Source organism: Narcine bancroftii, chromosome 2 (assembly GCF_036971445.1).
Source record: "Narcine bancroftii isolate sNarBan1 chromosome 2, sNarBan1.hap1, whole genome shotgun sequence".
NCBI lineage: Eukaryota > Metazoa > Chordata > Chondrichthyes > Torpediniformes > Narcinidae > Narcine > Narcine bancroftii.
In genome coordinates, this window is record NC_091470.1 from 240,253,481 (window position 1) to 240,375,376 (window position 121,896).

General features: G+C 40.9%; 1 protein-coding gene across 1 annotated transcript; it reads left to right on the forward strand.

Annotated features, from left to right (window-relative positions):
• The first annotated feature begins 57,688 nt into the window (after window positions 1–57,688).
• LOC138752643 (proton-coupled zinc antiporter SLC30A8-like) lies at window positions 57,689–118,548 on the forward strand. Its single transcript, XM_069915392.1, has 8 exons — window positions 57,689–57,985; window positions 100,182–100,423; window positions 104,776–104,922; window positions 105,428–105,581; window positions 106,857–107,043; window positions 110,021–110,126; window positions 114,088–114,222; window positions 118,112–118,548. Exons 1-8 carry the CDS (start codon window positions 57,840–57,842, stop codon window positions 118,255–118,257), a joined length of 1,263 nt encoding a protein of 420 aa, XP_069771493.1. The 5' UTR covers window positions 57,689–57,839; the 3' UTR covers window positions 118,258–118,548.
• The last annotated feature ends 3,348 nt before the right edge of the window (window positions 118,549–121,896 follow it).

Here is a 121,896-nt window from a genome sequence, read left to right on the forward strand (position 1 = left end):
GTCCCATAGTACAAAATTATCTTTCACTGATTCCGTATTTATTTCAAAGTACATTTTAATTTGTCTTTCAATGAATTCTCTAAAATCCTGCCTTTTAAGTAGCATGGAGTTTAATCTCCATCTATACATTCTTGGAGGGATGTCCTCTAACTCTATTGTCAATATCAGGGGTGAGTGGTCCGATAATATTCTAGCTTTATATTCTGTTTTTCTTACTCTGTCTTGCATACGAGCTGATAACAGGAATAGGTCTATTCTTGAGTATGTTTTATGTCTACCTGAATATTATGAATATTCCTTTTCCTTTGGGTGTTGTTTCCTCCATATATCCAAAAGTTGCATTTCTTGCATCGATTTAATTATAAATTTGGTTACTTTGTTCTTTCTGTTAATTTTTTCCCAGTTTTATCCATGTTTGAATCCAAATTAAGGTTGAAATCCCCTCCTATTAGTATGTTCCCTTGCGTGTCTGCTATCTTCAAAAAAAATTTTGCATAAATTTTTGATCTTCTTCATTAGGTGAATATACATTGAGTAAGTTCCAAAACTCCGAATATATCTGACATTTTATCATTACATATCTCCCTGCTGGATCTATTATTTCCTCTTCTATTTTAATTGGCACATTTTTACTGATTAATATAGCTACTCCTCTATCTTTTGAATTATATGATACTGCTGTTACATGTCCTAACCAATCTCTCTTTAATTTCTTGTGCTCCATTTCAGTTAAATGTGTTTCTTGCACGTATGCTATATCAATTTTTTCTTTTTTCAGTAAATTTAACAGTTGCTTCCTTTTGATTTGGTTATGTATTCCGTTAATATTTAAAGTCATATAGTTCAACGTAGCCATTCCATACTTTGTTTATCTTTCCTTTCTGTTTCCTCATCATCACCTTTCCTTATTATCCATTTCTGCTTTCTTGTTTTGAACACTTTATAAGACAACATTTCTAAAACATCAAACATTTCCCTTATTCTCCTATTTAAAATTTCTTTAACCCCACTATCCCCTCCCCTTCCTAAGTTGCCCTTTATCCCTTGTCGGGCAACCACATCTCCCCTCTCCATTTGGATTTGTGAATTCACTTGCAAGCGTCAACTGATTTCGCAATGACCGTAACTCCTCCCCACCCAGCCCCCCCAGAAAACATTTTAATTTTCATATATAACAAAGGTTACTCTCTTAATTCCCTCCTTACTTCCTCTCTTCCCTTTCTTTCCCTTATTAATTCTTATCTATACTCTATACATTTTCCTTTAAACACAGATACACTCATGTATACACATATATACATACACACACACACACACACACACACACACACACATACATATATATATATATATATATATATATACACACCCATATACACACATACATATAGTTCATGGTCATTTTTACTCTCGTTACATGTCTTCATCTCTCTGTCTGTTTTGTAGTGGTTCTGCAAATTTTCGTGCTTCCTCCGGATCCGAGAATAGTCTGTTTTGCTGCCCTGGAATAATTATTTTAAGTACCACTGGGTACTTTAGCATAAATTTATATCCTTTTTTCCATAGGATCGCTTTTGCTGTATTAAACTCCTTTCTCTTCTTCAGGAGTTCAAAACTTATGTCTGGATAGAAAAACTTTTTTTGACCTTTGTATTCCAGTGGCTTTTTGTCTTCTCTTATTTTCTTCATTGCTTTCTCCAATATATTTTCTCTTGTTGTATATTTTAGGAATTTTACTAAAATGGATCTTGGTTTTTGTTGTGGCTGTGGTTTTGGGGTTAATGTTCTATGTGCCCTTTCTATTTCCATTTCTTCCTGTAATTCTGGTCTTCCTAGGACCCTGGGGATCCAATCTTTTATAAATTCTCTCATATTCTTGCCTTCTTCATCTTCCTTCAGGCCCACTATCTTTATATTATTTCTTCTATTATAATTTTCCATTATATCTATCTTCTGAGCTAACAGCTCTTGTGTCTCTTTAACTTTTTTATTAGATTCTTCTAATTTCTTTTTTAAGTCCTCTACTTCCATTTCTACGGCTGTTTCTCGTTCTTCCACCTTGTCCACTCTTTTTCCTATATCTGACATGACCATCTCTAATCTATTCATTTTTTCTTCTGTACTTTTGATTCTTTTTATTTCACTAAATTCTTGTGATTGCCATTCTTTTACTGATTCCATATATTCTTAAAAAAAATATATCCATTGTCTTGCCTTTCCCTTCTTCTTCCATTTCTCTATGTTCTTCTTCTTCTTCTTCCTCTGGGTTGGTCATCTGTTGTTTCCTTGTTTTCTTTTTACTCTGTTCTTTCTTGTTCTCGTTGTTTTCTATGTTCTCTTCCTGTTGTTGTGTTGTAGCTGTCATTCTCAGCTGTGGAGATCGACTCCTCAGCTGGTCCCCCCTCCTGTCAGTGTTTTTTTTTTGTCATGCGCATGCGCGGTTGCGCACTTTTACTTGGCTCTGAGAGCCATTTTTGTAGACCTGAGCTCGGAACTTCAACTGACCTTAGGGAGCGGGCTTCTCTCTCCGCAGCGGGCCTCCTAGGACAGGTAAGGCCTTCACCTTCTTCTTCCGATGTTCTTTCTTCTTCTCTTCTTCCCGTTGCTTTCGACTTTTCTTTCTTCGCTGCCATTTTCTTCCCACCTTTAATTTCACTTTATTTTAATTTTTATGTTTGTGCCTTTGTGTTTTTTTTTTAACTTTTCTGGAGAGGGCTGGAGTTCCCCGACCGGCCACTACTCCATCACGTGACTCCTCCCAATAAAACCTGTTTGATCTGTATGTATCAACTGAGGTAAATATTTGGCAAGTCTATTTGCTAACACCTTCGCTATAATTTTATAATCTACATTTAATAAGGAAATAGGCCTATACAAAGACACTTTCAACAGGTCCCTATCTTTCTTAGGAATCACAGTAATTATAGCACTCGAACAAGATTCTGGTAACAGCTGCTCCTCAGTTACTTGCTGCAATACATCTCCAAATACAGAAGATAAATCTTCATAAAATACTTTATAGAATTCAATTGAGAATCCATCATCTCCTGGCGACTTTCCATTCAGCATCTCCTGTATAGCCTCTTTAATCTCAAAATCCGTGAATGGAGCTTCCAATTCTTTAACCTCCTCCTCCCCTAAAACAGGTAAATTTAATTTAGATAAATAAGATTCAATAGAACCAGTGTCTTGCTTTCCCTCAGAAGTATATAATTTCTGGTAAAATGAATAAAACTGGTCATTAATTTCCTGAGGTTTATAGGTAACTGTTGAATTCTTTTTCACAGCATTAATAGTTCGAGATGTCTATTCTGTTTTTAACTGCCATGCTAGTACCTTATGAGCTCTCTCACCCAATTCATAATAACATTGCTTAGATTGATAAATTAAATGCTCATACTGATAAGTTTGTAATGTATTATAACGTAATTTCAACTTCGTTAAAGCAGCTTTTTTATATCTTCTGTAACATCTTTCTGAAATTCCTTTTCCAACTCAATAATTTGTTTCTCCAATGTTAAACTTTCCGCCACATATTGCTTTTTAATTTTCATAGTATAGCTAATAATTTGCCCTCGTAAATATGCTTTCAAAGCATCCTACAGTATAAAATTACTACGTACTGAATTGACATTCTCAGCCAGAAACAAAGTAATCTGCTCCTTAATAAAACTAATAAACTCTGGTTTCTTCAATAACATTGTATTGAACCTCATCTATAAGAAGATTGCACCGCTTCTGGACTTACACAGGAGAAAAATAACATGGAATGGTCTGATATAACTGCATATTGTTAATTTTGATTTTGAGGTGATTATTGTTTCAAAAAATGTATTATTGTATCACAAAATATGTAATTTTCAAATGACAGTTTATTTGTACAGTATTTGTAAAATAATGTTCACTTACCAACAGCACAGTGAGATGTCAGTGAAGGAATGCTGCCAACTGGCACATTTTAGGCTGCAGTATATATAGTATGTGCCCATGGATGGACTGAAGCTTAATGCAGTCAATGTAAAGGCTTAATGAGGATGGATCACAGTCTAGGGTCCTTCTGCTACTGGATATTGAGGGCCAAAGTCTGGTGGGGAAGCTCCTCAAACTACAGTGAAACACAGGAGAGATAATGATTCTGTGTAAGAAATAGAAGTCCAAATGCTCTCATGTGTTGAACCTGAAGCTACAAACTGAATGACACTAGGAATGTAAATAGCCTTTGCCCTGGTTTTCTTATAAATAACATTGATTTTTGAAAAAAAAAGTTTTCTGAGGCTACCAATGTAGGATGAGAGGTCTAAGCTGAGGTACAGCAGGTCATTGGGAAGGCTGGTGATCCTTTGTCCAGAATATGTGTGTGTGTGTGTGTGTGTGTGTGTGTGTGTGTGTGTGTGTGTGTGTGTGTGTGTGTGTGTGTGTGTGTGTGTGTGTGTGTGTGTGTGTGTGTGTGCACATGTGCATGCCAGGTGTGGTAACATCTGGATGTTCTTTCAGAATAAGAGTATTCTGCATCAGTGTTTTAAATCAGATGGGGGTGACTTCACACTCAGATGAGGGATTTCACATAAATAACTCAGAAAGTTACTTCCTTATATCAAAGCCTCCTGTGTATTGTTGCTGTATTGACAATAACCACACTAGCAGTGCGAGTATAAGACAGCTTTAATAAACTAATATGTACACTAAGAGATCTTGTCTCTCTGCAAGACGAAGCTGGAAGGCTTGACTATAGCTCCGAACTGCTTTATATACAAGGTCACCTGGATGACCCCTGGTGACCTAGTGGTGTAATTACATATCACCACATTCGCCCCCACCTTAAAAAATTTGTTATTCCCCCCCCACCCCCCGTCCTCCTTCCCTTGTTTGTAAGTTCATGTCCAAAATTTTCCTTGGCTTCCGTTGCTAGGGATGGGGAGTGCAGTCTGGCTTTTGGCCTTTCTTGGTGGAGGTGTGGGAGTGGGAAGTACTAGATGGCCATGTGGCCATGTGGCCTGGGGATCCTCGTATGGGATTAGGTCCTGCCATCAAGTCTAGGGTGGTGATATTTTGTGGGGCGGGGGTGTACCCAGGGTCCTGATTTCTGGGGTGGGTGGTACAGTCTTCTGGGGTAACTCGATGGACAGACCAGCAGTGTGACGTTTGTGCCAGCCCCAGGGTCCTGTGAATACTCCTCCAATTCTTTCCTGGTGCTTTCTAAAGCTTCTGCAGTAGTCTCTGCCTCATCTAGCCCCATCATTCCTTTCTCCAGCAATTGCTGTCTCGTCTCAGGGGACCGTATGCCTGCAACAATTATGTCCCTAATAAGGTCCTCCGCATACTCCTGAGCCGATACTGCTTTAAAGTTTCAGCCTCTCGCCAGGTCTTTCAGAGAGAGTATAAAGTCGGGGGCGTGGCAAGATGGCATAAGGATCAGACGTGCCTTCCAGTCCTCTCCTGACTCTATCTTATTGTTTTGTCTAGAAATGCCCGTTAAAATTCTTTAAAAGTTTAGATAACTTCAGTGCTGTTAATTTAACTTCTGATGGTACAATTGGTGAAAAAGAGCAAAAAAAAACGACAACAGATCATCAAAAAACTACATTTTCCAAAAGTTCAAGTTTTGGAGCCTACCTACAGAAAAAACATCGGGACTCAGCCTGAAATGGATCCCAGGAGAGAGGTACAGCTTTCAGATGTAGAGATCAATGTTACATCGGTAGAGCCCCCTAAAGAGGGCGCCAAACAGCCTTTAGAACAAAGAGTTACTCAGGTTCGCACATGTGCAGTAGCATCTGACGGCAATGATATGAATGAACCACTTGTAGTAACATCAGTTGAAGTACCGGCTGGGGAAAGGCATTTGTCAACAGTAGCGGTGGTACTGCAAACTGCACCTCTTGAGATAAAAGAACCCACACAACTTGATGTACTGGGAGAAATTAATACACTATGGACTGGGGAAAATCCCGGCCAGCGTCCTCCAGTCACTGCTGGAGAGACTGTGGCTGGGGTTTCCACACGCAGTTATACTACAAGGAAGGCAACCAGAATGAAGGAAGCAACAGAAGACCCTTTGGTTATGCAGAAGAAGCAGGAATCTGTTGAGCCAGAATTTCTTCCAATTGAAAAGATTCTTGTGAATCTTGAATCTAAATGATCTTATACAATGCAGGGATTATCTAAGATTATGACTGAACTTGGTACTAGGTTCAATACTCTGATGGAAATAAATTCTCAACAGATGGCTGAGTTTGGAGCTTTTAAGCTTGAAGTGAGAGATAAATTTAATTCGTGTGAAGAAGATATAGACGAAATACGAGATCAAGTCTCAGATGTGACCAAAATGGTCGAAGACTTACAAATTCAAAATAAAAATTTGGTGAAAAAGATTGATTATTTGGAAAACCAATCCAGACGGAACAATATAAAGATTATTGGTTTGCCGGAAGGAATGGAGGGACCAGAACCAAGAACATTTTTTACTGAATGGATTCCGCAGGTGCTGGGTCAAGAACATTTCCCGGAAGGTATAATATTGGAACGTGCTCACAGAGCGTTGCGTAGAAGACCTATTTCAGGTCAAAGTCCAAGACCTGTTTTGGTTCGTTGCTTGAATTATTACGACAGAGAAATAATTTTACGAGTGGCTATATGCACAACAGAGAAAATCACCCTTGATTGATTCAAAATAATCGAGTTTTCTTCTATGCGGATTTGAGTCAAGAAGTTATGTTCCAACGATGGGAATTCAACCCTGCTAAAGAGTTGTTGTGGAAGAAAGGTTATAAGGCAACCTTTAGATATCCAGCTGTTTTGAAGGTTTTTCAAGATGGTTACCAACCAAAGTTCTTTGATTCTCCAAAGGAAGCTATAGCATTTGCTCAAGAGCTACCAATCACTCAGTTTCAACAGAGACATAGTCCGCTGCGATCTCCAAGGAGACAAGAGATGAAAGAAAAGAGCCGCGCTCCAAGAAGGAATGGTCGTAACGGTGACTCGGCAGTTGGAGCTGATTAAAAGAAGAGTTGTCCTTTATTTTTCTAATGCTTTTTTTTTAAAAAAAAATGGATATTAAATAATGATGATGTTAGTTTAAGATGAAGTGAGAGTTGGGGGAGAGAACTGGATAGGCACTATTTTCTGAAAGTCATCTGCTACGTGTGAGTTATCTCACACCCATTTTTTTTGGGAGTTACCGCATTGCGTGGTTTAGACGGGAGTGGGTATTTTTAACCTCCTACCTGTTTTTTTCTTTTTTTTTTGTATTATTAGATTAAAGAGTGAAGGGTTTTTTTTCTGTTATATAAAAATTAAAAAAAATTTTTTTTCTCTTTTCCTTTTTTTTCCTCTCTTCTTTCTTTTTTTTTCTTTTTTTTCTTTTTTTTGTTGTATTAAGAGAGGGTAAGTGGGTAAGAGTTTGGGTTTTTTTTTCCCTAATTGTTGTAAGACATGTCGAAATTTAAATTTGCTTCTCTTAATGTTCAGGGTTTGAATAATCCTATAAAGCGTAACAAAGTACTTGCTTATTTAAAAAAAATTAAAGTAGATATGGTCTTTTTACAGGAAACTCATTTGACAGATAAAGAACACTTGAAACTTAAGCGGGACTGGGTTGGACAAGTCTTCTATTCTTCATTTAATTCAAAGGCAAAAGAAGTTGCGGTTTTGGTACATAAGAATTTACCGTTTCAATTGCAAGATGAGGAGAAAAATGGAGGAAGACTACTTAAGTTGAATTGTATGATTTCTAATGAAGCCTAGACTTTGATTGATGTTTATGCTCCAAATGTTGAAGACACTCCTTTTATTACAGAAATATCTTTATTATTGGGACAAGCTAATTCCAATGTGATGATTGGGGGGGATTTAAATATGGTATTAGAACCATTATTGGATAAGTATCCAAAGGTAATTAAGAAATCTAAGATGGTGATACATATGGCTAATATGATGAAAGATTTGAATTTAGTTGATATTTGGCGTAGATTTAACCCTACACAGAAAGACTTTTCTTTTTATTCTTCTCGACATAATTCTTTTTCAAGACTTGATTATTTTTTAATTTCGGCACATTTACAGGATAAGGTTATATCTGTGGATTATAAGGCGAGGTTAGTTTCGGATCATTCATTGTTATTATTGGAATATCAAAGTTCTCAAGTTACACAACATACTTTAAGATGGAGATTTAATGCTATGTTATTACAAAAGCCAGAATTTATTGTTTATTTGAGAAAACAAATTGAGGATTTCATTGCTAATAATGTTCACTCTGTTTCTGATCAGTTTGTTTTGTGGGACGCAATGAAAGCTTTTTTACGAGGTCAAATTATCAGTTATGCATCTAAACTGAAGAAAGAGAGATTTAGAGAAATTGAGGATTTGGAGAAGAAAATAACAATCTGTGAAAAAGAATTTCAAAAGAAAGCTACTGAATTCCAAAAGATCCAAATAACTAATTTAAAGTTGAAGTATAATAAGTTACAGTCATATCGATTTGAATGTTTGTTGAATCGTTCAAAAAATAAATTTTATGAATGGGGTGAGAAAGCTCATAAAGTATTAGCTTGGCAGTTAAAAAAAAGAACAGTTATCTAGGATTATACCAGCTATTAGAAATAAATCGGGTATTACTTTTAGTCAAAAAGAAATTAATGATGAATTTTGTAATTTTTATAAAAACTTTATTTGACTGAATGTAAAGAGAGAAAAGAAGATGCAATAGACTTTTTTTTGAAAAATATTAATTTACCACAGTTATCTCAAGAAGATAGACAAGAGTTAGATAAACCTTTTACGGATAGTGAAATTGAAATGGCTATAAAAGATATGCCAAATGGAAAAGCGCCTGGTGGAGATGGTTTTTCTATTGAGTTTTACAAGACTTTTTAATGTTGATATATCTTCTTTATTTAAGAATGTAATACAACAACTTTATGATACTTTTCAATTACCTGAGTCTTGTTCTAATGCTATAATTACAGTTATACCAAAAAAAGAATAGTGGCTAAAGTTATGGCTAATAGGTTGGCTCAGTATTTACCAAAGATAATACATCGTGATCAAACAGGTTTTATAAAAAATAGGTATGCTTCTGATAATATTGTACGATTAATTATTTTGATAAATAGATCTAAATCTCAGAAGAATTATCCAATGGTGGTTTCATTGGATGCAGAAAAGGCATTCGATAGAGTAGAATGGAAGTTTTTATTTAAAGTACTTGAAAAGTTTTCGTTTAGTCTCTCATTTATTGGTATGATTAAGGCTTTGTATAATGGTCCGAATTTAGAGTTGTTACTAATGGTTTTCTTTCAGAATCCTTTAATTTAACAAGATCTACTAGACAAGGATGTCCATTATCACCTGCCTTGTTTACTTTAGTTATTGAACCTTTAGCACAATTAATACGTCAGAATGATAGTATTAAAGGCATGAGAGTCTTGAATGAAGTTTATAAAATAAATTTATTTGCGGATGATGTTTTGCTGTATTTGGTGGATCCCGATGTTTCTCTGCCAGCACTTCAAGATTCCTTAGAGATTTATGGTCAATTATCTGGTTATAAGGTTAATTGGACTAAAAGTGAAATTTTATCAATTAGTAAAGATGATTATTCAATGTTTAGAAATATTACGAATTTGAAGTGGACGAAATAAATTAAATATTCGGGAATTAATGTTAATACTGACTACCAAAATTTATATTCACTTAATTATCTTCCTTTAATGAAGAAGATTAAGGCAGATTTAGTTAAATGGAAAGATTTACCTTTGGGTTTATTAGGAAGAATTAATACTATAAAAATGAATATTTTTCCTCGTATACAATATTTATTTCAATCAATTCCCTATTGTTTACAAAAAAGATTTTTTAAGGATCTATATAAAGTAATTAGGGATTTTTTGTGGAAAGGAAAATTTCCTAGGGTGGCGTTGAAAAAATTGATGTGGGACTTTCAATTTGGAGGGTTACGGCTACCTAACTTTCAATTTTATTATGAAGCAGCTCAATTTAGATTTCTTAGCGCATTAATGGCCACACAAGATACGCCTAGTTGGGCACAGATAGAATTGGCAGTTATTTCTGAAAAATTTTTGAATGAATTTTTATTTCGATGGAATAAAAATTTGTTATGAACTTATGATGTACCAATATTGAAACATTTAATGAACCTATGGACAAGTAAATTACACAAAATGGGATTGAAAAATAAGTGGTCGGGAAGATTACCATTATATAATAATCAACTTGTTCCTTTCACGGTATCTAATACTATTTTGAAACAATGGGAGGAGAAAGGAATACATAATTTATCTGACTGTTTTCTAGAAGATCATTTTTGTTATTTTGTAGAATTGCAAAAGAGATTTGATATAAGTGGTCATTCTATATTTGTGTATTATCAGTTAAGATCTTTTGTAAAACAGGTATGCGGTCGTCAAATGAATTTATTATTTGAAACTGATTTTGAGAAATACGTGTTCTCATTTCCAAAAAAGGGTTATATATCAGGTTTGTATCCTATTTTGTTGGAAAGTGAAAGTAAAATAGATTGGGATAAAGATAAAATGAAATGGGAAAAATATTTAAATTTATCAATAACTGAAGAAGATTGGTCTGAAATTTGCCGTAATAGTGTTCGAAAATTGATTCATGCTAGATTGGCGATGATTAATTATAGTTTTATACATTAATTATATTTAACACCCGAAAAATTAAAAAAATTTGGTTTTAGTAAGTCAGATCTTTGTTTTCGTTGTGATCAAGTTTCTGGTACTTTTTTACATGCTGTTTGGTTGTGTGATCAGTTACAACAATTTTGGAAAGGTATTCAATCTGTATTTAATAATCTATATAATCTTCATATTATATTAGACCCTGATATATTTTTATTAGGGAATATGCAACCGTTGATTGATTTAGAATTAGATAATTATCTCTTTTATTTACTTAGCGCTGGCAGTGGCCAAGAAATGTATAGCGATTACTTGGAAGAATAGAAATGTATTGTCTTTAGATAGGTGGTATTCAGAGATGAAGTTTTGTTTGGTTATGGAAAGAATATCTTTTTCTATACAAGATAAGATGTCTTTTTATGAGTTAAAGTCGACCCCACTTATTGATTATATACAATTTAAATAAGTTTGAATTAATTATTTTCATTTAAGTTCTTTTTGTTTTTGTTTTTTCATATATATTTTTATATAATAAAAATTTTTGGATTAATAATTAATACTTAATTAATACCTTTTTTTGTTTTTTTTTGTTTGTTTTTATATATATATTGATCTTTTTTTAAGATATATTTTTTTTAATTTTTTTTATTATTATACTAATAGTATTAATTCACTCTTTATCATGGGGTGGGGAGGGGGGGTTTAGGGGTTAAAAATAGTTTTTTTTCTTAGTCTTAGTTTTTAGTTGTTAGGGGGAGATGCCGAGATTGGTATTGTATTAACAATGTTATTTTATACTTGTATTACTTTATTTTGTATTTTTTCTGTACGTGTATTACTTATTTTCTTTATATGTTAAAATTAATAAATAAAGTTTCGAAAAAAAAAAGAGAGTATAAAGTCTCTGGCAGATTCCCCTACTTGTGGTGATCTGGTCATGAGCCTGCACCGGGAGTAGAGTTTGCTATGGCTCTTACTGTAATAACTCTGTAAAGTACTCATTGCCGCTTGGTAGGACCTGGCATCCTGTATAAGGGAGTAAGGGTGGTCTCCCAGCTACGCTAACAGCTTTAATAGCTCTTTATCTGAGCCTCAGCACCCTCCACGTCATTCAGAAAGCATCTCTGCCAGCGGCCGAAGTGCGTGTCGGCTCCGGGATTTCTGGGTTTGAGCTCCAGCCTGTCTGGTCGCATCACATGGCTAAGCCGCAGTCTCTGGTCCCTTAGGTAATGTGGGGGAACCCCAGGGGTCATTCCCGGTCTCCATGTGGTCTCTGGGTCTAGGTGTAGCAAGGGTGGACCCTGGGGTACTGCTGGTAGAGCCTCTGTGGGGCTTGTGTCTGATGGAGGAGTGACCTGGGTGCTTGGGCCTGTTGGCTGAGTCTCTGGCTTTGGGACGTTTGCAGTGGGCTTAGGGGGATTCTAGCGGTAGCGTCAGGTCTCCGTGGTACTAGGGAAACTGCTGCTGGGGGAGTGACGGTAGCGGTGTCTGCTTTCCCTGGCTCTGGAGTGGTCGGGAATTCTGCACATATGTGGCGATCAGGAGCACGACTTGTGGAGATCCTTCCACCCATGCTTGTAGTGGCCCTTTTCTGATTCGACCGGGGTTTAGGGTCAGTGGTGCCTTGTGATAGTACAGACCTATCACCAATGTATATAGTTACAGTATCTAGAGTATGTAATGACTGTGCTTACAGCGATTGGATGAGAGCTTAGCCACACCTACTGTCTGGGCCTTAAAGGGTTGTGTCCCTAGCCAGGTCGGATCATTCCGGACTGGTCGGCCACCTGTGAAGAGCTCCTGTCTTTTGCTAATAAAAGCCTTGGTTTGGATCAACAAGTCTTTGGTTCTTTCGACGAGCTCTACACGCCTGTACCAGCAAACCCATGGGCAGGCAGGGCTCTTGGACATTTCTTACTTGCCCTATCATACTTCTGTGGTCTTCCCCGCATTCCACCATGGTTCCAGTACAGTGGTCCCTCACTGTCTCTGTCCTCGGATGCATGTGCGTGCTGGTTGTCCCTGGATTCCATTCCTCAGGAAGAGTCTCCAGGTGGTGGGGAATGTGCATTGGAGCAGAAGCAGCTTCCATCCTAGTAGCTATGATATTAGTTTATTAAATTGTACTGACAATAACCACACCAACAGTGCGAGTATAAGACAGCTTTAATAAACTAATATGTACACTAAAAGGTCTTGTCTCTCTGCAAGATGAACCTGGAAGGCTTGACTGTAGCTCTGGACTGCTTTATATACAAGTTCACCGGAATGACCCCTGGTGACCTAGAGGTGTAATTACATATCACCACAGTTGCCTGCAGCTCTTTCTGGTGAGCCAGTAATATTGTTTATGAGCTTGGGGGCAGAGAGGGTGTAAATCACTTCCTTCTAAAGCCAGTTTCATAGCAGACACAAACTGTCTAGTGTCTAAATATCTACAGCTATTCACAGCCCTACAGGTGTGTTGATGGGTCACTACTGGGAGGAGCAGAAGGCTTAGGACACAAAGCATTTGACACAAAGCCAACCTCCATTGATAACATGACCATATACTAATATGGGTCAGCATAATACCATTACTGGACACGTTAAATTTTCCAGACATTCTGTGGTATGAAGGCTTAGATACATTTCGCTCCTTGACTCATTAAGACCAACTGATGCCCTAAGCACAGCCCAACAATGGTTCCCCCTCAATCCTTTCACTGTCTGTCTGACAAGACATAAAGACTAATTTAGTGCTGAATGTGAAATAATAGATTAAAAATTCAGTTTTATTCCAGGCCAGACCCTGCAATACATGATTTTTTTTCCATTTATTGTGGGGGCCCCCTTTTGAGTGGGGCTCGAGTTCAGCTGCAGGTGACATTTTGGGCCCGAAGAAGGGCCTAGGCCTGAAATGTCTGCCTTTTGAATTCTATGAATGCTGGGTGACCTGCTGATTTTCTCCAATAGTTTTGTGTGTTGCACTAGACCCCAGCATCTGCAGATTTTCTTGTTTACCTCTATGCATGCTAATACTTTACCCTAACTCCAACTACAGACATTAAGCTAAGTGGCCTATATTTATCTGCATTTTTTATTAAATGGTGGCATGACATTTACTGTCTTCCAATCCACTGGGACTTGCCTATGTCTATTGGTAAATTATCAAAAAAGCCTCTATTGTGACTTCTGCCATTTCTTTCAGTATACTGGGATGCAATCCAGTTTTGATGTAGGGTATCAAACATAAATGTTGATGGGACTATTGCTCTCCAATAGATGCAGCCTGACCTGTTGAATCCAGGTAGGCTCATTGGCATCATGAAGTTTCTGCTCTGAGTACTTTTGCTGGACGTTAGCAAAATGTGCTGCTTGTCTTTATGGAATTGTGCATGATTTACTTCCAAAGTGTCCCAACTTACATTTGACATTTTATTTCTCAAAAAGGCACCAAAGCTCCAAGCCCCGGGTGTTGTCCTAATTTCAGTATCCAGCGATTGTTCTCTTTTTTTGAAAAATTTATGTAAAATTTTACAAAATACAAGTATATAAAATACAAAATAAAACCTAAAACTACCCCATACTACCCCCACTCCTCCCCCCTCCCTTACAACTCTCCTCCCTTGGAGCTTATTAAAAAAAACATACATAAGATTGTAACAGGCTGCTGTGCGGTTTGTCAACTATTTACATCTTTGAACACACAAAAAATTTTACTTAAACCCATACATTCCAGAAATAAAGTCCACATTTTAACAAAAAAAGTATAGTTATTTTGCAAACTGTACATTATCTTCTCTAAATACAGACATGATTGAATTTCATTATGCCATCTTTGTATACTCAATTCGACATCATTTGTCCAAGTTACAGCAATACATTTTCTAGTCACCGCCAATCCTAATTGTATAAATGCAATGTGAGGTTTTTATAATCGCAAATTAGCCATAATATTCTTCATATAACCCAATAAACACACCCATGGATCCACATATAAATCTATTTGGAATAAGTCCTGCCAAAATTTAATTACTTTTCCCCAAAAGGGCTTAACCCTTGTACATTCCCACACCGAATGTACAAAAGTACCCGTCTGATTCCCACATTGGAAACACAAATCTGACTCACTAAAACCAGATCTTTTCAATTTTTTGGGAGTTAAATATAACTGATGCAAAAAGTTATAATTAACTAAACTATAACATACATTAATTAATTTCATATCACTATCCAAACACATATCAGACCATTCTTCTCCAGATATAGGAATAAGTAAATCCTGCTCCCATTTATCTTTTATTTTAAATATATCTACTTTCTTCATCTTTTTCTGTAATAACAAATACATTTCTGAAACAAACACATTTTTTCCTTATCAGCTATTAATTTCTCAAATTTTGTTTCATCCAGTAATATTAAATCTTGACCAAAACATTTTAATAATAAATCACATATTTGATAATAAGCAAATAAAGTGTTTTGTCATATCAAACTTCTATCTAAGTCTACTAAATGAAAGAAATGAACCTACTTCAAAACAATCTTCCACTAATGTCATTCTTTTTGAATCCCAATCCCTCAAATAAGGATTACGTGTGGCGGCGCACATCCTCATGGTGAACCGGCCCCGCTTGTATCGCCACGTGACGGGGCAGCCATGAGGAAATGGCGTCATCAGAGATTTCTCTCTGACTCCAGCATCCCTTCCAGCGCGCACCCCGGGCAGCGATTATGATGTAACAATGCACCAGGTGACTGAGCTCATGCTGCCCTTATAGGGGCGTGCTGAATTTGAAAACAGTCGTTAACGACCCTCAACGTGGTGACTGTGTTTCTTCCACTGCTCACACTGCCACAGTGGTGACCCCGACGAGCCCAGCCGTTTTTCTGGACTCAAAACACCATGGATTCAGCAGAGGTTAACGCTGTCTCCATCAAGCTTCCCCCCTTTTTGACCCACCAACCGAGAATGTGGTTCGGGTAGGCGGAAACACAATTTCAACTCCGCAACATCTCCTCAGACGCCATGGTGTTCTATCATGTCGTGAGCGCTCTGGACCAAGATACAGCAGCGAGAGTGGATGACATCATCCACCACCATCTGGCTACGGGCAAGTACACTGCCCTCAAAGACCTGCTGCTTGGAACTTTCAGGCTAACCCCCAGCAATGGGCTTCCAGGCTCCTTCACCTAGATGGGCTTAGGGACCTTAGTACGTCGGCACTGATGGACAAAATGCTGGCCCTGGCGGAAGACCACAAGCCTTGTTTTATCTTCTGCCAGATATTCCTGGAACAGATGGCGGAGGACTTCCAGCTGCTCCTCAGAGATGAAAACTTCTCGAACCCAAGGAGATCAGCAGCCCGTGTGGATGTCCTCTGGCGCACGAAAAAGGAGAATGAGGCAACCCTCAACCAGGTGACATGACCAGGAGCCAGCCAACCACAAGCCACTCACAAGACCAAGCCAGAGGAGGGCCAGTCGGCCTGGTGTTTCTACCACCAGTACTGGGGAGCTCGTAAGTGCCGCCAGCACAGCAGGGCCCACTGGTTAACGTGAAGGGCAAAAGGCTGGTCAACGCCCGAACATTCCACTCCACCCGACTGGACACAGCACAAGCCCGCAGGCCTGAAATCGCCACCATAGCCGTTGCCAGGGATGAGTTCGACGAGATCCTCCACAAATTCCCCACCATCTTAGAGCCTTGGTTCAACGCCACCCTGGACCAGCATGGGGTCGTCCACCACATCACAACACAGGGCCCCCCGCTAGGAGGAGTTCTCCAGGCTCCAGGAACTGGAAATCACCTGGTGCTTGGACATCCTCTGGGAATCACCACTCCATATGGTCCCAAAATCATCCAGGGGCTGGAGACCATGCGGGGACGACCATTGGTTGAATGATGCAAGCACCCCCGACAGGTACCTGGTGCCCCACATACAGGACTTCTCCGCCAACCTCCACAGCGCACGAGTCTTCTCCAAAGTGGACCTCATGCAGGGATACCATCAGATCCCGGTACATCCAGATGATGTGGGTAAGATGGCCATTATTACCCCTTTCAGCCTCTTAGAGTTCCTGCATATGCCCTTCGGTCTAAAGAACACGGCCCAAATGTTCCAGCGCCTCATGGATGCGGTTGGAAAAGACCTGGACTTTGTGTTTATTTACCTGGATGATATTCTCATTGCCAGTTGCAACCACGATGAACACAAAGCCCACCTCTGCACACTCTTTGCCCGGCTGGTGAACTTTGGCCTCACGGTCAACGCGGCCAAATGCCAGTCCGGCAAGGAGTCCCTCCAGTTCCTGGGGCACACCATTTTGGTGGCTGGGGCAGTGCCAACACCGGAGAAGGTAGCGACTGTTCAACGATTCCCTCCAAGAGTTAGCGGGGGATGGTGAACTTTTACCATCGTTTCATCCCCGGAGCCACGCGCACCATGCGCCCATTGTTTGCGCTCATGGCCACCAAAGAAAAGACTTTATCACGGTCATGGTCATGGTCGGAATAGGCGGACAGGGCTTTCATCATGACAAAGGAGGCTCTAGTCAGCGCCATGCTGCTGGTGCACCACTACAGTGACTGTATGAGGGGCCATACAAAGTCTTGCACTGGTCCGGTGGAACCTTCACCCTGGTCATTGGGGGAAGAGAGGAACTTTTTACGGTGGACCGCCTGAAGGCAGCCCATCTGGACATCACAACCAGTGCAGACAGCTGTGCCCAAGCACCGGGGCCGGCCACCAAAGCGACAGGATGCGTAGCTGGTTATGGGGGGTGGTCGTGTGGCGGCGCACATCCTCATGGTGAACCAGCCCCACTTGTATCGCCATGTGGCAGGGCAGCCTTGGGGAAATGGCGTCGTCAGAGGTTTCATTCTGACTCCAGCATCCCTTCCAGCGTGCACCCTGGGCAGTGATTATGATGTCACAATGTACCAGGTGACTGAGCTCATGCTGCCCTTATAGGGGCGTGCTGAATTTGAATTAAATCTGTCATTAATGACCCTCAACGTGGTGGCTGTGTTTCTTCCACTGCTCACTTCACCACATATGCATAGAAAATGGAATGAACTGATTCTGATATAACGGAGTTTTCGCTGAAATCACCTCTTTCAATCCTATAAGTTGATTCCACTTATACCATATCCCCATCAAATGTTTCAATACAGGCAATTTTTATCATTGCAGAAGCAAAGGATTCCATTTTTATATAAAGTGATGTATTGATCCTTCCTGCATCTGATCCATCTCCACTTTCGCCCACATCAGCAGCTGGCCAATATCAAACAGTCTATTAATAAACTTTAATTGTGCTGCTTGATAATAATTTTGAAAATGTGGTTGCTGAAGACCTCTCAAGTCAGACCAAGTCAATTTTTGCATAGATACTCTGGATAACTTACCTTTCCATAGAAACGAACAAACTTCTTTATTCAATTCCTTAAAAATTTTTTTCCCGGTATAGCACTAGAAATAGATTGAAACAAATATTGAATATGAGGATATATATTCATTTTAATTGCAGGCAAAATCTTTGCTAGGATTCTCCTAAATAGAATAATACCTAATATCGCTGAAAATGTTCTCCCAGAATCACAGTGCGGCTTTCGCGCAGAGGAACTACTGACATGGTCTTTGCCCTCAGACAGCTCCAAGAAAAGTGCAGAGAACAAAACAAAGGACTCTACATCACCTTTGTTGACCTCACCAAAGCCTTCGACACCGTGAGCAGGAAAGGGCTTTGGCAAATACTAGAGCGCATCGGATGTCCCCCAAAGTTCCTCAACATGATTATCCAACTGCACGAAAACCAACAAGGTCGGGTCAGATACAGCAATGAGCTCTCTGAACCCTTCTCCATTAACAATGGCGTGAAGCAAGGCTGTGTTCTTGCACCAACCCTCTTTTCAATCTTCTTCAGCATGATGCTGAACCAAGCCATGAAAGACCTCAACAATGAAGACGCTGTTTACATCCGGTACCGCACGAATGGCAGTCTCTTCAATCTGAGGCGCCTGCAAGCTCACACCAAGACACAAGAGAAACTTGTCCGTGAACTACTCTTTGCAGACGATGCCGCTTTAGTTGCCCATTCAGAGCCAGCTCTTGACGTCCTGTTTTGCGGAAACTGCCAAAATGTTTGGCCTGGAAGTCAGCCTGAAGAAAACTGAGGTCCTCCATCAGCCAGCTCCCCACCATGACTACCAGCCCCCCCACATCTCCATTAGGCACACAAAACTCAAAACGGTCAACGAGACTCGCCAAGGCAAATAGCACCTTTGGAAGACTACACAAAAGAGTCTGGAAAAACAACCAACTGAAAAAACCTCACGAAGATAAGCGTATACAGAGCCGTTGTCATACCCACACTCCTGTTCGGCTCCGAATCATGGGTCCTCTACCGGCATCACCTACGGCTCCTAGAACGCTTCCACCAGCGTTGTCTCCGCTCCATCCTCAACATTCATTGGAGCGCTTTCATCCCTAACGTCGAACTACTCGAGATGGCAGAGGTCGACAGCATCGAGTCCACGCTGCTGAAGACCCAACTGAGCTGGGTGGGTCACATCTCCAGAATGGAGGACCATCGCCTTCCCAAGATCGTGTTCTATGGTGAGCTCCCCACTGGCCACCAAAGAAGAGATACAAGGACTGCCTAACGAAATCTCTTGGTGCCTGCCACATTGACCACCGCCAGTGGGCTGATATCGCCTCAAACCGTGCATCTTGGGGCCTCACAGTTCGGTGGGCAGCAACCTCCTTTGAAGAAGACCGCAGAGCACACCTCACTGACAAAAGGTAAAGGAGGAAAAACCCAACACCCAACCCCAACCAACAAATTTTCCCCTGCAACCGCTGCAACCGTGTCTGCCTGTCCCACATCGGACTTGTCAGCCACAAACGAGCCTGCAGCTGACGTGGACATTTACCCCCTCCATAAATCTTCGTCCGCGAAGCCAAGCCAAAGAAAGAAAAAAAAAAGAATATAATTTACCTGTCCAATCAGTGTTAACGGTAGGTCCTTCCATCTATTCAAATCAAACAATCTTATTTAATAATGGAACATAGTTTAAACTATACAAATTTTGATAGTCCTTATCCACAATTACACCCAGATATTTAATTTTATTTGATCATTTAAATTTAGTAAGTTTCTGACAATCTGAATAGTCTCCATCTGATATTGGTAATATCTTACTTTTATCCCAATTTACTTTATAACCTGACATTACTTCATATTGTTTCAACAAATCCTGTAATGGTTCTAAAGATTTCTTAGGTTGAGGCAAATATATCAACACATCATCAGCAAAAAAGTGCACAGAGAACAATCGCTGGATTTACCATTATTGGAGGAAGAGGATAGTAAGATGTTAATGGTAAATCCAGTGATTGTTCTGTGCATTTTTCATTCCAAAGGAATCTCTTGGCAATTTTGCTCACTGATCTTCATTGAGGCAAATTGATTCTTGGAGGGTTGCTGCACTGCCCACGCATGCTCAGTGGTTGAGGGATATTATGTCCTGTTTAAATCTAGAAAAGATTTGTTATTATGTTAGTAACTTAGACATAGGGTTTCAACACTTATGGAGACCTTTCCTGAGCTACTTTCAGAACCTCTAGTTTTATTATAAAACACTTTATTATATTACTCCACGCATAAAGCATACTTCGACTTGGTAATGGGCTCAAGAGATGGGGGAGAAAATTAAAATATAATATTCAGGATAAAATTGCAAGATGTTTTGTTACTTTATGCTTGTACTTTTAAATTAAATGACTCTGTTGATTTATTTATATTTGACCTCTTCTGTATTTTACAAATTTTTATCTGTTTACTTATGTAAAATTTAAAATCTAATGAAAATATTTAGAAAAGAAAAGAATGTGATTTTTAATGGTGTTAAAACAAGAGTCCAATATACAAATGTGCTGGAGAAACTCAGCAAGTCACCCAGCACCCACAGGAAGTTAAAGGGAACCATGGGAAAATGACTTAACTTTTGTTTTTCCTGAAGACTACTGGATGGATATGTGTCATGACAGTGTTACTAGATTGACGAATGTACGATATGGAATGGTTAATTATAACTTTTTGCATCAGTTATATTTAACTCCTGAGAAATTGAAAAAAATATGGCTTTAGTAATTCAGATTCCTGTTTTAGATGTGGTATGAGTGTTGGAACTTTTTTACATGCTGTTTGGTCTTGTATGTATGTACAACCATTTTGGGAAGAAATTAAGTTAATTTTGGAAAAATTGTATAAGTTTAAGTTACCATTAGATCCATCTGTTTTTTTATTGGGTTATGTGATTCCTTTAAAGGGATTTGGGCTGGATAAATTCCAAATTGAATTTTTATACTTAGTGTTGTCTGTAGCTCGAAAATGTATAGCAAGTACATGGAAGGATAATACAGTGATTAATATACTGCGATGGCATAATGAAATGAAAGCTTGTATTGTTATGGAAAAAATTACATATGTTTTGGATGATAATTATTCTTTTTTTGTTAATAAATGGTCATTATATTTGGAATATATGCATTTAGATGTACCTTGATTTATTTTAATTTTAGTTTTTCTTTATATATTTCTTTGGCTCTCCTTAAGAGAGCTGGCTGAAGGGGTGGGAGGCGGGGTGGGGTTTCTTTTCTTTTTTTTCTTTATATATATATATATATATATATATATAAAAATTTTGTTGTGAAATGTATTCTGTATCTTTACCAATAATTGTTCAATAAATAAAGTTTTTTTTAAAAAAAAGGAAGTTAAGGGGAACCAATGTTTCAGGCCTGAGCCCTTTCTCAAGTTTAAACCGTGTTATATAAAACAATTTCTAGTAATCTCATTAAATGGTGATCAGTCAGTATATGTTGGTGTATGGATAGATTTTGGAGTGCTCATTCATAATGCAGAAAAAATAAAAATGCAGGAAACAAATAATTAGAAAAGCAATTCATATTTTTTCTTTTATGACAAGGGATTTACAATACAAAATTAAAAGAGTCTTCCTGAGATTTAGCAGAGCTTTGGTTTACAGTCTGAGTTTTATTCACTCCTTACTGATGCTTTTTATATGATCTGCCACCCATCTTTTGCAATTCTATGTTCTCCTTTAAAGTTTGATGTGACCATGTACTTCCCTTGGGAGCTTTCTGTATTAGTGGAAGAAACCTGTTTTATGTATTCTGAAATGTCCCCTGTGATAGTACAGATCTATCACCAATGTATATAGTGTATATAGTTACTGTATCTAGACTGTGCTTACAGCGATTGGCTGAGAGCTAAGCCACGCCTACTGTCTGGGCCTTAAAGGGTTGTGTCCCTAGCCAGGTCGGATCATTCCGGACTGGTCGGCCACCTATGAAGAGCTCCTGTGTTTTGCTAATAAAAGCCTTGGTATGGATCAACAAGTCTTTGGTTCTTTCGACGAGCTCTACAATTTTATTAGCAAAAGAATTTTTTTTGAAAGGGATGGAGCGTTTAACTCGGCCAGAAAAACTTGATATCGACCCACAGTCAGCTACAGCCTTCAAAGCCTTTAAGTTCTGGCTGCTGAACTTTGAAAACTTCCTGAGATTCATTGAGGTGCAGGAGGATAACCAGCGTCTAACAGCATTGCTGTCTATGGTGTCCTTGAGAGTCTATGAGAACATCCAGGATGAGACCACTTACACCGCAGCCATAAAGGTACTGAACGAACTGTACGATCAACCAATGAACAGAGTTCATGCCCGGCTCGTGCTTGCTTCGAGGAAGCAAGAGCCCGGCGAGTCCAACAGGGCATATTTACAAGTATTAAAGGCATTGGGCAAGGACTGTAACTGTGTGGACAAAACTGCTGCCGAGATCACAAATGATCTCGTCCGGGATGCCTATGTGGCCGGGCTCCGATCGAATGAAGTGAGGCTGCGCTTGCTCGAACAAGGGGTAGAAAAACTAGAGGACGTGGCCCGGATTGCAATCACAATGGAGGATGCAGCCTTAAAGTCCACCCGGGGCTGACGCTACCGCTGCTGCCACCGCCACAGACACCCCTGTGGCCAATGCTGCTGCTGCTGCTGCCCGCTCCCCGTCTGCCGCTGCCTACGCCGCCGCCGATGCGGCCACCACGACCGACTGGGGACCCGCCGCGGCCAACCAGGTACTCACCCTAGTGTCCATCGCTGACGACCGCCGGGGCCCGACCGCCGCAACCGACAACCTACCCACTGCCAACTGCGAGCAACTATAAACCCCACTACTTACCTTTCATCCGCCGACGCCGCCGCAACAGCACTTCCGGGAGGTGCTCCAACCTGCTCCAGCATTGACTACGTCTATTACGTCATCCCGTTGCGTGACGTCATCCCGTTGCGTGACGTCATCAAGCGAAACTCCCCTGTCAACTGTTTCAATAACACTAAACCAGCAATGCTCTCATCCCCTCACCAGAGCAATGGAACTGATTAAAGTGCATGGACACTACACCAATTGCTTATTTGACTCTGGGTCAACTGAGTTTTATCCAGCCTGATCTGGCCCTCCGTTGGGGACTTGACATTATCCCCACTACCCAGAGGATCTCATTAGCGACGAGGTCGCACTCGACCGGGAAAAAGGGGTATTGCATCGCCACGCTGGAAGTACAGGGCGTAACGGTCACCCACTTCAAATTATTCATCCTTCCCCAACTGTGCGCCCCAGTGTTGCTGGGATTAGACTTTCAGTGTCAGTTCCGAACGGTGTCCCTACACTTTGGGGGACCCCATGCCCCCCTCTCGGTCTGCCATCGCCCCACCCCCAAAACACCCGAGCCCGGGGCCAATCCTGCGGCCTTTCCACACTCCAGATTGCCCCGCCAGCATTCTTCACAAACATCACCCCTGGCTGGAAGCCTGTGGCCACCAAAAGTCGGCAATATAGTTACGAAAACAGACAATTTATTAGGAGTGAAGTGCGTAGATTGCTGGATGAGGGCATCATCGAACCCAGTTCAAGTCCCTGGAGAGCCCAGGTGGTGGTTGTCAAGAACGGGGAAAAACTACGGATGGTGGTCGACTATAGCCAGACCATTAACCGCTTCACGCTCCTGGATGCGTACCCCCTGCCACGCATCATGGATGTGGTGAACCAGATCGCCCAATACCGCATATTCTCCACCATTGACCTACGTTCAGCCTACCACCAGCTCCCGATCCGCTGTGAGGACCGACCATTCACAGCCTTTGAAGCGAATGGGCGGCTATATAAATTTCTCAGGGTACCATTCGGGGTCACGAATGGTGTCGCGGTCTTCCAGCGGGAAATGGACCGGATGGTGGACCAGAACGGGCTAACCACTACCTTCCCATATCTGGACAATATCACCATCTGCGGCCATGACACGCAGGACCACGACGCCAACCTAGACAAATTTCTTCAAACTGACTGTCGGCTGAACCTGACTTACAATTTGGACAAGTGTGTCTTCCGGACCACATGACTCGCTATTCTAGGTTGCGTGGTGGAGAACGGGATAGTCATGCCAGATCCTGACCGCATGCGTCCCCTAATGGACTTACCCCCCCATACCCAGAAAGCACTTCTCCGATCGAATGAAGTGAGGCTGCGTTTGCTCGAGCAAGGGGTAGAAAAACTAGAGGACGTGGCCCGGATTGCAATCACAATGGAGGATGCAGCCTTAAAGTCCACCGAGTTCTCTAGGGACTGGACCCCACGTTCTGATGTGAGTAGAGTGCCCTTCTACCCGACCACCCCCCGAGATACTGATGGCCTGTCGACTGCTGCTAATTAAAGGGTCCTTAAATGAGTCCCTGATTGAGTTTGTTGTTGAGGAGTCTGATGGTGGAGGGGTAGCAGCTGTTCCTGAACCTGGTGGTGCGAGTCTTGTGGTACCTATACCTCTTTCCTGATGGCAGCAGCAAGAACAGTGCATGTGCTGGGTTGTGTGGGTCTTTGATGATTGCTGCTGCTCTCCGACAGCAGTGTTCCCTGTAGATATACTCAATAGTGGGGAGGGCTTTGCCTGTGATGTCCTGGGCTGAGCCCACTACCTTTTGGAGAGTTTTATGCTCAAAGGTATTGGTGTTTCCATACCATACCATGGTGAAGCCAGTCAGCTCACTTTCCACCACACTTCTGTAGAAATTTGCCAAGGTTTCTGGTGTCATACCAAACCTCTGTAAACTCCTGAGGAAAGAGAGGCACTGATGTGCTTTCTTCACGATGCCATTTGTGTGATAGGTCCAGGAAAGATCCTCCCAAGATAGTGACTCCTAAGAGCCTAAATTTGCTCACCCTGTCCATCTCTGATCCCCCAATGATCACTGGATTGTATACCACTGGCTTTCCTTTCATGAAGTCAACAATCAGCTCCTTAGTTTTGGTGACACTGAATGGAAGGTTGTTGTTGGTGCACCATTCAGCCAGGTTATCAATCTCCATCCTATATGCTGACTCACCCCCTTCCTTTATACAACCCACTACCCTGATATCGTCGGCAAATTTGTAGATGGTGATATTAGACAATTTAAGGCGGCCAAAATCCCCCGATGTAAAGCCGCATATTATGCCCATATGCGGCTGTTGGGAAGCCACTTGAAAGCACAGGAGGCGCCTGAGAGGTGAACTTTGTAACCCTCCTTCGGGAGGGATAATTGCTGGAGCACTGAGGCCACCCCCCCCCCCCCCCAGCACATAAATGCAGCTGCCTAAAAGCGGCTGCTAAGGGGATGACAGTCAGCTAGTGAGCGCCTGACAGCTCCCCTCAGCTGCCCCTGCCCCTGGCATGGGACGTCAGCCGACGTGGGTTATCAGCACGGGGACGTCCCCACACTGATCCTGTTGCCCCGCACTCTCCCAACAGCCCGATATTAGTCCCCACACTGTGGGGCAGCTGACTACGGCTGCCCCAGCTCTGACAGCCAGCCGTCCCAAACATGACAGCCCGAAGGGACAGGAGCCGGAGTGTGCTCAGAGCCGCATCTGGAGCAGCTGTCCCTTCAGGTGGCCAGCGCTGCACTTTTAGCACTGCCACCTGAACGTCAATTCAAAAGGCTGCTTCCGCTTCTGCAGGGGCATCCTTGGCAGAGAATACACCTGAAGAAGCCTAGAGTCATACAGAACCACTCAGCCGTAGGAGTAAAGTGTGTTGAGCAGTAGAGTGAAGTGAGTAAAGTGAGTAGAGATTTTAAAAATCTTGTTCAATAAAATCACAAAAGAATTTAAGAAATATGCATATTTGCAAATCAATGATTAACATGTCATGACAACTTAGCTGTGCCAGCTGCATAGAATGAATTGGGCAATGAAAGGTAGAAGAATTTGAACATATTGTTCTGTATTTTGCTTTCATGTAGTACTAACGGCAAAACTGCACAAAAGCTAAATAAAGTGTCTTTATTCCAATCTTTTGACGATACGGTTCAGTAATCAGAGCAAGGTATGTTGACTCTGAACACCAAAGAAATGTCACTCACTCCTCCGGCTCTTTGAGAATGTAGTGCAGACTTACAAGCATCAGTCTGGGCAGCATTGGAATCACAGGGTGAAGGGAGGTGCCAGACCCAGTCATCAGCAGAGCACTGGTTATACTATAGTTTACAAGATGAAAACTGTTGGTGTGCTGTGATCTCTGTTAGTGGGAGGAAGAGGCCATTGAAATGTGTAGCTATGCATGAAATTATTGTGCTACACTCACCATGCCATTTATTCAGCTATAAATTGTAGGCTAGATGCACATTCTACACATGTTTATGGGAGTCAAATTTTAAATCATCTGTGAGGTCAAATATTTGTCAGAAATTCTCATTACAAATGTCCAGATCTAAAATAGTTTTTTTAAAAATTGTTGTCCTTAGAGTCCGCCCTTAAAAATAGCCAATAATAACCTCATCTTCAAGTCTGGCTAGTTTCATCCACCCAATATATGAAAATTAAAGTTACCTAAGATTATTACTGGAACTTTCTTCCAGGCTTTTTTTTTTGGTTCTTGATTTAAACTCAACTGTACATTGTAGCTACTGGTCAGGTCTTTTGCATTGTTCCCAAGACCTTTATCTTGGTTTTTCTCACTTTAGTCAAATTGATCTGAGAACCTGAGTCAAGATTATTTGTCACTGCTCTATTTCTTTTCTGACAATCCTTCCAAAATGCCGGATTCTGAATATTCAGCTGCCAGCCATGATCACCTCGGAATCATGTCTCTGGAGAGCTATTAATCTCAAGACATAATATCTAGCCCTTTTGCTTCCTTACCACTCAAGGAGGTGATGACTGATCTTCAACTGGAATTTCATTTTCCTGTAACAAATCTCAAATATCCAAAACATCATTGAGTTCTGCCTTGAATATATTTAGCAAATGACCTTCCAGCACCTTCATGGGTATCCATCCATCCCATCAGTTTCCCAACAAGTAGAGACTGAGCAGAGCTGAGCAGAGCTGGGAATGTGAGACTCAGTCACTCACTCTGAGTCAGTGAGGCCAGCTGACGGCCACTCTTCTTGCGCCTGCCCACTCCCCAATCACAGCTGGTTCTGCGATCCTCTACTACACACTCATTAATTTCTGGCTTACAAACAATTTGGTTTACAAACAGTTTTCGGAACAAAACCCTTAATGACCTGTCTGCTCTTTGTAAAGTTTCACACAGCATTGCAAGTCTTATATTTTTATTCTGACCCATGAAAGCAAACAGGTCATACGCCCTTTCCATCACCCTATGTACCTGTGCTGCCACTTTCAGTGAACTATGGTCTTGAAACACTAAAGTCCTTCTATTCATCAACATTCCCCAGCATCATACCATTCAATGTAATTGTCCCACCCCTATTTGACTTCCCAAAATGCATTGCCTTCCGCTTGCTGGGATTAAATTTGTTTTATAAAGTTTTGCTTAACTTTCCATTCTTATACTGCTGTAACTTTGGATAATCTGTTTCATTATCTACAACATCACCATCTTTCCAATCATCCACAAACTTCCTAATCATACATCCTACATTCACATCAGAACAAAGATTCAGATTGAACAAAATCACTTTCAACTTTTACATGTTATATTATGATCACTTTTCGCTAAAGGCCCTTCAACAACTAGATTATTATTTTAAAAATATATATAACCAACATTTTGGGCTTGTGCCCTTCCTTCAAGCTATCAATTAAACTTATTTCTTTGCACAACACTATTTCTAAAATAGTCTGTTCCTACATTGACTCCTCAACATATTTATCTAGAAAACCATATGTACTATCATTCATTCTTCACAATATTGCTAAAAATTTGGTTTTGCTAGTCCATGCCAACATCTTTAATCCTCAATTTCTCCTGTTCGAAGCTCCAATGTTTTATGGCTTTCTTAACTCCACCTAACTTACTACCCAATTTCCTAAGTTAAAATTATTTCTTCTATTGACATTATTATCATGGCCACCTCTTGTCCTTTTCCACTTTGCCTGTTTCTTCTAACAGTTAGGTATCCTGGAAGGATTATTTAATTCCTGACCTTGGTTAACTTTGAACCACTTCTGTTACAGCTAACAGTTATTACTATTTGTCTCACTGATGCACTTGTCTTGCTACAAACGCTCTGTGTCTCCACATAAAGAACCTTCCATTTTGGATTCTGGATCTGTCTGCAGATGAACTATCCAATAATTCATATGCTCCATTCCATTCTACCATATTCTGGTTATTATTTCTCATGTTATTACCCTGCACTATCACCTTTTCTGATCTCTTTAATTTTCTACATTTCCCCCAACCCAAACCTTTGACTACACTATTTAGATTCAAGCTATATATATTTTTAAAATTAAATTAAAATTTTAAATTAAAAATAATTTAGACATATAGCTTAGTAACAGGCCATTTCAGCCCACAGGTCTGTGCTGCCCAATTTACACCCAATTAACCTACACCCCCAGTATGTTTCGAACAGTGGGAGAAAACCGGAGCCGCTGGGGAAATCCACACAGATATGGGGCGAACATACAAGCTTCTTACAGTCAGCATAGGGTTCGAACCCCAGTCCCGATCGCTGATGCTGTAAAGGCGTTGCGCTAACCGCTACGTCAACCGTGCTGCTCCATTCAATTTGCCCAAACACTGGCTGCAGCCCAATACAAGTGAAGTGTCTCCAAGTAGAACAGTTTCCTCTTTCCCCAGTCCAGCCTCCAGTGCTCCACCAATTCAAACACTAAACTTTGAGCGGTGATGGTGTAAAACCCTTTAATCTTGTTGAATCTGTGACAATTTGCATTTGGCACAGAAAAACCCAGAGCTTATTTCATTTCTCTTACTTTCTCATTTAGCTCCCAGATGTCCATCCTTCCTCAGCTAAAGCTGCTGTTTAACCCTTTACATGATGTTGGTACCTACAAGGACCAAGAAACCACTCCATGTTCCTCTCATCCATAATCTTCATCACTCCTGCTCAAAGTAGTAGTGATTAGTATCTATCCCCCTCGCTATGTTATCCCAATCACTGTAACATTTCTGCTCACTTCCTTATTTGTACCATGTGCTGTGGTCACTCTGTTGTTCACCCTGCAGTCTTTGCTCTTCTTCACACAGGTTGTAAGAATTGCACATCTGTTGTACAAGGACTTAAGCAATTCCATAACTACCTTATCAATCGCATAACGGTCCAACTTGTAGCCACAACCCTCTGTCCTTATTGACTGACCAATTCTACGTACTTAATGTAAGAGGAATGACTGCATTGTGGAACAAAGTGTCCAGGTTAACGTCCCCCTCCCTTATGACATCATGAGCTAAGAGCGAATTTCCTTGAGTTGAAGACATTTTCTGCAGATATGGCCACCATAGATCACAATAGCTTCCATCAGCTCCAAAACTATGCAGGTGCCACACATTACTTTGCTGTCATTATCATCTTCTTGCAATTAATATATGGATTTTTTTCCTTTTAATATATTTTGATTGAGTTTAACATATAACAAATATAAAATTGACAATTCATTTGTATACAAGTAAACACGCACAAAAAAGCTAATGGAAAAAAGTAGATAAAACTACATCAATATAGCTTGTAATATCTCAAAAAGAATTGATTAAATTGATCCATGCAATCATACAAAACCAATTTATTGAAATAACTTGTATAAAATAAGAATTGAGAGAAAAAGAGTTAAAACTAAAAACTAAATCTAACTCTAATCTAACCCCTCCATCTAATCAAGGTTACCTTTAAAATTTATAAAGGAGAAATCAATAATGTGGAACCACTGGTGACTCCCAGAGAACAGGCAAAGAACCATTGGGATATATAATAATTATTAATTCTTCCAATTATAAAAATATTCTAAGAATGGGCCCCACATTGTTATAAATTGAAACTGTCTGTCTTTAATATTATATCTAATTTTCTCTCAACTTAAAATAGGACATTACATTATATAACCACTCTGAATGAGTAGGGAATGCAAGAAGTTATACTGCACCTTACATTAATCGTGTTAATCATGATGACCCAACATAGGTCAGACCAGCAAAATGGATCAATTTCTATACCCAAATCTGATACCCAACTTTGTCTTGATTTATCAAGCCCTTGTTTAGGGATTCCTGTCTGAAATAAAGAACACATTTTTGAAAATTTTTGGGCACCTTTTTCGAACCACTGCAGGTGGTTAGTGTTGGACCTAATTTGTCCATTACATTAGATCTTAACTGAAGATGGCAGAAAAAAGATGTATTTAAAGCTCCATATTTATTCCTAATTTGTTCAAATGTCATAAATTGTCGCTGCTCATAACAATTCTCAATACACTTGACCCCTCTCTGGGACCAAGTGTCCAGGATTTTATTTTCAATCATTAATGGAATTAACATATTTTGAGCCAGGGTGTTTTAGGTGAAAGACCCCCTTGTCCCCAATTTGACCATTAATTTTATTCCATTTTGTAATGATATGCTTAAATAGGGGGCAGATAATAATTTAGAATTCCATTTATATACAAGGTTTTCTGCTATCCTCTCACTAACCTTATGCAACTGCATTTTACCCATGAAACTTGTCTCCTCCTTCAAAGAGGGCAGTGACAAACTTGAATTGGGTTTCCCAAAAATATTTTTTTGAAATCTGGAAGCATTAATCCTCCTAATTCATAATTACAAGTTAATTCATCAATAGAGACCCTGGAAGGCTTACCTTTCCACAGACACTTCCTGTTGCACTTATTAAGGGTCTGAGGATTAGGAACAGGAAAACTTTGAAAGAAAATATAGTACTTTTGGCAGCACATTAATCTTCTACTAGATCTGGACATTGGTAATGCTGATGAAATTTGAACATTAGTTATTACTTTAGCTTTAGATTCAGAATTTAGAGCTCTAACCCAATTAATAAATGCTTGTCCTCATCCAATTTTTTCCAGAACTTTGAATAAAAAGTCCCACTCCAGTCTGTCTAAGGTTTTCTTCACATCTAGAGCCATGGTGACACTCAAGTCATCTCTTGTTTGTGCCAGATGTATAATACTGAGCAATTGACATTCATTGTCTGCCATTTGCCTCCTTTGCACAAAACCAGTTTGTTCAGCATTTATTAACGTAGGCAAATAATTTGCCATTGTATTTGCCAAGGCTTTGGCTATAATCTTATAGTCTGTATTCGAAAGTGATATGGGTCTATAAGACGACAATTTCAATGGATCCCTATCCTTTTTGGGGATCATAGTAATAACTACTGTTAAAAAGGACTCAGGAAGGGTGTGGGTCACCACTGTCTGATCTAATACCTCCATAAATAGAGATATTAATAAATCTTTAAATTTGTTATAAAATTCCATTGGAAATCCATCCTCTCCCAGGGATTTAATAATTCGCAAGGGGGAGGAGTGGTTGCTACCACGATGTGCCACTCTGGTTTGCGGTGATGGCTCAATGTGGAAGCAATGGCTGTCATCCTTAACCATAATCCCCCCACACCACTGGAACTGCTCTGGTACTGGGATACCTTCCCATGCAGTCTGCATGTGTGTGTTATGTTTTTGGTGCTGGTTTCTTAGTTTATAAATCTCATTGTTTTAAAAAGAACCCAAGTTTCTTTACTGTAACAAAAGAAAGATCACATGGTACCAAGCGTTGAAGAAACAGCTGTTCTACTGTGCACAGAAGTGAAAAAAAGCGTGCAATAGTGAGTAACAGTCGATATTAGCGGAGAAAATATGGACAGTTTAAAAGCTCCAAATGCTGTAAATTGGACTGGAAATATCGATCACAAATGGAGGCTGTTAAACCTTATGTTTTACTTGCAAGCCATTGGAATTGATAGCAAACTGGATACACTTGCAATGCTACTTACTGTGGCGGGACCTCAAGCTCTATAGGTTTTCAAGGCAGAAGACAGAGCAAATTCAATAAGGTTATCAAGATGTTTGATGAAAATTGTTTACCAAAGAAAAATGAAACCTTTTTTCTTGTGTGTTATGCTCACGCACACAGCTGCAGGGAGAGAGCTTTGATACTTTTTTTTAATCAGACAAAAATAAAAGCAAGAACATGCAATTTTGCATCACTGTAAGATTCAGTGATCTGTGATCAAATTATGATTGGGATTAATGATAAGAAAGTGGGAGAGAGGTTGCTGCAAGAGACAGAGCTTCCCTTAGCTGAGGCCGTGAAGATATGCCACACCAGTGAATTAGCTGTGCAGCATGCTATAATGTTCGGTGATGGTGTAAAAGCCAGTGAAAACGAAGGCATAGTCATAGCCACAGTGTCTGGGCACACATAAGCAAAATAAATGAGACATAGGAATAAACAAAAAGGTGGAGAGACATTCAATTGTAAAAGATGCAGTATTAAGCATGCGCCAAAGCAATGCCCAGCTTACGGAAAAGCCTATAACAAGTGCAAAGGGCAGAATCACTGTGCAAAACATTGTTTTTCCAAAGGGAAACTAAACAGAAGTAAAAGTGTACACACTATAGAAGACACTACAGAAGAATTTCCTCAGTTCTGGAAGTGTTCCACAGGACAATTGGAGCACATCATAGAAAGCATAAATGGGGTACATATACATGGATGACGTGATCCTATGGGGATCTACACAAGAACAACACAACAAGAGGCTCATCAAAGTGCTACAATGCATCCAGAAGTATAGATTAAATAGAGAAAAATGTCAGTTTGGTGTGAAGGAAATCATCTTTTTTGAAGATAAACTGTCAGAGCCAGACAAGAGCAAGGTGAAAGCAATTTCAGAGATGCCTGGACCCACTCACAAAAGGCAGATTAAGAGTGCTGGGAATTATCAATTTCATTGGTAAATTCATACCATACCAAACGACATTATGACTTTGAATGGTGTACACACCAAGGAAACTTATTGTGTTAGCTGATACGTTATCCGGGGCAGCGACGCAGAGAGGAGCACACAATGGGAGTTCCACAGAGACTGATGTGAATCTGATCACTGAATCTATTCATGTATTTGATATGAAATCCAAGCAGATCGCAAAAGAAACAGAAAAGGACACAGTTCTTGAGAAGATCATCAAGAATCTGAATGAAAGATGGCCTAGAGGTGAATGTTAGCCATACAACAACATCAGAGCTGAGCTGAGTGTTGTCAATGGGCTTCTACTCAGACTGAGCAGAATTGTCATTCCTCAATCACTGCAATGAGATGCTGAAAAAGGTACAGGAGGAGTACCTTGGAATGGAAAAATACAAGAGGAGGGCCAGAACTGTTATTAATTGTCCAGAGATAAATGATGACATTGACAGGATGGTTTCAAGCTGTGAGACCTGTTTGAAGAACTGCACACTTAAAAGTTTGTGTTGCTGATGTTTATGTTACATTTGTGTAAATCTTTAAATTGAAAGAATACGGGGAGGAGTCACGCGATGGAGTAGTGGCTGGACGGTGAACTCCAGCCCTCTCCAGAAAAGTCGGGAAAAACAAGAGAAAACACAAAGGCACAGAAATAAAAGTTACAGAAAAGTGAGTATAAAGGTGGAAAGAAGATGGCGACAAAAAAAGAAAAGTCGAAAGCAACGGTAAGAAGAGAGGAAGAGAAGACAAAGGAGGAAAAAGGTGAAGGCCTTACCTGTCTGAAGAGGCCCGCTGCGGAGAGAGAAACCCGTTCCCTCAGGTCGGTAAATAATGGACTACAAAAATGGCTCGCAGAGCCGAGTAAAAGTGCGCAACCGCGCATGCGCGATGCGAATGAAAAAAAACACACCGACGGGAGGGGGGACCAGCTGGGGAGTCGATCTCCACAGCCGGCAACGACAGCTGCAGAACACCTGCAGCAAGAAGAGACCACAGAAGACAATAGAAACAAGAAAGAAGAGGAGGAAAGGGCACCAAAGAAACAACAGATGGCCAACCCAGAGGAAGAGGAAGAGGAAGAGTATGGTGAAATAGAAGAAGAAAAGAAAGGCAAGGTAAAGGATATACTTGCTCTTATTAAAGGATACATGGAGTCATTTAAAGAATGGCAAACACAGGAATTCAAGGATTTAAGAAAAAGAATAAACAACACAGAAGAGAAAATAAATAAAATGGAGATGACCTTAACAGAAATGGGAAAGAAAATGGACAAGATGGAAGAGCGGGCAGTAGCAGCAGAAATGGAGGTAGAAGACTTAAAAAAGAAATTGGAGAAATCTAATAAAAAAACTAAAGAGACACAAGAACTACTAGCTCAAAAAATAGATACAATGGAAAACCATAACAGAAGAAATAACATAAAGATAGTGGGCCTTAAGGAAGATGAAGAAGGCAAGAATATGAGGGAGTTTATAAAAGAGTGGATCCCTAAGACCCTAGGATGTCCAGAACTACAGCAAGAATTGGAAATAGAAAGGGCACATAGAGTATTGGCCTCTAAACCACAACCACAACAAAAACCAAGATCTATTGTAGTAAAATTCCTAAGATATACTACAAGAGAAAAGGTACTGGAGAAGACAATGGAAAAAGTAAGAGAGGGCAACAAACCACTGGAGTATAAAGGGCAAAAAATCTTCATTTATCCAGATATAAGTTTTGAACTCCTAAAGAAGAGAAAAGAGTTCAATACAGCAAAGGCGATTTTATGGAAGAAAGGGTATAAATTTATACTAAAGCATCCAGCGGTATTGAAAATATTTATTCCAGGACAACAAAACAGACTATTCTCGGATCCAGAAGAAGCACGAAAATTTGCAGAACAATTACAAAAATAGACTGAGGGAGGAAGACGGGTAATGAGAGTAAAAATGATCACGATTGATATGTATGCGGGTAAAGAGGTATAAGAGTGAATAGAGACAAGGAGCATACATGAATGTATCTGTACTTAGAGGAAAATATAGATAGTATAGACAAGAATTAATAAGGGAAGGTAATGGAATAGAGAGAATAAGGAGGGAATTAAAAGAGTGACCTTTGTGACATATGAAAAGTGAAATCTTTTCTGGGGGAGGCGGGGTGGGGGGAAATAGCGGTCACTGCAAAATCAGTTGACGCTTGCGAGTGGATTCGCAAATCCAAATGGAGAGGGGAGATGTGGTTGTCCGACAAGGAATAAAGGACAACTCAGGAGGTGAAGGGGAGATTGGGGATAAATAAGATAGAAATAGGAGAATAAGGAAAATGTTGGATGTTGTAGGAATGTTGTCTTATAAAGAGTTGAAAATAAGAAAACAGAAATGGAAAAGGAGGAAAGGTAATGATGGAAAAACGGAAAGAGAAGATAAACAAAATATAAAAGGGCTACGCTGAACTATATGTCTTTAAATATTAATGGAATACATAACCAAATTAAAAGGAATAAACTACCAAATTTAAATGAATAAATGTATTCCATTAGAAAAAATAACATATTGGTTAAGAAATAATATTGAAATATTCGAACAAGTATAGGAGCCTTACATTAAATACAATAGCGAAAACCTACCGGGGACAAACATTACCTAAGTTGATGGAAGGAGAAGGAAAGAAAAGAATGGACTCAGTAGAATTTCTGGTGTAATTTTGTTGAATGACAACATTGTCTGACTGGCTTAATGCAACCTAGATTGTATACCTAAAATGGATGAGAGGGGGGGGTGGGGGGGTGGTTTGGGAGGAAAGGGGGGGGGGAGAAAAAGTCACTGTATATGTGTGAAAAAGAAATTGTGTATATCATGGTTAATGTGATTTATGGTGTGAAAAATAAAAAAATTTATTAAAAAAAAAAATTGAAAGAATACTGTATTAATTTGTTATGTTTGATTAAACATCTCAAGGAAAGGAGATGTAGTGATAGAATGCTACCACCAGAAGGAGTTGGAGACAGAGTGTGTAGCATCTGCGGAATGTTGCATCTTTAGTAGATTCAAGATGGATACCTTCCTATGAGGTCTATATGTATGTGTCCTGTTTTTAGTGCTGGTTGCTTAGTTAATAAATCTTATCATTTTAAAAATAATCCGAGTTTCTTATAAACACCACCCCTGATTGCAGCAGCAACCACTCCTCCCACCCTGTTCATGGCAGTGGCACATCACAGACACCCCCCCCCCCCACCCCCATTCACAGCAGCCACACTTCAGCCAGGGGTTTCTCTGTGATGCACACAAGTGCTGACGTCACCAGAGTAACTGGGTCAGTCATTTCCCCTTTCAATTCACCGGAGCAGGATGCCCGGGAAAGTTTTACTGGGTCCCCTGACCACCTCTGAGGTAGGTCTGGGACCCGGTTGGGTTTTGACTGGGTTGACCCAGTTGGAACCTTTCAAATAGCCATGTACCTGGGTTGTCATCCAATCAAATTGCCTGGTTAACCCATTTTATGTGGTAATTTGAAAGGCCTAGTGACTGATGAACAAGGATACCAAGATCTCATTTTGCTTCACCTTTTCTTAACTTGACACCATTCAGATAGTAATCTGCCTTCCTGTTCTTGCCACCAAAGTAACTGCACATTTTTCCACATTAAACTGCAAGTGCCATCCATCTACCCCCAATGCCATGTCCTCCATATTTGCCCACCAATCTCCTCTATGGGACCTTATCAAAGGCTTTCTGAAAGACCAGGTACACTACATCCACTGGCTCTCCTTGCCCATTTTCGTAGTTACGTCCTCAAAATATTCCAGAAGATTAGTCAAGCATGATTTCCCCTTCGTAAATCTATGCTGACTTGGACCGATCCTGTTACTGCTATCCAAATGTGCCGCTATTTCATCTTTTATAATTGACTCCAGCATCTTCCTTACCATTGATGTCAAGGTAACCGGTCTATTATTCTATGTTTTTTCTCTCCCTCCATTCCAGGAGGGCAGGAAACATGGTTCAGACCGCAGTCACCACCCACCCTCCCCCACAGTGTGGTGCCATTATTGACCCCTTCTGGCAATGCCTACATGGTATGGGCAATCATCTACTGGTCAGACTGCCCTGGGTGCTTGCTTCCCCATGAGAGAGAAGGAAATTGGGAGCCCCTTTGTCTCCCAGCTGAAGCAGCGGCATAGCTACATGTTGACCAGGGTGCAGGTGGTATCGGTCCTCTCCCCCAGTTAGCCCCTTACCTGAATAGTCCTGGGGCTCCATTGTCTCACAAAGACCACCTACATGCCCATCTGAGGTGCCCCCATTTTTGGCCACCTCCCCATTTTGGAGGATCAGCGGGGTGCCCTATTGGCAGAACTGGGACTGCGTGGTCACTGGTCGGGCTGGTAAAAGCTCGGGCACAAACTCCTAGCACCTGTTGATCCCCTCCCCCTGCTGAACAATGGCTCAGACTTTTCCTAAGTCATGCCTTGAGTCAGACCAAAGAGTTTGCGGCTGCTGTGTTTCAATCAGCCTGTAAACTGCCTTCCTGAATTTGAAATCTCAATTGGGCAACCTACAGTGCCGGTTACAGTTCCCAACATTCATGCTGCAGGGATTCTATATCCCTACCTTTCCAGGTCACTTCTCCTTGGGCAGTCAGAACTGTATCTTGCCATTCAAAACACACATCTCCAAGATCCTAACACTTAAGTTGCCACTTCCAACACTCAGGGATTCTTTCTCCCCATCTTTCTGGCTACTTAGCTCGTTCGTAATATCCCACTGGCATCTCAGTATGGATATTAGTAGCCATAGTGCTTTCCCACTACCCTCCCTGGTCTCAGGAAACCCTAATTCCTCCAGAAGGGAGACCACATGTTCTGTCTATGGATGTCCAATCCATCAACCCAATTGACAGGCCTGGCGTGGTTTGCTAGCCACACTGCCAAACAGCTGATGGTCATCTGTCCAGCCAGGGATTTTAAACTCCAACCCTGGGGTCTCTTTCCTACTTGTGGGTCACCTCCTGCTGCCCCCCCCTTAGTGAGCAGGCACACAATAAACAATGCATCTGACAGGATGTCCATACACACAATTAATACCATCTCCCACACAGTTAAACCAGTCTCCCACTCCCACATGGTTAAAACTCCATGTATGTCCACTCGTAACACTGAACCCTACTTGCAACACCATTTATAGTGGGAAAGGTATCAGATTCGGTGGGTTCACAGAGAGACAAGTCTGGGCAGAAGGGTTTGCAATCACACGTAGCTTTTATTATCACACAACAATTTATATGAGAGCGTGGGAAATGTTATGGGCATAAAGCACACGCACACAATTTATAATGAAGCATGGGAAAATTCTACACAGTAGACAATTTATAATCCACCCAGGTGGTACCAACATTAACACACTATAACAGGGGTAATACACAACATTCCATGACCCTTGATTGTTGGGAAGCAGCCTGGTTCAAATGGTACCTGCAGGGGTATACACACACTCTTCAATCCCTGATCGTTGGGGGGCTGCGGATCTACAGCAAGTGTTGATCTACAGTTGTTTAAACTATAGTGATACTACGGATCAGCTTCAGTAAAGTGCACACCTTACCCGCGACCCTTCCAAGCAACATCCACAGAGCAACCATGGCAACAAGTGGTGTCCAGGACTATCACCATGAGCAGAGAGAGAGAACAATGTGCTCTGTCCTGGTGCTAAATAGAGGGCTCTAGTCAATAGTGATGCTGAGTGATTTGAATGAGCCAGTGGCAAGGTGTGCACTAATTAGTGGCTGGAGCCCAACCTTGACTGACAGGTGATGTGACTTCCGAATTCATTCCAGACAGGGAGGGGTCACGTGACCACTCACAATATACACATTCCAGACAGACAGGGAGGCCACATTTCCTTCACATCCAATTACATGTCTTATTTATTCACCAAAATCCACATTCTCTCTTCCCTGCATTTGATGGGTGCCACACATTAAGCTGAAGACATGCATTTATTTATATTTTTACCACCAATCTTAATACAAGAAGCCTGACAAGTAAGGCAGTTGAACTCAGGGAATGGATACATACATGGGACTTAGATATTGTAGCTATTGCAGAAGCATGATTGAGGGGTGGGCAGGGCTTGCAGCTCAATGTTCTAGGAGCAGATGCTCTATGGTTCAAAGTTGAAAGTTCAAATTTATTGTCAGAGTACATACAGAATATGACATCACATACAACCCTGAGATCCTTTTTCCTGCAGGCTAGGCAGAATTTCTACTTGTTGGTCATGTAAATTGTACTCAAGAAAAATAAATAAATGTAAACAAACTGACTGTGAAATAGAGAAAAAATATTTAGTAATAAATAATGTACAAAGTGAAAGTCCTTAAATGTATCTCTGATTGAGTTTGTTATTGAGGAGTCTGATGGTGGAGGGGCAGCAACTATTTCTGAACCTGGTGGTGTGAGTCTTGTGGCTTTTAAACTTCTTTCTTGATGGCCAGAGTGAGAATAGAGCGTGTCCTGGGTGGTGTGGATTCTTGATGCTTGCTGCTACTCTCTGACAAGTGTGTTCTATGTAGATTTCCTTAATATTGGTGATAATTTGCCTGTGATGTACTGGGCTGAGTTCTCTACCTTTTGCAGGGCTTCCTGCTCAGAAGTACTTGGTGCCTCCATACCAGGCCATGATGAAGCTGGTCAGCACATTTTTCGCTGCACATCTGTATAAATTTGCCAAGGTTTCCAATGTCATTCTGAACCTCCACAAACTGCTCAGGAAGAATAGGCACCAAGGTCCTTTCTTCACGATGTCATTGATATGTTGGGTCCAGGAAAGGTCCTCTGAGATAGTGACTCCCAGGAATTTAAATTTTCTCACCCTCTCCACCTCTGATCCCTCAATGGTCACTGGATCATACACCTCTAGTTTTCCCTTCCTAAAGTCTACAATCAGCTCCTTGGTGTTGGTGATATTGAGTGAGGGGTTGTTGTTAGTACACCATTCAGCAAGATTTCAATCTCCCTCCTGCACGCCCCTTTGTATACAGCCCAACTACCATGGTATCATTAGTAAATTTACAAGTGGTATTCTTGTTATACCGAGCCACGTTGTCAGGGGTGTATAGCAAGTACAGCAGGGGGATAAGTGCGGAACCTTGTGGCGCTCCACTGGTGATGGAGATTGTGGAGGAGATATTATTGCCAATCTGTACTGATTGGGGTCTGGAGGTTAAGAAATCCAGGATCCAATTAAACAGTAAGGTATTGAGGCCCTGATCTTTGAGTTTGAGGGGATGATGGTATCAAATGCTGAACTGTAGTCAATAAAGGGCAACCTGATGTATGTGTCTTTGCCATCCAGGTGTTCCAGGGTTTTGTGTAGAGCAAGACTCAGAGGGCTGAAGGCAACAAAGGAAGGTGAGTTGCATTTTTGGTTAGGTAGAACATCACATCTATTCTTAGAATGCCACACCTAAATGACACACCTGTACTACCCCGAATTTGAAAAGACAGACTGATCAGGCACAGTTAGCAAGGCTTTGTGCGTGAGAATCACGTCTCTCAAATTTGATTGGCTTTTTGAAGAGGTGACCAAGAAAACTGATGAAGGCAGGGAGGTAGATGTTTTCTACATAGACTTTAGGAAGGCTTTTGACATGGTTCCACAAGTAGGGTAGTCCAAGTGAGAAGGCCAATGGGGTACAAAATTGTCTTGGTGGTAGGGGCCAGAGGGTGGTAGTGGAGAGTTATTTTTCAGATTGAAGACCTGTGACCAGAGGTTTGCCACAGGGATCTATTTTTGGTCTCCTGGTGTTTGTTATATATATATATATATATTGAAGGTTTAGATGGGAGGGTAGTTAGCATGGTTAATAAGATTATACCAAAAGTGATGGTGTAGTTAACAGTGAAGAAGGTGATCATATATTACAACAGGATCTAGATCAACTAGGAAAGTGGTCCATTGAATGACATATAGAACCCAGCTTTTAATTTAGACGTGCAAGATGTGGAGATTTAGAAAAAGAGCATTGAAGAAGACTTTTGTCGAGCAGATAGAAGACTCTTGCAGTCTTGTGTGGAGGTGAATGGGAGAGAGACTGAAAGGAGAATAAGCAAATTCAAAGCAATGCTGGGATTCAGATAAACAGCTAAACTGAAAATGGCAAATAGGACTGCTAAGGGACAGAATTATTAGGAGTATATAGACAATTTTCTTTCACCGAGATCATGATTTTCAAAGGCTGTGCTGGCTGCCATGTGTCAGTGTTAAGTGTGCTTTCTTGATTTTGGAAAGTCTTGGAGTGAGAAGGGAAAGATGCAGTTTCTTGGTTCATGCAGATTCACACAGACGCAGATGGGGTCAAAGTAAGGATAAGTGGGGAAAAGGCAAAATTACACATTCTACGTGAAATCTTACAGGATTTCTACATCAAAGGACTCTACATCACCTTTGTTGACCTCGCCAAAGCCTTTGACACCGTAAGCAGGAAAGGGCTTTGGCAAATACTAGAGCGCCTCGGATGCCCCCCCAAGTTCCTCAACATGGTTATCCAACTGCACGAAAACCAACAAGGTCGGGTCAGATACAGCAATGAGCTCTCCGAACACTTCTCCATTGACAACGGCGTGATGTAAGGCTGCGTCCTCGCACCAACTCTCTTTACTATCTTCTTCAGCATGATGCTGAAACAAGCCATGAAATACCTCAACAATGAAGACGGTGTTTACATCCGGTACCGCACGGATGGCAGTCTCTTCAATCTGAGGCGCCTGCGAGCTCACACCAAGACACAAGAGCAACTTGTCCGTGAACTACTCTTTGCAGACGATGCCGCTTTAGTTGCCCACTCAGAGCCAGCTCTCCAGCGCATGACGTCCTGTTTTGCGGAAACTGCCAAAATGTGTGGCCTGGAAGTCAGCCTGAAGAAAACTGAGGTCCTCCATCAGCCAGCTCCCCACCATGACCACCAGCGCCCCCACATCTCCATCAGGCACACAGAACTCAAAACGGTCAACCAGTTTACCTACCTCGGCTGCACCATTTCATCTGATGCACGGATTGACAAAGAGATAGACAACAGACTCGCCAAGGCAAATAGTGCCTTTGGAAGACTACACAAAAGAGTCTGGAAAAACAACCACCTGAAGAAACACATAAAGATCAGCGTGTTGTCATACCCATGCTCCTGTTTGGCTCCGGCATAACCTACGGCTCCTAGAATGCTTCCATCAGCACTGTCTCTGCTCCATCCTCAACATTCATTGGAATGACTTCATCACCAACATCGAAGTACTTGAGCTGGCAGAGTCCGCAAGCATCGAATCCATGCTGCTGAAGACCCAACTGAGCTGGGTGGGTCACATCTCCAGAATGGAGGACCATCGCCTTCCCAAGATCGTGTTCTATGGCGAGCTCCCCACTGGCCACCAAAGAAGAGGTACAAGGACTGCTTAAAGAAATCTCTTGGTGCCTGCCACATTGATCACCACCAGTGGGCTGATATCGCCTCCAACCGTGCATCTTGGTGCCTCACAGTTTGGTGGGGAGCAACCTCCTTTGAAGAAGACTGCAGAGCCCACCTCACTGACAAAAGACAAAGGAGGAAAAACCCAACACCCAACCCCAACCAACCAATTTTCTCCTGCAACCGCTGCAACCGTGTCTGCCTGTCCCGCATCGGACTTGTCAGCCACAAACGAGCCTGCAGCTGACGTGGACATTTACTCCCTCCATAAATCTTCGTCCGCGAAGCCAAGCCAAAGAAAAGAAGAAAAAAAGGGTGTGACTGCTTTCCTGACATTTTCTCGCTGATGTGTTGCCTGCTTGAATCTCAGAGCTCACCTCATTTTTCTGAGAAAATGTCGAAAGTACATGCAACTTTGGGGTCAATAATTTTCACAAGCTCCTGCATGCTGTAATCACAACACATCACCTGCTTCACCATAACATCATAATATATAATTCATTGAAGAATTAATTAACTTCTTTCAATAGGATATTTATGACTGAAATATAATTTAAACAAATTAATTATCTAGTTTTAAGTGTCAATTTTATTTGCACCTTTTACTCTGAATTACAGAGAAAACCCATCTAAAATAAGAAGGGAAAAAAAACTGTGATACTCACAAACCAATTATTTTCCTGCTTTCCAGTGATGCCACACTTAGATTATTTTTAACGTTCTCCCCATTTTATCGCATATCCCGCATCCACCTCCCCTCCCTCCCCGTATTCACCTGTCTCTTTTCATCAGTGCTGTCTCTCTCCCTTTTCCCTCTGTCCCCTTTCACACAGACAAAATCAATTCTCATCTCTCCCTTTATCATATCCAATTAACTCCTTTTGTTGGTTTGGATTCCTCCTCCAACCAGCATTGTCTCTATTTTGAGATTTCCTGTTTTTTTTGGCTTCCTCTTTGCTTATTCCTTGAAGAAGGGCTCAGGCCTGATACTTCAGTAATATTTCTTTGTCTCCTATGGATGCTGCAAGACTGGCTGAGTTCCTCCAGCATTTCGGTGCAGTTTCACCTATCACCTGCCAGCTCGTGGTCCTTGTTGACCCCCCACCCTTTTGTTCTGGCTTCTGTCCTCTTAGTCCCGATGAAGCGATATGGCCTGAAACATTAGGCCATTTCAAACTGCTGTGTAAAATGGGATTAACCAGTCAATTTGTCCAGTTAGTGCTTCAGTTACATAGCAGTTAGAAAGGGTCTGACCAGGTCAACCCTGTTGGAATCAAACCAGGTCCCTGACCTACCTCAGGGGTAGTCAGGGAACTCAGTTAAACTAGGTTGCATCCACAGGGAATTTGAAAACAAATATGGCTGACCCGCTTATTCTGGTGATGTCAGCACTTGCATGCATGCATCACAAGGCAGCAAGCATCTGAACATCCGGCAGTACTTCCAGTGAGTGCGTGATATGTCATTGCAGGGGCAGGATCCCTCTTAAATCACCAGGTTGGTGATTTAATGGGTTGATCCCCCTGCAATTTAAAAGGTGCTTCCAGCACCTTTGCCCCAGTAATCGCACCCGGGTCCCAGGAGGGCTACCCAGATGCTGCAGTTTAAAAGAGGCTATTGACTGCTTATTGTCTTCCACAGATGCTGCATGACCTGCTGAGTTCCTCCAACATGTGCTAGTTTTCCAGCATTTTCAGTTTTGCTTGTTTGCCTAATTAATTTCTCCCCAACATTTCCAGACTTTTATTTGTGTGGCTGCTGCTGGTAATCTATTACCCTGTCATTTCCCTTGCTTCACCCCATGAAGTTCCTCATTTAGTGCTGTGTAGGAGTGGATTCTGCGCCTGTCACTACTCCTGCACAACAGGGATTGGAATTTTTTTTCAAAACATACAGCATGGTACTGGCCCTTCCAGCCTACGAGCACAAGCACCCCCCCACCCCCCCCCCCCACCAAATCTACCTGGGGTTCTGTGAAACTCCATGAAGGCAAAGAGACTTTGTGAAGCCTGCATCTTATTTTGAATGTTGGGGAATTAAGTGTTTTGGGGAACAGGCTGGTAAGTGGGATTGAGTCTACAGTCAGATTAGCTCTGGTCTGATTGAACGACGGAACAGGCTTGATGGGCTAAATGGTCTACTCTGCTCCAATTTCTTATTTTATACTGTACCTCTTTAGCAAGTTTCAAACAACTCAAAGATTCATTACCAGTTTCAAAACTTATTCACCCTTTAATTTCTTGACTCTTTAATTTCACAACTTCCAAAACTCCTAACTTGCACTCAGAGATTGCCCTCTCTGAATGATCTTGGCTGGGGTTGAACCTCTAACCATCTGACTCAGGGTCATCCTCTGTGCTGGTTATTCTCCAAGTTGTTGCCAGTTATCCTGTGAGACACATTTTCATCCAATCTTTGCACAGCTCCTGGAGATCCCTTTGATTTTATATTCGCAAGCCCTTTAGTTTATATGTACTTCTTTGTTTTAATTTCTTCAGTTTTCTCACAAGCTTTCAGAATTACCATAGATATCTGGTCAGCAACTAAGTGAGTATCTGTTCAAGCTTTTACAATTTACAAGGCTGTCTCTGGTACACAGTGCCTCAAGAATAGTTCTCAGGGGTGTTCACACACACACACACACACACACTCACAATTATGAAGGTGTCCTGAACAAGAGTACACTACTCTCTCCATCACATCTCTTGACATAAAGAACAGCACGGCAGGGGGGTGTGGCCTGATGGCGAAGGAAGAAGATGTGTAATTCCGACTTCCCCCAGTTGGACTAACAAATATCTGAATTAAAGAATTTTAAAAAGTCTTGAAAATTTGTTCTGAAGTTGTCTGAATGTTAAAAGATTCCAATGGCTGCTAATACAAAGAAATCGAAAGCACAGATTCAGAAGAAACTTCCTTTTAAGAGTACAGAAGAATTGAGGCCTACTTACCAAGTGGAATCCACGGAATCAATTCGACAGTTACCCAAGGAGCAATGTATTCCAGCTCGCTTAAGTATTACCCCAGCGCCTTCGCAAGACACTATGGATAAAATAAATTTAGATAAATCTAGTATTAAATGGGAAAACAATTTAATTTGTGATATTAATCAGGCCGATTGGGAGATGATGTGTTTTGATGGTGTGACTAAATTGCTTAATGTAAGATATAGTATGGTTAATTATAATTTTTTGCACCAGTTGTATCTAACCCCTGAGAAATTGAAAAAATATGGATTTAGTAATTCAGAATTGTGTTTTAGATGTGGATTATGAGTAGGAACATTTTTACATTCAGTTTGGTTTTGTGATAGGGTTCAATCATTTTGGCATAAAATTAGGGAATTTCTTCAAAAATTTTTTAAGATCTAATTTTTGTTAGACCTAAAAATTTTTTTGTTGGGTTGTACTGCCCCATTTATTGATTTGGGGTTAGACAGCATTTCTTCGTTTAGCATTGGCTGTGGCCCGTAAATGTGTTGCGATTTCATGGAAAGACAAGATTGAAGTAAATGTAACTCGTTGGCATAGTGAGTTGAGGTCCTGTATTTATATGGAGAAAATAACATACAACTTGCATGATAATTATGACTTTTTTGTTAAGATGTGGTCGCCTTATTTGAAATGTATGAGTTTAATATCCTTAAAGTTTAATAATATCCTAAATTGTTGTGTGTTTCTTTTATTTTCTCAATGCTTCCCTTGGGGAGTTTGCTGAGGGTGGACTTTGTAAAAGTTTTTCTTTTGAAAATATTAAATAGAGTTTTTTAAAAAAAAGAACAGCATGGCAGTGATTCCTGTCACATCATATTATGCAGCATAACTGGAGGTTGGACCTTTTACACATACACATTGATACACACTTACACTTTGCATCTACCTCTCCATTTCCCCACTCGGTTATCATTGATATATCACTAACCCATGGTCATGGGCTGAAAGATATTGAACTGTAAGGGCTAAATTTAAAAACAGCTTTTAAGGAGATGATGATATTACAGTGAAAATTTTAAAATCGAGTTGTAAATAATGCTCTCTCCAGGGGGAGTTGCGCCAACATAAAACTGACTGGCTGCAGAAACTCCACGAGGAGCTCTGTCATCCAGGGGTCACTAGGTTTGCGCACTTTGTCAAACCTCACAACCTGCCCTACACGATCGAGGAGATTCGCTCCATGACCTGAGCCTGCCTAGTGTGCACTGAGTGCAAGCCCCACTTCTTCCGTCCAGAGAACACCAACGTCATCAAAGCCATCCGCCCCTTTGAGCGTCTCAGTGTAGACTTCAAAGGGCCCCTACTGTTGACCAACTGTAACACCTATATCCTTACGGCCATCGACAAGAACTCCTGCTTCCCGTTCGCTGTGCCCTGCTCGGATATGACCGCCTCCTCAATTATAGAGACCCTGCACAGCATCTTCGCCATTTTCGGGTACATCCACAGTGACAGGGGGTCCTCGTTTATGAGCGCAGAGCTGCGGCAGTACCTTCTGGAGCGTGGTATTGCTTCAAGCAGGACCACCAGCTATAACCCACATGGTAAAGGGCAAGTGGAAAGAGAGAATGCCACTGTCTGGAAAGCGGTTACGCTTGCCCTCCGGTCCAAAGGTCTCCCCACCTCTCGCTGGCAGGATGTGCTCACTAGTGCCCGACACTCCATCCGCTCCCTCCTATGCCCCGCGACCAATGCCACCCCCCATGAAAGGGAGTTCTCTTTTCCGAGGAAATCCGAGTCGGCTATGACCATACCGGCATGGCTCACGGTTCCTGGTCCAGTCCTTTTACGATGCCATGTCTGGTACTCTAAGAATGACCCCTTGGTTGACCGAGTGACTCTGCTCCATGCGAACCCACATTATGCCTATGTTGAGTACCCGGACGGATGGGGGGGACACATTCTCGGTAAGGGTCCTAGCCCAAGCCAGATCAGGCGCAGCAGTGCCTTTAACCCAACCTCCCCCTATTCCTTTTCCCTCAGGTCATGTGCTTGAACAGAGGTACCAGTATCACCCCACCAGCTCAGGCCAGAATGTCGACAACACTATTGGGGAATTGAGCGAAGCAGTGGCTGCACTCTATGGGGCTGCTGGTGACACGACTCCGGCGACCCCAATCCCGGCGCCACAGCGGTCACGTCAGTTCTCAAAGAAGGGGTGAATGTGATAGTACAGATTCTATCACCAATGTTTATATGTACAGATAGTAGTCTAGGATAACTGTGATTGGCTGAGAGTGTAGCCACACCTACTGGCAGGTCATAAAGGATTGCTCCTAGCCAGACCAGGTCATTCTGGACTGGTCGACCTACTTGTGATATGCTCCAGTCTTTTAGTTAATAAAAGCCTTGGTTTGGATCAACAAGTCTTTGGTTCTTTAGATGCGCACTACAACATGGTGTCCTCTCCATGCCCAAACACATTTTTTTTCTGCTGCAACTTTGTAGAGCTCGCGCATGCACAGAGCGCTGTTGTGAGTACAGTGGCTGCAATGCAACTACAGCGGGTGAAGGTTAGCCGATGGCAGCAGCTATCTACAGAGAGTAAGCAAATGGAGCCCATTTCCTTGATTTTAGAAGAAGAGAGGAAATCTCCTTGAAATGTGCAGAATTTTCAAGGGGTTCAGCTGAATGGGTGGAAGTTGGTTGTGGTGTCCAGAACCTGGAGGCACAATCTCAGAATAAGGGGTCAGCTATTCAGGACAGACGTTAGTGAATCTTTAGAACACTCTACTCAAGAGGACTATGAATGCTCAGTCACCAAAGCTATTCAAGACAATAATTACAATAAATTGATAATGAGTAAAATATTAGCCATGATCTTATCAAATAGTGAAGCAGGCATGAATGAGCATGAGTTTGTTGTCATTTATGTACGTCAATCAAAATCTTACTTGCTGCAACTTCCCAAAAGGTAGCAGATATAGACATGTCCTTCACAGGTTCCAGCTTCCCATCCCTTGAAGACATCTATGTGAGTCGTTGCCTCAAGAAGGCAGCCAACATTATAAAGGACCTTCATCATCCTGGTCACACCCACTTCTCACTGCTAACTTCAGAAAAAGGTGCATAAACCTGAAAACCAGCACCTCTATGCTCAAGAACAGTTTCATGTCCACATTTATCAGGCTTTTGAACCTATCCTTCTTACTCTAATCATGGATTGCTCCAACACTACAAAAGGATTGTTTGCGGTATACCTGTCACTTTTTTTTGTATTTATTGTCTCTTCCTAACTCAATTAGGTATATGATGGTGGGTTTTTTTTAATATTCAGCTGTGGCAAGTAAGAATTTTGGTGCATAGGTACATTGTACAATGAATGTTATGAGATGTCAGACTTCTGCCTGGGGGTATTAGTGAGAGAGGATGGTCCGGATGATAGGAGTTCTTTTATTATGTTACCTGCCAAATGGCCGATTACACAAGACAACAAATATTTTGTTTCCTGAACACTTCTGGGTGAATTTTATGGATTTTGGCTGCTTGATCATGAAAATCAGCTTAAAATTTTCCTATCATGTACCTTTCTTTTTTTATATACAAGTTACCTTTCTGATTTCCTTTCACTCTAGTATATTGGCAACAAAACAAGCTGTTTCAATCAGTCTAGGTGGTGTACAAAATCTTGTCTTAGGCCTGGCCACGCTTGGAAGTCATTTAAAGATGTTGTTGAGAATTTTCTGGGCAGAACATCCAAACTACATCCAGCTGATTGACAACATGGTTCACACATGCAAAATCCATGAAGTGCAAATGGCATGGATTTTTTTTCACTCCCACTTGAACTTCTTCCCTGCTGATCTGGGTGCCGTCAGTGTCAAACATCGTGAAAGGTTTCACCAGGACATTGAGCCCATGGAAAAAGGAGTATCAGAGCAACTGGAATCCATCAATACTGGCCCTCCACTGTTGGACACTAAGAGACATCAGATGTTGAGTAAATTTTTCGATCATGTGTCAGCATCATTATATGATGAAACATGTTAAATTCAATAAAAGATCATTTAAAATGTTTCCCCAATTTCCTACATGAAGTTGACTATCACAATTCCCTATTTCTTTCTGGAAGCAAACATTTTGGCAAAAAAAATTGTTTTCCAGTGTTATCTTATGCTCCAATGAATCATAAAAATCAAAGAGGCTGTCAGCATAGATCACCTCAATAAACACCTGCTGACCTGAACACCCCCCTCATCTTCAATGAAGCAGAACATTCGGAAGGACAATTTTTGAGCTCTTCTCAAAGATGGATTGGAAGATCATTGCCTTGAACTGGAAGGAAATAGAAAATTAGGGGTGTGGTGGTATACCACCGGCCTACTGCAGGGGGCAACCTCTGTACCTGCAGGAGTGTAAGGGGACAGGACAACACCTGGCGGCTGTCAATCAGTCAACCTGAATGGATCAAAACCCATCCGGTCGGGTGTCAATCACCCTCCGGGATAATAAGCCTGCGTTGGCCTCCCGAGGCCTTACTCAGAGTTGCTGCATCTGCACCCACAGCCAGCCTGGCTCTGTGGAAGTCTTTGTAGATTAAAGCCTGTTGTACAGTCTTTATTTTTGTGTGTGTCTGATTCTGGCTAACAGTGCACCACAATTTAATCCACAAATTTTTCCCATGGCGGATATGGAGAAACTCCTGTGCACAGGAAGCCTCAAGGTCGACCCACGCCACCCAGAAGCCCAGACATGCTTCGAGATCTGGCAGCACGCGGTCGAGGCAATCATTGAGGCACACGAGGGTGACATCCTGGACTCCAATCGGAAGAGGTTGGTCCTACTCCGGTCAAAGCTGGGCCCCCGCGCCTTCCAGGTAACCAAAGGCTTCTCCACGTACAAGAGCGCAATGGACACTCTCGAGAACTTATACAAGCCCCCCATGAATGTGGTCTGTGCAAGGTACCTCCTCAACACCTGAGCCCAGCAACCCAGGGAGACAGCTGAGTCTTACCTGGAACACTTGTGAGAGTTGGCCCGACTGTGTCTGGCTGAACCCGGGGTAGGTGCAGAGGAGGTCAAGAGGCTGATCTGGATGTCTTCATCCGAGGGCTAAGCTTGAGGGCCATCCAGCAGAAGCTGCTGGAAGACAACATCTCTGCCCTAACCAGGACTGTGGAAGTGGTCCAAACCCTGGAAGCAGCACCCCTGCATGTCGAAGCCTTCGATTCCAGGATACCCCAGGCTCCCTCATGGCCCTTTCACACTGCAGCTGCAGTCCCAGGCTGAGCTGGGGAGGAGAACATCGCTGCGGCAGGCGCCCGGCACCTCTGTAAGTACTGTGGGTCCTGGTGTGGGTCAGATCAACGATCGCGCCAAAACTGCCCAGCTAGGAACCAGTATTGTTCCCGATGTGGCAAGAAAGGCCAATTTGCAAAAGCACACCTCTCTAAGCCTGCCGGCAGCTCAGTGGCCCTCTATGACCTCCCCCGTGTATCCCCAAGTGTGTGTGCCAGGCGGTGCCATTGTCCCCGCGATGACTTCTGCCTTCCCCGACTTCAACCGCGTAACATCCGGCCCTGCCAGCAACTGTCGCAGCATGTGCCCCGAACATCTGCACCTGCCCCCGCACGCGCCGCTTGCTGAGAACTACAGTGATGTCACTTCCGGCTCACAGCGTGACGTCACCTCCGGCTGACGTAACGACTTCACTGCCACCAGCCGTGATGATGTCACTTCCCCGGCGCAGCGGACATGGCTGGGAAAGGAGGCCAGCCATGCAGTAGCCCCCCACGTGCACTGCCATCTTGGGCCAGGCAGCGCCCGATATGGAAGGCCCCCATTGACATTGAGAACAACGTGGTCAACATGGGCGATGACCAGGCCGCCCTACTGACACTCCCCATCCCTCCAGATAGCGATGACTCTGACTCAGAGACAGTCCTGGCCACCACCACGCTGACCAGGGACATCCCCCATGACCTCGGGCGCTCGATGATGGACGTGTGAGTCAACAGGAAGGTAACAAAGCGCCTGTTCGACAGTGGCAGCACTGAGACCTTCATTCACCTGAGCATGGCCCACTCCTTAAGGCTAAAGGTCTACCCCACCACCTGCTCGATCGCCCTCGTCGCCAAGGATAAGATTGTTGGTACCCTCGGGCGCTGTTCGGTCGATATAATGGTGGGAGGGGAGACTTACACAGGAGTCAGGTTCCTGGTCATGCCCAAACTCTGCACACCACTCCTCCTGAGCCTGGATTTCCAGTGCCACCTGCAGACTGTCACCCTTGCCTTCGGGGGCCCCTAACCTCCACTCACATTGCACAGCACGCCAACCTACCAGCTCTGCCCAACCTGTGGGCTCTCCACACTGCGCATCACCCTACTGGTGCTCTTCCCTCATCTTGCGCTAGGCTGCAAGCTGATCCCCGCCAGAAGTAGGTGCTATTGTGTCACAGACAGGGACTTCATCAAGGCGGAGGTGCGGTGACTCCTGATGGAAGGCGTTATAGAGCCCAGTAACAGCCCTTGGAGAGCCCAAGTCCTGGTGGTCAAAGGGAGAAGTAAGCTGAGGATGGTCGTGGATTAGAGCCAGACCATTAATCAGTACACTCAGCTGGATGCCTACCCCCTGCCGAGGATTGCTGACATGGTCAATGAGATAGCCCGCGACCGGGTTTTCTCCACAATTGACCTGAAGTCGACGTATCACCAAATCCCCATCCACCCGAAGGACAAGCCCTACACTGCCTTTGAGGCGGACGGGCGCCTGTACCAGTTCTGCCGCGTTTCTTTTGGGGTCACAAATGGGTTCTCCATCTTCCAGTGGGAGATGGATAGTATGGTAGACTGGCACAAACTGAAGGTGACATTCCCAAATCTGGATAACGTCACTATCTGAGGCCGTGACCAGCAGGACCACGATGCTAACCTGGAGAAATTCCTCCAGAGGGCCGGGAGCTGAACCTCACTTACAACAAGGAGAAATGTGTGTTCAGCAACACCCGCCTTGTCATCCTGGGATACACTGTGGCCCTTGGAGTCGTCGGTCCAGATCCGGAAAGGACGCGCCCATTAATAGAGTTACCCCTCCCCCCCACGCTAAATGTCCTCTGTGGGTGGCTGGGCCTGTTCTCTTGTTACTCACAGTGGGTCCCTCACTTCTCGGACAAGGTCTGCCCACTGGCCCAAGCCACAACTTTTCCCCTCCCACCTGAGGCGCAGGCAGCCTTCACCCGCATCAGGCAAGAAATCGCGGACGCCACGATGCAGGCTGTGGTTTTTTTTTTTGGTTTTTTTTCACACTATAAACCATATTGACCAAGATACATACAGACATTTTTCTTCTTAAATATATACAGTGTCGTTTTCTCCCCCTTTTCCCCCCTCCCTTCCCTCCCTCCCTCACCCCCTTCCACATTTATTTGAAGTTCAATCTATAAGATACATTAAACCCATTAAACAATGTTGTCACTTAATAAAAATAAACAAGAAATTTTACTGAGTCAGTTCTTTTCGTTATCTTCTCCTTCTGTCATTTTAGGTGGTGGAAGTCCATGGTAGGATTTCTCTATTGTGTTTCATGTATGGCTCCCATATTTGTTCGAATATTGTTATGTTATTTCTTAAATTATATGTTATTTTTTCTAATGGAAGACATTTATTCATTTCTATAAACCATTGTTGTATTCTCAAATTGTCTTCTAATTTCCAGGTTGACATAATACATTGTTTTACTACAGCTAGGGCTATCATAACAAATCTTTTTTGTGCACCATCCAAATCGAGTCCAAATTCTTTGTTTCTTATATTACTTAGGAGGAAGATCTCTGGGTTTTTTGGTATATTGCTTTTTGTGATTTTATTTAATATCTGGTTTAGATCTTCCCAAAATTTTTCCACTTTCTCACATGTCCAAATTGCATGAATTGTTGTTCCCGTTTCCTTTTTACAGCGAAAACATCTGTCTGATACTGTTGGGTCCCATTTATTTAACTTTTGAGGTGTGGTGTATAGCCTGTGTATCCAGTTATATTGTATCATGCGTAACCTCATGTTTATTGTATTACTCATAGTTCCGGAGCACAGCTTCTCCCATGTTTCATTCTTTATCCTTATGTTTAGATCTTGTTCCCATTTTTGTTTAGGTTTACCATTTGTTTCCTCGTTCTCCTTTTCTTGCAGTTTGATGTACATGTTTGTTACAAATTTTTTAATTATCATTGTGTCTGTAATCACATATTCAAAATTGCTTTCTTCTGGTAACCTCAGACTGTTTCCCAATTTGTCCTTCAAGTAGGTTTTCAGTTGGTGGTATGCAAACATTGTATCGTGAGTTATATTTATCCTTCATTTGTTCAAAGGATAATAATTTATTTCCCGAAAAACAATTTTCTATTCTTTTGATCCCTTTTCTCTCCCATTCTCTAAAGGAAAGGATATCTATTGTAAAAGGGATTAGCTGATTTTGCGTCAATATTAGTTTTGGTAGTTGGTAATTTGTTTTATTCCTTTCTACATGAATCTTCTTCCAAATGTTGAGCAGATGATGCAATACCGGTGAATTCCTACGTTGCACCAATTTTTCATCCCATTTATATAGTATATGTTCAGGTATCTTCTCCCCTATTTTATCTAGTTCTAATCTGGTCCAATCTGGTTTTTCCCTTGTTTGATAAAAAACTGATAGGTATCTTAATTGTGCGGCTCTATAACAATTCTTAAAGTTTGGTAGTTGTAAGCCTCCTTGTTTGTACCATTCTGTTAATTTATCTAGTGCTATCCTCGGTTTCCCCCCTTTCCATAAGAATTTCCTTATTATTTTCTTTAACTCCTTGAAGAATTTCTCTGTTAGGTGTATTGGTAATGATTGAAATAGGTATTGTATCCTTGGGAAAATGTTCATTTTAATACAGTTTATCCTTCCTATCAGTGTTAATGGTAAGTCTTTCCAATGCTCTAAGTCGTCTTGTAATTTTTTCATTAATAGATGGTAATTGAGTTTATATGGCTGAGGTTTTTATTTAGTTGTATACCTAGGTATTGCATTGCTTGCGTTTGCCATCTAAATGGCGATTATTTCTTAAACTTTGTGAAATCCGCATCATTCATTGACATTGCTTCACTTTTATTTGCGTTGATCTTTTACCCCGATACTTCTCCATATTCCTTCAATTTCCTATGTAATTCTTTTATTGATATTTCTGGTTCTGTGAAGACGCTGTTTACATCCGGTACCGCACGGATGGCAGTCTCTTCAATCTGAGGCGCCTGCAAGCTCACACCAAGACACAAGAGAAACTTGTCCGTGAACTACTCTTTGCAGACGATGCCGCTTTAGTTGCCCATTCAGAGCCAGCTCTTCAGCGCTTGACGTCCTGCTTTGCGGAAACTGCCAAAATGTTTGGCCTGGAAGTCAGCCTGAAGAAAACTGAGGTCCTCCATCAGCCAGCTCCCCACCATGACTACCAGCCCCCCCACATCTCCATCGGGCACACAAAACTCAAAACGGTCAACCAGTTTACCTATCTCGGCTGCACCATTTCATCAGATGCAAGGATCGACAATGAGATAGACAACAGACTCGCCAAGGCAAATAGCGCCTTTGGAAGACTACACAAAAGAGTCTGGAAAAACAACCAACTGAAAAACCTCACAAAGATAAGCGTATACAGAGCCGTTGTCATACCCACACTCCTGTTCGGCTCCGAATCATGGGTCCTCTACCGGCATCACCTACGGCTCCTAGAACGCTTCCACCAGCGTTGTCTCTGCTCCATCCTCAACATCCATTGGAGCGCTTTCATCCCTAACGTCGAAGTACTTGAGATGGCAGAGGTCGACAGCATCGAGTCCACGCTGCTGAAGATCCAGCTGCGCTGGATGGGTCACGTCTCCAGAATGGAGGACCATCGCCTTCCCAAGATCGTGTTATATGGCGAGCTCTCCACTGGCCACCGTGACAGAGGTGCACCAAAGAAAAGGTACAAGGACTGCCTAAAGAAATCTCTTGGTGCCTGCCACATTGACCACCGCCAGTGGGCTGATAACGCCTCAAACCGTGCATCTTGGCACCTCACAGTTTGGCGGGCAGCAACCTCCTTTGAAGAAGACCGCAGAGCCCACCTCACTGACAAAAGGCAAAGGAGGAAAAACCCAACACCCAACCCCAACCAACCAATTTTCCCCTGCAGCCGCTGCAACCGTGTCTGCCTGTCCCGCATCGGACTTGTCAGCCACAAACGAGCCTGCAGCTGACGTGGACTTTTACCCCCTCCATAAATCTTCGTCCGCGAAGCCAAGCCAAAGAAAAGAAGTATATTATAACGTCATCTGCAAATAGACTGATTTTATATTCCTTCTCTTTTATTTTTATCCCTCTTATTTTATTTTCTGTTTTTATCAGTTCTGCTAGTGGTTCTATAGCTAACGTGAACAGTGAGGGAGATAGTGGACATCCCTGCCTTGTTGATCTGCTCAAGTTAAATTGTTTTGATATATATCCATTTACTGTCACTTTCGCCAATGGCCCCTTATATAATGCTTTAATCCAAATAATATATTTCTCTGGTAGGCTGAATTTTTGTAGTACTTTGAATAAATAATTCCATTCTACTCTGTCAAAGGCCTTCTCTGTGTCTAAAGCAACCGCTACTGTTGGAGTTTTATTTCCTTCTACTGCATGAATTAAGTTAATAAATTTACAGATATTGTCTGTTGTTCGTCTTTTTTTAATAAATCCAGTTTGGTTTAGATTTACTATTTTTGGTACATAGTCAGCTAATCTGTTTGCTAAGATGCAGGCTATGGTTGAGGACTCCCCCTTCCAGGTGGAGTGCAATGCCTCCAAGGTGGCCCTCACTGCTACCCTCAACCAAGGGGGGGGGGTGCCCCATCACCTTCTTCTCCAGGACCCTCCACGGCTTCGAACTAGGGTGCTCTGCCATTGAAAAGGAGGCCCAGGCAATTGTGGAAGCGGTCTGCCACTGGCAGCACTACCTGGCTGGCAGTAGATTCACGCTCCTCACAGACCAGCGGGCCGTGGCGTACATGTTTAACACTACCCACAAGAGCAAGATAAAGAACGACAAGATCCTCCGCTGGAGAGCCGAGCTGGCAACATACTGCTACGACATCCAGTACCGCCCCAGGAAGTTTAACAACTCCCCTGATGCCCTCTCTCGCACCTGCGCGTCTATGCATGATGACAAGTTGCAGGCACTGCATGAGTCCCTCTGCCATCCGGGCGTCACACAGTTGTACCATTTCGTTAAGTCCTGAAATCTGCCGTACACCATCAGGGACATCAGAGACATGACCGAGGCCTGTGCAGAGTATAAACCCCGCTTCTTCCGCCCCCCCACCCTCCCCAGGCCCACGTTGTAAAGGCTACTCAGCCTTTCGAGCGTCTCGGCATGGACTTCAAAGGGCCCCTGCCTTCCACGAACTGAAACATCTACTTCCTCACGGTAGTGGATGAGTACTCACATTTCCCTTTCACCATCCCTTGTCCGGACACCTTCATGGACATCGTCATCAGGGCCTTGGGCAGATTTTCACCATGTTTGGCTACCCCGCCTTCATCCACAGCGACCGGTGGTCTAGTTTCATGAGCAACTTGCTGCGCCAGTACCTGAAGGCGAGGGGCATTGTGACCAGTCGCACAACAAGTTATAACCCGAGAGGCAACGGGAAAGTGGAATGCGAGAATGGGGTGGTCTGGAAGGCAGTCCTCCTGGCTCTCAGGTCAAAAAGGTGGGCCATTGAGGTCTGGCAGGACGCCTTACCTGAGGCGCTCCATGCCATTCGGTCACTGCTGTGCACGGCTACCAACGAGACCCCTCACGAATGTCTGTTCTCAATCCCCAGGAGGTCGGCGACCAGAATGTCCCTCCCAGCATGGCTCATGTCCCCGGGACCGATGCTTCTGCGCAAGGATGTATGGACAACCTCTGTACCTGCAGGAGTGTAAGGGGACAGGACAACACCTGGCCTGCTGCCAATACATCAGCCTGAATGGATCAAGCCCCACCTAGTCGGGTGTCAATCACCGAGGCCTCACTCAGAGTTGCTGCTGCCACAGCCGGCCTGTCTCTGTGGAAGTCTTTGTGGATGAAAGTCTGTTGTCCAGCCTTGATCTTTGTGTGTGTGTCTGATTCTGGCTAACAGTGCACCACAAGGGGAAAATGAACATCACACAGGGGGAGAAAGTCAACTTTAAACCATCTGCATGTAATTCGACCTGGCTATTATCAAACAGCCTTGAACAATCCCGATTGAGTTTTTGCACACGCACCGCTAACATTGCCCAAAACCTTGCCCTTCTCCCCCGGGCTGCCTCAGTGCAGTTCTGGAGATCAACGTTGCACAACGAGGTCCGGCCAAAAAAAGTCCAGCTTGAAAGAGAGACCCTACAGGGAGAAGCAGAAAGTCTTTCCACCAAGTCGAGTCGATCTTAGTAAGTTTCCCAGGAAAGCAGTTGTGGAAAGTCTCCGGTGAGGACAGTCAATGTCGGATGCCGAGCGAGTGGCGATGGAACGCTTCTCTTTGATAAATCTCAAATGCTTCAAGCTGAACTTCATGAGAAAGAGCGGGGAAAGTTCCAGTCTGGTGGAGAATGAATCGAAAAATAAGTTCTCCTTGAAACAGGCAAGGTAAGATTTACCCACACTCTCCTCCCGGGGGTTCACTCGCGGGACATTTCGCAGCCTCACCGCTGAAGGCTCTCGCCGCACCTGGGGGAGCTTCGTTGGAGAGTCGGTGCGACGCCAGTGACTGCCTCCGGGAGGCGCTGCGCTCAAGTCGCACTGACCACTCGCTCCTGGCCAGGGACCTGATCGTCCTCGGACAGACGTCGCCCTGCAGGGCGCCTTCGCTTCGACCTGTGACGCGCGCCCCTCCGAGCTTTTCGCTGCTCAGCCTCAGCCTTTGGAGTCCCGAAGACCGAAAGCACACCGTTTGCGGGGAGAATCGTGCGCACAGTCACCCAACTCTTCGAGCAGACCGGCCGCCACCAAATTCATTCCTGAATGGTGGAGCGAGAGAAGGACGTGGGACGTCTGCAGAAGTTGGCGGGAGGGACGGGTGCAGCCAGAGTGGTGTTTTCCTCCTCCTCGCCAGCACCGGGCTGGCTGTGGCTCGTTTTGCAGCCCGGGATACCAGCAGATTGTTGTTTGAACCATTGAGACAAAGAGGGCTTCCTGACCAAGGAACAAAGCAAGCAATGATCCTTGCCCTCGCACTCCTGGTGATTGTGGTAAATGGTCAGGCACACCTATTGGCCGGTTGTACCAGTGGCAAGGAGCCCCGTGACTTAGTGCAGGGAGGATATGCTATGTTCTCAAGTGAATAAAAGCCTATTGCTTTCTTGACAATAGTCTTTCGAGTTACAGTGTCGGTGCCAAGGCATGGAAGGAAAGCCACCAGAGCCGTGTCTTCAAAATCCTCCAAATTCAGTGGCAGACCGGGCAAGGCAATGCCAACGTTCCTTCTCGAGTTAAAATCAAGGTTAGATCAGCTAGTTTACTAGAACCAAACGGGAAATAAGAATCCAATGCTTCACAACCAGGCCTAACCCAAATCCATGGTTGGATGCAGAAGTCCAGGCACTTCTCAGAGGCTCCTGGTGCTGCTTTCAGGGCAGGAGACAAGATGGCACTAAGATCAGCCAGGGCTTAACTCTCCTGTGCAATCCAGAGATCATGTCGATGGAGAGGGCTCACAATACCACCCCACACACAGCATCTTCCAGCTTCTCTTGTCGGGAAAGAGACACAGAAGAGTCAGAACCAGGACCACCAGGCTGAGGAATAGCTTTCCTCATAGGCAGTGAGACTGCTGAATGATTAATTTTAAAAGAAACTTTATTTATTTGTTCAAAAAACATAATATATGACATATGCAGCAATTAAACATAAACATGAACTTTTTTTTATATATATGTAGAAAAGAAAAGACCCCCCCTTCAGCCAACTCTCCCGAGGAGAGCCATAAAGAAAGAAAAAAGACTATTAAAGAAAAAGTTAAATATACATATTAAAATCTAATCAATATAAATTGAAATGTAAATATTCTGAGTATAACAACCACTTATTAATAAAAAAATTATAATTATCACGCGAAACATACGTAATTTTTTCCATAATTAAACAATATTTCATCTCATTATGCCATCTATTAATATCAATCATATTTGTATCTTTCCACGTACTAGCAATACATTTTTTCTCGATGGATAAAGCTAAATATACAAAAGCAAGCTGAAACTTATCTAATCCCAAACCTTTCAGAGGTTTCAAACTACTCAATAAAAATACTGTTGGATCTAAAACTATTTTAATCTTATACAGGTATTCTAAAAAAGATTGAATTTTCTTCCAAAAAGATTGTATATGTATACATGACCAAACAACATGAAAAAAAAGTTCCAACCGTATCACCACATCTAAAACACAAATCTGATTCATAAAAACCATATTTTTTTAATTTTTCAGGTGTCAAATATAATTGATGTAAAAAATTATAATTAATCATTGCATAATGTGCATTTATCAATCGAGTTACACTATCATAACAGATATCTAACCAATCATCTTCAGAAAAAATAAAACCAATATCCGCTTCCCATTTAATTTTAGATCTGTCCCAACCCTTTTTATCCATACCATCCTGTAATATTTGATACATAGATGAAATATAACCCTTCTCTGGTACCTTCATAAGAAAAGTCTCAAATTTAGTCATTTTTGATAAAATCATATCTCTACCAAACATACATTTTACCAAAGATCGAATTTGATAATAAAGAAATAAAGAGTTCTTATCAATACCAAAACCTTCCCTCATCTGATTAAAAGATAAAAACTTACCCTCTTTAAAACAATCTCCCAATTTTTTCACACCTTTAAATCTCCAATGCAATAAACTTTGATTATGTATTGAATAAGAAATAAGTTGATTATTGTACAACAGAGTCAAAGCCGATAATTTACCCCTAGAGCCTGTCATTTTATTTTTCTTTATCCATAACTTCATTAAATGTTTTAGTATAGGCACATTATATTGTTGTAACAAATTTATATTCCATCTAAACAAAAATTGATGTATTTCAAATTCAGAAATACTTGCCATCTCAATTTTAGCCCGACTAGGAGGCCGTACCAAATCCATCAGTGAACTAATACATTTAAGTTGGGCTGCTTCATAATAATTTTGAAAATGTGGTAAATGTAGTCCCCCTAACTCATATTTCCAAGTTAATTTATTCAAAGCTACTCTCGAAAATCTACCCCTCCATAAAAACTCCCTAAGCATTTTATTCAAATCTTGAAAAAAAATTTTATCAAGTAAATACGGAATAGATCGAAACAAATATTGTATACGCAGAAAGATATTCATCTTAATTGTATTTATCCTACCCATTACATTAATAGGTAAATCTTCCCATTTAATCAAATCAGTTTTAATTTTTTTCATTAACGGAGCATAATTTAATTTATATAAAGATTGATAATTAACATTCAAAATTATATCCAGATATTTAATTCAATCAGTCCACTTCAAATTAATAATATTCTTATAAACTGAATAATCTCCTTCACTTACTCGCTTACGCTTAATTGGACTGTTTAATCCTCGAACATTAAAAGTAGCAAACCTCAACTTTGACATATCTACTATTATTACTAAATACCAATAATATCTTTATAGAAAAACTCAAATCAATGTATATAGGCCCTCCAATAGAAAAAAAATCACAAATTAAAAACTAACTAAAATGAAAATAAAAAAATAATAAAGAAAAAAAAAAGAAAATCCCCCCAAAAAAAACTACCAAAAGGTAGTAATTCCCTAAACAAAAATTGGGTGTGGGTCACCCACCAGTGGCTGATAACTAGTTAAGAACTTAGTGCAAATCTCTCCCTCCCCAGCCAAACAATCAATAACATCAAAATATCATAATAACAAAAAAAATAGAATAAGAAAATTCTTCTTTTCATCCAAAAGATTCCAATCTCGGAGATCCCATTTCAGAAGGAGATAAACGCTTTCCATTCCCGTTTTTCCCATTTCTGCCATTTCTTCCGTTTCCAGAACAACCAGATTTTTCTTTAGGAGATAATGGTGGACTACGTCTTTGTCCTCATATCTGGCAATGAATCAGCAAAAATCATTGCTTCATGTTCATTTTCAAAAAACCAAAATTGATAGTTTCCTTAAAACACCTTCAACAGTGAAAAGTAGACTTGTAACCTTTACGCCACAAAACTTCTTTAACTGGATTGAATCGACGTCGACGTTGAATGACCTCTTGACTCAAATCAGGATTTTAAAAAACTCTGCTATTCTGAATCAATAACGGAGTTTGTCGTTGTCTCACATTTTGCACTGCGAGTTGAAGTATTGCTTCTCTGTCCAAATAACTCAAACATCGAATTATTATCCGTCTCGGTGGTTGACCAGCTGAGGGTGTTCTTCTTAAACCTCTATGGGCTCTTTCCAGTACCAGTCTCCCAGAGAAAAATTACTGCTGAACGATTAATGATCTGCTCATACAATCCCTTCAAGAACCTACTATTATTTAGCATTTATTTATTTTCATGTATGTTCTGCATATAAATCACTTGTAAATATGTGTGCTATGTCATATCTATGTGATTGCACATTTTTACACCAAGTGTGATGTTTCGTCCAGTTGTACTTTACACTTGTAAGATAATAATAAACTTGAACTGGAACTTGAAGAATGTCACTGCAACCTCCACCAGGAGAAGAGAATACCAGGAGGACAGAGCTGCACGAGCTGGTGGAAGTTGTTTACAAACTGTGGAAAGAATGCATCAGGTCCCAAGTTGGCTAGCCTTCCACTCTCTCAAACTACTTCCACCCAGCACACTTGGAACTCTTCAACCACCTCACAATCCAGAAGTACCCTTAGCAGCCAATGAAGAGCTAACAAGTGCTGCACTGGAGCTAAAGTAAGCACATCAAAGCCTACAAGAGAATTCTAAAAATCGGAGGGCTGCAGACTTCTGGAACAGGTTAGCTGAATAGAATGTCTCAGCGAGGACCAATAAGATCTACTTTTGGGCTGATTTGAAGTACAGGAAACCTCCCTCAGCCAATCAAACAGGGTCATGTTGAGACATAAGAAATTAATGGGGAGTGTTAATGCATTCATTTTCATGTTAAGAGAGCAGGAAGCTTTCTGAGGAGTGAAATTTGAGTGAATCCAACACTGATTTTAGGGACAAAAATTATATTAAAAAAAGGCACATGCTGGAAATTTGAGTTCGAAACAAAAGAAACTGGGAACCCTCAGCAGGTAAAGCAAAAAATGTGGAAAGAGAAACAGTTAATGATCTAGTTCTGGGACTCAACCACAAACACAGGGAACTGGACATGAAAGTTGGTGTCTCCTCCCCACCTGCATCCTCAGTCCACCCACTCTCATTTGCCCAGCATCTTGGCTACTCTCCAGCCTCCTTCCCCACCTTTTTATGCTTGCTATTGCCCCATGCCACCTTTGTCTCAAAAAAGAGGCCCGCTGTGAAATCTGAGATGTTAACTGGCCTTTTTTTCTCTGCCTGACTGCTGAGTCCCTCCAGTTTCCAGAATCTGCAGTTTCCTGTGTTTCTGTGATAGAGGTCAGATTCTGTTTCCCATGACAAAAGAGTCTAAAATTGGAGGGCATAGGTTTACATTGAGAGGGAGGAGGGTAAAAGGGAATCTGAGGAGTAGTTTTTTTAAATGCAAAATATTTGGTGTTGGATTGAGCAGCCAGAGGAGGTGGTGGAGGTAAGAAGAGAAACAATATTTAAGAGTCACCTGGAAAGGTACCAGAATGAGCAGGTCATGGAGGGATATGGAATTAATACAGACAAGTGTGATTAGTAAAGATAAACTGATGGCTGGCATAGGTATAGTTAATATGCTTGTTTGTATGCTTGTACAACTCTATTGCTTTGTGAGTCAAATACAAATCATTGAGTTTGCTCTACCTGTTGATGCGAAGCTGAGAAACCTGAGGTGAGGTATCCAGCCCCTCCCTTCAGAACATCAGTGTTTGGCTGCTACAGCGGAGTGGAAAATCGGATGTCATTAGGTATCCAACTCATCCCTCACCACTGCATTTCGAGCTGATGGCAGTTGGAAAATGGTGGGCAGTTGCTTGCAGAGCTGCTGTTCAAAGTTAAGTCATTTGTTTCCTGTGGGCCTTTGTGTGGAAAAGGAAAGGAAACCGTGTTCTCTAGTGGATGAGAAAAGGCCACCTGTTTACTCTAAAGGACAAAAATTTGGTTAGAATTGTTTTTGATTCATCAATCATGAAGGCAATATGCGAGGCAGCTGTGATTTTTAACCACTTTGGCCTGTTCAATGTCCAACACCATTGAAAATTCACGTTTGGTTACCCTGCAATGTGGTATTTGTGTCATAATTTGATATATCCAGCAAGTGGCAGGGCCCTTTGGAGTGTGGCTGAAAAGAAAGCCATGATCAAAGTCTAAAGTTCCCAGAAAGCGCAGCATTGATTGTGATTAAGACATGCTTGCTATTGCCCCATGTCACCTTTGTCTCAAAATTCTTTGGCTTGGCTTTGCGGACGAAGATTTATGGAGGGGGTAAAAGTCCACGTCAGCTGCAGGCTCGATTGTGGCTGACAAGTCCGATGCGGGACAGGCAGACACGGTTGCAGCGGTTGCAGGGGAAAATTGGTTGGTTGGGGTTGGGTGTTGGGTTTTTCCTCCTTTGTCTTTTGTCAGTGAGGTGGGCTCTGCGGTCTTCTTCAAAGGAGGTTGCTGCCCGCCGAACTGTGAGGCGCCAAGATGCACGGTTTGAGGCGATATCAGCCCACTGGCGGTGGTCAATGTGGCAGGCACTAAGAGATTTCTTTAGGCAGTCCTTGTACCTCTTCTTTGGTGCACCTCTGTCACGGTGGCCAGTGGAGAGCTCGCCATATAACACGATCTTGGGAAGGCGATGGTCCTCCATTCTGGAGACGTGACCCACCCAGCGCAGCTGGATCTCAAAATAGAGATTGTCAAAAAAGAGAATAGCGTGTCTGGCCATCATAAAATATAAATGTTGGGCATCATTTGCAACAAAAGAGATCTAGCTGTTCTTTTTCAAATTTCATTTTATTGGCATATATAATTATTGATACATACATAGCCATAATTTATATGTCAATAAAAATGTAGATTTTATAATTTTTCTCCCATTCCCTCCCACAGTGAACACCCCTCCCAATAGATGGAAAGAAAAGAAAAGAGAATTGTAAAGCAAACTGTATATATAAATAAAATAAAATTGGATTTATCTTATAACTACATTATATTCTAAAAATATTATCTCCTACAACTATACTTATAAATATAAAATATATAGTAAATTTAAAAAACTACAATATTACTTCTAAACTAATAGTTTAAGTTTAAAAATAAATTGAAGTGAGGTGAGGCCGGGGAGTGACAAAGGGCAATTTATAATTTAACAATTAACTTAATAAGTAATTATAAAGTTATAACACCAATCTTTTGCAAATACGGAAACCAAATTTCCAAAAAGACTTCGTATTGATGCCTTAGATTATATGTAATCTTTTCCAGTGGTAGACAACTTTGCAACTCCCTATTGCCATCTATCTAACTTCAAATCAGTTTCTCATTTCCATGAAATAGCTAAACACTTTCTAGCCACACTAATGCAATTAAAAACAAAAGTCTCTTTGAAACTTATCCAATTTTGATTCTGGATTTACCCATGAAATAGCCCCCAAAAGAAATAACATAGGATTCCTCAGGAGTCTAACATCTATTACCTGTTGTAGCTGCTCTTGAATGATGTGTGTAGGTCGGGGTCGCCACACTACAGAAGGAAAAAGTGCAAGAGGAGATTCGCTTGGCTGTTGGAGGATTCTGACCTACACGAGTTACGTCCACCCGCACATATAATTAATAAAAACTTTATTAAAACTACTGTGAAAGTACATATTTCAAATTAAGAGTACTGTATACAGTGGGCCCCAATTCTGGCGGCAGCCCAAATTTCCTGCTCCCCCTGGCAGCCCGATGACCCCGCTCCCCGTGGCAGCCCGAGGATCCTCCTCCCCACTGCAGCCCAACATACCCACTTCTGGTGGCAGCCCGACATCCCCGCTCTCTGAGGCAGCCCAAGATTCCCGCTACCGTTTGCAGCCCGAAGTCCACAAGTTACAACCTATCCGAGTTTAGACCAACCCGGTGGTTTCAATTGCAGTTGTAAATCGGGGTCTCCTTGTATTGTAACAGCATCTGTTATTATTATAATTTGGCCCCTTTATGTCCACACATGGCTGCCATATCTTGACAAATGTGTCATACTTATTTTTTAGCTTTTATGTAATTTTCTCCATGGGTGTACAACTATTCATCTCTGCAGTCCATCGTGCTATTAATAAGGGAGAGTCGGATTTCCGAGTAATTGCAATACACATCTTAGCCACTGCTAAAGCTTCTTTGATGAAAGAAATTTAGAATTTAGGTTAACATTACTTATAAAAGATAAAGTTCTGGGTCGTATGCGAAGGCCACCCGTTATCCTTATTAACATTTCTGCAATATCCTGCCAAAAAGGCCTCAAATTCACACATGACCACATAGCATGTAAAAACATTCCTGTTTCAATCCTACATGTAAAACACATCTCCGATATTTCAGATTTTAACCTACGTACCTTCTGTAGCAATAAGATATACAGTACATCTCCGATTATTCAAAATCGGATTCTCCAATATCCTCAGTTAACTGAAAGTTTAAAAAAAATTTGGATAAATGAGGATTTCGGAAACAAATCAGAAATGCTCATTTATCTGAAATTTTTTTTGGAGCTGAACTGACCAGGACCTCTAGCTCCTGATGGTGGCAGCAGTGGACTTTAGACTCCTGGTGGCAGCAACAACGGACCTAGGGCTCTCAGCAGCAGAGGGGATCTCAAGCTTCTGGGCAGGAGCAGGCCTTGGTGATTGGTGGTGCCCACCTTTTTTTTTGTTGAGAATTAAACATTATTTTAATGGTTAAAAAGCCTTGCCTTGTTGTTTGTTGTTTAAACATTGATACAAGAGATTTGTTGTTGCTACTGGGCTGTTTTTAAAAAATGACCGGTTCTCTGAAAAAAAAATGTTCATTCAAAATAGGCCCAACCATTTTGAATAATCTGAGTTGTGCTGTAATTGGTATAGGAAGTTATACTGGATCAATCTATATCCATAGTATCCAAATACCAATCAGACCAACATCTTTCTGATATTACGACACCTAAATCCAACTCCCATCTCTCTCATGACCTCTATAAACCTTGTTTTGCTCTTTCATTCTGGAGAGCATTTTAAATTTGGGTGTATGTCCCAGCCAGATCACTTGCTCCATTTGTGCTGACAAATAATACTTTCTAAAATCTGGTAGCCTAAGTCCTCCTATCTTGTATTCCCACATTCATTTTCCCATTGAAATTCACAGCACTTTATTATTCCATAGGAATTGCCTAATACAATTATTTAATAATTTAAAGAAATTTTTCGGCAAAGAAATAGACAGCGGTGGAAAAAATATTATTAACTTGGCATTTCCTTCCATTTCTGCAATTCCTTCTCTATCATCCCCAGCAGGGGAGTATAATTTAATTTGTACAAATTTTGTAGGTCAATCATGATTCCATCTACTTTCCATTTAAATCAACTTCCTTTTTGATATCTTTCATAAGCAAAATTTGTCAATGGCATTATCTTACTTTTATCCATATTAATTTTATAAACTGAAACTCTTCCATATTTTTCTGGTGTAGTTTGCAATTTCTCCAGAGACTCAGCTGGGTCAGGTAGATATTGTAGCACATCATCAGCAAATAGGTTGATTTTTGTTCTTCTTGACCAACCTTGAAACCTATAATATCCAGATTTCTCCTTATAATCTTCACCAGCGGTTTAATCGCAAGTAGGAAAAGCGATGAGGACATCCCTGTCTACTCGATCTACTCAGAGGGAAAATTGCTGACATTTGACTATTAGTTATAATTTTGGCTTGTGGTTTAAGTTTTTATCCATTTTATAAATATTCTACCTATCCTAAATTTCTCCATTGTTTTAAATAAAAAACATTCTAAGTGGTTGAATGCCTTTTCCTCGTCGAGGGAGACGGTTGTACTGGAATTCAATTTTGATTTAGCCATTTGTGTTGTATTAAATAGTCTACCCAAATTATTTGATGAGTGTCTTCCTTTAACAAATCCCACCTGATCTGTATGTATTAATTTAGGTAAATATTGTCCCAGTCTATTAGTAACGCTTTCGCCAATATCTTGTAATCAGTATTCAAAAGTGAGATAGGTCTATATGATGAGGTTTTTAATGGGTCCCTGTTTTTTTGGCAGCAGCAATAATAGTTGTTGAAAAAGAGCCTGGGAGAGTCTGAGTCTCCACTGGCCAGTCTAGCACTTCCATTATAAGAGGTATCACAGATCCTTAAATTGTCCATAGAACTCAGACAGGAACCCATCCTCCCCCGGAGACTTATTGGTCTGCAGAATGTTTAGAGCCTTCTCAATATCTTCTCTTGTGAAAGGGTGTCTAACTCTGTCTGTTCTCTTACCTCTGGTTTTGAAGCCTCAGTGTTCGCCAGGAGCTCGACAATCTCATTTTCATCTCCTAATAATTCTGATTTATATAGTTTTGTATAGTATTGTCTCAAAATATTATTAATCCTTTTTTGGTTGTATGTTAAAATATCGGCTTCTGTTTTAATTGCATTTATCATTCTCGTCGACTCCTCTGATTTCACTTATGAAGCCAAGACCTTATGTTCTCTTTTTCCTAATTCAGAATAATTTTGCTTATTTTTAAAAATATTTTTCTATTTTATAGATTTGTAATGTGTTATATCTCATTTTTATTCTCTAAAAGTCTATATTTTTCTTGTAAAGCTGTCATCTGATATTCTTTCTCCAGTTATCTTATCTCTCTCTCTAAACCATCCAATTTTTCATTATATTCACTTTTAAGATTTTTTGTATAAGAAATAATTTGCCCTCTCAGATAAGCTTTAAGCATATCCCATATCAAAAAGCAGTGGAAGGGAGATTTGTCTCACAAAATAGTTCTATCTGTTTCCTAACAAACTCACAGAAGTCTATTCTTTTCAACAATGTGGCATCAAGACGCCATCTGTACACATTTTGTAGTTTTTCCACTATCGCAATAGTTAAGGTTAATGGTAAATGGTCTAATAATAGCCACTCCAAGTATTCTGTTTTTTCCACTCTGCTTTTTAACTGTGCAGACAATAAAAATTAATCAATTCTTGTATGTGAGTCATGGACCCTTGAGTAGAATGACTAGTCTCTCTCTCTGTGGGATTGAGCTCCCTGCAGATATCAATCAGGTTTAAATCTTTTGCGGCCTTCACCCTCATTAGTGTTCTTGCTGATTTATTCAATATCAGATCCAGACAGAATTAAAATTCTATCCAACCATTATATTTTGTCTACCTTCTGCTGCTTTTAAAAAAGATATCCTTCATAAAAGCTTCATCTTAATTTGGAGTGTAAATATTAATAAACTTGCAGGAACCTACATAAATGTTACAATGTACCAATAACAAACCTTCCACCTCGGTCAATCAATATATCTTACACTATTACTGATACATTATTATTAATTGATATTGTTACTCCTCTCACCTTTGAAATGAAAGAAGACAATATTACTTGTCCCACACATCCTCTCTTTAATTTAGCATATTCCAATTAGTAAGGTGTGTTTACTGCAGGAAATCTACATCCACTTTTAGTTTTTAAAGTGTGTCAAGAACCTTTTCTTTTTCACTTTTCAGTGTGACAGAGTATTTTGAGGTGGCTTGGGAGGAATTGCTAGAGTAGCTTGCACACACACATTTCAAAACATTGAGATTTTGCAGGACTTTTACAGAGTGCTTTTTGCAGAGAAGCAACAAAGTATCAACATACAGCTTGCCTGGGAGAGCATGTGATTTTTACAGGCTGGACAGAACAGTTTTTGCTCTCAGAGAGAGAGGGAGTGAGAGAAAGTCACAGAAATCAGTTCCAGAAGGACAAGCTGGCAAACTGTGGAAGGCTGCCTGGTCAAAGGAGAAGAGTGGCAGTCTGAAAGGTGACCTGAAAGAAAGACGATAATCTGGAGAACCCTGAAGGGGACAAGTTTCGTCAGCAAGACTGATTGAGAAGGAATCAGTTGCGGATATCCTGGAAAAGGAATCTCTCTCTGAAAACCAGAGTGGTAACTATTTGCCTGTTAAACACCAAAGCCTGGCGAACTTTGTTAAGGCTAATTTTGTGCACAGTACAAGAATCGCCTGAAACCTGTGAGATTGGACTGTGATCCAAGGAACTTTTCTAATCTTAAATATACATTACACACACCTGTGCTTAGTATTGGGGGGGAGGGGGGGAAATTAAGTAGGTTAGGTAAGTTAAATAATAAGTTAAAGTTTAATTTTGTTTTCTTGTTCATTTATAATTAAAAAGTACTTTTGTTTAAGTAACCCTGTGTTGTGGTGCATATCTATTGCCACTGGTTTTTGGGGTCCTCTGGACTCCGTAACATAAAATTTAACCCACTGACATTCAGACTAATAAACTTTAATGTTCTAGCCATACTGGTTCTTAAAGAAATATTGTTCAGCAATAAAACCTTTTTGATTATTCAAATAATAGTAATCTTCTCCCCTTTTAAAAAAACATATATAGTGACCCTGCTCTGATGGTGACGTGAACAAAAAAATCCTGGATCCTGCGATAAAAGCCCACGGAATCTTCAGAGAAAGAAGACCACTCCCTTCAGCACCATTTTGCAAAACTGTCTGGCGTGGTGGCCTCGTTGAGGCAGTGGATATCCCTGTAAGGTCTCCAACCCCCAGCTGCCTTGGGCACCATGTAGTGTGGGGAGGCCCAGGGGCTGTTGGAGTACCATATGATGCCGAGCTCCTCCTTTGCGAGGTTGAGTGTTTCAGGGGGAAGGTAGCGCACCCTGGTATAAAAGGGTGGGCCCTCCATGAGGATGTGATACCACACCCCATGCTTGGGTAAAGTGAGACATTGTGATGGAAGGGAATTCGGTCACAATCCAAGCGAACTCTTTGTCGGTATCTGTTACTGAGTGTAAGTGGGGGGGGGGGGGAGGTGGTAAGCTTAGTTTGCTCAAGGGAGAGGGTCTGAAAAGTTTTGGCATGCACCAGTCTATGCCCCTTGACACCCATCAATAGGGAGTAGGCCCCTGAGGAAATCCACCCCAGAAGTGGTCACCAGTACAGTCACCAGTGTGAATTTCCAGGTGAACCACTTGTTTTGGCCCCAGCACACACTTCTGTTGCGGGTATCGGACTTGGAAGTTGGAAGGACACTGATCTCAGCCCCCATGTCGACTAGGAACCGGGGGTCCAACAAGGAGTCCTGAATGTGCAGGAGTCTGTCTTGTAGGCCGGCCGCTGCAGCCATCAATGACGGTCGGCTCTGATGTTTCCCTGGAATTCGCAGGGGAAGCAGCATTGACGGGCCTTGGAACCCCACCGTTGATGATAGAAACAGTATTGCTCACTGGTGGGATCCACTGGCTGGTTGGTTGGCTGTCTTGTTACTCGTTGTAGCAGGGGTGTGGTCACTTGTTAAAATGTTCTGCATGAATCCTTTTTCTCTGCGCAGAGTGCTTCCGCTCAGGTTGTAGAAGTCCTCCTTGATCAACAGCTGGATGTCCTCTGGCAGTCACTCCAGAAAAATCTGCTCGAAGAGCAGGCAGAGTGTGCCCATTGGTTAAAGCGAGCATGTCGCTCATGAGGGCAGAAGGGGCCCTGTCCCCCAAGCTGTCCATGTGCAATAATCAGGCCATGCATTTGCACTTTGAGAGCTCAAAAATGCAGTTTAATAGCTGTGATGTGTCAAATGGCGAATTGTGCCTCGGCCTGTTGGAACCACACATATGGTTGCGACGTCCAGAAGATTGGAAGCTTCAACAAAGTTGCATCAATTGAAGGTTGCTCGTCCATCTTCTGTCTAAATTGCTGTTTGGACCTGTCGGGGTGGTCATCAATATGGCGTGTGGCTGCACTTATAGCTCTGTGTTTGAGCTCTAGAGACAACATGCACATAAGAGTACAAACAGTACTGATTTATTGGGTCATTCGCTCTGCCTTTTATAGGCCGGCTGAGCCTTGCTGCTATGTCATCAGCAAGCGTGGCCTATGCTCTGCCGATTGCTGATTAGTGGCTTTATGATCTCCTGATTGCTGATTGGTCCGTTTCCTCCGTTGCCATTGTGGCCTATGGTAGAAGGCTGTCTAGGCCCATGCTGCCTGCTGAATCATTGTGTTTTGTCATCGCTATTTATTTTGGGCCGCAGGTCATTATGCCTTCCTACATTCTACACGATCGTGTGTTAAGGTAAGATCTTTCTGGCATGAAACCATAACAAGAGTAACAGGAGCAATCTTCACATACGATCCAGAGCTGTACCTTCTGGGCAACTTTATGGATATGAGTAAATAAACCGACTAAATTCCAAATTTGTTTTGCTAAGGTGGTCCTGGCTGTGGCCAGGAAATATATAGCAATCACTTAGAAGTCTCACTCTCCCCTACTTATTGCTTGATGGGCATGGAGATACGTAGCTGTATGCCCATGGAGAAAATTACTTAAAACTTTAAAAATAAATAAGGTACATTCATTAAGATATGGCAACCATACCTAGATTATGTCGGGGTCCAATTATGAATTTGGCCCTTCAATTTATCAATGTATGTATGTAAAGATGTTACATCCCAGAAAGAATCATGAAAAAAAGAGAGATCTGACGGTATATGAAGTTATATTTTTGTATTTATGGGAGCGGGAGAGGGTAGGGAAAAAGTTGGGGGTGGGGGAGTTTTGTTTTGTAAACATTTAATATATTTGATGTGTATAAAAGTTTAAAGATTGTGTGAATATATTTATGGAAAATTGAAAAATAAAATGTTTATGGAAAAAAAACACTTTGCCGGCAGCACCTATTGAAAGAGAAACAATGGCCACAATGGATCTGGAACCCATCGTCAAAACTAAAATGAGAAAAAGAGACGTTCAGGTGTCAGAGAGGGTGGAGGAGGGGAACAAAGAATTTCTTGTCAGGGTGAGACTGGATGATCTATTGTGGGATTTAAAATCAGATTGGGCATCTTCATCTCTATAACATGTTCCTAATGGTAAAAACAATGAGACATGCAAAAAAATGATGACCATTTCTAATATGAACAGAAAGATCACTGTAACTCTACACCTGGTACCATTTTTATATGCTATATTAATTATGGGATGATTAGCCGGTCTGCTCACAAAACAAATGTTCTCACTACATTTGGCAGACTTGAACCAAAACTTGAGTTGGTTGTTAAAAGATGATGAATTTGATAGTGAGCCCAGCAGGCTGCAACATGAGTACTCTAGAGTTTCACTGTCCTCTCTGGCTATGGTCTCCTGCTCTATTACAGCAAGGCCCTACACAAGCTTGCAGAACCACTCCGCTTCCTCCATCTGGGCACATTGCAACCTACTCGATTCAATAACTAATTCTCCAGCTTTAGAAAACTCACACTTTCATTGTGTCAGAATGAAGAAGGAAGTAAAAGGGACTAGTGGCTTTGTGAGAAGTGCCTTCGCGTTCACACTGGGTCAATACACCCGTAGCTGCCCCATCTTTTGCATTAGAAAATAAGTCAAATGGTTTATTCAAATCAGGTAATGCCAACACTGGAGCCTTGGCGAGACAACTCTTTATCCTCTTAAATCCCTCCATTTCTTCCTCTGTCCAGACAGCAAGAGAATTATCTAGGCCAGCTAACTTATCATACAAAAATTTTACCAAATTAGAATAATTTTCTATCCAAATTCGGCAATATCCCACCAGACCAAGGAACTTCCTGAGCTCTCGGGCATCTTTGGGAGGTGGGACCCGCAAAATGCTATGTATTCTCTCCGGGCTTATTTGCCGACACCCCTGACTAATTAGATGGCCCAGGTATTTTACCTCTGGCTGCACAAATTGCAATTTCACCTCACTTACTCTCAACCCCTTTTCTCCTAGAAAGTTTAACATATCCACCGTATATTGTTTAACAGACTCTTGTCCTTCCCCCGTAATTAATAAGTCATCTACATATTGTATAAGCTGACAATCCGATCTTTTTGGAGCTTCTTCCAACACTTGTTCTAATACCTGGCCAAACATATTAGGGGACTCTGTAAAGCCTTCCGGAAGAACTGTCCAGCGATACTGGTTCCTTCGTCTAGTATACAGGTTCTCCCATTCAAAGGCAAACATGACCCTATTACCCTCATCCAGATGGCAAGCCAAAAAGGCGTCTTTCAGGTCTATCACACTAAACCATTTACTATTTGGATCTATGTTTCCCATAATAGTATATGGATTAGGTACAATGGGGTTTCGGGCCAAAATTACCTTATTTAACTCTCGTAGGTCTTGTCCAGCCGATAAGTACCGTCTGGTTTTTGTACTGGCAGTATTGGGGTGTTAAAGGGGGACATGCAGGGTTCAAGCAAACCATCCAGTAGTAGCTGATCGATTACGGGTTGCAACCCCTTCCTTCCGTCCATAGAAATCGGGTACTGTTTACATCTAACTGTCTGATTGGGATCCTTTAGCGTGACCCGAAGTGGGGGAACATCCAACCCCCCTCTATTTCCCTTCTTGGCCCATACCTTGGGGTCGATCAACTCACGATCTTCTAGTGCCCCTTCCCCTGGGGCCAAGTCCCAATGCCTAGCGAATCTTGCAAATCTCGACCCAATAGGCAAACTCCCGCCTGAGGGACTAGTAGAATGTCTCCCCTTATTACCTTTCTCCCCATCTGTATCTTAAGACCCTTTAATTCAGGAACCTCAAAGTTAGATCCACCAACTCCTGAAATAACCACCCTCCCATTAAAAACTGTTCCCTTGGGTTTGGTTAAAATACTAGAATGAGCAGCTCCTGAGTCTACCATAAAAATCTTGTCTTCTTCGTGGGGTCCTATGCTTAAGTTTACCAATGGTTCTCCATGCAGCCCCACGACACTCTTTACAAGAAAACCCTGACTCCCCTAATCTTCCTCCTCCATCAAAACATAGGATCATGTGTCCCTAGCCCTCTGGGGGCATTCCCTCTTGAAGTGTCCCTCTCTTTTACAATAGTAACAAACCTTGGGCCCTGTCTGCCATCCTTTGTTGGGACCACCTCTTGGGGCCCCCGCTCGTGGTCGGGGACCCTGGGGTTTGTCCCATCCTTCAAATCCTGGCCCTCCTCTTTCTCTCATTCCCATCCATCCGCCCGGACCGTTGGTCCGGCGTCTTTGACTTCCCTACTGTCCATCAACGACTTCCTTTATCGTCTGCATTAATATCTTCGCCTTTCCTTTCTGCTTATCCTCACTCCTTTGGACTATTTGTAGGAGCTGGGATAATCCCTGTTCATGCCAATCTTCAGTCTTTTGAAGTTTCTTTCGTATATCTGGGGCTGAATTTGTAACAAATCCTGTCAAGACTAATTGTTCCCCAACCGGTGACTCTATGTCCAATCCTCCAAATTGTTGTATTGCCGCCCGCAGTCTAGTCAAAAAGGCCGAGGGGGTTTCCTCTGGGCCCTGGGAAACCTCGAATGCTTTCTTAAAATTCTGTCCTTTTGGTACTGACTCCCTCATTCCCTTTATAAGGTTCACCCTGTATTCTTCCATCTGGGTGCGACCATCTACCGTCCCCTTATCCCAGTTTGGACTGACCAGAGGGAATTTGTCTTCTCCAGCCACTGCTCCTGGACCTCCCTGGTGTTCCTGATCCCACACCCTAATTCCAGCTTGTCTAATCATTCCTCTCTCATCCAAAGTAAATAAAGCTTTGAATATAGACCTTAATTCGTCCCAGGTGTAAATATTAGGTCCCAGGAACTGATCCAATTGCTCTGCACAGGCTTGAGGATCCTAAATTAAAGACTTCATTTCCCGTTTAAAATTTCTCACTTCTGTGCTAGTCAAGGGGACATTTACAAAGCCTATTACAACCCCTGGACCTCCCAAGGGTACCTCGTGAAGGGGACACATTTGCGCCTGAGAAGGGTCCGGTCCCCAGGCTCCTGATGGACCTGGATCTTCCTTATGATATCTGGGACCCAAATCAAATTCCCCAGCCTTCTCCTCATGGAGTATTTCACACTGCTCTTCCGATAATCCCATACAGCCTGGGTTATATGCCTGGGGGGGTAAGAGGTGGCGGAGGGCCCTTAGCTTGTAACCTAGTCCTTATCGTATTTTCTCGTTAATTTTCATTAATGAGTCATGGAGGGGTTGGAGTGGAAGACGTAGGGAGGGGAGGATAAAGCGGGCGGGGAGGAGAGGGCAAGGGAGGAGCCAGCTCAGGATATGGTGGAGGTAATGCCTGCAAGGGGTCCCAATTTTCAGGGAGAGGAGCCAAAGGCTCCTGTTCCTTAGGTTTCGCTGGATCCCTTGTATTCATCACCATCTGGTTAGATTCTACAAACAACCAGCAGGCAGCATAATCTCTACTTTTGGAGTCCTCGGGTCTATGCTCATAAAGCCAGGTATTCAACGCCTGGCATACCCAATCCTCATCCGAACTGTATTTTGGCCAAAATACTGAAGACCCCTTAATTGGATCTTTAGGCCATTCATGGCAACAATATTGAATCATTTTCTTTTTGTCTTTCCCGCGGGTTTTGCTCGCACCCCAATTCATCTATTGCCTTCCCAATGGGCTTCCCGGGGGAATCCTGTCAGTCGGTCCTATTCCCGGACCTTTCTTCCTACTTCCTCCCCCACCCATAGGAAAAATAAAAATCTTACCCGGCTAGCGAGCCTTCCCAGCACGTCACTTGTACGGCTGTCCCGTTGTTTGTTCTCAACGTCTCTTCTCGGATATCACTCGCTGCATCCACTGGCCGGACGCTCGATGACCAGGAGTCCGGCTAAATCAGCCGGGGTGCACCGACCCCCTTTCAGACAAGCACCAGTCAGTGGAGGGAGTGTGATCCCGGACGATCCCCCCAAGTTGTGAGAAGTGCCTTCGCGTTCACAAAATATGCTCGAGACAAAAGTTGAGAACAAAGAACATTTATTTATATTTACAACATTGCAAGGTTGGGTACTCTCCCCTTACCTCAGGAAAGTACCCCGAGGGTTGGAAGCCTCGTTGTTTTTATACAATTTTCACTTCACCTCCCCTTACATTTGTCTTACGTTTGTCCTTCTTGGATTGGTTTGGCACTTTTCCCTATTCGTCTGACTCTTGACTGACTCCAACTTTCTCTTATCCCGTGCTCACACCTCCTTTCCCCACCCCTTATTAAACAAGCTCTTTGTGTGTTCGTGCATATTTCTATGTCTGCTTAAATTCCTCTGTTATCTTGTTTACTTTGTTCTGCTTTTTCATGCGCCATTTTACACAAAGAACATTTTAGCTTTTTCCTTGCTTTTTTCTTTCTACCTTCTATAACTGTTTCAGAACTCCTACCATTAAAATAATAACTGATCAGCCATGATCTAAAATGGCAGTGCTGGCCCGACGGGCCAAATGGCCTACTCCAGCTCCTATTGTCTATTGTCTATTGTTTCTAAACTCCTACAGCTTAGTGCCTGGACAACAACCTCTCCTTAAAGTCAGCAAGATTAAAGAAGTAGTCATAGACTTGCAGGAGAGGGGTGGAGCTCAATCCCCTGTACGCATCAACAGTGCTGAGTTGGAGAAAGTAAACAGTTTTAAATTTCTAGAATGAAACATCTTCAGCAACTTGACCTGGTCCAAGAAAGCATATCATCACCTCTATCTCCGCAGAAGCCTAGGAGAACTTTTTTAAAATAATTTTTTACACTGTGAACCAAATCAACTAAAATACATACAAACATTTCCCTCTTAAATATACACAGAGGCTCTTTTTTCCCCTATATTTTTTCAACATATACAATACAATAAAACTATTAAACAATCTCATCACACAATGAAAAATAAACAAGAAAAATGGGTCATCTACTTTTATACACTGGATCAAGTTGTTTTGTCTTCTTATCATTTTAGGGGGTGGAGATCCGAGGCAAGCCCTCTCTGTTATGTTCCATGTACGGCTCCCAAATTTGTTCAAATAATGTGACTTTATTTTTTAAATTATATGTTATTTTTTCCAATGGAATACATGTACCATGCTGTATTCTCAGGCTCTCTTCTGATTACCAAATTGACATTATACATTTTTTTGCTACAGCTAAGGCTATCATAATAAATCTTTTGCACTTCATCCAGTTTGAGGCCTAATTCTTTACTTCTTATATGACTTAGAAGAAAGATCTCTGGATTTTTTGGTATGTTGTTTTTTGTGGTTTTATTTAATGTCTGATTTAGATCTTCCCAAAACTTTTTCACTTTCTCACATGCCCAAATTGCATGTACTGTTGTTCCCATTTCCTTCTTGCAGCGAAAACATCTATCTGATAATGTTGGGTCCCATTTTTTAAAAACTTTTGGGGTGTGATATTTAACCTGTGTAACCAATTATAGTGTATCATGCATTACCTTGTGTTTATTAAATTCTTCATAGTTCCAGAACATAACTTTTTCCATGTTTCATATTTTATCTTTATGTTTAAATATTTTTCCCACTTTTGTTTGGGTTTATAGCTTATTTCATCATTTTCCTTCTCTTGCAGCTTGATGTACATGTTCGTTATAAATCTTTTAATTATCATTGTGTCTGTAATCACATATTCAAAGCTGCTTCCTTCTGGTAATAGTCTGTTTCCCAATTTATCCTAAAAGTAGGCTTTCAGTTGATGGTATGCAAACATTGTACCATGAGTTATTCCATATTTGTACTTCATTTGTTCAAATATTAATAAATTATTTTCCAAAAAACAATTTTCTGTTCTTTTAATTCCTTTTCTCTCCCATTCTCTAAAGGAAAGGTTATCTATTGTAAAAGGGATTGGCTGATTTTGCGTCAATAATAATTTTGGTATTTGGTAATTTGTTTTTTCCCTTTCTAAGTGAATCTTCTTCTATATATTGAGTAAATGATGCAATACTGGTGAGCTTTTATATTGTACTACCTTTTCATCCCACTTATAAAGTATATGTTCTGGTACCTTCTCCCCTATTTTATCTAGCTCTATCTTAGTCCAATCTGGTTTTTCCCTTGTCTGATAAAAATCTGATAAATACCTTAATTGTACTGCTCTATAATAATTTTTAAAGTTTGATAACTGCAAACCACCTTGGTTGTACCTCTCTGTTAATTTATCTAACGCCATCCTCGGTTTCCCCCCTTTCCTCAAGAATTTCCTTATTATTCTCTTTAGTTCATTAAAGAATGTCTCTGTTAAGGGAATTAATAATGATTGAAATAAGTATTGTATCCTTGGGAAGACATTAATTTTAATGCAATTTACCCTCTCTATCAGTGTTAGTGGTAATTCTTTCCAATGTTCTAAGTCTTCCTGCAATTTCTTTATTAGTGGCTGATAATTTAATTTGTACAAGTGGCTTAAATTATTATCTAACCTAATACCTAGGTCTCGGATTGCTTGTGTTTGCCATTTAAATGGTGATTCTTTTTTAAATTCTGTATAATCCGCATTATTCATTGCCATCACTTCACTTTTATTTGCATTGATCTTGTACCCTGATATTTCTCCATATTCCTTCAATTTCTTATGTCTTTCTTTTATTGATATTTCTGGTTCTGTTAAGTATACTATGATGTCATCTGCAAATAAACAGATTTAATACTCCTTCTCCTTTATTTTTATCCCTTTTATTTTATTTTATTTTCTGTTCTTAACAGTTCTGCCAATGGTTCTTTTGCTAAAGCGAACAGTGAGGGAGATAATGGACATCCCTGCCTAGTTGACCTACTTAATTTAAATTGGTTCGATACATATCCATTTACAGTTACCTTCACCAATGGTCCATTATATAATGCTTTAATCCAATTAATATACTTTTCTGGTAGATTGAACCTCTGTAAATACTTTGAATAAACAATTCCATTCTACCCTGTCAAAGGCCTTTTCTGCATCTAAAGCAACAGCCACTGTTGGCTTCTTATTTCCTTGAACTGCATGAATTAGATTAATAAATTTACAGACATTATCCGCTGTTCGTCCTTTCTTAATAAATCCAGTTTGAACTTGTTTTACTATTTTTGGTACACAATCGGCCAATCTGTTTGCTAATAAATTTGCTATTATCTTATAATCTGAATTAAGTAGAGATATTGGTCTATATGATGCTGGTGTTAGTGGATCCTTCCCTGTCTTTGGTATTACTGTAATTATTGCTGTCTTACATGAATCTGGCAAGTTTTGTGTTTCTTCTATCTGGTTCATTATTTCCAGGAGAGGAGGAATTAATAACTCTTTAAATGTTTTATAGAATTCTATTGGGAATCCATCCTCTCCAGGTTTTTTATTGTTCGGCAGCTTTTTTAATATATCCTGTACTTCCTCTATTTCAAATGGTTTTATCAATTTGTTTTGTTCCTCTTCTTGCAATTTCGGCAGTTCAATTTTAGTTAAAAACTCTTCTATTTTATCATCTTTCCCCTCGTTCTCAGTTTGAAATAATTGTTCATAAAATTCCTTAAAGTTCTCATTAATCTCCAATGGATTATATGTAATTTGTTTGTCCTTTTTCCTTGATGCCAATACAGTTCTTTTAGCTTGTTCTGTTTTAAGTTGCCAGGCTAATATTTTGTGTGTTTTTTCTCCTAGTTCATAATACTTTTGCTTTATTTTCATTATGTTAAGCCTAGGAGAACTTGACGTATCACTTGCATTGCTCGACACTTTCCACAGATGCCCTATTGAGAACTGCCTGTCATGGACCATCTCTATTTGATATGGGAACTGCTCATCCCCAGAAACTGCAGAGAGTTGGGAATGCAGCTCAGACTATTATGCAAACACCCCTCCCCTCCATCAATTCCATCTGTATTTCCTGTTGACAAAAAAAAGGCAACATATTAAAAGATCCATCTTATCCCAGCTACGCTCTCTTCACCTTCCTCCCATTGGGAAGAAGATTCATGAGTGTGAGATCATGCACAAGCAGGTTTAAGGACAATTTACTTCCTGCTTTATGGACTCCTGAATGAATCCCACACTAGTAAAATAATGTTGCATTTGTTCTGTATTAACTTCTCTCTGTAACTGTGCACTCCATGATATGTTGTACTTGCTGTACTATGTATGGATTTACCAGTAAATGGTGGACTGCTTGCAAAACAAACTTTCTCACTGCATCTTGGTGCATGTGACAATAAACTTGAACTCAACTCAACATTTCTTTTTTTCCTTTTCTTATCTGCTGGCCATGTCCCACAGATTTATTAGCAACACATTGCAGAAGGAAGAAAGCTTAATCTCATCTTAACTGTCCTTTACTGCTGCATTAGGCCATCAGATTCTGGCTGATCAGAGGAATGCTGTATGTTCCACTTAGTCCTTCCACCACCTTCTCCACTATCTAAACAAACTAATTTCTCTCTTTCCCAATTGATGATGGGTTTAGGATTTTAAATGTTAACCATGCCCATTTCCACAGACTCTACCTGACCTGCTGAGTATTTCTAAAATTTGCTTACTTTATTTCAGGTTTTCAGTATCTGTCATTTTATTTTTTGAGGCTCTGAATGTTTTGTGTTTGTCTAATTGATTTTTGGTTGGAATGAAGCATGAACACCTCACCTCCATGGTACTTAGCAACCAAATTACTGAGCAATCCATTGTGATAAGGCAGCAAAGTAGAGAAAGGATTTTTGATGGTCCTCCTAGTTATTTGCCTCACTCACACATGTAAACATTTTTATGTAAGTGTACACATCATTAAGCTTGGGGAACCATTCTTTTTGGTTCAAAGTATCTGAATTCCGATAAATGTTCTGAGAGAATTAGATTCTCTCGCATGAAGGCTGATTCACAGTAATATCCTCCAAGGTAGTGCTCTTTCAGTGCAAGAGTTCCATACTCCACACAAATCCCAAAACATAGCTCTCTCCAGCAAGGTGTCAAGAAGTAGCAACATCTAATGTTTTTAAATTCATAATCGAAAAACATAGTAAAAATGGTAAAATCAGCTTATCCATCTGGTATCATCTGGACTAATTTTCTGGACAATTTTGAGTCTTCTTTGGTTGCAATTCTATTGGTAAATTAATCAACAAGCCATAGGTTTGGCAAACAAACTTTGTGGTCTAATATCTTGTTCAGATATTAGACTGTGGAGTCAATCATGTCTGATTGAGTTTGTTCCACAATTCCATTGAGACCCTTGGTCATTAGACCACATTAGACCAAATAGATTTGTTTCTCACCCTGACCATAGGAATCATAGCAAGAATGGTAGTTTCTTTTAATGGGAAACTATAAGAGAATTGGAGAACTTGAAAGTTAAATGAAAGGAAATAACCCCCAAATCCCATGTTTTGGAAACAGAATTTGAAGACAGTTATATGACAGGCTGTTCCAAAAGATTAGGGCACAAGGACTTTTATTGATTGTTTTGCATCTTGGATGAGAATACGGTTAGAGTTATTGGAAACTTTGCTGACAACTCTGAAATTGACGGGAGCCAAGAAGGTTATGAATAGGTTCAGAGGGACAAAGACCAGTTGGAAAGTGATGGTAGATGGACGTGAACTGAATTAAATTGTTAATTGTCATGTGTCTGGAGATACTGTGAAAAGTATCCACGCAAGTCAACCTATACATAAATACAGCCAGTAGTGCATTCTCATGTATGTTTACAATTGGAGACAATGTGAGGAAAATCACAAATAAATGAGAGGAAGCCTGTTGGATGGATAATGACAATAAACAATACAGTTCATTTGGCATTTCTACCTGGATTTGAATTTCACTCTCAATAGTAGCTGGTGAGAAAAAGGTCAGACCATCTACATTCATTATTGTTGAAATAGGGGTAAAATAATTAAAACTCCATATCAGAAAATTGCCAAGGACCTCCACTCCCATTCTAATGAGAAGGGAATGCAAAGTTCAAATCTATTGTCAGAGTACATATATAATCCTGAGATTCTTTTTCCTATGGGCCGGGCAGAATTTCAATTTATTAGTAGCGCAAACTGTACTCAAGAAAAAGATTAGTGTACAAAAGAGAGAAATGTAAACAAACTGACAGGGCAATACAGAAAAGAAATACATATTCTGAAATAAATAATGTGCCAAATAAGAATCCTTAACTGAGTCCCTGATTTAATTTGTTGAGGAGTCTGATTGTGGAGAGGGTAACAACTGTTCTTGAACCTGGTGACGTGAGTCTTGTGGCCCATACATCTTTCCTGATGGCAGCAGTGAGAACAGAGTGTGTGCTGGGTGGTGTGGATCCCCAATGATTGCTGCTGGTCTCTGACAACAACATTCCACATCGATTTTCTTGATATTAGAAAGAGTTTTGCCTGTGATGTCCTAGGCTGTGTCCACTACCATTTGCAGGGCCTTCCACTCAGATGTATTGGTGCCCCCATGCCAGACAATGATGCAGCCTGTCAGCACACTTTCCACTGCACATCTGTAGGTTTGCCAGGGTTTCTGAAGATCATTAATATAGTCCTGTCAATAAAATTAGTATTATTTGATGGAATACAGAATATGTCCAATGTATTGCCAATGTGTCATAGACCTTGGTTATAAAACCCTATATATTTCTTGCATGTTGCACAGTCCAGAAGTTGTAATCCTAAATCACAGAATGCCTTTGATTTGGAGGTGGACCTGGAAGGATACATTTAGGTAACATCCAGTTAGACATTCCAGTGAAAGCAAGAATCTTCCTTCTCTAACAAAGGTTTCTACTTCATCCTCAATTTGGCCTCACATATTGTCTATCCTGAAGTGATGGAAAAAGGTTGTAGTTGTTGGAGGCCGATCACCTTTGTCCCATGACAGCTCTGCAAAGATTCCACAAAGCATTGCCTTAGACCCAGTGAAAATTAGCTGCTTCATTCGAGACCTTCTCTCTATGATATTCAGTGACGTTGCTTTGCTTATGACTGTACTGCGTTCATTTTCATTGCAAACTCTTCAATCAATAAACCAGTCCACATTATAGCAGTCAAATACCATATATGCTACATTTATGAAAGTGGTTATTATTAAATAACCACCACCAATCACTCTTATAATGTTTAAAGGCATCATAACTGTTGTCTCCAACTTTCAGCAGCGACTTGAAACTTAACTGAACCAACGTTTCTAAAGCACGCAGCACAGGCACTAAGTACATTGAAACTGCGGATGGAGGAAGTCAGGTGATAGAGTAGTGGCTGGTCGGGGAAAACAAGCCATGGAGAAATAGGAAAAAAAAAGAGTTAAAAAAACAAAACTGAACAAAGAAAACATAGAGAAGCTGCAAGACAAAGTTAACAAGAAGATCCTGAGGATGGCTCCAAAGAAAGAGAAGATCAGAATGACAGACAAAGAAGAAGAATGAAAAACTCTGGAAAGAAAGGAAGAAGGCCTTACCTGTATACTGGAGCAGGGAGCTCCTATCAAAAGGATGGCCCAACTTCTGAAGCCGGTAAGCAGCTAGCTGGGTGGCGACGTCTCCTGGGGCGGACTACAGAAATGGCTCGCAGAGCCAGAAAAAGAAACGCAACTGCGCATACATGAGGAATGCGTAGTACAGTGACGACGCCGACGGGAGCAGAGCCTGGCAGCAGGACGCGGCAGAAACAGCTGGAGGAACCAGTGAGGCAACATCGATGGAGGAGGAAGCACCAGGAAGAGAAGAAAAGAAGCCAGAGAAGGAAGACAAAGAGAAAGATGAAGACCCACAAGGGAAAATAGAAGGTAAAAAACAAAAGCAGCTAATAGATAGGGAATGTTTTGAACAAATAAAGACACTAATGATAGAATTTAAAACAATAAAAAAAAGGAAAAGGCAGAACACATGTGATATGTCTTGATGATATGTGGAAATGGAGATGAATGAACTAAGAGTAAAACTGGACGATAGAGACAAGGAAATTAAGGAGACACAAGATTTGCTAGCTCAAAAAATTGACATTTTGTAGAATTATAGAAGATGCAACAATATAAAAATAGTGAGTATGAAAGAAGGCGAAGAAGGGGCAGATATAAAAGGATTTTTAAAAAGATGGATCCCACAGATCTTGGGAGTGGAAGAACTCCAAGAGGAAATAGAAATTGAAAGAGTCCACAGAACATTGAGACCAAAGCCGCAACCACATCAAAACCCACGCTGTATATTAATAAAGTTGTCACGATACACAACGAGAGAGAAAATATTGAAGCTGGCAAAGGATAGAGTGAAGGAAAATAAAGAACCATTGGAATACAATGGGGAAAAAATGTTTTTCTACTCAGACATTAGCTTTGAACTCTTAAAGAAACAAAAAGAGTTCAACTTGGCAAAACTGGTATTATGCAAAAAGTCTACAATTTTGTGCTACGACATCCAGCAGTGCTAAAGGTATTCATCCCTGGGGAGCAGAATAGATTGTTTTCAGATCCAAAAGAAGCCCATCGCTTTGCAGAATGACTGCCAAACAGACAATGAGATGAGGAGTATTAAAAAAGACTGTTAAGACAATGTATAGAAATAAATTGAAAAGTTGATAATGTGAATACAGATGTTTAAGGTTGAAAAAGATAGGGGGGAAAAGAAATAGCTTTGTTATATTTTTAGAAAAATGTATAGTGTTTCTCTGGGGGAGGGCTGGGGAAGGGGGAAGATCTACCACTGCAAATTGCAAATCAGGTGGAAAAAGGAGTTGTAGTTGTCTTGCAAGGGGTAAAAGACAACTCAATATAGGTGGGGGGGGTAATGTTTTTTTTTAAGAGTATATTTTGTGTTTGTTTTGTTGGGGATTCTGTGGTTTTTTGTTTGTTAGTCATATCGTCATGTACTGGAAAGAGTAAGAATAATTTAAAGAGGGATTCTGGAATAAAGGAGATGGAGGGGTTGAAGAGGCAAGAGAGAATTGAAAATGGAGGAATAAGATGAGTACATTGAATTATATGACCATAAATATTAATGGAATGCACAACCAAATTAAAAGAAAAAGGTTACTGACGCTACTTAAAAAGGAGAGAATAGACATAGCATTTGTACAAGAAACACACTTAACTGAGATAGAACATGGTAAATTGAAGAGAGACTGGGTAGGTCATGTCGTGGCATCATCATACAACTCAAAAGACAGGGGAGTAGATATACTAGTTAACAAGAATTTGCCAATTAAGATAAAGGAAGTAATAACAGATCCAGCGGGTAGGTATGTAATGATGAAATGCCAGATTTACTCAGAATTCTGGAATTTGCTAAACATTTATGCTCCTAATGAAGAAGATCAGGAATTCATGCAAAACATCTTTCTAAAGATAGCGGATACACAGGAGTATATCTTATTGGGGAGGGGGGGGGGATTCCAACTTTAACCTAGACCCAGTGATAGATAAAACCAGGAAGACAATCAATAAAAAAAATAAAGTAACCAAATTTACGCTAAAATCAATGCAGGAGGAAACAACATCCAAAAGAAAGAGAGTATTCATATTATTCAAATAGACATAAGACTTATTCAAGGATAGATATGTTCTTGTTGTTGGCGCAGATTCAGGGGAGAGTTCGAAGGACCAAATACAAGGCAAGACTTTGATCACTCACCCTTGTTATTACCAATCGAATTAGAGGATATTCCATTGAAAACATATAGATGGAGACTAAACCCTGTATTGTAAAAAGGAAGGATTTCTGGGAATATATTGAACAACAAATTAAAACATATTTTGAGATAAACACAGTCAGTAAAAGATAAATTTATACTTTGGGACACAATGAAGGCCTTTATTAGAGGACAAATAATTAGTTATACGACTAAAGTTAAAAAAGAATATAACCGGGAAGTCAAACAGTTGGATAAAGAGATAGTAACTATAGAAAAGGAATTAGCAAAAAGAGAAGATATAGAGAAAAAGGGAGAATTGGCAGAGAAAAAATTAAAATATGAAACATTACAAACAGACAGAGTGGAGAAAAATATCATGAAAACAAAGGAAAGATATTATGAATTAGGAGAGAAAACTCACAAAATATTGGGCTGGCAACTTAAAACATAACAAGCAAAAAGAACCATTTTAGCGATAAGAAAAGATGATAAGCAAATCTCATACAACCCATTAGAGATAAATGAAAATTAAAACAAATTCTACAAATAATTGTATCAAACCGAAAATACAGGGAAGAACGATAAAATTGACGAGTTTTTATCCAATATTGTACTACCACAACTACAAACAGAAGATCAAAATAAGTTGACAAAACAGTTTAAAAGTGAAAAAATACAGGATATATTAATGAAATTACCAAACAATAAAACACTAGGGGAAGATGGATTTCCTATAGAGTTTTATAAAGTATTAAAGAACTTATTAACCCCACCCCTTCTAGAAGTAATGAAACAGGCAGAAGAGACCCAAAATCTACCCGAATCATGTAAAACAGCAATAATTATGGTAATACCAAAAAAGGGAAAGGACCCGCTGACACCAGATTCATATAGACCAATATCCTTACTAAATGTGGATTACAAATTAAAAGCAAAACTACCAGCAAATAGACTGACTGACTGTGTACCGAAATTGGTAAAGCAGGATCAAACTGGATTTGTTAAAAAAAGATGAGCAGCAGATAATGTTTGTATACTTATTAATTTAATCCATGTAGCACAAATGAATAAAATGCCAATGGTGGCAGTTATGCTAGATGCAGAGAAAGTCTTCAACAGGGTAAAGTAGAATTATTTATTTAAAGTGCTACAGAAATTTAAATTACTGGAAAAATTTATTAATTGGATTAGAGTACTGTGTAATAGATCTTTAGCAAAGGTAGTAGTAAACGGATATGTGTCAGTGTGGTGGTACACCACTGCCCTAATGCAGGGGGCAACACCTGTTCTTCCAGGAGTGTACCGTCGGCCTACTGCAGGGGGCAACCTCTGTACCTGCAGGAGTGTAAGGGGACAAGACAACATCTGGCCGGCTGTCAATCAGTTGGCCTGAAGGGATCAAGCCCCACCCGGTCGAGTGTCAATCACCCTCCGGGATATAAGCCTGCGCCGGCCTCCCGAAGCACACTCAGAGTTACTGCAGCTGCAGCCAGCCTGGCTCTGTGGAAGTCTTTGAGGATTAAAGCCTGTTGTGCAGTCTTTACCTTGTGTGTGTCTGATTCTGGCTAACAGCACACCACAACTTAATCCGAAAAATTTTCCCACGGCTGCCATGGAAAAACTCCTGAGTGCAGGGACCCTCGAAATCGACCCACGCCACTTGGAAGCCCAGACATGCTTCGAGATCTGGCAGCACACGGTCGAGGCAATCATTGAGGCACATGAAGGCGGCATCCTGGACTCAGATCGGAAGAGGTTGGTCCTACTCCGGTCAAAGCTGGGTCCCCACGCCTTCTAGGCAACCAAAGGCTGCTCCACGTAGAAGAGAGCAATGGACACTCTCGAGAACTTGCACTAGCCCCCCCATTAATGCGGTCGGTGCAAGGTACCTCCTCAACTCCCGAGCCCAGCAACCCGGGGAAACAGCTGAGTCTTATCTGGGACACCTGTGAGAGTTAGCCCAACCATGTCTGGCTGAACCTGGGGTAGGTGCAGAGGAGGTCGAGAGGCTGATCCGGGATGTCTTCGTCCGAGGGCTACGCTCGAGGGATATCTGGCAGAAGCTGCTGGAAGATAATATCTACACCCTAACCAAGACAGTGGAAGTGGTCCAAACACTGGAAGCGGCAGCCCTGCACATCGAAGCCTTCGATTTCAGGTTCCTCCAGGCTCCCTCATGGTTCTATCACATCGCCACCAGAAGTAGGCGCTATTGCACCGCAGACAGAGACTTCATCAAGATGGAGGTGTGGCAACTCTTGGCGGAAGGTGATAGCCCTTGGATAGCCCAAGTCCTGGTAGTCAAAGGGGGAAGTAAGCCAAGGATGGTCATGGATTATAGCCAGACCATTAACCGGTACACCCAGCTGGATGCCTACCCCCTGCCGAGGATCACTGACACAGTCAACGAGATGGTCCACTTCCGGATTTTCTCCATGATTGACCTGAAGTCGGCGTATCACCAAATTCCCATCCACCTGAAGGACAAGCCCTATGCTGCCTTTGAGGCGGATGGGCGCCTGTGCCAGTTCCGCCGAGTTCCCTTTGGGGTCATGAACAGGGTCTCTGTTTTCCAGTGGGAGATGGATCGCATGGTAGACCGGCACAAGCTCAAGGTGATGTTCCCGTATGTGAATAACGTCACTATCTGCGGCCATGACCAGCAGGACCACGATGTTAACCTGGAGAAATTGCTCCAGATGGCCGGGGAGCTGAACCTCACTTACAACAAGGAGAAGTGTGTGTTTAGTACCACCCGACTTGCCATCCTGGGGTACGTCGTGGCCCATGGAGTCGTCGGGCCAGATTCAGAAACGATCCGCCCATTAATGGAGATACCTCTTCCCTCCCCACGCTAAAGGCCCTCCGCAGGTGCTTTGGCCTTTTCTCTTATTACTTGTAGTGGGTCCCTCGCTTCTAGGATAAGGTCCGCCCACTGGCCGAAGCTACAACTTTTCCCCTCCCACCCGAGGCGCAGGCAGCTTTCATCCGTATCAAGCAAGACATCGCAGACGCCACTATGTAGGCTGTGGAGGAGGACTCCCCCTTCTAGGGGGAGGGCAATGCCTCCGAGGTAGCCCTCGCCACTACCCTCAACCAAGAGGGGCGCCCCTTCGCTTTCTTCTCCAGGACCCTCCACGGCTCTGAGCTAGGGCATTCACCCATTGAAAAGGAAGCCCAGGCGATTGTGGAAGCGGTCTGACATTGGCGCATTACCTGGCCAGCAGGAGATTGACCCTCCTCATGGACCCAGCGGGCTGTGGTGTTCATGTTTAACACTACCCACAAGAGCAAGATCAAGAACGAGAAGATCCTGCACTGGAGAGTCAAGCTGGCAACCTACAGCTATGACATCCAGTACCGCCCCGGGAAGTTTAACGACTCCCCCGATGCCCTCTCTCGCACCTGCATGTCTATGCTCAATGACAGGCTGCGGGCATTGCATGAGTCCCTCTGCCAACTGAGTGTCACCAGGTTGTTCCACTTCATTAAGTCCCAGAACCTGCCGTACACCATCAGGGATGTCAGGGACATGACCGAGGCCTGTCGGGTCTGCGTGGAGTGTAAACCCTGTTTCTTCCACCCGCTCCAGATCCGTGTTGTAAAGGCTACTCAGCCTTTCGAGTGTCTCAGCATGGACTTCAAAGGGCCCCTGCCTTCCACGAACCAAAACGTCTTCCTCACAGTAGTGGACGAGTACTCACGCTTCCCTTTTGCTATCCCTTGCCCGGACACCTCCACTGCCACCATTATCAGGGCCCTGGAGCAGATCTTCACCATGTTTGGCTACCCCACCTTCAACCACAGTGACTGGGGGGGGTCGAGTTTCATGAGTGAAGAGCTGCGCCAATACCTGACGGCAAGGGGCAACGCAACCAGTTGCATGATGAGCTATAACCCGAGAAGCAATGGGCAGGTGGAACGCGAAAACGGGGTTGTCTGGAAGGCAGTCCTCCTGGCTCTCAGGTCAAAAGGGTGGCCCGTGGAGTACTGGCAGGACGCACTGCCCAAGGCGCTCCATGCCATTCTGTCGCTGCTGTGCACGTCTACCAATGAGACCCCTCACGATCGTCTGTTCTCATTCCCCAGGAAGTCGGCTACTGGAATGTCCCTCCCAGCATGGCTCACATCTCCGGGACCAGAGTTCCTGTGTAAGCACATACGGACACACAAGGCCGAAGCTCTGGTCGAGCAGGGCAGGGAGGGCACCGTCCTCGTTAGGTTTGGCAGTGGCAGGGAGGACATTGTCTCAACCAGGGTTCTGGCACCAGCAGGATCACCCACCACATCATGCCATCATCCAGCCCAGGACAATGCTGACCGGGCATACATCCCTGTCCCCAGGCAGTGATGGGGCACACAGGACCTCCTTGACCACCAGGGGCCCACTTCAGCCGTGGGAAATGAACACGCCCCCCCACCCATCAAATACGACCCTCATATGTTGACCCCGGCCACCCCTCCGTGCGGCACCACACCAGTCACACACACCCCTGCCGCCCACTTCCCCTCCGACCAGTGACCAGGAGCCAGTCCTACAATGGTCACAGAGACCCCAGCGGCCACTGGACCGTCTCAACCTGTAAATATTGTATGTGTATAGGGGGTACGATTCCTTGTTACTGCGCCTCCCCTCCCGGGACAATTTTAAAGAAGGGGGCAAATGTGGTGGTATACCACTGGCCTACTGCAGGGGACAACACCTGTACCTGCAGGAGTGTAAGGGGACAGGACAACATCTGGCCGGCTGTCACTCAGTCGGCCTGAATGGATCAAGCCCCACCTGGTCAGGTGTCAATCACTCTCCGGGATATAAGCCTGCGCCGGCCTCCCGAAGCTCCCTCAGAGTTACTGCAGCTACAGCCAGCCTGGCTCTGTGGAAGTCTTTGTGGATGAAAGCCTGTTGTACAGTCTTTACCTTGTGTGTGTCTGATTCTGGCTAATAGCTCACCACAGTCAGATCACTTTAAATTGCATGTCAACTAGTCAGGGATGCCCACTGTCCCCTTCCCTGTTTGCCTTGGCTATAGAACCATTGGCGGAATTGATAAGGAAGGAACTTATGATAAAAGGAATAAAAATAAAAGAGAAAGAATATAAAATCAGCCTATTTGCGGATGATATCATAGTAAATTTAACAGAGCCAGATAAATCAATAAAAAGGCTATATATGAAACTGAAAGAATATGGAGAGAAATCAGGATACAAGGTTAATGGTAAGAAAAGTGAAGTGATGCCCAATGAACAAAGTTGATTATACAGAATATAAAAAAGAATCTCCTTTTAAATGGCAAACACAGGCGATACATTATCTTGTTATCAGGATAGATAATAACCTAAACCATTTGTACAAATTAAATTTATTACCAACCACTAATTAAAAAAAAACAGGAAGATTTAGAGAATTGGAAAGAACTGCCGTTAATTTTAATAGGAAGAGTAAACTGCATTAAGATGAATGCATTTCCATGGGTACAATATCTGTTCCAAACATTACCAATTCCCTTGACAGAGGCATTTTTTACAGGACCAAGGAAAGTAATAAGAAAACTTTAATGGAAAGGTAAAAAAATCAAGAGTTGAGTTAGAAAAACTAACATGGAGATGCAAACAAGGAGGGCTGCAGTTACCAAACTTTAAAAATTATTACAGGGCAGCACAGTTATTTATCAGATTTTTATCAGATGGGAGAAAAACTGGACTGGACTAGGATAGAATTAGATAAATTAAGAGAAAATATCCCCGGAACATGGGACGAGAAGCTGGTGCAATACAACAATTCACCAGTATTACATCATATACTTAAAATATGGAAGAGAATACACCTGGAATGAAAAAAGACAAATTATCCAATACCAAAAATGTTATTGACACAAAACCCATTAATGCCTTTTACAATAGATAATTTATTTTTCAAGGAATGGGCAAGAAAAGGAATCAAGAAAATAGAAGACTGCTTTTTGGGAAATAATTTATTAACATTTGAGCAATTAAAAGACAAATACGGACTAACAATGTTTGCATACTACCAGTTGAAAACTTATTTAAAAGATAAATAGGGAAATAGCTTGAGACTACCAGAAACTAGCAGCTATGAATACTTAATCACAGAAACAATGATAGTAAAACAATTTATAACAAACTTGGATAACAAACTGCAATACAAGGAAGAGGATGAAACAAGGTATAAACCTAAACAAAATTGGGAAAAAGATTGAAATACAAGGTTAAAGAACGAAACATGGAAGGACTACAGGAACTATGAGGAACACAACAAAGACTAGATTACGTATGATACAATATAACTGGCTACATAGACTATATAATCACTCCTCAGAAATTAAAAGAGTGGGACCCAACAGCATCGGATCGATGCTTCCACTGTAAACAAGAGACTGGAACAACATTACACGCATTTTGGACATGTTCAAAAGTTAAAACTTTCTGGGAAGATTTAAACCTAATATTAAACAAAATTACAACAAAATAACATACCAAAAGATCCAGAATTTTTCTGTTAAATAATATAAGAGAGAAAAAACTAGGCCTAAAATTAGATAGAGCCCAAAAAAGATTTTTTGCAGCAGCTTGGAAAATGGAAGCAAGCCTAAAAATATAACAGTGGCAAACAGAAATGAACAAGTGTAATCCATTGTACATTGTACATAGATACAATCTAAAAGACAAGTATACATTATTTGAACAAAATATGTTAGAAAATGCCGACCTCAGATCTCCATCTCCTAAAGTGATATGAATACAAGAACGATAAAAGTTTTCTTTTTGTTGTTTTCTTTGTTTTATGTGTTTTATTATTTATTGATTTCTGAAGGGAGGGGGAAGCGATGAAGAGGGAAAAAAGGAAATGTCACTGTGTATATTTTAATGGGGAACACTTGTATATATTGTTACTGATTTGATTCATGGTGCAATAAATAAGTTAATTGGGTTGTTTTTTAAAAAAAATATATTTTTCACACGATGAACCATACTGCCCAAAATACACACAAACATTTCCCTCTTGAATATACACAGTGTCATTTTCTCCCCTTTTTTCCCCCTCCCTTCCCTCCCTCCTTCACCCCCCTCCCCACTCACTCAACATTCAACCTATATGATACATTAAACCCATTAAACAATGTTGTCACACAATGAAAATAAACAAGAAATTTGTGTCTTCTACTTTTACATACTGGGTCAATTCATTTCGTCTTCTCCTTCTGTCATTTTAGGTCCGCAGTAGGACTTCTCTATTGTGTTCCATGTACGGTTCCCAAATTTGTTTGAATACTGTGATATTATTTCTTAAATTATATATTATTTTTTCCAATGGAATACATTTATTAATTTCTATGTACCATTGCTGTATTCTCAGGCTATCTTCTAATTTCCAGGTTGACATAATACATTTTTTTGCTACAGCTAAGGCTATCATAATAAATCTTTTTTGTGCTCCATCCAAATCAAGTCCAAGTTCTTTACTTCTTATATTACTTAGAAGAAAGATCTCTGGAGTTTTTGGTATGTTGCTTTTTGTGATTTTATTTAATACCTGGTTTAGATCTTCCCAAAACTTTTCCACTTTCTCACATGCCCAAATTGCATGTATTGTTGTTCCCATTTCCTTCTTACAGCGAAAACATCTGTCTGATACTGTTGGGTCCCATTTATTTAACTTTTGGGGCATGGTGTATAGCCTGTGTAACCAATTATATTGTATCATGCATAACCTCGTCTTTATTGTATTTCTCATAGTTCCGGAGCATAGCTTTTCCCATGTTTCATTCTTTATCTTTATGTTTAGATCTTGTTCCCATTTTTGTTTGGGTTTACAGTTTGTTTCCTCATTCTCTTTCTCTTGCAGTTTGATGTACATGTTTGTTATAAATCTTTTAATTATCATTGTGTCTGTAATCACATGTTCAAAATTGCTTCCTTCTGGTAACCTCAGCCTGCTTCCCAATTTGTCCTTCAAGTAGGATTTCAGTTGGTGGTATGCAAATATTGTCCCGTGAGTTATACCATATTTGTACTTCATTTGTTCAAAAGATAATAATTTATTTCCCGAAAAACAATTTTCTATTCTTTTCTCTCCCATTCTCTAAAGGAAAGGTTATCTATTGTGAAAGGGATTAGTTGATTTTGCGTCAATATTAGTTTTGGTAGTTGATAATTTGTTTTATTCCTTTCTACATGAATCTTCTTCCACATGTTGAGTAAATGATGCAGTACTGGTGAATTCCTATGTTGCACCAGCTTTTCATCCCACTTATATAGTATATGTTCAGGTACCTTCTCCCCTATTTTATCTAGTTCTAATCTGGTCCAATCTGGTTTTTCCCTTGTTTGATAAAAATCTGATAGGTATCTTAATTGTGCTGCTATATAATAATTCTTAAAGTTTGGTAGTTGTAAGCCCCCTTGTTTATACCATTCTGTTAATTTATCTAGCGCTATCCTCGGTTTCCCCACTTTCCATAAAAATTTCCTTATTATTTTCTTTAGCTCCTTGAAGAATTTCTCTGTTAGGTGAATTGATAATGATTGAAATAGGTATTGTTTCCTTGGGAAGATATTCATTTTAATACAATTTTCCCTTCCTATCAATTTTAGTAGTAAGTCTTTCCAATGCTCTAAGTCGTCCTGTAATTTTTTCATTAATGCATGGTAATTGAGTTTATATAGATGGCTGAGGTTTTTATTTAGTTGTATACCTATGTATCGAATTGCTTGTGTTTGCCATCTAAATGGTGATTCTTTCTTAAACTTTGTGAAATCCGCATTATTCATTGGCATTGCTTCACTTTTATTTGCGTTGATCTTGTACCCCGATACTTCTCCATATTCCTTCAATTTCTTATGTAATTCTTTTATTGATATTTCTGGTCCAGTTAAGTATATTATAACGTCATCTGCAAATAGACTGATTTTATATTCCTTCTCTTTTATTTTTATCCCTCTTATTTTATTTTCTGTTCTTATCAGTTCTGCCAGTGGTTCTATAGCTAATGTGAACAGTGAGGGAGATAGTGGACATCCCTGCCTAGTTGATCTGTTTAATTTAAATTGGTTTGATATATATCCATTTACTGTCACCTTCGCCAATGGTCCCTTATATAATGCTTTAATCCAATTAATATATTTCTCTGGTAGGTTGAACCTCTGTAGTACTTTGAATAAATCATTCCATTCTACTCTGTCAAAGGCTTTCTCTGCGTCTAAGGCAACCGTCACTGTTGGCGTCTTGTTTCCTTGTACTGCATGGATTAAGTTAATGAACTTATAGATATTGTCCGTTGTTCGTCTTTTCTTAATAAATCCAGTTTGATCTAGTTTTACTATTTTTGGTACACAGTCGGCCAATGTTTGCTAATAGTTTAGCTATTATCTTATAATCTGTGTTAAGTAGAGATATTGGTCTATACGATGCTGGTGTTAGTGGATATTTCCCCGTCTTTGATATTACTATATTTATTGTTGTTTTGCATGAATCTGGCATGTTTTGTGTTTCCTCAGTCTGGTTCATTACTTCCAGGAGAGGCGGAATTAATTAGTCTTTAAATGTTTTATAGAATTCTATTGGGAGTCCATCCTCTCCCGGCATTTTATTGTTTGGTAGTTTTTTTAATATATCCTGTATTTCTTCTATTTCAAATGGTTTTATTAATTTATTTTGCTCCTCTTGCAATTTCGGTAGTTCAACTTTAGCTAGAAATTCATCTATTTTGTCTTCTTTCCCTTTGTTCTCAGTTTGATATAGTTGCTCGTAGAATTCCTTGAATTTTTCATTGATCTCCGTTGGGTTATATGTAATTTGTTTGTCTTTTTTTCTTGATGCCAATGCCATTCTTTTAGTTTGTTCTGCCTTAAGCTGCCAAGCTAGTATTTTGTGCGTTTTTTTTCTCCTAGCTCATAATACTTCTGTTTTGTCTTCATTATGTTCTTCTCCACCTTATGTTTGTAGTGTTTCTTTTTTTTTTGTCCACCAATTCTCTTCTTTTCGTTGTATTTTTTGTTCCCTTATTGCTAATTCTTTTTCTGTACTTGCTATTTCCCTTTCCAGCTGTTCTGTTTCCTGATTGTAGTGCTTCTTCATCTTAGTTACATAACTTATTATCTGCCCTCTGATGAACGCTTTCATTGCATCCCATAGTATAAACTTATATTTCACTGATTCCATATTTATTTCAAAGTACATTTTAATTTGTCGCTCAATTAATTCTCTAAAATCCTGTCTTTTAAGTAGCATGGAGTTTAATCTCCATCTATACGTTCTCGGTGGGATGTCCTCCAGCAATATTGCCAAAAACAGGGGTGAGTGATCTGATAGCAATCTAGCTTTATATTCCATTTTCCTAACTCTCCCTTGGATGTGGACTGACAACAGGAACAGGTCTATCCTTGAGTATGTTTTATGTCTACCCGAATAATATGAGTATTCCTTCTCCTTATATCCAAAAGTTGCATTTCCTGCATCGATTTAACCATAAATTTGGTTACTTTGTTCTTTCTGCTAGTCTTTTTTCCAGTTTTATCCATCTTTGAGTCCAAATTAAGGTTAAAGTCCCCTCCTATCAGTATATTCCCCTGCGTATCTGCAATCTTCAAAAAGATATCTTGCATAAATTTTTGATCTTCTTCATTAGGTGCATATACATTGAGCAAATTCCAAAATTCTGAATATATCTGACACTTTATCATTACATACCTCTCTGCTGGATCTATTATTTCCTCCTCTATTTTGATTGGTACATTTTTATTGATTAAGAAAGCTACTCCTCTGGCCTTTGAATTATATGATGCTGCCATTACATGCCCTACCCAGTCTCTCCTTAATTTCTTGTGTTCCACTTCAGTTAGATATGTTTCTTGCTATATCAATTTTTTCTTTCTTCAGTAAATTTAACAGCCTCTTCCTTTTGATTTGGTTATGTATTCCGTTAATATTTATAGTCACATAGTTCAACATGGCCATTTCATACTTTGTTTACCTTTCCTTTCCACTTCCTCATCACCACCTTTCCTCCTTATCCATTTGTTTTCTTTTTTTTGAACACACTGTAAGACACTTCTAAAGCATAAAATATTTCCACTATTCCCACATCTAAAATTCTCTTAATGCCAAATGTCCCCCCCCCTCTCTGAGTTGCCCCTTGTCCCTTGTCAGGCAACCACATCTCCCCTCTCCATTTGGATTGCGAACCCGCTTCCAAGCGTCAACTGATTTTGCAATGACTGTTATTTTCTTCCACCCAGCCCCCTCCAGAAAAGACTTTTATCTTCACATATAACAAAGCTCGCCCTAATTCCCCCCTTCCTTTCTTCCCCTTCTTAGTTCTTACTTATACATTATTTTTCTTCTTTATATGAAGTTTGTCGTCATTCTTGTTCTTGTTATATCTCTTCATCTCTCTGTTTTGCAGGCATTCTGCAAATTCTCGTGCTTTCTTCGGATCCGAGAACAGTCTGCTTTGCTGCCCCGGGATAACTATTTTCAGCACCACTGGATATCTTAACATAAATTTATAGCCTTTCTTCCATAGGATCAATTTTGCTGTGTTAAACTCCTTCCTCTTCTTCAGGAGCTCAAAACTTATGTCTGGGTAGAAATTTTTTTTTTTGACCTTTGTATTCCAGTGGCTTTTTGTCTTCTCTCATTGTTTTCATTGCCTTCTCCAATATATTTTCTCTTGTCGTACATCTCAGGAATTTTACTAGAATGGATCTTAGTTTTTGTTGTGGCTGTGGTTTCGGGGCTAATGTTCTGTGTGCCCTTTCTATTTCCATTCCTTCCTGCAATTCTGGCATTCCTAGGACCCTGGGGATCCATACTTTTATAAATTCTTTCATATCTTTGCCTTCTTCATCTTCTTTAAGGCCCACTATCTTTATATTGTTTCTCCTATTATAGTTTTACATTTTATCCAACTTCTGAGCTAACAACTCCTGTGTTTCTTTAACTTTTTTATCAGATTCTTCCAATTTCCTTTTTAAGTCGTCCACTTCCATTTCTACGGCTGTTTCTCGTTCTTCCACCTTGTCTACTCTTTTCCCTATTTCTTTCATTACCATCTCTAATCTACTCATTTTTTCTTCTTTACCTTTTATTCTTCTTTTTATTTCATTAAATTCTCGTGTCTGCCATTCTTTTACTGCTTCCATATATTCTTCAAAAAATTTCCTATCTATGTACAGTCCATTCCCTTTATCTTCTATTTCTCTGTGCAGAGCTTGATGTTCTCCCTCCTCTTCCACTCCAGGACCTGTGTCCTCTATCTCTCTTCCTTGTATCTGTGTCTCTTCTGACTTTCTTGTTGAGCTGTTCATCTCAGTATGCTGGGTTTTTTTTAATTAATGGTGTCTTGATGTTGGCCCTCTTCTTCTGGGCTGGTCATCTGCTGAGTCTCTGATTTCCTTTTTTCATTCTCCTCCCTCTCGTTCCCATTATTTTCTGTATCTTCCCGCTGGGAGCCCTGCTGTCGGGTCTTTCTCAGCTGTTCAAGCTGTGGAGTTCCACTCCACAGCTGGTCCCCCTCCCATCAGTGTTGTCTTTGTTGCAATTCCTCGCACATGCGCGGTTGCACACCTCCGTGAGCCATCCTTGTAGTCCTGCGCTCGGTGGGTCGCGACCCTTTGGGGTTTCCACTGACCTCAGGGAGTGGGCTCCTCTTTCCACGGCAAATCCCTGCTTCTTCGTACAGGTAAGTCCTTCACCTTTCTCTTCCGGTGTCTTTCCTTCTTCTTTTCTTCCTGTTGTTTTTGGCTTTTCTTTCTTTGGAGCTATTTCCTCCACACCTTTATTTTTTATTTGTTGTGGTTTGTGTGTCTGTGGCTTTGCTTTTTCTTTAATTTTTTCCTTCTTTTCTGGAGAGGGCTGGTATTCTCCTGCCGGCCACTACTCCATCACGTGATTCCCAGTTAATTGGGTTGTTGAGGGGTGGCAAGGACTTGCGGAGGGGTGGGGGGGGGGCTGAAGAGTCTGTTTTCTTGCTACGTACTGTAACTATGAATTTAAGCATAAATCTTATTGAAGCATTTTGCACAACTAACACATCCTCACTAAGTATTTACGGCACAGCAGGGCTATTTAATAAGATGTACTAGAGCCACACATCATCTCCTTCCAGCCTTCTAACCCCAGCCCTTGTGAAGGGTCAGTCACTTATCAAGATTGTAAGCATAACACTGCAGCAACAGTTCATCAGTGCGATAATGTAAGCAGCATTTCCCAGGCTTAGAGTCAGTCTCTTACTCATTTAACCTTCTTGGCCAATCTATTGACAGCGTCAATTCTATTTGCCCTGTCTCTTTTCTCCTAAGCCTGATCTCTTTCGCCAAACCTATCAACCCCACCCACACCATAGCCCATACCTCATTAACATTGCCAAGCACTGCCCAAACTTTAGCCAGGTACCTGGTTCCCTGATCGCTGGCGACCACCACTTCCACCTTCTGCTGTCAGGGGCTCAAGTGCTAGCTGTTCCTTCAGTACTATTGGTCCAGGGATCTTGAGGGAATGGTGGAAAGTTGTTCATGGCACCCACTACCCATTTAAGAGGGAGATCAAATGATTCTTTGCAACCTTCCCAAATCCATCATTTATAACGACATCCCATCTATTGAAGACATTTTCATGAGGTGCTGCCTTAAGAAGGAAACCAACCAGAAAGGATCTCCATTATCTTACCATAGTTATGCTCTCTTTTCGATGCCTTAAGAAGGAAACCAACCAGAAAGGATCCCCATTATCTTACCATAGTTATGCTCTCTTTTCGATGCTATCTTTATGCAGAAGTTCAAAAGCCTAAAGTCTAGCATCTTAGGTTCATGAACAATATTTTACTAATTGTTATCAGATTCTTGAACTTCCTCATACTCCCTAATTTCAACACAATTCCAAGACCACCATCAATCTGACTGTACTATTGAAATGGCACTTTTATTTGACCTCTATAACCGTGAATATTTAGCTGCTAATCCTTTTATGTTTAATAATTTTTTCTCATTGTGTGAGAAATTTATACTTGTGTTTATTAGTGTGTTTTATAAATACATGAAGCTGCAGCATAAAAGAATTGCATTGCATCTGTTCATTGTCTTTATGTATCTCGCAGTCAATTCTCATCATCATCAACTGTAGAAGCTGTACCTTTCCACAGCTCATCATCTCAACTACCTCAGTTGGACACGGAGCAAAGCATGTCCCCTGCTGCTGACATCAATTCCCCAACCTCCTCTCATTGCCACTACAACAGCAAGTCTCGTGAGCAGAGGGAAGTGGAACAAAAGCAAGCCCAGAGGAGGCTGGCCATTGCCCTGGCTGTCTGTGTCCTTTTCATGATTGGAGAGGTGGTTGGTGAGTACTAATAACCCATTGGCAGTCGAACATTCTGGCACCTGAGAATGGGAAAGTGTTTTGTTAATCAACTTTTTCCTTCCTTTTATCAAGATGTGCCTTGATGGATATCAGGGGGGTGGAGGGGAGGAAAATTAAAGTTATGTTGCCGGATAATGCTATATATTTTCATGTCCACTCTCCTAATCATGACAGAAGTGAGGTCTGGATCAAATTTTGGTTGCCAACTGATGTCCTGTCAGAGCTTGCAATTGTATGCCAAAAGCTATGAGATGTCACTGAGATTGGGAAGCATCAAGTCACTGAGGAACTTGAAGATTAGAATGAGAATTTTATGAATTAGTTGTTCTTGTGTCGGGATCCAGTCTTGTTGAATCAGTACGGTATTGGGATGTATCGTGAGTTGGGATGTATCGTGAGTTGGGATGTATCGTGAGTTAGGATGTCAGTGGTTGAACTCAGATGAGCATAAAGAAAGATATGAAGCTGTCCAAGAAATTGTTGCTTGATAGATTATGTTATATTGTATATAGATTAAATATGGAGGGTGAAAGATATGAAGCTGTCCAAGAAATTGTTGCTTGATAGATTATGTTATATTTTATATTGTATATAGATATGTTTTAAAAGGAGATAAATTGTAGCAGTGTTTTTTTTAGTGTAGGTCACACACAAACACTTAAAACAGATCTCATTTAAATGCTAGAGCTCTACTCAAGTCAGACAGTTCAGGCTCCGATTGCCTTTGCACAAACTTTGAAGGATGCCTATAAGGACTTCACAAGTAGGTGTTAATTGGACATGTGGAGTAAAGGATTATTGTTTTGGAATGCAACAGATGAATGAACTCAGAAGATTGGGTCCGGAGCCGCAGTCTGACTGAGTGCAGTTGGCTGTTCTAAGAGGGTCATATGGTTTTTTTTCTGAGTGAGAGAGAGAGAGAGAATTCAGTTCTACAGTTCAGCAGCAGCAGCTGGGACTGGAACAGGACAAGCTAGCAAGCTTGTGGAAAAACCCCATTTTGAAGACAGGTTCTGAGTTCTTTGTTTCAGCTTGGTCAAAGCCCTTGTGGTCCATACAAGAGGAGATGGCTGGCTGTATAATGTTTCACTTGAAATAAGGAAAACAAAAAAGTAACTCTGTGGTGACCTGAAAGAAAGAAGTTATCGTTTGGAAAACCCTGATGTGGCAAGTTTCTTCAGCAAGACACTGAAGTGGCTGGTCGGAAAGGAATCAATTGTGGGTGTCCAACAAGCAACAAATCTCTCTGAAAACCAACAAGAACCTTCACGAGCAGTAAACATTTACCTTTCAAGGACCAAAGCCTGGTGAACTTCATAAATGTTAAATTCTGGGCACAGTATATAAGAATTGCCTGCAACCAGTGAACTTGGAGGAGTGAGAAGTGAGATTGGTCTGTGATTCAAATAACTTTTTTTGAACATATACACATTACATACACATGCGCTTAGAATTAGAATGGGTTTAAGTTAATAGTAATAAGTTAAAGTTTGATCCTGTTTTCATGTTTAATGATAATTAAAAGCAACTTTTGTTGAAGTAACCATTTGTCTTGGTAAATTTCTATTGCTGCTGGGTTTTGGGGTCCTCTGGGCTCGTAACAGTTGGAACATTAGAATAGTTAGTTTGCTGCAAAAGAGTGTCTAATAGCATTGGTCTTTGAACTTGTCCAAAATCTTAGTTCAAAATATGTTTTCCCTTCATGGTGCTGAAAGTATGAGTTAATCAGTCTACAACCAAGGTATAGAATTTGAGATTAAAATTGGACATTTCAATTTAAACTTGATGTAGAAATTTCCAGAAACAATAATGATGGATGGACAAATATAGATTGACTTAATAACTTAGAGCCACATTTTGTCTATATTTTGAGTAAGTTCCAGAGAGGATTGATGAGGGAAATGTAATGATGTGGTATACTTGGACTTCCTGAAGTCGCATGATACGACGTCATATAGTAGGCTTGATATCAAGTTCAAAGACCATGGAATGAACAGGCTTATAGCGTTAAGGATAGGGAATTGTTTAAGTAATAAGAAATGATGATTAGTCGTGAGTGTTGTTTCTTGGATTGAAGGGAAAGGCAAAGAAAACTTCTGAATGGTTAAAACTCATGGATTTTTAAAATATTTTGAATTGATGGGTGTTCAGGATATAATTTGCCAATTTGCAGGTGACACAGCACTAATAAACCAAGGAAATATAGATAGAAACATAACATAGAAGATAGGAACAGGAGTAGGTCATTCAACCCTTCGAGCCTGCTCCGCCATTCAACGAGATCATGGCTGATCTTAAAGTTCAGTACCCTGTCCCCGCCTTCTCTCCGTAACCTTTAATACCCTTATACTGAAGAAATATATCTAATTCCCTCTTAAATATATTTAATGAACCTGCCTCTACTGCCCTCTGTGGCAATGAATTCCACAGATTCACCACCCTCTGGGTAAAGAAATTCCTCCTCATCTCGGTCCTAAATGGTTTGCCTATTATCCTCAAACCATGGCCCTGGGTTCTGGATTTTCCCATCATTGGAAACATCCCATCTGCATCCATTCTGTCCAGTCCTGCCAGAATTTTATATGTCTCTATGAGATCCCCTCTCAATCTTCTAAACTCCAGCGACTACAATCCCAATTTGCGCAATCTTTCCTCATAAGTCATTCCTGCCATTCCAGGTATCAGTCTGGTGAATCGCCCCTGCACTCCCTCCATTGCAAGAACATCCTTCCTTAGATAAGGTGACCAAAACTGCACACAATACTCCAGGTGGGGTCTCACCAAGGCCCTGTACAGCTGCAGTAAGGTATCCTTGTTCCTATACTCAAATCCTCTTGATATGAAGGCCAACATACCATTTGCCTTTTTAACCGCCTGCTGTACCTGCATGCTCGCCTTCAGAGACTGGTGTACAAGTACCCCTAGGTCTCTCTGCACTTCCCCATCTCTTAATCTATTGCCATTCAAATAGTAATCTGCTCTCCGGTTTGTATTACCAAAGTGGATAACCTCACATTTATCCACATTGTAGTGCATTTGCCATGTATCTGCCCAGTCCCTCAATTTATCCAAATCACACTGGAGCTTCCTGACCCCCTCTTCCGTGCACACAACCCCTCCTAGCTTAGTGTCATCTGCATATGTGGAGATATTACATCCAATCCCCTCATCCAGATCATTAATGTAAATTGTGAACAGCCGGGGTCCCAGTACAGATCCCTGTGGCACCCCACTGGTCACCGCCTGCCACTCAGAAAACGTGCCATTTATCCCAACTCTCTGTCTTCTACCTGCCAGCCAGTTCTCAATCCACATCGATACTTTGCCCCCAATCCCATGAGCCTTGATTTTGGATAGGCTAATGGAATTAGTATATGGGTGGCAAATGAAATTGAATGCAGGTTAATGTGTTGTGTTACATTTTGGTTGGATGAGGGAAAAGAAATTGTGAAGGGTATGGTTCTAAATGGGTGCCAAGAGATGTAAAGCTAAATGTGCACGGTCTGTTGAAAAAGCCAGAGCAGGTTGTGAAAGTGGTTAAACAGCTTATGGAATTATGGCACCCATTAAAAGAGCTCTTGTAACATAATCACTAGGGATATACAGTGTGCAATATTGTGTTTGAAAGTTGAGGAAAGGTGTGATAGCTAAGGGCGCAGTAGAAATTTAATAGAATTATTCCAAGGTTAAAGAATTTTAGATTTGTGGGAAGTCTGCAGCAGAATTTGAAAACAGGGACTTTAAAACTTCTATTTAATTGAAGAATGTTTTGGTTAGTCAGATGAGTAGCAGGAAAATTCTGGATAGCAGTGAAATGAAGATGGGACCTTGTGACCTGAAGTTGAACATCATTGGATTATTGTTGGAACCTGACATGGTGTTTTCGGATGACGTTCCTTGATGTGATATATGGTAATGTCCATTTCCATTGCTGTGATCTATCTATTCTCCACTTCACTCCTTCAATTTTGACCTTGTGCAAATTAGTTACTGAAATTGCTTCGGCATTGGCAGCTGTATGGCTGTACCTTCACATCTCCATTTGTTTCTTCTCCCTGGGATGACTCCAGAAACTATATAATTTTACCAACCTTTTGGTAATTTCCTTACATGGTTTGGTGCTAAATTTTATTTGAAAATGTCCCTGTTAATCAATTTTCAATATTTCTTGATACTAAATGTTTTAAAATGTAAGTGTTGTAAATGATGAATAAAATAATGACAAACTAATAATAAGTGAGTTACGTGGTGCAGTTACTAGATGGGGATAATTTGTTTCATGAACAAGATTACTTTGTGTGTCAAAACAGCATTATTTTTCTTTCTCCAAGGTGGCTATCTGGCAGGGAGCTTGGCTGTAATGACTGATGCAGCACACCTTCTAGCAGATGTCACCAGCTTCCTGATTAGCTTGTGTTCATTGTGGTTGTCTGCAAGACCAGCCACCAAGAAATTAAATTTTGGATGGTACCGAGCAGGTAGGAATTTCAGGGGTAAATGAAGTTTTCCCTTCACTTCAAGTGAAAGATTAGTCAAACTGAAAAAAAAAACCAATTTCCTTTTTATCATCAACCAAATGTAAATGAAATGCAGTTATATTTCAGCTTGTGGTGTTTCATGACCTAAAACTGCGCAATAAAAATATATTCAGTCTACTTTTTAGCATAACAACTGTCTGTCTAAATATCATTACCAGTTGTTTAATGAAATGGATGATGCATATTTATCTAAGATTATAGAAAGCTGATCTTTGGCTTTTGCCTTTGTTTGGTCATTAGGTGAGGCACTTAGTCAATTTTCATTCTTTAATTTTTAGTTTTAGGTTTGTGCCACCCATTATTTAATGGTGCTGAGGACTGGGTAGTCAGGCTTCTTTATAACTGTGAACAAAATTATTGCTACCCAACAACTAGATTTTCTGTGTCAATGTACAGAAGCCTCACTAATTCAAAAATTAATTCTCACCTATTTTGTTTTTACTAGAAATTCTTGGAGCACTCTTATCAGTGATGATAATTTGGCTTGTAACGGGAATCCTGGTCTACCTCGCTTGTGAAAGACTCATCAGTGCGAATTATGAAATTAATGGATTGATCATGGTTATAACATCTTCCAGTGCAGTGGTAGCAAATATAATGCAAGTTGGCTTTTGAAACTCTTTTGCTATTTATTTCCATGTTCCTTCTTTTTAATAAATCGATCTTTATGGTTTTGTGTATTACTTTCAATTTATGTTGATCAAAGTTGAAATCAAATCTGTTTCTATTCTCCTTCTCACTCCGCCTCCTTCATATGGAAACGAATCTCAGGCAAGGCACCAATGGTGTCAGCCTTAGTATCCCTGTGTTAAAGGAAAGTGGATGCAACCTATTTGAATGCCCCAAAGTACTTAAATTTACACATTTTTTAATGATTAAAAAGTAGCTAATTTTTGCACTGAAGAGCTCCCGCAACAAAAAAAAAGATAGATAATTAGATTGCAGGATAAATACTAGTCAGATCATCAGGAGTGATTCAAAAACTTGTTAAAAAATCCATAAGTTGAAAAAAACAGAAAATGCTAAAAACACTCAGCAGGTCAGACAGCATTGACTTGAAACACAAAGTCAGTTTCTCTCTCCTTAGAGGCTGCCTGAACATTTACGTATTTACAGCATTTGTAGCTTGATCTTATGATGTACCAGGGATAATGCCACTGGTTATTGGAAAAGAGCTCTCACTATGATTTTGACTCTTGATCAAAGATCCATGAAAACTTGCTGAAAATGTCCCATTGTAGTACTAATGCAGAGAAAGTGGAGAATTTGAGTGTCAGATTAGATTATTTGATTTAAATTGTAGGCAAAACTAAAGTTAGATTTTGCCAGAGTAAAGCTATCGTAGGAAGAATGGAAAAGCAGCACAATTGTTGTAGGGCGAGAGTCGAGGAGATTGATATTGAGGAATTTGTATATCCTTGTCCACAAATCACAGCAAAAGTTAATATGCAGATACGCAATGCAAGTACACAGACAAAATTATAGACTCACCTTTATTGGAAAGGCATTGCTGAATAAGAGGCTGTGTAATTAAATAGGGCCTTGGTGAGGCCAGATCCGAAGCACTGTGTGCAAATCTGAGCTCAGACATTGCTTAAAGCAAATTTTGACCCTTGTTAAAAGGTGTTAAAACCTTGTTACGGGTTACTCTGATGTTGTCTATAAAAGTTCTAAAGTTTGCTAAGAAGCTTTAGAATTTTCTACCTCATAGAATTCCATATGTACCATCACTGGGGGTGTTCAAGACTGAGACTGACAAATTATTGGGTTAGAAATAAATTGCAGGATGTGGAAGAGGAATGGGAAAGCATGAAACAAGTTGAAGAAACCATATGGCCTGGTCTGTTTTAATATTGTGAATTCATTTTTTCCAGAATGTGTTTGATACTTCATCAACACGGCCATGGTCACAGCCACAGTGCAACCTACTTTCAACATTCGCAGGAAATTCACCACAGTCATCAGCCAAACGCCAGCATTCGAGCAGCTTTCATTCATGTTGTAGGAGATTTCTTGCAAAGCATCAGTGTGTTAATCAGTGCTCTTGTCATTCTCTTCAAGGTTAGTTACCACATTATATTTTTTGAATACTTCTGAGTGAATAAAAGTTCTTGATTTTATTAAATGTTGCTGTTTTTTATAAGATAAATTATGTGTGCCATGCTGATTCAGCTTGAAGATGGCTGAATGTGAGACTTTAAAAAAATGCCTCTTTCCAAACTCTATGTTCATAACCGTGCTAGAAGAGGGAATGATTTATTTCTACCACTTCAAAGTTGTGCATGACCATCTGAAAATCAAAATTGATAAATATGTTTAGAACACAGCAAATAATAAACTGCTGGAGAATGTCAGTCAGGCAGCATCCATTGGCATAAATCAACAGTCAATAGGCTTTTTTTATAGTAAAAAAAAGTGAATGTAAAGGTGGATATTCTCCATATTTACATCGCTTCACTTACCTTCATAAAAGCTCAGAGGGCAGATTCATCAGGTGAACTCCAGTCCATCTAGACGGTACACTCAGAGGTTAAGTCACTCTATCTCCTACATAAAAGAATAGCCACTGAAAGTGGCTCCAAACAGGAAAGTAAGGTGATTGACGTCGCGCTGACAGCCCTGTTGCCTTGCTGCTCTATCACAGAGCGGCCAGTGGAGCTGTAAGGCTCTGCTCACTCACTCCTCCCCGTTCCTTATTCTGTCCACTTCCTCACACCGCTCCCCCACCCGCTCCCTCACACTGGCCACTCCTGACAGGACTGTCAGGGAGTGAGGTGGTGGGGCTGTCAGGGAGCAAAGCAGGGGGGCTGTCAGGCAACGGAGTGGGAAGCTGTTGCAGGGAAGCCACTGCTGTGCTACACATCCCGCTCCTTTTGCCCTGAGAAGCTGGCGCACTGCCCTGGGCTACATAAAAGGACTGCACTATTCACCTTTTCTGTCCTCTCCATAAAAGGTAAATTCACATTTTTTTAACAAACGTGAACAGGTAATAACTTGGCTTTTGTGCATAGAAACCCCTAATGTTTCCACTTGGGATTCTTTCATGAGATTGAAGTGGGAAGGGGAGACATCAACTCTTTTGAAGCTGGGGATCCCTCAGAGGTGATAAGATATTGAACAGAAGGGGAAGGTAGAGAGACATGTGGAGGAAGGGACCACTGGGAGAGGGAGGATTAGAGAGAAAAAGAAAGAAACAGTAAAACCATATGGAGGTGGGAGTTACTGAAAATTAGAAAAATCAAACTTAAAGTACCATTGGATTTTAAGTTATCATGAGGAATATGATTTGTTGTTCCTTGATTGTTGGACACAGGCCATCACTTAGATCCATTTATATCAACCAGTTCCATAACTGAGTCAACACTTTGTTCTTTTCTGGCTCCAGGCATGTCCACAAGACCCCACAGCATCCTCCAAACCTGGAACAAGTAACAGTGGTAGACTAGACCGAACTTCCTAGTTTTAGATTCATTATTTTATTAGATGTAGCCTCATTAAGGTTCTTGTTGACTAACAACAATAGAAGCTGGATTTTTTTTCAAAATTTAGTGCAAACCATCATTTTTTTCTCATGATTCACTTGCACTCATTCACTGATTCACTCGCTCATTTAACTCAGGCAGCACTGATTTATTTGTTTTTATATGCACCACAGTTAGGCATGATTCCCATAATTTCACTGTATTTGTTGTGCTTCAGCTAATAACACTCATCCATCATTCAAACATATTTTCTCCTATTAAATTTGTAGGCACATCCAGACATATGCTTGCATAGTGGAGTGGTCTAGAATTCGCAGTCTATAGGTAGATTAGACGACTGGTCCCCCCACTCTTGGCTCCGCCCCCGTCGGTCCCGATATAAACCCTATTTTCCTGCCTTACATCCAATTTACCTGAAGACCATTGTAGATACCGGTCGTTTATTGTAAGCTTTAAAAAAAAGCCTGTTTGTGCTCCACACAAGTCTCTGAGTACTATCAATCCCATTACACATCGGCCCCATGCACCCCAACACTAGCATGTCTTAATGCAGAGGTTTTAGCTATTCAGTTCATAGTAGGTGATGTACAAAGCACAGTGACCATCTGATACAAATCGCCCTTAAATACAAATTGCAGCACACGAAAGTACTGGAAAAACTCAACAGATCACATAGCATCTACAGGAATTAAAAGGCAATCATTATTTTGCACCTGAATCCTTTGTCAGGAATGAGGAAAAACAAGTAGAGTGCCATTTTTTTTGACAGTTCCACAGAGTCCCTCAGGCTCACATCTAAAATATTGATCACATTATACCTGCTTTTCACCTTCCCAACCTTCGCTCTATATTGTCTCTGCAGATATTCACACCATATTTTAGATATTTTTTTTGTTTGTCATCAGCACATTGTGATCTCACACCTTAAATGAATACAAATTGCAAATATAGATCAAACATGTCTTCATAAGGAATGGAAGAAAACAAGGAGAGAAAAATACATACACATTGAGCCCTTTGATGCTTTATTGAAAACCAATGAGGGAAGTCTTAGCATGGGTTGAGGATCCATGGATCTTTTGCGGTTGCGTACTTACCTACGTTGGGAGCAGTGCTGTTCGCCGCTGATAATGTATCTAGGGTGATGTGCGGGGGAAATAGCTGCACACATGCGCGGGTTGGAACAAGATGCTGTGTACACTGTGATGGATCTTGGATGCAGGGGGAGGAGATTGAGAGTGTCGAGATCACCTGTGTGGAAGAAAGACAAATGTAAAGGTCAGAGGGGTTTGGCTGGGTGGTGTTTTGTGGGATGAAGAATTCATTGTTGTGGCTGAGAAGAAGAAAGAGAATCAACTCCATTTTGAACTGAAGAACGAGTGAGTATATTCTTTAAATTGTCTGGATACCGGGTAAATTATAGCTGCCAAAGATCTAATGAGAGGGAATACGATTGTGAAGCATACAGCTTAAAAGAAAATGATGATGATTAATGATACACTTCACAGAGACTTCTAGAAATCATCTCAAATTAACAGTTTGCTTGTCTTTTCCAGCCTGAATACAAAATAGTTGATCCTATCTGCACATTTATTTTCTCTGTGTTAGTGTTGGGAACAACTATCAGCGTTCTGCGGGATATTTTGTTGGTGTTGATGGAAGGTAATTCTTAGTTTTTATTTTGGACCAATTGGCATTTCAGTTATAGTCAGAAATGAAAAGCATGTTTTAAGATGTTATCAAATATTTAACTATTGTCTTAAAGAAAATCTCATGGAACTTTTTGTAAGGATTAAGATGGAAACTAGATTTTTAAGTAATTTGTCTGAGGAATTCATTCAAACAAACTCTATAAATGCAAATAAGATGGAAAACCAGGAATCACAATGGAGTCTCTTTGTCTGCCTTACAGCAGGCAGAAGGCAATTCTGTGTAATATTACATGTTCTGCACTATTATGTGACAATAAAGGAATCTTGAATCTTGAAGGCAGATGGACAGGATTTGAACCTACTGCTTATTTTCTAAATTTACCAAATTTTATTTTGTGGTTTTGGTTTACAAACTGTTGTTTCAAGCAAACAAATTCCTTGTTGACTTGAAGATATGACACAAAATCACAGATACATTATTTAATGTTTTGTTGATTCACTCCTTGATAAAATGATTTTGCATTTATCCTCACTCATTGGAAGTAAAGGAAGATCAAATGCCACATGTAGTAATGTGGTGGGAAATAACTTTTGATTTAGTGAAGACAGCAAACTAATGTTATTGGATTTGCTACCACTTCCAGTTCACTGACTCCAATGTGGTGGGAAATTGGTTGGAATGTATAATTACAGATCTTTTATGAAAAATGGGATATGAATTATAACAGGAATATTAAACTTTAACATTTCATTTCAGCTATCACACTGCTCGTTTTAAGTTTATTTTGACCAATTCACAAGATCACAAGATAAAGGAACAGAAGTAGGACATTCAGCTCATCGAGTTTGCTCTGCCTCTCTACCATGAGCTAAACCATTCTCACATCTAGTTCCAATTTCTGGCGTTTTCCCCATATCCCTTGATACCCTGACTAATTAGATACCTATCAATCTCATCCTGAAACTTCCCCAATGATTGGGCCTCCACAGCTCCACGACCCTCTGGCTAAAGAAATTTCTTCTCATCTCTGTTTTAAATGGTACCCTCTAATTCTAACACTGTGGCTTCTTGTCCTGGACTCACCCACCAAGGGAAACATCTTACTCACATCTACTCTGTCCAATCTTTTCAGCATTCAAAAGGTTTCTATGAGATCCCCTCTCATTCTTCTGTGCTTCAATGAGTATAATCCAAGAGCCGATAAACGTTTCTCATATGTTAGCCCTTGCATTCCAGGAATCATTGAAAATGATGCTGGAGAAATTATAATGGGTAACAAAGAGATGGTAGAGGAACTAAATGAGTATTTTGCATCAGTCTTCACTGTGGAAGACATAAGCAATATACCTGATAGTCAGAGATCTCAGGGAATAGAATTAAATGCAGTCAAGATTACTAGAGAGAAAGTGCTTGGTAAGCTAAATGGACTAAAGATAGATAAGTCTCTTGGACCAGATGAGGTACATCAATGGGTTCTGAAGAAGGTGGCTTTAGAGATTGTGGAGACAATGGAAATGATTTTCCAAGAATCAATAGACTCTGGTATGGGTCCGGAGGACTGGAAGGTTGCAAATGTAGTTCCGCTGTTTAAGAAAGGAGGTAGGCAGAGAAAGGAAAATTACAGGCCTATTAGCCTGACATCGGTAGTTCGAAAGTTATTGGAGTAGATCCTCAAAGACGTGGTTATGAAATACCTCGAGGTGCATGACATGATAAGTTCAGCATGGTTTCATGAAGGGAAGATCCTGCCTGACCAACCTATTGAAATTTTTTGAGGAAATCTCAAGTAGCGTGGATAAGGGAGACCCTGTGGATGTTGTGTATTTGGATTTTCAAAAGGCCTTCGATAAGGTGCTGCATAAGAAGCTGCTTAATGAGAGCCCATGGAATTACAGGAAAGATATTAGATTGGATGAAGCATTGGTTAATAGGCAGAAAGCAAAAGGTGGGAATAAAGGGATCCTGTTCTGGTTGGTTGCTGGTTACAAGTGGTGATCTGCAGGGATCGGTGTTGGGGCTGATTCTTTTTACAGGGTATATCCATGATTTAGATTATGGATTAAATGGTTTTGTGACTAAGTTTTCAGATGACACCAAGATAGGTGGTGGAGTAGGAAGAGTTGGAAATCAAAAGGTTACAGAGAGACTTGGACAGTTTCGGAGAGTGGGCAAAGAAATTGCAGAGGAGATAGAACACTGAGAAATGTACAGTTGTATATTTTGGAAGAAGAAATAAACAGGCAGATTATTATTTGGATGGGGAGAAAATTCAAAATTCTTATGGGTCCTCGTGTAGGATAACCTAAAGGTTGACCACCAGGTTGGATCAGCAGTAAACAAAGCGAATTCTATGTTGGTAATTATTTCAAGAGCAATAGTGTATAAGAGTAAAGAGGTGTTGATGAGGCTCTATGGGGGACTGGAGAGATCTCATTTGGAGTACTGTTGGCAGCTTTGGGCCCCTTATCTTAGAAGGGATGTACTAATGTTGGAGACAGTTCAGAGAAAATTTATGAGGATGATTCCTGGAATCCAAGGGCTAACAAAACAATAATATTTTTTAAAGAAGAATGCATGCAAATAGACATATCAATTAGTTCTAAACACAGTTTATTTGCAGAAGCATGTGGTAATATGAAGCCCTACCTGTAGTGACTTCGTTCTAATAAAATATAGTCGCTTGGAGGTTAAGTTAGGGATTTGTCTGCGATGCATATCTGGAATAAATCAGTAACAAAGCCCAGATGAATTTTCTCAATCTATATAAATAAACACAAAAGGGAGTAATCTTAACAAGTAACTTTCCGTTCTAATATCCCTGTAACATTCTATTTAATGGTCCATATAAAGTAACTTGTAACTTAACGTAGCGTAGATGTTGACGGAAATTATTGCCAAGAAAACAAAAAAGCCATGAAGATAGAAGTCATTCAGCTCATCCTAGCATAGAAGCCAACATAAATGAAAATAAAGAAAATGCATTGGTTGGAAATCTAAAAGAAAAGTGGAAAACATTCAATCAGATAGCAACTGCGGAAAGTGAAACAAAATTAATTTTTCAGGTTGAAGACCTTTTGCCAGATATTCTGAAGAAGGATCTTCGACCTAAAACGCTAACTCTGTATCTCTCTGCACAGATGCTCAGTATTTCCAGCTATTTCTAGTTTTATTATGGTCAGCTACAGTGTCTTCTAACATATTTGCCACATCTTGTAAAGATACTGCGTTTTGAAATGGTGATGTTTTATCAAAGTGTATTTGCTGTTGGACAGGCCCATCTCTTACAGTTGAGAGAACAAATAAAGTTGGGGATTGGATGAGCGTGTCAAGTTTATTGTCATCTGATTGCACAAGTACAACCTGACAAAACAGCCTTCTCTGGTCATCGGCGCAAAACATGCAGACATAACAGACACACAGACAATCAGTACATATGCAGGACAATTATTTCATCTATACAAATAAATAAATATTATTTCATGAATATGAGAGTCTCGGTTGGTTAGAGTGAGCAGTTCCTTTGGCCTTCCTCACTGCCTGTGGGATGAAGCTGTTTCTCAGGTAGAAGGGGTCCTCAATGATTTTGTGCGCCCTCTTCAGAAAACAATCCAGTAGATCACATTGATGGTGGTGGGGGGGAGACTTTGTCACTCTTATGGTCCTGTGTATTTGTTTCTTCTATCAGTGATACTTGCCTTTGCTGCAGATCACCCATAACAAACCCATGAACCACCAGTGGTTTGCAGACCACACATTGAGAAATACTGTTTTAAACGAAGTAGATTTTCATCTTTAAAAGTCCCAATGGAAATACCCAATCAATTCTGTCCAGTGTATGTTTACATGACAAATATGTATCTATCTTTAAAAGATTGCCATACATGTATGTGTATTATATAGTTTAATGTGATATAATGTGAAATCAGGTCAATAATAGCATTTTAATAGCATTTCTGTTGCTTTTATGAAGGTGTACCAATTGGACTCAATTATAATGCTGTGAAAGAAAAAATCCTGGCAGTTAATGGAGTGAAAGCAATGCATAGCCTTCACCTTTGGGCTCTGAGCATGAACCAGATTGTTCTTTCAGTTCATGTTATCACTGGTCAGTATGATATGTTTTAACTTGACCCCATTCACTTCACAAGACCTGCAATAATTTCAGTTACACGCACTTTCTTGTAGACAAATCTGTTGCAAATAAGGCTTTGATAGAGGGCCGCTGACTCGAAACATTGACCATTTCTATGCATGTATGGTGTATAACCTCAGCAATTCCTTATGAGCTTGAAATTTTCTGATTGAGAGTTTTGGCTTGTTTACGTTGCAGAATTACATTTTTCATCAGTAAAAGATGTTGCACATGAATTAGGTAAAAGGTTTCCATTCAGCTTTGATGATCCCTGAGTGTAGAAATCTTGACAATGACCCCACCTAAAACTCCAGTAAGTATCTGTTGAAATAGTCCGTCACTCTTTACCTGCATGACATGGTACACTGGTCTATGATTCAACAAAGTACATCATCAAGGTAAATAACTTAAAAACAGTTTTGATGGAAATGTCCAGCAAACTCTTTGATGTCATCAGTCCAGCTCTTTAAAAATAACTCTTTAAAAAAATAATTCGTGCAATGGGCATGTCAGTTAAAACATAGAGCCCATTCCCAATTCCATTGGCCTCAGTGATCAATGGGTCATTTCAGAGTGGAGTTAACAAACCAATCACAAGATCATGGGTCAAAAATCACATTTAGTTCAGACCAGGTAAAAACCATTGAATTCTTATCTGAGGGTTAGTAAGTTACCTGTGCTTTTATAATACTAATGATTTTAAGATTAGCATTGCTGGCACTAGCATTTACTCCCCAGATTTCTCTGATAAACTAAATTTAAATTCTCCAGGTTCTGCTTTGGGATTTGAATTTGTCTTGGGATTATTAGTAATATATTCTAACAAAACCTTGGCTCTGTCTGCCACAATATTGTGGATCTCCCGGTGGTCACCCATTTTAGTTCCCCATCCCATTCCTTTGCTGACATGTCTGTCCATGGTCTCATGCATTGCCAGATTGAGACCACCTGCAAATTGGAGGAACAACTCATCTTCCATCTGGGTACCCTTCAACCTGATGGCATTAACATCAACTTCTCCAATTTCTGTTAAATCCTCCACCCCTTCTTCTTCCCTTGACGCCTTTGCCCCCAGCTCTGTCTCCTGCCCCCTTCTCTTCCCCTTTCCCTCTGTCTCCTTTTACAGATTCAAAATCAATTCTCACCTCTCCTCTTATCATATCCAATTAACACCTTTTGGACTCTTCTCCCTTCCAGTCTTCAATCTTTATTTTGATGCCTTCCTGCTCTTTGGTTCTTCCTTGAAGAAGGGTTCAAGCCTGAAACATCAATAATACATCTTTACCTCCAATGGATGCTGCAAGACTGGCTGCAAGTCCAGCATTTCTGTATGTTTTTATTATTAACAAAGCCATATCACACAGACAGGTGCAAAAGAGAGTTGGCGCCTCCATATCAGACAGTGAGGCCACCATCCAGAATGCTCTCCATGGTACACCTGTAGAAGTTTACAAGAGTCTTCAGTGACATACCGAATCTCCTCAAGCATTTCACAAAGTGTAGCTGCTGGCGAGCCTTCTTTGTGATTGCATCAACTTGGAGGCTCCAGGACAGATCCTTGGAGATGTTAACACCAAGGAATTTGAAGTTCTTCCACATTTTCTAATCTTTTCCCTATTTCTGTTATGATCGGTTCTATTCTACTCACTTTTTCTTCTGTACTTTTCATTTTTCTTTTCATTTCACTAAATTCTAATGTCAACCATTCTTTTAATGCTTTAATTTGTTCTTGAAAATGTTTTAAAATCTATGTACTGTCCATCTATTTTACCTTCTATTCCTCTGTGCAGAGCTTGGTGTTCTTCTTCTTCTGTGACTGCTCTTGGGTTTGTGTCTTCTACTTCTCTTCCTTGTATCTGTGTCTCTTCTGACTTTCTTGTTGAGGTGCTTGCCTCAGTTTGTTGGGTGTTTTTTTTTTTCATGGCTTCTTGTTGTTGGTCTTCTTCTGAGCTAGTTATCTGTTGGGCTTCCTGTTGCTGTTTTACTTTCTTATCACTCCCTTTCCCGTTGCTTTCCTCTTCTTCCAGCTGAGAGCCCTGCTGATGGGCATCTCTTAGCTGGTTGTGCTGTGTAAGTTCACTCCACAGCTGGGCCCCCCTCCCGTCGGTGTTCTCCATTTCCTTGTTGTGTGCAGTTGTGCACCTGTTTGGCTCAGTGAGCCATTTTTGCAGTCCCGCGGTTGGGAGGTCGCGACCCTGCAGGGTCTCCACTAACCTTGGTGAGTGGGCTCCTCTGTCCACGGCGGGTCCCTGCCTCTTCATGCAGGTAAGGCCTTCTCCTTTCTCTTCCGGCATCTTTCCTTCATTTTACCCCGTTATTTTTGGATTTTCCTTCTTAGGTGCCATTTTCTTTCCTTTCTCCACACCTTTATCTTTTATTTGTTGTGTTTTGTGTTTCTTGAGCTTTGTGTTTTCTTCACTTTATTTCTTCTTTTCTGGAGAGGGCTGGTATTCTCCAACCGGCCACGACTCCATCACGTGACTCCTCCCTGGAATTTGAAGTTCTTGACCCTCGATGAAGACTGGGTCATGTTCCTCTGACTCCCCTGGTCTATAATCATCTCCTTGGTTTTGCTAATGTTGAATGCAAGGTTGTTAATGTGACACCATTCAATGAACTGATCGATCTCCCTCCTGTACCCTTCCTCATTGCTGTTTGTTGTTCTGCTGACAACTGTGATGTCATCGGAAAACTTGTAGATAGCATTGGAATTGTGTCTGGCCACACAGTTGTGGGTGAACAATGAGTAGAGCAATGGGCTAAGCACTCATCCTTGGGGTGCACCTGTGTTGATAATCAGTGAGGAGGAGATGTTGCTTCCAATTCGTACTGTCTGTGACTTCCGATGAGGAAGTTGAGGATCTAGTTGCAGAGGGGGCTACAGAGGCCCAGTGTTTGTAGCTTCTTGACCAGCACTGAGGGAATAATGGTATTGAAGGCTGATCTGTAGTCGATGAAGAGCAGCCCTATGAAAGAGTTGCTGTTTTCGAGGTGATCCAGAGTTGAGTGGTGAGCCAGTGATATTGCATCGGCTGTGGAGTGATTGTGACGATAGGCAAATTGCAGTGGGTCCAAACCTCTGCCTAGGTACGTGTTAATTTTGGCCATGACCAGCCTCTCACAGCATTTCATCACAGTAGAAGTTAGTGGTACTGGGCAGTTAGTTGTTGAGGTTGCCCAAGCTTCTCTTCTTGGGTACCGAGATGATTGATGTCCTTTTAAAGCTGGTGGGAACCTCTGACAGCCACAATAAGAGGTTGAAAATGTCCATGAACACTCTGGCTAATTGGTTGGCTCAGGTTTTCAGTACACTGCCAGGTATGCCTTCGGCCTGACACCTTGCAAAAGTTCACCCTCTTGAATGATGTTCTAACATCACCCTCAGATAGAGATATCACAGGGTCCTCAGCTTTTGCAGCGATTCTAGTAGGCACTGTTTGATTTTTCTTCTTAAAACGGGTATAGAAGGTGTTTAGCTCATCGGGTAATTAAGCATCACAGCCATCTATAGTATTCACCCTCGCTTTATAGGCTGTAATGTCCTGCAATCCCTGCCATAGCTGGCATGTATCTGTCTATTTCTCTAGCTTCCTACAGAATTGCCACTTTGCCTTAGAAACATGAAATACTGGATGAAATTGGCCTATCAAGCAATGTATCTGGAAGGAGACTGTTCAGCAGGGACTGTTCCTCAGAACTATTTTGTTTTTGTATTAAAAATAGTACATGGATCTGTCACTTTGAAGAATGATGAGTGCACTGCCTTAGAGTTAATTATTCAGCCAACATGCCATGTATAGGCAAATAATTAATGCATCGATGGTACATATTTAAAACTAATGACCTTTCCTGTTATCCTCAGTTGATACAGTGGATGCTCAACAAGTTCTTCAGGAAATTACACTGATGGCTTACAACACGTTTAACATTCACTCTGCCACAATTCAAGTGGAGCAACATTTGGATCAAGACCCAGATTGTGTATATTGTCATGAACCTAAAGATTAAAAATGTATTAAGTGACAGTTCCTTTTTCGTTAGCTTATCCTTGTTTAGTAAAGCCAGTTGCATTGATATTCAGTGCATTCAATGTCAGTTAACTAAACTCAGCAAAGTCTAATAAAAGGTTTGTGATGGTTATGTTGTCTATATAATTAAAGGTAAAGCAAATAATATGTTGTATATTAAATCTATCCATTTGAAGGGAAAAAAATGCTTGTATCATTTTCCATTAGCAACTTATGTATTCTATGTTGGCTGAAATTTGTATCAGTAAAGAAGCTATGCAAGTGATTAAAAAAAAGCCACATGCAAAGTTACAGTTTCAACCAATTACCCTGAGTGTTATTTTACTGAGTGCTTTCCATTACCTTTTTATTTCTGACATAAATGAATGTGCTATAAAATTTGACTCAAGTTTTACAAACATATAGATGAGGGCAGTGTGGTGATGTAGTTTATATGGAGTTTAGTAAGGAAGGTTAGAACCCATGCAATCCAAGGCAAATTGGATTCAAATTGGCTCAGTACTAGGTGACAGAAGAAGATGATAGGGTGGTGGGGGGGGGGGGAGTTTGTAATTAATTTTATGATTTGAAGTCTGTATCCAGTGGTGTACCAAAGGAAACCTAATGAGAGCCTGATTGTTTATTTACAGACATTAATAACTTAAACGTTAATGTAGGGGGTGTGATCAGTAATTTTGCATATTATCCAAAAGATGGTGTTGCTGTGGACATTGAAAGCATAGTGTTGTAATGCGCGTTGAAAGAACCAAAGACGTTGATCCAAACCAAGGTTTTTATTAACTAAAAGACTGGAGCATATCACAAGTAGGTCGACCAGTCCAGAATGACCTGGTCTGGCGAGGAGCAATCCTTTAAGACCTGCCAATAGGAGTGGCTACACTCTCAGCCAATCACAGTCATCCTACACTACTATCTGTACATATGTACATATACACATTGGTGACAGAATCTGTACTATCACAAGTGTCAACTACAAAAAATCATTAAACACCTAGTAAGTTGAGTAGAGCAATGGCAGATGGTATTTAAAGCTGATGTGCAAAGTGATCTGAAAAGGTATGTGGTTGCTAGCAGCAAAGTTTACAGGGAGTCGAAAGAATGTTCCCTTCAGAATGCTGGACGTGGCAGAGCAGGGAAGATGTGGTGACATCCAGTTGAAGGTGATGAAGATTCAACAAAATCAATGTCTGTACCTTGGTACATGACAATAAATTTAAACTTCTTCTATGAAGTTGTACTATAAACTTCCTGGTCTTATATTACATGCCCCAACTAGCAAACCTGTATGCCTTCTTGACCACCTTGTCTATCTGTACAGCCCACCTTGGACTTGTACACCAAAGTCCCTTTGTTCTCCAGAACCATTCCATTTACCATGTATGTACTACCCATACGGGTTTTCCCTCAGTGCACCACCACTTACCAATCATGATTAAATTCTATCTGCCATGGATCTGGTCATCTTAACAAATGACTAACAATACTGGACAACAAATTTTTTAAAACAATTTACTTCCTGAAAAGATATTGGAGATTTTGGTAGACAACTTTAAGCTAAACACAATGATAATTTCAGATTTTCTGTACAACATAGGAAGTTGGAGAAACATTAAATTAACTTTTATTGTGTTTAGCGTGTTTAATCGCATAATGATGCTGACACATAGCGTTAGTTCAACTGACCTAAAATATTTTTATGCTGATTTTCATTTGTACTCATCATCTAAGGCCTCACGTGTTAGTGACCAACAATAGTCTGCCAGCATTGATGGATTCCAGTTGCCCTTATACAGCTTTTCCAAGGTCGCAATGTAACAGAATGTTTTGTAGCTGTTGCGACATTGACAAGACATTTTGCTGTATTGAATCTTCCTGAAGACAATAAATGCCTTAACATGCATTCAATCTATAATTAATGTAATGCACAACATCTGTATAGGTAAGCTGCTTTCATAGCCTGTCTACATCTATCCTGACGAAGCATGTCCAGGCTTAGCACCTGCACTGACCAAACCAGCTTGCTTTGTGGGCAGTGTACTAGTACACTTAAAATATAACAGGAAATCACAGAAATAGGTTATACCTGTATCTCAAACTAAAAGTGCATAAAAGGAACATTTTAAGGTGATTTTCATGATCAGTAGCCTAAAATCCATAAAATACACGCAAAACTGCTCAGAAAGCAAATCTTCATGGTCCAGTGTATCTGCAAACTTACTAATCGTGCCTCCTACATTCATGTGCAAAGCAGGAATGTATTTACCAACTGCAAGGCTCCAGCACTGATCCCTGTGGTATACTACTGGTCAGAAGATTCCAATCACAATATCAACCCACCCCCATCACGCTCCATGGTTCCGTCATCAAGATAATTTTGACTCCAATTTGCCAAATTGTCATTTTGCCTAATTAAGGAAATAATAATACATCAGAAGCTATTAGTGAAATTTATTTCTCTCAATGCACTCTTTGTTGGTTTTGTTGATTACTAATGTTAATATATGCTTTTATTAAGTTTGCAGAATACGAGTTATTCTTTATTACTGGACTTGCAATATAATAGTGTCCAAAGCAGAATAAGTAAGGTCGTATAATTACTGTTCATTGTTGGATGAATGGGATCCCTCTCCTTCATTTGCTTTTGGTATATCACTTTTTGCGCCACAGCAATAACAGGGCTCAGATAAAGTTCCCAATTTGCATTTCAGGGAAATTCCCACATGCTTCGATCTTATTAATTCGTGTTGAGAGTGCACGTACTTGACCTGCAGAGTAACAGACAGAAGTAAAAAATCTGAAGTGAAAGCAGCAGGTTATTTAATTTAATTATCCTAAAGATAATGGTTAAAATTTTCTGACCCAAAGATGGCCATGAGCTGCTAGTTTAACTGGAAAACAGGAAGCCCAGGCATTCAATTGAATTACAGATGAACTACAGCATTCTCTGATTGTTCTTTTTAACTTTTTATTCTATTTAGAGATACAGCATGGCAACAGGCCAGCCTACCCCATGACAGCCAACTCACACCCACTGGCCAAATAACCCATTAACCCAGTCTATCTTTGGAATGTGGGAGGAAACTGGAGCACTTGGAGGAAACCCACAAGAATGGGCAACAAAATGTTACGAGCCCAGAGGACGCCAAAACCCAGCAGCAATAGATATTCACTAAGACAAATCATTACTTAAACAAAAGTTGCTTTTAATTATCTTTAAACATGAAAACAGGCTCACGCTTTAACTTAACTAACCTAACTTAACCCCCTTCTAATTCTAAGGGCACGTGTATGTAATGTGTGTGTAAGTTCATAAAAGTTCTTTGGTTCACAGTCCAATCTCACTTCTCATTCCTCCAAGTTCACTGGTTGCAGGCAATTCTTCTACTGTGCACAGAATTTAACATTTATGACGTTCACCAGGCTTTGCTGCTTGAAAGGTAAATGGTTACCGCTCAGGAAGGTTCTTGTCGGTTTTCAGAGAGAGATTTGTTGTTTGCCGGACACCCACAACTGATTCCTTATAATCAGCCACTTCAGTGTCTTGCCAAAGAAACTTGCCCCATCAGGGTTTTCCAGATGAAAACCTCTTTTTGTTTTCCTTATTTCAAGTGAAACATTA

Coding starts and splice junctions, on each gene's coding strand:
- LOC138752643 (XM_069915392.1), top strand. CDS start 57,840: ATGTCGGATGCCGAGCGAGTGGCGATGGAACGCTTCTCTTTGATAAAT. Junction 104,923..105,427: donor TTTTGGATGGTACCGAGCAG/GTAGGAATTTCA, acceptor TGTTTTTACTAG/AAATTCTTGGAGCACTCTTA. Junction 105,582..106,856: donor GCAGTGGTAGCAAATATAAT/GCAAGTTGGCTT, acceptor CATTTTTTCCAG/AATGTGTTTGATACTTCATC.